The sequence below is a fragment of the Armigeres subalbatus genome, chromosome 1 (genome assembly GCF_024139115.2).
Source record: "Armigeres subalbatus isolate Guangzhou_Male chromosome 1, GZ_Asu_2, whole genome shotgun sequence".
Taxonomy (NCBI): Eukaryota; Metazoa; Arthropoda; class Insecta; order Diptera; family Culicidae; genus Armigeres; species Armigeres subalbatus.
The window spans coordinates 190,293,230-190,415,416 of record NC_085139.1 but is presented as its reverse complement, the minus strand read 5'-3'; the positions used below and the strand labels follow the sequence as shown (position 1 = coordinate 190,415,416).

Here is a 122,187-nt window from a genome sequence, read left to right as displayed (position 1 = left end):
TTCACGTAACAATTAAGTGATTCAAAGGTGGAGGCACTCAGCTCCACTCAAACGGCTGTTACTAGAGTATCATATGAAGATTACGTGACTGTTTTATTACTGTCATGACTAATTTGAATTAGATTGTTTTGATTTTGCTTTATGAAAAATGAAAGATGTGACAAAGAATTATTTTCCAGTTTTTATTTCCGAATTGAAAATCTATTCATGAATACATTTTTAGGCTGTTGATCAGCGAAAACGACACAAGTTTTTCCTAGCCGGGGAAACCCGAAAAAGACTGCATACCTTGGATTTTTCGGCTACCCCTTGGTGTGGATTAGCAATTTCGTCAGACAGGTCTTCTCAGGGTACGATAAGTTTGGTGGAAACTTTTGATGTCCGGGAACCGGATCAACGCCGGAGGAAATCATTTACATCGTGTGGAAATAACACGGGATGATCAGTTGAGGTTAGTTTACTGTTGGCAACTTTTCCTTCGTGGTTCGGCAATGTTTCGCTCATAATCATCGATTCCTGCATACCCATCGGAAATCAGAACTTGGGAAGAAAATATATCTAATTACTGACTAGGGTTATGATGAATGTTTCTGACAGAACATAAAACAATCTGAGTGAGTTCTCATCAAAGTGACATGTCCAGTGACATGAAATTCACGTAAATCATATAGTTTATTTAGCTGAATTTTACGAAAATTTGAATAATAATCATGTTACACCGCTTACGTTTTATGAGTATCAGGTAAAGTGAGTGGTATGAGTGAGATTTTGTGGTTACGTGATTTTTCACGTAACGTTAACGGGTAGATTATTTTGAGTGTAGCATTCAACGAAAAACAAGAACTGATTTCGGTTCGCTATCATGGGTTGAGCTTACCAGGCTCAAGAAAACATTCAAGCATCAAAACCAGAAAATATTTAAAAATCTTCTCAGCACTGTTCGGTTTACACATTCTAGCATTCGACGAAAAACAAGAACTGATTTCGGTTCGCTATCATGGGTTGAGCTTACCAGGCTCAAGAAAACATTCAAGCATCAAAACCAGAAAATATTCAAAAATCTTCTCAGCACTGTTCGGTTTACACATTCTAGCATTCGACGAAAAACAAGAACTGATTTCGGTTCGCTATCATGGGTTGAGCTTACCAGGCTCAACAAAACATTCAAGCATTAAAACCAGAAAATATTCAAAAATCTTCTCAGCACTGTTCGGTTTACACATTCTAGCATTCGACGAAAAACAAGAACTGATTTCGGTTCGCTATCATGGGTTGAGCTTACCAGGCTCAACAAAACATTCAAGCATTAAAACCAGAAAATATTCAAAAATCTTCTCAGCACTGTTCTGTTTACACATTCTAGCATTCAATGAAAAACAAGAACTGATTTCGGTTCGCTGTCATGGGTTGAGCTTACCAGGCTCAAGAAAACATTCAAGCATCAAAACCAGAAAATATTCAAAAATCTTCTCAGCACTGTTCGGTTTACACATTCTAGCATTCGACGAAAAACAAGAACTGATTTCGGTTCGCTATCATGGGTTGAGCTTACCAGGCTCAAGAAAACATTCAAGCATCAAAACCAGAAAATATTCAAAAATCTTCTCAGCACTGTTCGGTTTACACATTCTAGCATTCGACGAAAAACAAGAACTGATTTCGGTTCGCTATCATGGGTTGAGCTTACCAGGCTCAGGAAAACATTCAAGCATCAAAACCAGAAAATATTCATAAATCTTATCAGCACTGTTCGGTTTACACATTCTAGCATTCGACGAAAAACAAGAACTGATTTCGGTTCGCTGTCATGGGTTGAGCTTACCAGGCTCAAGAAAACATTCAAGCATCAAAACCAGAAAATATTCAAAAATCTTCTCAGCACTGTTCGGTTTACACATTCTAGCATTCGACGAAAAACAAGAACTGATTTCGTTTCGCTATCATGGGTTGAGCTTACCAGGCTCAAGAAAACATTCAAGCATCAAAACCAGAAAATATTCAAAAATCTTCTCAGCACTGTTCGGTTTACACATTTTAACTTCGACTAATAACAACAACTGATTTCGGTTCGCTGTCATGGGTTGAGCTTACCAGGCTCAAGAAAACATTCAAGCATCAAAACCAGAAAATATTCAAAAATCTTCTCAGCACTGTTCGGTTTACACATTCTAGCATTCGACGAAAAACAAGAACTGATTTCGTTTCGCTATCATGGGTTGAGCTTACCAGGCTCAAGAAAACATTCAAGCATCAAAACCAGAAAATATTCAAAAATCTTCTCAGCATTGTTCGGTTTGCACTTTACCAACCCACTCCAAAGTTGGATTTTCTTGGCCCAACTAGGTCCGATGGCATATCCAGCCACCGACAAACCCACTCAAGAGTTGGATTTTTTTTAACCAACCTAGGTCCGATGACATATCCAGCCACCGACCAACCCACTCCAGAGTTGGATTTTCTTGACCCAACTAGGTCCGATGGCATATCCAGCCATCGACCAACCCACTCCAGAGTTGGATTTTCTTGACCCAACTAGGTCCGATGGCATATCCAGCCACCGACCAACCCACTCCAGAGTTGGATTTTCTTGACCCAACTAGGTCCGATGGCATATCCAGCCACCGACCAACCCACTCCAGAGTTGGATTTTCTTGACCCAACTAGGTTCGATGGCATATCCAGCCACCGACCAACCCACTCCAGAGTTGGATTTTCTTGACCCAACTAGGTCCGATGGCATATCCAGCCATCGACCAACCCACTCCAGAGTTGGATTTTCTTGACCCAACTAGGTCCGATGGCATATCCAGCCACCGACCAACCCACTCCAGAGTTGGATTTTCTTGACCCAACTAGGTCCGATGGCATATCCAGCCACCGACCAACCCACTCCAGAGTTGGATTTTCTTGACCCAACTAGGTCCAACACTGCATTCAATCTTCTTCATCAAAGAACAACACATGCAAAGAAAGAAATGGTTTATGTAGATAAAATCTCACAATCCGCTATTTTATGTGTCCACATTACATAACAATTGAATCCAATAAACAATGGAATTTCATTTCATAATCTGTTAATGACTTGCATATATTATTGCAAACTAATGTAAAATACATTCAATTTTGTTTGTTGATCAATGGCATAAAATCGAGTTTGGCCATTTTTAGTATTTGAGCCAACATTTTGTCTGTTTGACAGGTCTCCTGCTCGATAGGCCTTTTCACGAGACGTTTAAAATCAGCTGATTTTTCCGTCAATTGACAGTTCTTCTATGAAAGTGACAGCTTCGGACTTGCAGGCCTGTTCAGCGGTTGTAAACAAGTGCAGTCCCGGCAGTGTCATATGAAAAGGCCTATTGGCTGCTATTTTTTGACGGTTCGATTGGCGCCACGAGGCTATCCGCGTTTCTCTTATTCAGGCCTCTAGTTCGCACTAGGCCTTGTAACATGTTATTCGGCTATCTTGATGAGCTTTCTTTTGTCGATAATTTGAATAACATATGTTATTCAGGCCGTAGTGCGAACATATAGTTTAAGAAAATCGTAGCGTGTACATTGAACACTGAGAGGAAATTTGCGATTTTCATCCTAGGATTTTCATGAAGTGCGGCCATTCCCACCATTTAAAAACCTTGTGCGGTGCTTGAGTTTGACAGCAAGCAAAACGACGACAAAAATTTCAAAATCATTTTATTTGTTTTGATATATCTAGATTGCTTTGAGAATGGGTCGTATGTGCAAAAGAGAGGCTCTCTTTGTTCACGCTCTCTTTCGCTTGTACATAAGCTAGTTTTGCATATTTTGCCACATTTCCACTTCAGAACGCTAGAGAAAGCTAAAATCTTCTGATATCTGCCAAGAAATCTGAAGTAAACTTTATTATAGATCTGTAATAATCTAAAGAGAATGGAGGCAAAGAGAGACTCTCTTTTGCACATACGACCTATTCTCAAAGCACTCTATTATATATATTATATATTATGTCCTCCAAGAGTCCATTCCGAGTTGGAAACGAGTTTTAGTTATTTTCTAATAAATGTAAAATGTATTCTACATTATATTAAATATAAATATTAAATATAAAAATTTTGTAATGTTTAACAAATAAACCATGAGTTCCGAAAATTATCGTAGTGCTACGAAGTGTGAGTAATTTTTATTCGTGAGAACATTTCGTTGAACTTGTATTTTCCGTAGCCCACGACCCCGGATGGAACGACCCTCCAAAATTATGCTATAGTCCTGGAACAGCTTCCGGACAAACGTCCAAAACAAACCTGAATAAACGCATCGCTTTCCCGGTGATGGGAGCTTCCAATCAACCTAGTGCACCAACAAGTGCCTCTCATCCGCAAGTTATGTCGCCGATTACTTCTGGAACAGCATCGTCGCCTAGCCCATCTGTAATTCCTTTGGTGCCCTTGAAAGCTATCGGGTCACCTCCACAAACAGAACTAGGCGATAAATTGAACTCGGACGCAAATGAAGAAAAAAGCACAAGCATCCCAACGAATGAAGAAATGAAAGGCTTTGTTGAGCAAACTCTGAAAGAGTTGCTGCTGAGAACTGATACTTCAAGACAAATAGAGATACGAAAACGATTAGATGTAATGCTAGAATCCTGGAACGCTGGGAAGTTAAGCGAAGGGCTGGTGACAAAATTGTATCAATTAGCTCATGGTATGTAATCATGTTAAGTATATAGATTAGCCAAGTTAAACTTAGTTGAGTTCTATGACTTGCCGGAAGTTGACCATGACCGTGTCTAATCTTCTTTTGTTAGTGAGGCGAACCGTTCACCTCACGGAATAACTCGGAATAACCCTAAATCAAAATTTAGGATTACACCGTTCCATAAAAATTGTATACTTATTATGACGAAAGCTATTATTTTTTTAAATTATTTGCTGGAGCATCATCACTAGATATGAAACACGCGTTATTCCGATATAATGCAAGATGAGATTACTCCTACTTTTATTGTCCGCCGGGGTAAGGTAAAAGACCTGATAAGACCGCTTTTATAGAACAAGTTTGCCCGGTTTACCTAATGCTCGCAGAGATTAGATTTAAAGCTCACGTTTGTCTAGAACAACTATCTGGGACAATGCTACAGAATCACAACTCACTCTTCTTTAAAACTTGTTTTCTGGTTACATTGTTATAAACATTATTGGCAACGCAATATGTATATTTTTTTTCTTCATAAAACATGTATTTTGTTTTGATAGATTAACTATAAAGAACTAGATATATGCTTGTAGTTTCACCTATTTTACCCTATCTTGTAGAAATCTATTTGAACTTTGAAAATTTTTGCAATCATATCTCAAGTTTACCGCTAATATTCTTTTTTGCAGCCCTGAAAGACAGAAAAACTGTAGGAGCAAACGAAATCCATCGTTCTATAATAGTGGAGCAAGGCAAGGAATGTGTCCAGTGGGCCCCTGCCTTAAGGCAACTAATCCAGACAGTTCCAGCGGATGTGTCGGGCGTTGAACCGAAAGAGTCTATCATAAAACCACTATGAGCATAACGCGCTGGACCGATGTATTATGTTGGGAGGAACCTATTCGGCTTCCTGAACGTGGAATATGTGTTTGCTTCATCATTATAAATATATTGTTGATTGAGACTTAACGATTGAAACAATTATAGCAAGGTTTGATTGAAAAACTTCTGTGCGACTCGTGGTCTTGAGTTAGACTAATCGTTAGGAAAAATGACCACGGTTCTGAAGAGACATAATATGTCAAAAACTATCACGTAATCTAACTTGGTTAAATATCAGATCAGCATAATCAAAACTTTATTGGTTGGCCGTTTTCATCCTCCTTGTACCTTATTACTTTATTCGCCGGAAACAGGGATAATTCGTTGCTTGCTTTGTATCTTCTTTCATAAAGAACTGAGGAAGACTGAGAAAAAGCTTTACCGGCGTAAGGGACGGGCTCGAAGAAAAAGCCAGTAACGATGCACGAAAGTTCTACAAAACGACCAACAACATGCGCAATAAAAGCGCACCGGCAGAAATCGGTTGACCTACCGAGCAGGGGTGGCTGCTAGATGGAAGGAGCACTTAAGTTATGGTTGAATGGACAATCGGACAGAGAGGGCACAAACAGCATCAGAGTTGAGGATTATGGGCACTTAGTGGAGTCACCAACCCTAGACGAACTAGTGAGAAAAACTAGGGAAGGGATCGTACACTAATTACGTAAGTACTTATGGGGGGAGGGGGGTCTACCATTTTTTTACGTTCCATGTGAATTAAAATTATTTGTATGGGAAAAATCTTACATGGGGGAGGAGGGGGTTGAAAAACCCATAGAAAAATGCTTACCTAATTAGTGTACGGCCCCGAAGCGAACACTCCGAAAACGAACTTTTTATAGAAGCCTCTGAGACCCATAGTATTATATACCAATCGACTCAGCTCGACGAGCTGAGCACATGTCTGTCTGTCCGTGTGTATGTATGTGTGTATGTGTGTGCACAAAAGCTGTGAAAACATTAGACAACTTTTCGTATAGAAATCCTTAACCGATTTTCTCGCAACAAGTTTCATTCGACAGGGGACAAAGCCTTGTTGATCACTATTGAATTTTATAACGATCGGTCATTGAGTTTTAAAGTTATGAAGAAAATGGTACATCGAACCATATAAACCCCATATAAGGTTGGTGTCTTAACTAAATGCGAGAAAGGCACCACCAACGCTAGGTGGATTAATCTGGGTTTTTATATACACCCTTAATCTTGTTTATACTTGTGACAGATATATGATGCAGAAATCACTGTACAGCATAAAATCATATATCTGTCACCCAGAATCATGGTGGTATTACCCAAGCAATGATGATTCTACTAGAGATGGGCGCTCCGCTCAGGAGCTGTTCCAAAGAGTCGCTTCCTTACATTGAGCTGATGAGCCATGGATCTTTTTTGAAGAAGCCCAGCTCAGCAGCTCACTTTAAATTGATGAAATCATTGTCAAACACGCGCCAAGAGAAACTCACTCGAGCGTACGCACTCGAGTACGCGCGCTGTTGTATTTTGTACAGCACAAACGAAAATACCACGCTCGCGGTACACAACACAATCGAGCTTGTATGAGCATTCCAGTCCAGTACCGCGCACGTGCTGATCGTTTATTATTTGTACCTCAAGCACCATCAAGCCAAGCGACAGCACCATCTAGCCAAGCAACAGAAATCAATTCTGCTGCAGAGAGGAACAAGAAATACACAAGCAAAAATAATATAGCTTGCCGTCTATTTCTTAACCCATACCCACATACTCGGCGCTACGAACGGACACACAAAAGATACCCAGTAGTGCGGTAGCGAACGAACCGTACCAAGCAAAAGATCCGAAAAAGGGTCACATGGAGCGAATGGTCTTTGGAGAAGCTGCTTCGGCGGCAGGGTAGCAGTGGGTTGTACCCACACACCTACAGTTGTGCACATGTGGTGCATGGGGAGTGTCCCTGCTTCGGCAGGGTAGCGTGTGGTCTGCTTCGGCAGTGGTGTGATTGATCTGCTCGTGCTGAGGCAGGAGTGTCGTAGCGCAATATCTGTAGGCCCAGGCAGTTACCGCTATTGACACCTCGAGGGCATGGCAGCGGAGCGTCCGGGAGAGCATCCAAGTAAGACTCAAATGGAGTGAATGGTGTGCGAGCACCCAAGTCAGTCTCGCGTGGGACGAGTGCCTGTGTGAGCGATAATGAGCGAGTACGCTTAGTACTGCCGTCCCCCAGAAGTAGTACTGCGAGGTAGTTCCTGGGGAAACGATGGTGGAGCCAAGGGAGTTTAGTCGGTATTACCGGTATGGTCGAGTCCGACACTCCAGTACACTTCGGTGTGGTAGTTTTACAACTACAATGCACGTGTACTGGGTTAGTGTGTAAATGCATTCTCCCTTGTAAAAAAAAAAAAAAAAAAAAAAAAAAAAAAGCAAAAGATCCGAAGATCCGAACAACTCTCAGTTCCGCTCATGTCGTCGTCCAGCTCGAAATTGCTGTGCACATGGTCATAACATGGAAGCGAGAGCTGCGCCACCAGCTCAGATCCGTGCGACACGGATCTCGATCCGGATCAGTCGCGACCGATTCTAGCGAGCGAACCGTGTGGTTCAAACGAACCGAACTGGGAGATGTGTCTTGCACGGAGCGGATCTTTTACTTGCGACGGGGTTTCCCGCCAGCATCATGTGCACTCGGTTTGTTTGTAGCACCGTGCTCTGTATTTTTTTACTCTCTTGTTTTTATTTCTCTCGCATTTCGGGAACCATGGTTGCAATGTAGATGAATGGACTCGCTTGTATGAAAGCAACTACGCATGGTAAGAAGGGTTAGAAGCGCGCGCAAACAAGGCATTGATTTACTGCACCCAGTATGAAGAGAAAACTTATGACACGTGATATGGTTCATATACATATCAGAGACTAGGGACTGAATTATTCAAATTAACGATTTGAGAAACGTTATCAACAAAATGTAACTTAGAATTATGAAAAGAAAATAATGTTGAGTAAGTTTTTATATAGAAATAAATGTGATGGTTCTAAATGAACTCCTAGACTTCAAAACTAGACGGTCAGAAGAAGCGTAATAAATGTTATTAGTTTAAAATTGCCGGGTTTTCAATAGAAATTATTACCTCACTGTAGCTCAACATTTTAAAAATTTCAAAGTGAGGTAAATAGATGAATGATGAATGAATGACATAAATTTTTCAAATTTTTTAACAATAATTAAAATAATAATATTAACAATTATGTTTAAATATATGTAGCATTAAAGAACTGAAGAGCTGATCCAAGGAGCTGACTCTTTTCAATGAGCTGAACGGATCAGATCCGCTCACTGCAATGAGCTGTTTTGCCCATCTCTAGATTCTACGCTGATACGTACCCTGCTCTGCGCCCGTTGTATACAACGTTACAGGTACAGCGCAAAGCAAATTTGAATGCAAGCAATGCTAGTAACGCATACAATGGCGCCATCTGGTTGCGGTCACTACCAATTATTGACGCTAAAACATAATAAGAAAATGGTTTTTTTTTCTTGTTGGAATATGAAAGCGACCAATGAACGTTTACTTTATATATTTGTATATTCCATTTTTATTAAAACAACTTATTTTACAAATTTATATCACTAAATTTACTAAATGATTTGTTCAGTAGGCATATATTTATAAAAATATTGTAACTGTTTGTCCTGGTTATACTTGATGACCTAAATCATTTTCTTTTGCCATTATCAGCTTTTTAAATTCTGAGTTTAAAACAAGTTTGGAACGCTGATCTTTTTTCTTAGTTTGTTGTAATTATTTATTATAAAGGAAACGTCAACATATGTTCTATTTATATCTGAACTAATTATTTCCGAACGATTAAATGATTATGTCATCACGTACAAGAACACTTCTAAAGTGTTTTATATTTAATTATCGATCAAAAAGAAAGATTTTTTTTTGTGTAGGTAATACTCAACAGCACAGATAAATCCAACAATTCTTTTACTAATTTTAACATGAAGTGTACAGACGTCTCGGATTATGCAGGACAGTCCCGGACTCAGCCTGCTTGACCCGAATTGCCCGGAAAATGTCATGCATTCCCACATGATGAATCTGTAAATTCTGGATAAGTTATGGAATTCGTAAGGAATTGGATTCAAAAGAATGGTCCAGATCCGAAAAACCAGAAGAAATAAATCTTGGGCACTCTAGAGGGTCTACTGAACTTGGAGAATGGAGGTTTAAATAATTTTGAGAATCATTTCCGTATATGTACTGAAAAATCAACAAAAGTTGAAATAATGTGTCAAACTCTGAATAACGAAATCTAAGGAATCTGAAGTAGTTGAGACGGTTTAAAGAATGTGGGAATATTAAGAATTTGTATGATTTACGGAGTTAAACGTATCTGAAGATATTCTGTAAAGTTTAGATCATGACAATAATCCAATCGAAGCTCTAGTATCTAAAAACATGGGATATCAGAAAATGTGAAAAATCATTTTGGAGCATCCTTAAATCTGCAAAGGTCTACAAATCTACAAGCAGGAAAACGTCTTCAAAATCCGAAGAATGCGAAAATGCACAGTGATTGATCAGACTGAACATATTTTGTAAGACAACGGACAATGCCTGGTAGACTGGTGAAGAATATTTTGCATATCGAAGAGTTTCCACGCTTGGAGCGGGAATCGAACCCTCACTTCATAACAACACAATACACTCAGACGGCCGCTGATAGCACAGCCACGAGGTCTAGGTACATTTAAAATCACATTTAAAAAATATTCGAAACATTCCAAGATTATAGGTTATTTTTTATAGTTTATATGTAAATGAGCAGTTAGTATTCACTGGTTGTTGTAAATTGAGGGAAGAAAAGACTCTTTTCTTTTTAGGAAATTTAGGCGTTTTCTTAAGTGATTTTTTTGGGGCGTAAATAGGGATATTGCGTTTTTTGTCAATCCCAATAATCATAAAAAAGCGGTACATATTGGTAAAATAATTTTGATAATGACAAATTTACTTTGTTAGCAATTTTACAGATAGTAGTGTTTCTTTACATAAATCGAAAATCCACCAAGTGTGTTTCGAACAACAATAAAAATGTTGAAAATAATCACCAAAAGGCCGGATTTTAACGAAATATTTATTTAATATGTACTTAGAGGCTATGCAAAAATGGTAAATGTATTTTTATTATTTTATTAGAAAATCTATATATGTAACGCAGATAATACGATAGTAACACAGCGAATGGTGAAAAAATATGTGTGTCATCCTGCTGCTGTACGCGTACAACATGATACGTGTATCAGTGTACAGAAATCATATGTCTGTCGATAGTATTACGTACGAAAGTTGATGCGCATTCTCAATGCGGGAAAACGATTCAAACGAATTGCATTCGGTCGAAAGTTTCGTTCGTCCGTAAACAAGAATATGGTTTGTTTGTTTGTTTATTAGAGACACTTCACACCGCCATGGATGTGTGGTGGACGGAAGCGATTGGAAACGAAACAAACCGTTTACTAAAATATATTTGTTTCTTCTCTCGTACTAATTGTATTTCCTCTTCTTGCGTCACGAGGCTTACACTGACGCTGTCAAATTCTACACTGGTGCTCGACACAAGGCGCTCAACGAAGCGTTTGGGGTGATCACAAATAATACCCCATTAAGACGATCCCCACCGATGTGTATCCAAATGAGTGTCTAGTATAGGAACGAAATGCGTTCATATTTTATTTATGGACTTGTTCTCGCACCGGTTGTTTCTATCAAGGTTGTTGAAGCGCTATCATGCTTCGCACCGGTGGTGAATATCCGGTTGCTATTGAGGCAAACACGGAAATAAATAAAATCAGGAAAAAAATATTATTTATTTTCAAATCATTCAGAACGCGCTCCAACTTTTGTAGTATAAATATGTGCGTAATGCATTTTGTGATTATCAGATTAGCTAGACACACATCTGCTAGGTGGCGCTAGCTTTTATGCAATAATTTAGTGAGGTGGATATCTCGAGATCTATAAGACTTAGAAAGATTTTGTCTTCTACAAAGTTGTTCGGGTAGCCATAACATTTATGATGGAGACTAGTTTAGTTTGGAATTCATACGCATAGCGGCGCTAGTGTATGAGAAATAACCTGTTAGGTTAAATATTTCTAAATCCATTAGAGTTAGAAAGTGGCCATCTTCTACAAAGTTATCCGAATTATCTGTTAGGTTGGTTATTATGTAAGATTTAAAAGGGTAGTCAAAACTAGAGGCCTGAATAAGAGAAACGCGGATAGAAAATATGACTCTGCCAACACTGCATTCAATCTTCTCCGTCAAAGAACAACACATGAAAAGGAAGAAATGGTTTATGATGATAAAATCTCACAATCCGCTATTTTATGTGTCCACATCACATAACAATAGAATCCAATAAACAATGGCATTTCATTTCATAATCTATAAATGACTTGCATATATTATTGCAAACTAATGTAAAATACATTAAATTTTATTTATTTAAAAATGACATAAAATCGCATTTGGCCGTTTTCAGTATTTGAGCCAACATTTTGGCTGCTTGACAGATCTCCTGCTCGATTGGCTGCTGTTTTTTGACGGTTCGATTGGCGGCACATACCTATCCACGTTTCTCTTATTCAGGCCTCTAGTTAAAACCAGAAGTTTAGTTTGAAACCGCAATACTCGTTGGCGCTCGAGTTGAGTCGAATCGAGTCAAGTACGAGACACTGAAGATGGCCTTACTGTAGAAGTCGAACTAAGTATCTGTCAAAGGTACAACCAAGTGGTGGAATTAAATGGAATTGCACGAACTCGTCTTATGGCCTCGCTTATGGCAAGTACTTTGTAGAATACGGCAATATTCTGAAAATTCCAGATTTTGAGATATTTACCCTATCAGTTTATTTCTAATACACTAGCGCCGCTAAGCGATTGTGTTTAAAACTAAACTTGCTTGCATCATGACGGTTTTCACCACCCGAACAACTTTGTGGAATACGGCAATATTCTAAAAATTTCAATATTCTAAAAATGTCTAACCTAGCAGGTTATTTCTTATACACTAGCGCCACCAAGCGGTTATATCTTAATCTAAACCTGCGTTGGTCATAATGGTTTTGACCACCCGAACAACTTTGTAGAAGGCGGCAATATTCTATTAATTATATATTTTGAGATACCTGACCTATCAGGCTATTTCCAATATACTAGCGCCGCCAAGCGGTTGTATTATTAACTAAACTTGCTTTCGTCATGATGGTTTTAATCATCCGAACAACTTTGTAGAAGACGGCAATATTCTTAAGATTTCAACTATCGAAATATCTAACCTTTTAGGTTATTTCCAATTCACTAGCGCCGCCAAGCGGTTGTATTTCAAATTAAACTTGTTTTCGTCATGATGGTTTTGACCTCCCGAACAAATTTGTAGAAGACGCCAATATTCTAAAAAATCCAGATTTCGAGATATCTAACCTATCAGGTTATTTCATATGCACTAGCGCCGCCAATCAGTTGAAATCCAAACTAAACTGACCTTCATCACAATGGTTTTGATGATGAATAACCGAAAAAAAAATCAGAAGGCGGCACATTTTTTATTTATGCGTTACTGTTTATTTCCGTGTGATGGTTTGGCAACGGTTGGAGCGGGTCGCCAAATTTGCCAACTCGCTATTCACCGAAGGTTGCGTTTACATTTCCCAAACCCGTTTACCAACGACCGGTGCGAGTTCGCGTCATGATAGAGGTTGCTATTTTGGCTTTATTTACGCACTGGTGGGGATCGTCTAATGCATTCGTGTCAGGAAGTATGTGTCTAAAATTTTGATTTACAAATAATTGAAACGAAATTCAGAAATGTTCGTCCTTTTCCTTCAAGAGAGGAAACCATCATTGGCGTATAACTAACGAAAAATTCTAGGGGGGGCTAAATTTTTGACGTAGGATTACGTCCTTCGCGAAGATAGGGAGGTATTCTGCATATTCAAATTTGAGACCTTTACGAAAAGTACCGATTTTCGAGATTTTGGTATCAATCGATAGACGATCTCTTTAAGATTTTCCCCAACAATTAAAAACAATGGATTAGAATATGCGCTGGCCGTCGCCGAAAGAAGCAGTACTCAAGAGAAATATCCACGCAATGCTTAGACTATCGTTTCGCTTCTATCAGTGATTAGAAACGCGCTTTGTGGAAAGAAAATCTGTTCTTCTTAGGCGTCGATTGCGGTCTCGGGATATCAGTGGCGGTGCTGAACTTTTATTCTTAGCGGGAAATCATTGAGCGGCCGTCGGACAGCAGCAGCAGTGAATTTTTAACACACGGTTCAATTTAACGTTTGATAGCTGTGAGTGATTCGAAAGACGCATTGTGGATTGAAAATCGACTCTTTTCAGGACCAGCATTTTATGAAAAGAAAGGGTTGATAGCAAACAATAGCGTCGGTACTGAAGGAGGTTTCCGTCAGTATCGGAATCACAAACGCTCGTCGGAGAGCAACGCTGCAGAAACTGATATTCAAAATTAGGATTTTATTTCTGTTTGAAATTGGGAAGAAACATTATTGAAAACAAATCGGTTTTTCACAGATACACTAGAGGAGGTTGAGCCGAGACGAACATACTTCAAATTGCAAATCATAATCGTTTGGCGACGCTGCAGAAGTTTTTTCTCCATGGATGGCAAATTATCTGATGTTGATGTCAGAGTAGACAAAAAAAAATTTCTTTCACAATTCTGATTTTGCCTGTGATTGAAAAGGCGCATTTCGAGCTGAAGTTCGAAAATTTGTTAAAATAGATTCAATGTTTCGTATAGAGGGAGATGTGAATGAAGAAAACTCATTCCTAGAAGTTACGCCTATAAATGATCAGAGAGCTAGATAAATACAATATTCATGCAAGGTGGCAAACATTCTAGGGGGGGCTAAATTAGTTCTAGGTGGGGCTATAGCCCCCCCCTGCTGCTTGGTAGCCCCCCTGTAGTTACGCCAATGGAAACCATCTCATAATCTTTTTTCTCTTCAGCTTCAGCTTCTCCTTGAACTCCTTTTCTTGTCCTTACGAATAAATTGTCAGTCCCTTCTTCTGGGCAAACAAAGGATTGTGTAAAGCATGTGGTACTGTAGACCGGAGGCGCCGCCATAACGACAACCCGTGCCGAAGTCTGCAACGAACTGCAATGTGGATGCTCTGCGTTATTTGGTCATCTGGGAGAAATAGTGCCACGATAACCTGCGAGGATATTAGCTCAGAGCTGGAACTTGCCTGTGGGACGCTTTGCCTCACAGTGCCAGCCGCTGTCGAAAGCATAACACTAGTCTTGAAAACACCGACAACAGCCAGCACTTGGGAAGCGCTTTGTGTAATATTTCTTCGACGATTTGTCGGGGCCCTTTCCCGGATAAGAGGACTGCTGCTGCTTGGTAGTTACCTGGAATTTTTGGCGAGACAGTATGTGTTGGCGTTTGAAATAAACGAGTACTGACCTGTAGGGCGTTTTGCTTCACAGTGCCAGCCGTTGCCGAAATTACTACACGATTGTATCCCGATCTACCGGACACATCCGGCACTGAGGGAAGACTTCGTGTAGCTATGCCGATGAGATAATTTTGCTGATACCGTTTTAAGACCTCTCACCATTCAGAGTTGCTCGTATAATCGCGTTTGGTGCAGACTCATACCACTGGCGGTCCCACCGGAGTCGTATCGCCTGTTTCACCATTCGTAGCGTATCTTCGCCAGTGATAAACGTGTCGATGACAAGCTGTTCCCTGGCCTCGTTCGATAGTTGATCAGCCACAGTATTTCCGTTCACACCAATATGCCCGGGGATCCAGCAGAAACGGTTAGGTTTGTTTTGTGCTGTTTGTTCTATTTCCTGGATCCACGGATGTTTCGATGCTCCCGATTCTAAAGCCCCAATCACAATGTCAACGAAACGGCAAATTTGACAGTTAGCCCATATATTTTCTGTCAAATTTGCCTTTTCCGTTGCCATTCCGCTAACATTGTGTTTGGGGCTTAACGCCAACAAGCAGCTTGTTGCGGAGAGGTAACCAGGCTTCGGAATTCTAACTCATATGAATAAAAGCCTGCGATTAATCCATTAAGCGGAGTGTGATTTTTCATGGTCCCCTATGAGGAAGTATTCTCAAACAACATTTTTATCCGGATAGAATGGCGGGTGATAAATTCGTGAGCGCTCGCCGGATAATTTATTTTAATCCACAAATTTTCCTTCTCGTCGCCTCACCAGATAAATTTTACAAGCATATTAACAAAAAAATAGGACCGCAACGGGATTCGAACCCAAAACAATTTTGAAATATTTAGAACGCCCACTATAACCACGCCACCACATGAATTGATTGAAAGCAAAGGGAAAAACTGCTGTATTGAACCTTCTGCTTATCGTGGCGCATCGTCAGATTCAATCAGCTTGGAGAAGCAAAGTAAGCAGCATTTGATTTTTGCGAAACATGGGAAGAAGGATAACAATTTTTCGCACCATCGCTTGTGCCGGAGTTTATGGCCCGTTTACATATGAGCTAGTTCTAGCGGACAATCCACTATCCGACAATACTAGCGCGATATTAGCACAATGTAAACAGGAATTGTCCTCGCTAATAAGCGTTTACATTATGCTAATTTCGTGCTAGTATTGTCGGATAGCCGCAGAGCTTCCCAAACCTTTGGGTATGCGACCCACCTAGCAAAATTCTATATGTCTCGCGACCCACCTATGAAAAAATGCATTTTACCAAGTAGTATTAAGCATTAATTGAATTAGAATGTAATCTGTTTCGGCTTCTTCCACATAAAAAATATTCACGTTACCTGTACAAATGCAAAACATGTCGAGCATGGTATTGTTTGTCAAAATGTTAGCGTTTTTATTTTACTTCATTAAGGGGATAGCTTTTAGGCATAATAGTTTAAATAAAATAGCGTGGTGATAGATATTTAAAATAAAATGCGGTTTGAACTTGGAATAATGTTCATGAAAAAAATGATCAAAAGGTTCGGCATTCGAGCTTCAATTAATATTTGTTCTGCGCGACTCACCAACAATCTGCTCGCGACCCCCCTGGGGGTCGGGACCCACAGTTTGGGAAACCATGGGATAGCGCATTGTCCGCTAGAACTAGCTCATATGTAAACGGGCCATTACGCACTGTAATTTATCCGGATAAAATGCATGGTGGAGTGATCAGTTGTCGTGTGAGTGAGTGAGAAATCCGAGCCCTGGAGGTAACACAAGTTTTGAATTTTTTCGAGTAAATTAAATTGATTGGTACTAGTGAGAATAGATTGAGTACGCGCTTCTTGACGAAACTTTTGGTAGCATGCGAGAGGTATCACAAGTTTTGTATCTTAATCGGACTCGCTGTATCACTGTAATGCTTGCAAAACTCTGTTTCTTTTTACTAACTTATGTTTTTTGCTGTATAGCGATGTTATATGTTAATGTTATTTATATCTGTGGAAATAGTCGGATCGTTTATTGTTTGCCAAATCTGATTAAAATTGATTATTATTAATTATCTTAAAGATAAATCGTCTAGCATAAACCTTTGTAGGGGTATGTGGCGGGACCATCATCATCATCATCAGAGTCTGTTAGTATCGCCATGTCGTCATTGATATTTCGCATAGTTATCGCCTTCTTGATGGCCGCGGAGAAGACGCTGCATTCTTTCGGGAGACTAAACTTTCGGACTAGGCCATGGGAGTGGAAGGCGGACCCTACCTTGTCATCATGCTTGGAGCCATCTGTGTAAATTACTGTCGACCTGTGAAATTTGGTCAAAAGTAGCTTTGCATCCCATTGACGGTTTATGGGCTTGCCAAACACGATTGCTCTGCCTTATAATCTGACCGACAGCGAGAGGCGATGTACCCGTTGTCGAGTACACGGTTGGAAGCTCGATGAACCAGCGGAAGGATGCTGTTCTGTCGACATTTAGCTAACATCCGAAAGGCCGTCCGTGCGATAGATTGAACTGCCAATAGTTCTAACGGTAGATTGCCAGCTTCAGCCACGATCGAGTTAATCGGGCCAGTTACGAATGCTCCGAAAGCGTAGCGGACCATTGCATTGTATGCGAGACTTTGCAGTGTTTCCGGACCTTCTCGGCTAACTTGTCCTATTCCATACGTCAACTTTGCGGTGACTAAAGCCAAGCCCACCTGCAAAAGAGTAGTGCGATTGCTACGCGAAAGTTTCGCTCCGATCATCTGCAGGATCCTTAGTCGCGATTCGCAAGTTTTTTTTGGCAATCTTACAGTGCGGTTTGAACATAAGTGTTCGGTCGAGAGTGACACCTAGAATCCTCAAGCGGAACTCCAATACATTTTCCAAATCAATATCTTCCACATAACGTACATAGGGGCAGTAGGGGCAATATGAACATACGGGGCAATATGAGCCACCCTCAATTTGAGCTTCTTGACAAGTTTTATCATGTAAAAGTTATATGATCTTTAAGAGAATGCTCCACATATGCATCAACGTGAAAACCGCATTAAAATTCAATTCGGACATGAAAATACACTTGAAAATGTAAATTTTCGCTGCATAGGCAGAATTATTATAAGATTTTAAAGTTTATAAATAAGGTTTTGACACAAAACTGATTGAAATACAGGTCAAAATAGTATCTCAATCAAAAGATCTATTATAAATGAATATTGTGCACACATTTTTGTACTGATACAAATCTGAATTAATAATAAAACTTTTTTTTTACAGAACCACTCTCTACGGGGCAATATGGGCATACCTGCACAGAGCAAGATATTAGGCCTTAATAAGGCAACAAGTTCAAATTTCAGTTGCCGAATACAAGAACATTATCAAGCATGTTAGATCCATTACGGATAAATAACAACACCACATTATTGCGCTCGAAACAGAAAAAATGATCATAGATCAATTGAAATGTGTCTGTGCAAACGGTGAAAAGTAGCAAATCGGTTCGGTCCGCTGTTGTGCGGCTTATTTTTCTCATTTTGTATGGAATACTCTAGGCTGTTGTTGGAATATCATATTCATCTATATTACGACACTTTTCTCTCCCAAAACAACATTTTGGATGGATGGCCCATATTGCCCCGTATAGTCGGGAACACACATTAAAATCAATACATTTTTAAAAGTGCATTCCAACAATTTCCAAACACATTTTTCATCATTCATCGACGTTATATGAAAGGTAACACTCCCTAGTATAAGTCAACTACATTTGAATGATAATTTTTAGAGCTCTTCTGCGCTTTTCGGAACGATTTCCTTAGGCGGCCCATATTGCCCCGATCACCCCTATTCACATATGAGTTTACATAACACAGCAAGTCATGTTTATCAGAAAACCTAGATGAGTACGTTGGATCTGGAGTAGACTGAGTACACTGGCTGGAGACTGTCGACTGGCGGCCCAAAAACGAGCGACCTGGAACAAGACATTACACGGAGTGTACGACTAATGTAGATAGATAGATGGGTAGTTAGATCGATAAAAATATTAAATCTATTGATTTCAAAAATGCACCCCATAACATCTTTTTATCTTTAAATAAAAGAAAGGCTTCCATTTCACGTTTTTATTGAAAAGATATGTTCACTTTGTAAAGAGGAACGTATGGTTTGCTTGTATTGTTGCTAACTGTCACTAACCGCAAATCAACGCTATTGTAGAAAAACCACCGGAGATGTGTCCGACTTGCGGTTAGCGGCAGTTTACTCCAAATGCAGTTCTCAAAATAATTAGCTTTTTTTTTATTCAATTTAATCATCATTTGAGGAGACTTTTCGGCCTTTGTCAGACGGTAATTTAAATAATATGACTAAAAAATCGTATGCCTATTAACTCGAACCGCTAGGTGTTTCTCCTTATGACATTTCGTTCACAAAGACCACTTGAACTAAAATTCAAAAGAAAAAAACTAAAAACATCCAACGGAAAAAATCAAAAATAGAGGGAACAAATTTAAATCTTCAAATCAAATTCACTTTCACGTGCTGCTAACATGTTTAAAAAACGCATTCAAAATATACATTAGTTACATTTGTGAAGATTTTCTCATTTTGTTGGCAGGCTACATCCGAAGCATCCCTATTTTTTACACACAGTTGGATATTACGGTAGGACGTGGCAAATATTTATAAGATATATCCCTCATTATTACAGGGTGCACACATAAAGAACAGTTATTTTGTACACCCAACTATACGCTAGTCGTCGTCGTTGCTGTCGCGGAAGTATGATGAGATCGAGATGTAGTTGCCGTTGTCGCGTGTTTGCCACTTGGAAGCTGATAGCCGGTAGTGTCAAATAGTTTGGCCAAATCAGTGATGAACTGCTTTTTTGCTGACTCAAAGAACAATTCATGGGAGTACTTATGACGAACGGTGTTGAGTGACTCCTTCGGTTTGCGTGTCATGATGTTGTTCAGTAGAATCGCAATTTCGGCGAAATCTTCGATTTTGTAACCTGAGGAAAGATAAAGTTAAAAAGTTAATTTAATTGCTGGATTGGTACTGTATAATTTAAATATAGGGGTAGGTAGAAGTAAAACATGGAGAGAAAAAAGAAATCTTCAAGGAATACCCTCATGAATTTCCTAAAAAAAATTAGTGGGGGGTTTCTAAATATTTTTTTGGAGGTATAACAATTACATCAGTAGGATTTTCGAATGATTTTCCGAGGAATTTGTGGATAACTTTCTGGAGGAATTTATAAAGTTCCCGGAGGAGCATATAGAAGGATTTCTGGTAGAAACATATTATTTTGTAGGAGGTAGAGAAATGGCTGAAATCCACAAGGAGAACACGAGGAAACGACAAAGTAGATAAAATAATTAAAATGTGATTTATGAATTACTTAGTGAACACCTAGAAAGTCTCGAGAAAACCAAAATTAGGTTGGATTATAAATTATGTACGGATCTTCCTTGTTTGGTTTGGCGACGATATTTCATGGTTTTTGTTCTATGTCAATACTATCAAACTCAATGTAAGTTATGTCTTATAAAAAGTAGAAACTGTTCGTGCATTTAGTCTATTTTATTGTCATTCCTTTGTCAAGGTAGTCTAAGACTATTTTTATGTTCTAACAAGTAGCTTAATTGTTTCCAAGCTAACTGTTATTATCTCTATAATGTACCAACGATTAGTTATGAGTCAGGTAATAGTATTCACTTTTCGGTGGCAAAGTGAAGCATCATCACGAATATTCCCACACGAAGCCGTCATAAGATTGTTCATATACCATCATTATAATGTAGGGGAAACTGGGGTAATGTGCACTCCCGGGGCAAAGCGACCCTTTGACGTTTTTGAGGACATTTTCGGCGCATTTTCAGGAGTGTTCACAACAGCGAATCTCGAACTACGAATCTAGCAGTAAACATTCTTGAAAGTATGTCTGAAACACCGCCAAAAGAGCTGTTCGGAATAATTTTAGGAAATTGTCTTCGGAATCACCGTCTACGTTTACAGCTGATCAAAGCTGAAATGAGTAATTATTACCAATAGTTCAAATGTCAATTGAAGGTTTGCTACTCACAATTTAGTTTCCTATCCGTTATCCTCTTGCGGACGGGTCTCGCTAGGTCGATACTGGCAATATGCAAATACCTATTTTACATAATTCGAAATTAATTGTTCATAGGTAATAAGTTATTGAAATTATAAATAGTTTCCACTTATTGTATATAGGCGTAGGAATAAGGATATTTTGAGAGTAACTTACTATGAATTCACTATAGCAATCCTCAGACCAATCTGTGTACTTTGCATATAGCCTAACCTGAATTTCGAGTCGTACCTATTTTTCACAATTTAGTTAGTTTTAAGTAGAAATCTTTATCAAATTCAATGCAACTTACTTGTATAGTAACGAATATAATAAATTCTTAATAAAGTAGTATTAAATATCGGATATAATTTAACTTTTCGACGTATTTTAATTTTGCGACACACTTCCACGTTCCTTGAATGCCTATCTATGCTTTGTTTTGCTTTGGGTCTGCAAATATATCTTGCCTCTTCATTGTTTGGAGTTATCAATTTCGCAGTCTCCCGAACCAACGTCAAACACTTCTGCAGGGATGTTGTGGTCAGCCCAGTGGTGTTGATCGGAACATACCCCGGCCCGTGAACTTGGTCCGGAGGAGCTAACCGGAACAACGTCACCATCACTAATCTCCAACGGAGCGAGCTTCGCAACGGCCCGCTTGAGTACTCCACTGTTGGTTCGAACGAATGCTTGTCGTACTCTCCCATCTTCAGAAACGATAGGTTCCTCTACAACACCACGTACCCAGCACTTCCGCTTCTCTCCATCGACGATGTAAACCAGATCACCAGCCTTTAAATTGTTTATCTCTCTGAACCACTTCTTCCGTTGACTGATCGATGGAATGTATTCCTTGATCCACCTGTTCCACATATTTTCGGCCAACTCCTGTGAGCGTTTGAACGAATTTCTCAGAGCTTCTGCAGAAGGTACCGGCGGTGCTACAACCAGTGGTTCATTTGGCGAGCTGCCACGGAGAAAATGGTTTGGGCTGAGTGCTTCAGCGTTGTCCGTTTCCTGGCTGACATACACGAGTGGGCGAGAATTTATAATGTCTTCAGCTTCGGCAATCGATGTTAGGAGGATTTCGTCGGTCAATCGTTTTCCATCGTCAATTGCTGCCAGTACCTCCTTCACTGACCTCACAAGTCTCTCCCAAACTCCCCCCATGTGGGGAGAGGCCGGAGGATTGAAAGTCCATTTTGTTCGAGCTGACGTGAATTCATCGGCGCATTCCATCCCAATACAGCGAACCTTGTCAATCATTTCTTTACTCGCACCCCGCAGATTGGTCCCGTTGTCCGAGAAGATTTCTGTTGGTGTACCACGTCGGCATATAAAACGGCGGATTGTCATTAAACAGGATTGGGTAGTAAGTGAATGCGCTACTTCGAGATGAACTGATCTGACGACTAAACACGTGAATAGAACTATCCATCTCTTCTCACTGCGACGGCCTACCGTGACTACGAATGGGCCCAGATAATCCACGCCTACAAAATTGAAGGGCCTCAGAAATGGAGTCAATCTCTGTACCGGCAATGCTGCCATTCTAGGAATCCGTGGACGAGTTTTGTTAATCCTGCACCACTTACAATCTTTCATGACCCTGGTGATAACTGCGCCCACCGCTTGTACGAAGAATCGTTGCCGTAATTCATTCTTCACCGTCTCCCTATATCCATGACCAAATCGTTCGTGGTAGTGTTGAACGATCTTCATTGTAACCTCGTGCTCTTTGGGCAAAACTATGGGAAAACGAAGGTCAAACGATAGGAACTCTGCACGTTCCACGCGACTTTCCATCCGTAGAATTCCGTCGCCATCAATAAGGGGCGTCAGTTTGTAAAGGAAGCTTGACCATGAGTCGGTCCAGAAAACCTGTTGCGCTATGTTGAACGTGTGATTACTTCGTACTGCTACCGCTAACCTTGCTCCTAATACTGCTGCCTGCAGTTCCAACCGTGGCACAGACATTGGTTTCAACGGTGCTACTTTGACACGGCTCGATACCAACACACACTGTATCCTTCCGTTAACAACTGCCCGAAAATATGCCGAGCATCCGTATGCACCTTTACTGGCATCAGTAATGATGTGGAGTTGAAGGTCTTGAATGTCCGCCGAACTTGCTTGCCCGAAGTAGCTCCGGGGTATGCGAATGGCCTCGATACTCAGAAGTGCTTTCGTCCATCGAGTCCATTTTTCGAACGACTGACCATCGATGGGCTCGTCCCAGCTGCAGCCAGTTCTCCACAAGTTTTGTATCAATATTCGTCCATACACCGTGAATGGTGATAATAGCCCAAGGGGGTCAAACATTGACATTACTGAGCTCAAAACGATCCTTTTGGAAGGAACAGAATCCCCATGAAGCATTAAATGATATTCAGGACGTGTAGCCGTGGAGAAAGAAAGAACATCATCCACTGGATTCCAGACTATTCCAAGGACGCGTTCAGTCGACGTTTCCTTGTCTTGATGAAAGCGCACAGTAGAGGTTATCGGCTGTTCTCCCATCGCTTCCAGGAAATTTGGAGAATTCGACACCCAATTTCTGATGTGAAACGCGAGAATGGAATAATTTCCCATCGGTAGCTATCTTGATGGCTTCGTCAACGGTATCTACACTATCATAATAATCATCTACATAGTGTTTGTTGATTATTGCTGCTGATGCTTCCGGAAATTGTTGCTCGAATTGCGTCGCATTCAAGTTTTTTTTTATAAATTGGGCAGAGCATGGAGAACACTTCGCCCTAAATGTTCCGACGTCCATCACATAGGTTTCAGGAGAGCTACCCGGATCTCGTCGGAAGAGGAAGCTTTGGAACTTTCTGTCTGCCCTTCTTATACGGAACTGGTGGTACATCTCCTTAATGTCTCCACCAAACGCCACGCATCTTTCTCGAAACTTGCTGATTACAGATTGCAAAGGCACAAGCTGATCAGGGCTAGTTACGAGCTCCGAGTTTAGTAATATCCCATTAACGGATGCTCTCGCGTCCCACACAAGATGAACCTTTCCTGGTTTCCGAGGATTAATAACTACGTTCAGAGGAATATACCAGACATTTCCCTTCGCCATATCTGCCAGTTCGTCGACGGTAGCTTTATGCGCATAGCCTTTTATCAGGTACTCAGCTATTAACTGATGAACCTTCGAACCAAGTTCCGGATCTCGCTCCAGCTTTCTCTCTAACGCTTTCAATCGTGAGACAGCCATTGGGTAGCTATCTGGGAATCTCTGCTCATCTCGTCGCCACAGTAATCCGGTTTCGTACCGGTCTCCAACTCGCTTTGTTGTTGTCTGCATTATGTTCCGAGCCCGCGCATCTTCGTTTGATTCTGCCACAGAGGCTACCGAGGGATCGTCCAACAAAAACTGAGAACGCATGGCGTCGTGTAGCTCCTGGTTGGTCATTGGTTCCAACGAGTGAAGGTTGACTCTTACTTCTGATACTACGGTTCCGCTCGGTTGCGGGCCGTAAACCGTCCACCCTAGCTTGGATTTAACACCGATCGGCTCGCCAGGTGATCCAACTCGTGATTCGAGTGGAGCAAACACATTTAGGTTATCCAGTCCAAGGATGATTCTAGGCTCTTCAATCTCGTAGCTCGCTACGGGAATATTGTCGAGATGTGGGTATCGGTCAGCTAATTTTGTATACTGGAGACTCTGTTTTGGAAGTTTTAGTTCGGCAACAGTGCGAACGTCTTTCAACGGCAACTTTTCATCCGATTCACGCGCTGAAATCATAAGGTTGACTCTTTTGGACGTAGTTTCGAATCTCTTCACATTGCCTGTCCATGTTACTACCAGCGGTTCCGCGCGCCCTCGGGCATCCAACTCTCTAGCTACGGCATCTTCAACCAGAGTAGATGACGAACCTTCATCCAAGAATGCCAGTATATCCAGTGCATGGTCCCCGAAATATAGAGTTACGGGCACCATCCGGAAGATCACTCCGCGGCTCAGTGCGCCGTGCGCGTTGCACGCAATGTCCATAAGCTGCACGGATCCCTCAGCATGATGCAATAGAGGGTGATGACCACCTTGACATCCATTGATATTGCAGCGAATCCTGAAGGTACAACGACTCTTCCCGTGGTTGTTCAAACACAGGGCACAGAGCTTGTGTTGCTCCACGACCTTTAATCTGTTCGCAAAACTGAACCTTTTAAAATCGTCGCAGAAGCGCAGTTTGTGATCCGACCTTCTACAGACGAGACAGGACTTGGTTTCCTTCGAGGGGGTGGAACTGCCGGTAGGCCAGAAGAAGAATGGTGAACTTTTATATACTCCTTTCGTTTTGGTTTCCCTTTCCCGCGATGCGATGGTTCTCGGGTGTCACACAAAAAGAGTGTCGATAACTCTGATACTTCGGATGCATCTGCTACGATGTCGTTCATAAAATCGGTGAATATTGTCAAAGCAGATCCTATCGTGCTCCGTTTGAAACGGACCCAGTCCATTTTGTGATTCGACGGTAGTTTCTCCACCAATTCCTGGACAAGCATTGGGTTATTAAGGTGATCCGCTAGTTTAGCCGCCTCCAAGTGATCGTTATTTCAAACTGCAAGCGGTCGGCCGTTTGCGCTTGTGCATTCCGCACTTTCGTGAGAAGAGTCAGCTGTTTCTCCGGTCGTTGATGACATCCGGTACCGACTCCGGAAGGACTAGCCGGCTTCGGACAGCTTCGAGAGCATCTCTTTGAAGACAATATTGGAGTCGTTTCAGATTATCTTAGTTAGAGAAACCGCAGGCCTTAGTGGTATATTCGAAGCAACTTATGAACTTTGACCACTTCTCTGCTTCACCCTTGAAGACAGGCAGGTTTTTCGATACGGCTTGGCGAGCTGCCAATTGTTCCTGGGATAATTTCACTGTTTGCTGTTGTGACCGATCTTGCGGTGGTGGTATATTTTCCCCCGGCCTATTCTTCCTCCCATTCCGCACGATTCTTCCGAGTAGTTCGCGGTCTTCGGAAGTACATCCGAAATCTTCCCCTGCGGGGTATTCTAAATTACCTTTTTCCTCAGGTGCATCATCCTCTTCGATTTCACCATAGTCTTCACTATCCGCTATTGAGCAGGATAGTTTGGATTTCGCTCCATTTCTACCTTGATCCTGCTGCTTCAGCCAGAACTGGACCTTCTTATCGAACGATAATTCGTTGTCGTTCTTCAGCTTCTCCCCTCCAACAGCACCTTCTGTTTCTTCGGAAATACTCTTCGCAATTGCTTTCTTCGCATCTTGAAAATGCTCGTGCAGCTTCTTACGTTCGCTAGCAAATCTAGCTTCTTCTTTCAACTGCCTTTCCAACATCTCCCGTTCCTCCCTCAATTGGCGCTCCTTTAGATCTCTATCTTGCTGCATCTGCTTTTCATGAAATTCTTTCTCCTTTCGACAACGTTTTTCTTGAAGGACACGCTCCATATCGAGACGCTTTTCTCGAATGATCATCTCCTCCTCTAAGGCTTTTTCCATAGCACGTTGTTCGGCTTCTAACTTACGCAGTTCTTCGTTCAGACCTGCTGTTCCCTCGGGGATGGAGGGTTGGATCGATCCTCTTTCACTCTTGGACTTCGAGCTCCCCTTCTTGCTTGAACTCCTCTTTGTTAGCTTTGGGACTTGCAGTTCGTCGCTGCACTTGTCACAGCTCCAATCCGAATCTTTGATTGCTGCCGTAACTCCGACACACGAGAAATGCGCCCATGACTGGCAAGTGTCACACTGCACCATGTCGCATATTTTGTTTGACTTACGGCACTTCATGCAGTCACCCACAGTCGAGTCCATCCTTTGAGGTTAAATTCTTTGATTTAATGTTCGGAATAATTTTAGGAAATTGTCTTCGGAATCACCGTCTACGTTTACAGCTGATCAAAGCTAAAATGAGTATTTATTACCAATAGTTCAAATGTCAATTGAAGGTTTGCTACTCACAATTTAGTTTCCTATCCGTTATCCTCTTGCGGACGGGTCTCGCTAGGTCGATACTGGCAATATGCAAATACCTATTTTACATAATTCGAAATTAATTGTTCATAGGTAATAAGTTATTGAAATTATAAATAGTTTCCACTTATTGTATATAGGCGTAGGAATAAGGATATTTTGAGAGTAACTTACTATGAATTCACTATAGCAATCCTCAGACCAATCTGTGTACTTTGCATATAGCCTAACCTGAATTTCGAATCGTACCTATTTTTCACAATTTAGTTAGTTTTAAGTAGAAATCTTTATCAAATTCAATGCAACTTACTTGTATAGTAACGAATATAATAAATTCTTAATAAAGTAGTATTAAATATCGGATATAATTTAACTTTTCGACGTATTTTAATTTTGCGACACACTTCCACGTTCCTTGAATGCCTATCTATGCTTTGTTTTGCTTTGGGTCTGCAAATATATCTTGCCTCTTCATTGTTTGGAGTTATCAATTCCGCAGTCTCTCGAACCAACGTCACACACTTCTGCAGGGATGTTGTGGTCAGCCCAGTGGTGTTGATCGGAACAAGAGCCAAAGGGTCGTTTTGCCCCGGGGGTGCATTTTAGCCCAGTTTACCCTATGGTATTTTTTTTGCTCTTCGAAGTGAGACATAAAAAAATAAGACTGGCACCATGTTCCTAGCTTGAAAAATAATTCTACTCAGAGAATCCAGCAGTCGATTCCCTACGAATGTTTGAATACATTGTCAATAAATGCCTAGCTAGCTAAATATAAGCGTGGCTACGACTCATCGTCACAGGGAACGCATCAGAAAAGTATTGCCGAAAAGAAAAACAACTCACATCATTATCACTGATGAAAAAGGCCTCTGTCTGACTGCACTACCATTCAAGGCTCCAAGACACGATGTCCGTTGGATCACATGCACATGCGTAAAATCAGTGCGTCAATGCCAGATATATGACGCGGCACCAAACAAAAATAGTCAACATGTGATACCACCACGACAGGATATGTCTTTGGTTGCCATCTCAGTGCTAATGGCGTGAGCCCACCAATCGCATCAAGATCACATATCCGCATCAATGTATTTCAAAAACATAATATATTTCAAACTAAGTATTTAAACTCATCGACATGTTTGTAAGGAACAACTGGGATTCACTGAGTAGAAGCTACCAAAAGTAACCACCACAGCACATGCTTGTGAAATACTCGTGCAATTAGAGGACCTGATGTTTTGCATTAGACAAATTAAATGGACGCAATAAAATGACAAAACACAAAATTCCCATAGGCATATCTGCGGATGATGGGGTCAACGTTGATAAGTAAAGTGTCTGCCTCTGCATATTGTTAGTACACATTAACATTAGACAAATGAATGGGAATGAGGCATGGCATATGAATGACCATATGTTAAGTTGTGGTTGGTACTAAACGATACGTACATTAAAACAGGGTTATATTATAGGGTTAGAGACAAAAGGTCGAAAGGACAAAAAGTCGAAAGACAAAATGCCGAACGGGAAAAAAGGTCGAGAGAAACAAAAGGTTAAAAGAGGCAAAAGGTCGAAATATACAAGAAACTGTAACGGAGGGAATCAATCAGGCACAACACAAGTTTTATTCATTATCAATCAAATCAACTATCTTCTTTTATCTTTATGAGAACTATCTAGATATTCATAATAATATTTCCTAATAATTACTCGATCTTTGATTGATGAGATGAGTATTACCTCTGCTTGAAGTTAAATAAATTTCACAAATTCCTTTGGAATACAGCCAACTTGTAATCAACTTGTTCTTGATCAACCTTTCGTCCTTTTGTCCTTTAGACGTTTTGTCTTTTCGAACTTTTGAACTGATTGAGTAAATAAGGGCTGATTAATTAGAAGCAATTCTAATTATGTATTTATTTATGAGTTTTTTTATTCCTTCCTTTATTTGGTGGGCACTCTGTGTTTCTTAACCGCTACTGTGTCGTGATCTACTTCCGCTGGACAGAATCTACACATAATCTATTTTTAGACATTAGTTATTGTTATTATTACCGGGGTCCATCTCATCGTGAGTCCATTGTGTACATTTGACCATATCGTGAATCCAATTTCTCGCTGCTTTGTTCGGTTGCCATTTATCCAAGTACGTGCTTCCGAGAAGAACAATTTTTCAGTCGTCATCGATGCTGCGCACACCAAACCGCTACCACCATCTTTGTTTTGGTTGCACCTCTGGCAAGGGCTTGGTGGAGGGGCTGGGAATCGAACCCATGACCATCCGGTTATAAGGTGAATGTGTATTAGGGTGGCTCAAAAAACACTTTTTCAAAATTTTTGATGGGCCGCCCTCTTATTCGGTTCTATTTGATGCCCTGATGCTCTGGACAAAATTTCAGCCAAATCGGTCAACGTTTGGGTAGTGCTAAACTCGTTGGAATTTTATATGGAAAATGTATGCAGAAACATCCAAAAACAGTGATTTGCAGTTGGACAGCACAATTTACGATCAAGAACCATGATACTCATTCAGTTCTTGTAAAATAAAATACAGAATGTTATGCTGAAAACCGCGAGAAGATTAGAGTTTATTACGCAAAGATATTAGCATTTTACTGGAGTGTTGTAGGGGTGAATTTATTTCTTTTCAAAGGTAAAAGAAACGAAATTTGCTCAAACCCCACTGCAGAGAAATGCTAATAACTTAGCCGGGCAAATTCTAATCTTCTCGCGGTTTTCTGCATAACATTCTGTATTAAATTCTCCAAGATCTAAATGAGTATCATAGTTCTTCATCGTAAGTTGTGTAGTCCAGCTGCAATTCACTGTTTTTGGATGTTTCTGCATACATTTTTCCATATAAACTTCCAACGAGTTCAGCACCGCCAAAACGTTGACCGATATGGCTGAAATTTTGGCCAGAGCATCAGGGCATAAAATAGAACCGAATAAGAGGGCGGCCCATCAAAAAAATTGAACAAAGTTTTTCCCATACTAATTTGAGCCACCCTAATGTGTATCCACCAACGCTATGATACTCCCTCTATTTATTAGTTTTATTTCGAGAAGTTTTGAAAAAAAAAGTTGTTTGTTTCTTTATTGGAGACACTTCGCACCACCATGGATTGATTTACAACTAATTGAAACGAAATTCAGAAATTTTACTAATCATACTACATGGAGCATGTTAGTTGTTGTTTTCATTATAAATACTTATAATCAAATTTTTTCAAAAATTCAAAAGTTACTAAACTTGTTTTGTTATTGATACCCATCTCAATTAGTTTTCAATTTGTTCTCATCGACAGCAGAAATAGGGGAACCCGGGGCAAAAAGGCTACCCAGCACGCTGTTCCTCGTCGAACGCTGATCAACTATTTGAAAAGTCCAGATCGACAGATTGATACTTGCGACTTGGGTCACTTTCATCCAGTGTTTAATCCGCAGCAGGAGGACGAGCTCGTTCAGCATTCAACATGGAACAACGACTCTTTGGACTGACAACTCGCGACTTCAGAAGCTTGGCGTTCCAGCTCGCGGTGAAGAACAAAATTAAACATCCGTTCAACACCGAGTCCCAATTGGCCGGTGAAGATTGGTTACATGGTTTCCGTCAACGCCACCCTGAACTGTGCCTGCGTATTCCTGAGGCAACATCCGCGGCCCGCGCTGCAGGATTCAACCGAGTGGCGGTATCGAATTTTTTCGCTATTCTTCAGGCTGTCAAGGAAGCTAAAGATTTCCCAGCGAGCCGAACGTACAATGTTGATGAAACATCAGCTGTGACCGTAAGTAAACCGGAAGTTGTTGAAATTTAAATTGACCTTATCACAAACATTTTTATAGGTGCAAACCAAAAAATCAAAAGTGCTGGCGCTGAAAGGAAGACGACAGGTGGGCTGCCTGACTTCCGCTGAGAGAGGTGTCTTGACCACAGCTTGTGTATGTATGTCAGCAACGGGGTACTACATACCTCCTATGCTCATATTCCCGCGAGCACGCCTCACGGAGTCCCTGAAGACTGGTGCCCCGCCAGAAACTCTATTCAGCTGCAATGGTAGTGGTTGGATGACAATGACCGATTTCAATACGTGGTTCAATCACTTTTTGGAACACAGCCGGCCGACTGCTGCAGCACCAGTGTTGCTGATTCTAGATGGGCACGTCACGCATACCAAAAACATAGCCTTCCTCAAAAAAGCCCAGCAAAACCACGTGACGGTGGTTAGTTTGCCTCCTCATTGCAGCCATCGTATGCAGCCCCTCGATGTGAGTTTCATGGCTCCCCTCAAATCGAGCTTTTCGAAAGCAATCGAAGCTTTCCTCAGGCGGAATCCAGGAAAGGTTGTCACAGACAATGATGCGAGTGCCTTGTTCGGAGAAGCCTACTTGAAGACCGCAACAGCTTCTGTGGCACAGAGTGGATTCAAAGCTACAGGAATTGTACCCTTTAATCAGTTCATTTTCACTGCGGCCGATTTCGCACCGTCCGACGTAACTGATGTTCCGGAAGCCATGGACCAACCCGCTGAAGATGACGCTCTTACAATACTGCCGCATCCTGAGCATGTCGATCAATCTGCCGAGCTATCTATTTATTTATTTATTTAAGGCCTACATCAACAGACTACTTATGTCCTAATGATGGTAATAAAAAAAGATATAAGTATACATATCGTCAAAAACTTAAAAAAAAATGGACACAAACACTAAAACAGCTATCTATTGCGAAGTGAAAAATTCTTTGAATCTTCGACGCAGTGTCTGACGAGGCAGGTTGAAGTCGAATATTGTAGAAACCCTGTTGAATATACGCTGTAATCCTTCAATACTACCGTTCATACTGTAGTTAGTCCGACGAAATGGCATTCTTAGCATAGCGTTATTGCGAAGTGTTCTCGGCTGTATATTAATCTGTTCCAAAATGTCACTACAATCTATTCGGCCTTGCAAAACGTCTGCAACAAGTACAGCTCGAGCGGTGTTACGGCGTTCTCTTAGCGGCTCCAGATCGATAAGCCGACAGCGGCTTTCATAATTTGGCAGGCGTAATGGATCTCTCCACGGTAGTCTACGCAGAGCAAATCGTAGGAAGCGTCGTTGCACGGACTCAATTCGTTCGGCACCGTTCGTATAATTGGGATTCCAAACGGCGGAGCAATACTCCAGTATCGACCGCACCAGTGAGCAATACAAAGACTTTAGACATCAATACCATCTACCAATCGAATTCATCAATACCCATCGTTGGAACTTCATATCGAAGATGACGACGGGGGCTTCTTTCTCGGATTCGACGAATCTGACCAACCGATTTTTCAGAACTTCGATGGGGTTTATGTCGATGAACCTATGCCTTGCTCCAGCAAGGCAGCTGCCAACATATCATTCGCAGGGAGTGCGTTTGATGTCACTCCTGAAGATATCCTTCCGTTACCAAAGGTAACCGTCGAGAAAATTCGTAAGAAGTCAAGGCGTGAAAAGGCAACAGAATTGTCATTTGATTCATATCGGTTTTGATTTAGTTTTGATTTAGTTTTGAAGATAGTAATCTACATTACATTTTGCGTACGAAAAACGTCTGATTTAGTGGTGTTTAAACCATGTAATCATTGAAAAAGCGATAGCCGATCAAAGCTCAGGATGGAGATCTTTCAAGTCGGCCATTTGCACCACCGGAGGTGTACAGGATCCATCCATGAGTAAGTAATCATTGAAAATGCTTAAGGTGACCTTCTTGCCCTGGGTTCCCCTAGTTGTGGATTTGTTTTCACAATATGATTTTTATGCAAGATAATTCGATATTTTAACCTTACCGGTAAGACTGAAAAGATATCAACCTAAGTTATCAAAATCCGAGTAAAAATCCGCGATTTCACTACATCAAAACAACTTATCAATTTGATCTCAATCTTTGTTCGAGATACATCATAAATATACAAATATTTTATAAATTTTATGATGCGCGAAGATGGGCACAAAAACTAGAGATTATTTGAAATCTGTGTTCTAGACAAATGCGTGTTTTTTAGGAAAGCACATCTATCTAGACGGAAGAGAAGATAGGGAGAAAAAAGAGTAAGACATTATAATATTAGAGAGGAATTCTAAGTACCAGCTGCTCAGCAGGTGTTCGTTCATTAACAGATGTCTGCGGTACATAATTCGTGTCTGGTGCCCTCACAACTGGGTCTCAAAGAACGAGCTCCATCGTCGTTCTTACCAGAGGCCGATAACAACTGAAATTCTGGAACGGAAGTGGGGCTGGGTCGGCCACACCTTATGTATGGGGCGCAAACGAAATCTATAAACAAGCATTAGAGTGGAATCCAGCTGCAAATCGCTGCAGTGGCAAAATAGAGGCTCGTGGCGGCGAAGCCTGAATGAAGAAATAAAAGAAGTCGACCGAAATTCAACCTGGCAACAGATTGAAGCGATAGCTGGACATCGCTCAGGATGGAGATTTTTCAAGTCGGCCCTTTGCACCACCGGGGGTGTACGTACAGGACCCATAAGTAAAGTACGTGAATACTAAGTACCGTAAAACAATACTAACCACGAGATGATGTACCGCGAAACTAACATACTCTAGAGAAATGTGTAAAATTGCAATAGCCCTCCAAGAATATCAAGCGGATCCAACGTTCAATAATTAAACTAATTATTAAAAGATAAAAGAGTGGAAATATCGTTTTTACAATACCTGAATAAAATTCCAGTGTCTTGTTCCAACCAGGCAAATTATTCATTCGCATAGCGATAAACAATGCCGCACATGCCAACTTAGAGTCCCGCAGACCAACGATAGCGTACTCCATCAACGTGAACTCCAGGATGTAGCGTGCCAGTGTCAGCACCTGCATATCAATGCGATTGACGCGGGCGTAGCGCCTGAGAAACCGATAGGACAGCGGAATACCAAGATCGTATCCTATAGTTTTGAACACGTTTATCTCCATTAGGATCATCTCTCGCCGTTGATAAGCGCCGTCGCAAATGTACTGAAAGTCGTCCACTGTGGGTGGGACTCGTTCCTACCAAAATAGTTGATTCAGGATTATTCATGAAACTAACTTATTAGTAAAATGACTCACATCAAACTTTGAAGCAATAAACAGTGCAGCCGCTCCTAGAAGCTGCAATGAATCTTTCTGAACTTCGGCTCGCGAAAGATAAATATCTACAATTTTCACCGCCAAGTAGAGTGTTTCGTGATTCAGTTCGAACGATTCCTGAATCTCAACCATCCAATCGACTAGAAGTGCTCGCATCCATTTACTGATGTGCGGCTGCGTTGGCATATAATCGGGAACCACAAACTGCGCCTCCCGATCTTTTTGGTAGTTGAATATATCTTGTGCGTAGTGCGACACCTGAAATACGTCGTTCCAATTCGACAAGTCGTAGTCTTCGATTCCCTCCGGCGTTTGTTTTTTGGGAGATAAGGAGCCTTCTTTCTTGCTACTTTTATCTTCATCTTGGGGAGTCCTTGTTTTCAGAGATGCAAAGTTTTCCGACAGTCGTAGAGAGCCACTGGACGTAATGTCCTCCAGTGCCGATACGTATAAACTATCTTCAGTCTTTTCAAATTCATTGGAAATCCTTCTTTTGGGCGCTTTACCATGTTGAGCAGTGGACGCAGCAGGAGCCAAGGCTGTTGTTTGCAGTTTGTGGCCAGCCTCGAAGGTAGTCTCCTTAGTCTTAACAATAGTTTTGGTCACGGCCGAAATACCGGTCTTCAAGGGGTGCCCAATGGATAGATGGCTTTTCCCATGTTCATTGCTAGTGACGTTAGAACTCTTCCCACTAAGTTGTTGGCGGCTGGCTGCACGAGTCAGGATTTTGGTAGCCGCTCGTGTCTTTGGTCCATCGAGATCGGGTTTGGTGAAAATTTCCGTCTGTGAAATAATATATTTGTCAGTACCTAATATTATAAAAATATTTTAAAAAATACTTACAACAGTTTTGTTGGTCGTGATTTTGTTCTTATTGTTGTGACCAATATTGTTTGCAATCTGTTGGATTATTTGGGAGGCATGTTTGCTAATGCTGGTTGTTTCTTTGGTGGCCCCTTTGGCGGTGTTGTGACCGTTTTTGAGCGCACTAATGCCAGTATCTGTATCATTATCAGTCTTAATTACAACAGCATTGGTCAAATTTCCAAGTGCTGATCGCTTCACGCCTCTATCATTTTTCAGTGGGCTATGATCAGCTTTTCGCTTGGTCCGCTGTACTGATTGAAGGTCCGAATCGGGGTTTTGGTTCTGATTTGGGGCAGTGTTTTTTGATCTGCGAAAGGAAAATTAGTTTCAATCATGTATTAATTTATTGTGTTTGATAATCTTATTAATCTGAAAATTGATTTAAAAGACGCATCCCAAAATATATCACAAACATTAACGCACGCCGAATACATCCGAATGAAATTTCTTAATCTTCGTAGCCGTGCGATAAGGGATGTCAATCGTCTAGACGCATGTGCTGTGGAGTGTCGATTTCTGCCCTGGTAAAGAGAAAACTTTTCGTAAAGCGAAAAATTCTCCCCGTGTCCACTAGGTGTTGTGTGAATGTCCTGTCCATTGTGTCATGCTAGATGTTAAATATTCAGTCTGTGCGACCTCTGGTCGAAGACGGTAATTCTGTCTTTATAAACATTCTCAAAGCTAATGAATGCTGTCTTTTATTCGGGGCTTACTTCAATTCTCCGCTACTCTAACATTTATTGTTTTGATCTTTTTGGAAGGCTAAAACAGATAAATTTTATCCCAATTTTGTTTATGATCCCTTAGCAAGATTTTACATTTATTACATGTTTTTTTACTTTCTTATACTACGTAGTTGTACCGAAAGTCCATCATTTCACTCCGAAAACAAACTCGGAGACCCACGTGTATGTTTCTTTACAAGGGATGAAAGCTTTAAAAACTCTGCGCGACAGACATCGAGTAATGCTCAAGACGAACAGAGCGGGGCTCCTGCTAAAAACATGCCTCCCGTAAACACAGAAGGTGCGGGTCCCTTGTCCTTTTTGTCTCGGGTTGGTCTGCCACGAACAACCTGACTAACGGCTATCGCAGGGGACGCTATAGCGCAATGCGCCGACTTCGTTTTCGGGTTCTAGAAGTGGTCAGACAGTTCCGGTGGTGAATTATGTCGTCCGCACTGGCGGAGCCCTATATACCCAAAGCGCTTCCTTTTTCCTTTCTTCAGCAGGTTCGAGTGCCGGTGTTGGTTCGACGATTCCGGTTGGCAGAAGGCTTCCAGTTCATCGGCGGCCCGACGACCCGAGTCCAAACCCCGCTCACTGCGTTGGATACTCCCCGGAATCGACGCGTCTTCGCTGATATCGTCTCCATCTGCAGTATTTGCGTCACGACTCTGCTGACCACATTCCACGTATCTTCTTTGTGGCGCATTCGTTCTGCAATGCTGTCTGCCCTTAGGGCAGGCATTTCTCCACGTACTACCGCAAGCTTCGTAGAATAGAATACCACGTGCTCTGGAGTTTTCTCTACGTTAACACACGCCAAACAGAAAGGCGACGACCCATGGCCAAACCATGGGAACAGTCGATTCCGGACAAAAACTAGGTGAGGTAAAAGTTCATCTTTCCATTGTCCCTGTTCACCCACGTCGACACATTGAGGATGAGTCGGTAGGTCCATCTTCCATAATCCGCATTGTCCCGCTCCTGCAGCCACTTGACCATAGAGTCCAGTCTCACCGTCTTCCTTACATCTCTGGTACCTTTCTGTTGGTAGCTCTGGTTTCAGAGTCCTCACCGAAGATATCACTTCGCGTTTGCTGACCGGCATCATTTCCGTTTTGTGGTGTGCCAGCTGCAGTATGACTCCATTCATCCAGGTTTCTACTGCGTCGATCATGTCCACCATCAGCATTTCTACCTCTTCCATCGACTCACCGCTTATCGATAGAATAACATCGCGAATCCGTAAATTTTCACGCCTTTCGACAACTTCAGCGTTGGGAGCCTTGTGGAACGCCCGCCATAACCCTGATCGACCTTCATCCCGAATCGTAAACCAGGATCCGGTTCTGGAAGTAGCTCCTAAGGGTTTCACACAGGAAGTTGGGGATCCGCATTCCGTGCAGCACTGCGGCGATGGCCAAACGCGTTTTGACGTCAATCGTTACTACCGCGCAGAACAGATTATCGCTCCTCGTTTTCTTGGATGCCTTCTCTGCTACTTCAATGGCTGTTCTGATTGCATCCACCGTCGATCTGTTTTTTTCCGAGCTGCTTTGCCGATAGACCGGTCTCGCCCGTCTTACAGTTTTTTTGGGGGTTCCGCAGAGCTATTGGGAAGAGCCCCGCGATGATTCTCTCCAGCATCTCTGGAGACCGCTTTGTAGGGGCCAACGCCCCACGTGTCTTGGCCATTACGATCCTATAGGTGTCACCCCATGGATTCGCGTTGGCACTTTGACACAGGCCCTCGAAGCAGGCTTTTTGGTTGATCTAATCTCAGTCTTCAGAGCGGCTCTAGCAGCCACGAACGCCACCCGTCGTTCAACACGCTCCTCTTCTGTGCGTGCCCGTAGGCAGGCGCGGCGCAGGTTCGCAATTGCTTGAGTCCACCAGTAAGCCGGTGGCCTCCCATTCGTAGGGTGGACTTTCCTAGGCATGGCGGCATCGCATGCACGCGAGAGTACTGTTACTAGCTGCTCGCCGCTCAGACCGAGAGTATTGTGCTCGCGGCGGAGCGCTTCCTTAAACACCTCGTCGTCGAAGTATGATGTCTTCCACATACGAGGGCTAGGCCTCGCTCCTTCTTCCGTCCGCTGAATGCTGGTCGTATAGTCGATACTGTAGCGAACCGCCAGGTGGTCGCTGTGAGTGTAGCCATCATCTACCCTCCAGTTCGAACTACTCGTTTGGCCAGGGCTCCAGAACGTAACGTCGATAATCGACTCGGCCCCGTTCCAGCTGTAGGTACTTTTGGTACCGACATTAGCCAAGTCCACATCCAACATGGCCAGTGATTCCAGCAGGATCTTCCCCCGTTGATTCGTGGATCGGCTTCCCCATTCCACGGCCCAAGCGTTGAAGTTCCCCGCTACCACCACCGGCAAACGCCCCATCAAGTTAGCCGTCAAACAATCTAGCATACGACCGAACTGCTCGATCGACCATCGAGGAGACGCATAGCAGCTGCAGAAGAAGACCCCGTTGACTTTGGCAATGACGAAGTCCTCGTGTGTCGAAGACACCAACTCTTGGACTGGGTATTTCCCCGTTGTCCATATCGCCGCCATTTTAGACCCATCGGTGACCCAATTACCGTTCCTGGCAGATGATCCCCGGCGGCAGATCTACCCTACTCCGACAGGGAGTTCCCCGACGTTGGAATTTCCCTCGGAACCGACGACTCGCTTCCATGTAAGACTTGTTGAATATCTTTTACCACTTTTAACATTTTTGGTGTCTTCCAGATCGGCGCAGGTCTGGAGGCCTTTTTTACTTCAGCGAGTGACCGGTCCGAATGCCAAAGTCGATCCAGCGATTCCGGATGGAGCATAGCGTCCGGTTTAATGGTGCTCCGACGACCCGAAACCAGTGCTACAACGCGTCACGTTCTACTCGGCCTAGTTCCCGACGATAAATCTAGCCTACTCCGACTAGAGGGCTTCCAGCTCGATCGCAGTTTACTCAGATAGTCCCCGGCGGCGGATCTATCCTACCCCGACAGGACGGAAGCTTCCCCGTAACTGACCGTGCTATTATGATCGCTTCCAGATACCCTCTGGTTTTCACGCCATTTTCGCTGCAGCGATTTCATGATCTGCGTTACCGCTCTTCCTATTTTGTTCCACTAATTCTCATTTTTGCACATTTCTTGCACGATGTTCTCGAGGTTTATCTTACTAGCGCTGCCTGCTGAGAGCACACTTCGTTCTGTTCTGAATCGAGGACAGTCGAAAAACACGTGCCCCGGTGTCTCCTCGCAGTTCGGACAGGTCGGGCAAAGGGGGGACTCTGCGTGTCCGAATCTGTGCAGATACTTCCTGAAACATCCATGGCCCGACAGGAATTGTGTCAGGAAGAAGTTGACTTCCCCGTGTTTTCTGTCCACCCACAGCGACAGGTTCGGAATGAGCCGATATGTCCACCTTCCTTTCGAACTACTGTCCCAAGCCAGCTGCCACTTACTCATCGAATTGGCTCTCGCAGTCTGTAGCACTCACAGTCCTCCTCCAATAAAATGTTTATGGGGGTCATTCCTACTATGGCACAAACCGCATCCATCGATATGGTACGGTATGCACTTGCCACTCTCATGGCCATCAGCCTATAGGTGCTATTGAGCCGAGTCAGATTCCTCCTCGTGATTACACCAGCCGCCCAGACAGGAGCTCCGTATCTGACGTAGATACGCTGGCCAGGAGTCTTCTCTTACTGCTACTAATCGCAGAGCTGTTTGACATGATTCTGGTCAACGCTGTGATCGCTTGAGTTGGGTTCTCACAAGCATAATCGACGTGGCTATTGAAATTGAGCCGGTCGTAGATCATACCTCAAGGTACTTTACCTCTCGCTTTGAGGCGATGGTGACTTCTCCGGCCGTAATTGTACTATGCTGTACTGCCTTTCGGTTGCTGATCATCATCTCTTCAGTTTTGTGATGGGCCGATGCAAGATCTTTTTATGTACAGGTTATCCGACTTCGTCAGTAGATGGGAATAACCAGCGCGGGGGGGGAAACATACATTTCCAGTGCAAAACGTAAACAAACGGGCATAAATTCCATACAAAAATCCAAGATGGCTGAGTTGGGGATATTAACAAGTCGGATAACCTGTATACATAAAAAATCTTGGGCCGATGCCAGCTTTTTTCCGCACATTTAGTTTTCGATTATTTCTATCGCCTGCCCTGCTCGTGTGTGTGTGCTGGAGCTCCCTTTTTTGACATTTAACTTTAACCGATTTGCTCATACAGTGAACGTTCGCTAATTGGGTTTTTTCTAGTTGGGGCGCTTTTTAATTGGGGGTTCGCTAATTGGGGCGAAACCCAATTAAAAAGCAGCTAAACTTCAGAATATGATGTCAAAAACGCGTTAACGTTTTGTTTCCGTGTTTGGCGGGATCGATATTTTCTGGTGCGTAAAATTTTCTTTTGTTCAATGCAAAAAGTAAACAATATTGACGCTTGTCAAAACGCCCCAATTAGCAAACGATCACTGTAACAGATTGCATTCCATGGGAAACTCTGTCCTAAATGTCAAAGTACTCGCGATTTCAATGGCACACCACTCGATACGGAAGTAGCGCACAACTGTCATTTTTATTATTTCACGACGCAGCAAAGCTGAAATTATAAAAATGACAGTTGTGCGTTGCTACCGTATAGAGGTTGCTGGCGTTTAATTATCTTTCTCTTTCAAGCGCAAAGGAAAGATAGGATTTGTTTTCATCGGGAAACGTTTCCCGAAAACAAATTCTATCTTTGCCATGCGCTTGAAAGAGAAAGATGATTAAACGTCAGCAACCCTTATTGAGTGGTGTGCCCTTGAAAACGCAAGTACTTTGAAATTTGGATTCTGTGAGGAGTGTCCTCAATGTTTTCTAGTGAAAATGGTTTCAAAAGTTATAGTCAATCAACCTTTTTTAAACCAAAAATACGTAAAAAAAACTTTGGCTCATTTTTTCAGCACTTTTATAAAGCTGGTTAGCATGTAATAAGTTGCATTTGAAGAGAAATCCTGTCCCATTCTTTCCAATTGAAAATGGGCCAGATCGTACTATGGGTTCAAAGGTTACAGCTAAAATATTATTTTTCTAATGCATGAGAAAGCCACCGCCAGGTGGATTCATCAGGGTTTTGACGTAAACTACGTCTAAGGTGAAGACTCGGATACAGGGTGTCAAATGAAAATTTCAAAACTGGGGATCGTCACGAAATCATGTAAGATTTGTAACATTAATAGGTCCTTTATCTTTCAATGGATTTTAATGATTTATATATCAATCAATTCGTAAACTCTCCACGAATTTGCCAGTAGTATTGAAACTATTGATTATCAACGCTAAACTATTGAAAATTTTAGTTCTTCGATGCATCATGCATCCCCTATACAGCGCGTTCCTATTTTTGGTAATTGCCTACTTTTAGGGTATTATCTATTATTGAACTGGGTTGTATGAATGGGGTGGCCCAGCCGCTAGACAGTGAAGTCGCTATCTCCCTCATAGAGTGGGAGATGCTGCTAAAGCTGGGTAGTATTGTCGTGGTTGTCGATGGTTCCTTCTCTTACATATTAAGTTCTATATAGAGCAGAATAGCTGGTTAAGTGTACTATATTTGGTTTTACGTAGTTTACGCCGAGCGGTCGTGTCTTGTATACAATCCCAAATTTTTGGTCTGCCCAAACCAAAGATATCAACTTTTTTAAAAGACTTTAAACATTTCTCGCTTAACTTTTCAAAAGGACCTAAGTAACATTTTTTTCATGAATTAATTTGAATAGCACAATCAACAGAACAGCATGAAAGCTATTGATTGCAGTATTCAAGTTAATTCATAAAAAAAGTGTTACTTAGGTCCTTTTGAAAAGTTAAGCGAGATTTATTCAAGTCTGTATAGTGCACCCTTTCAATTATTTCTATGGACCACTTGTGTCATGTAAAAAAGCAGCCGATTAGAAACAGCTGTTGCGGAATAATAAAAAACACAGACGTAACACTATAGAAATTATCATCGACCATGACTTCAACGATCGATTTGAATTTGATTGATTGCACGTTTCACAACTAGAGGCGCTAGCGTCGTAATCCTTTGAGTTTGACATTTCACTTCAGCGCCTTCTGGTGACAATGTCATACAAAACATTGTTTCGTGCAATATGCTCGCAAGATCGTGGTAGAGTAGTTGAGTGATGGATTTTTCGGAAAAATGTTCAAGCTGTTACAACCCATAGAGTTGTATCCCATTATAATCAGCTCGATCGAAAATCAAATTATGTTATGTCGGTTTGTCTGTGATAATAATATAGCCACAGACAAACAGACATGGAACATTTTCCATTCATCGTCGCACAAACAATAACGACATCTGTTGTTTTCATCGACTTTGGCAAATCACGAACCAGGTAGCGGTAGTGAACAAACGTCAAACTCGAACAAACTCGATTGGCGCACCATGGGCACCAAGGATTATGACATGACCAGTAAATCAGTAAACGATTGAATAATCTCGAGTGTTGTGTTTGTTTGTCTGTGATATAGCTTCATGTATGGGTGAAAAATGGAAAGCATTACATTTTGGTTGTTACGGCCTTTTCAAATGTAAACCTAGAATTAATGTTACGTTACACTTGGACCACCAGCTGTGGGTGGCAATGTTTACAATATTTTGGATTAATATAAGATTAGAGCATTTGAGCCCACAACTTTACTGAAGCACATGAGGGTTCCGATCCACTATTGGTCAATTTATCCCAGCTGTTGCAGGCAAATTAACAACGATATCTGATACATATTTGCGTCAGCTTTTCCCAGATTTTGGGAATTAAAAACAAGAAGCCATTGTTTATGTATGTTACTCAGTCAGGCCTCATTATAAATCATCTATGTTTAGTCAACTTACCTCGTCGTAATAGTTTTCTTAAGCATCGGTAGTAACGTCGTAGTTCCAGATTGTTTCGTAGGAGCCATTTTCATGCCGAAACAGTATCCGAATCACAACAATAAATGAATTAGCACCGAATTGTGAAAATGCTATCCTCTATATTTCCGTTATGCACATACACTTAGCACAGCACAATATGAGTTCAAAAGAATTGAAACAAATACACTGGCACGTGGACGCCCCCACTGCAACGACGACAACTATTCAAATACAGTAACGGTTATTTTTCCTCTTCACTAGTCTGTTTGAGTTCTCATGAATGCTTTTAACACTTCCAGAACAGCATTTTTAACAACGTTCAGGCTTTAATGATTTATTGATAGTGAATTCACATTTCACACAAACACTTCTTCCTGATTTGAGACTAGCGAAATTATATTGCAGTTTCCATATGAGTATAGCTGTTGTACTGTTTAATTACTAATCACTTTGATCAAACAGTCAATTTATTTGAAGATTCCGTAGTCGTAGTATTGCTTTTGTTACGAAAGGACGAAGACTCAAAAAGCACTCTGAAACAACAGAAAAAAGTCAAATGTTAAGAGCAATTCACAATAAGAAAAACAGCTTGGCTTACATGTACCCAATCGATTCGGGTTAAAATTTGTTAATAACATTAATATGAATTACAAAACATATTTAAACAATAGATAACAACAAAACAATATCAACAACACAGCACACTAAATTATCGAATGTGCTTCAACAAAACCTATTCCCCGACTACCATCGTTGAACGTTGTTGTCGATCGCGGGTGCAGTATAACCACCCTTCAACGAAGGCAGATTCTCAGAGACCGCGCTTTACTCAAGGACGAAATGTGGCATGAGTGCGAACGAGAGCAAATGCTCTTAGGATTTATTCCTTCTACACCCATATGCCGTTGGAAGGTCCTTGCAAGAGACCCCACCGAGCCAAGAAGTAAATAACCGAAATTTTTTACCTATCTGTCTGTTGGTATGTGTTAGATCGATCCAAATTTAAGGATCAGCCAGTACATGCTCCTTTACTACCTTTTTTGTGCAAGCGTTTCGTACATGTATCCTTACTGCTTCTTTTTTCTGTTTTGTTTCTTTATGAGCAAGGCGGTTGGCTGCATGTGAGGACATGTTACGCGCCAATCGAAGGGTGTGATACACATCTGTAGAAACCATTGGCGAGTGCACCGGTGGGGTAAGACGGTCTGCCATAGACAAGATATTTTATTTAACGTACACGTAATGCGGCAAGTCATCATTTATTATTATCATTATTTTCGCGACGGAAATCTCTGTTCCTAGAACAGATTCTATGACTATGAAGTATGACCACGTATGATTATGATACATTTATTAGTTACATAAATCTAGTTTAAAGCGAAATTTTTGTTTAAAAACCGCAAGACAATAATCCAGAGAAATGGATAATATAAAAATAAAAACGGGGCATCGTGCCGTTCCGAGTCACCTTAGGACGAACTTTTCGGGAATTCAATTTTGTTCCACCTCGCGTTTTCAAGGGCAACAATTTCAATGTTAAAGTTACTAGCAGCTGTCATCTTTTTATTCTACGCTTGCTGCGACGCAACAAAGCTAAAATAAAGAGATGACAGTAATGTGTATCGTCTTTGTTGAGAGTGTTGTCTCTGAAAACGCGAGGTGAACATTATTTGGATTCTGGACAGTTTCACCTTAATTCCAAGAGAAGTGTTGCCGGATGCGTGTATTGTATAAGTATATAGAACATTCCGTTCATGGCAATATTATAACTAGGAGTGGTGGAAATTCGCGATTTCGCGGAACCGGGACAGTTTATTACATGAATGATTTTCTCTGGCTGCCGTGGACGTGGTGAATCAATATTTTTTCTACTGGAGCATAATCGAGAGGTCCATCGAAACGATTAAATCGATTATTGTCTCCACTGTTGCGAATGGACAGCTTGTGATCCATGATATTCCGTCACACTGTTTTTGAACCATTTGGTGCCGATATTGTTCTCTGGGGTAAGATTGAGCAGTATACTACCCCTAACCGCAAGTCAGTCCCATCTGTATATGGCATCCATATACTTGCGGTTAGCGGCAGTATATGCTTTGCGCCGAAGTTTGACATGATGGAATATTACATAAATGAATCCCCATTCTTGCGTTGCGTTTTGAACGATTTGAGATTTATCGACGAACATTTCTGGATTAACTCTCAATTGCGTTGGAATCGTTCTGAGGAAAGTACATGACAGATAGGGTGTAAGTTTGCTTGGAGGGACGTACTTGTAGAAAGGGTGGGAAATCTTGTTTTTCCAGGTAAATATAGAATAGCTCTACAGTGTAAGTATAGCCGAAGCTAGGTTCAGTGGATTATTGCACCGGTGCTCTTTTTGTTTAAAAACCGTTTTCCTAGTGCCAATCGAGAAGATGCCTCCGACGACATCGACCTCCAGGAAGACTTTAGCTTGAAGACAACACTGAGCTCACTACTCGTCATGTTCCGGGATCTGTGGATGTAAAACTACAGCATTGCTAATGACAACAACATTGTTTTTTTGTAAATGTTGAGATAAACTAAACTTGCAACAAGCGTTTGTCTCAAACTGCAACAGAATAGGATAATGATCGCCTGCCGCGCATTTAGAAAAGTTGTCGATTTTCGATGACGTTGATTGCCCATCTGTTGACATGATTTGTGTTTTACTTCTGAAATATACAAATTCTCGCAGTTCGAAAAGTTCACAATTACCTAATAATACCAGGACAAAGACATATCGCTGGTTTTTCATTTATCAGCGACAATTAGTAAATGCTTGGGAAACTCCTTGTCCAGGACGTATGTGCATTTATCGAGAAGTTGAGCTGTAGGTAAAGGTGAACGATGTGATCCTAGACATCGCAACCCACGAAGACTACGACAAGGAGGACGAAAACTGTTCCAAGTAGCGATCGGAGTTCGGAGGCAAATACTATGACTTGAAGTCCATACTGGTTGGCTACGTGCCCGGTGCCGCTACGTGCCCGGTGCGGAGGACGACGGAGGTCCTTCGTAGCTTAGTAGGGAAAGCACCTGTCTAGCGTACTGGTTTCGTGGGATAAAACCCCACCGAAGGCTTCCGCTCCGGTTACCCTCTTACCTTTTATGAACTAAATCTATCACATGTTGTGCATATGCATAATCGAGTTTCAGACATAGTAAGGTTAAGGAGTTTGAAAAACCACCTGCCCCCAAATAATCAATTCAAAACCTGGAAGCATCGCATCAAGCAACCATGCAGCGTGTACAACTGCCGGAAAATGTGTGGCAAACCTTTGACCGCCAAATGGATGATTGGTTAAACTTTTATGACCAGTATTTGTCGCTGATACATGAGGGCCCTCCTTAGCCGTGCGGTAAGATGCGCGGCTACAAAGCAAGACCATGCTGAGGGTGACTGGGTTCTATTCCAGGTGCCGGTCTAGACAATTTTCGGTTTGGAAATTGAAAATCGACTTCCATGGGCATAAAAGTATCATCGTGTTAGCCTCATGATATACGAATGCAGAAATGGTAACTTGGCTTAGAAACCTCACAGTTAATAACTGTGGAAGTGATTAATAAACAGCGAGCTGCGAGGCGGTAATGTCCCAGTGAAGGATGTAATGCCAAAGAAGAACATAGGTACGCAGACAGGGAATTCCTGTAGCGAGCGGTAGTACCCAATCTCAATGGTCAATACATCCAAAACTAACACTAGCGTGTGAAAAGACCACAAGAAACTACCGCGTCGCATGCAATGTGGAAATCGGCCTGAAAAAGAAATGTTCTTGTAGATAATAATAAGACAGTTTGGATTAAGAACTAATATATTTTGACTGTTCTCTTAAGTAGTCTCTTCCTTCATTTGGTGATAGGCATAGCATAAAAAAAGATCGTACGGGGCTAGCCAAGCAGGGAGCCTATACGTTGTCTTCCTTCTTGTCTTTTAATTTCAGATGGAGCATTTTCGACAACAGGTACATCGAAGGCCACGCCCGACTCATTGTTCGATATGGTCCCCTGGAGTGAGCTATTTCGATTAGCAGGAAGTGGATCAAATTCTAGAATAGGCGTTTCATTTTCTTGAACTGCTTCTGGTGGATTCTCCAGGTCCAATGTTTCAGGAAGTTTGAATTCATCCAGCAGAAGTGCTCAAAGAAGCCATATGACTGATGGATCAGTTACTTTTACGTTAGAATAACGTTTTCGTAGCTGATTTGTGTGTGTTCGAATAAGGCGTCTGGTTTCAAGCAGAACGGTTTAGTTTACTAAGCCTTTGCGTTCGATGACCTGTCCAGATATCCACTCCGTGTCGTTGCGGCGATGACCTTAAGCTTAAACTAAATCTTCAGGATCGAAAGCTCTTTTTACTGCACCGTGATATTTGTTGAACTAGAACATCTGTTTTTCATTTAATCATAGTTGGGCATAAAGGGCATACACGGTTAGAAAAAAGTACCTAATATTAGGTACTTTTAATTCAAATCGGGAGTTCAGTGTGGGAACCCAAAATTAAGTAATTTTTTCTCGAAATTAAGTAAAATTCACTTAATATTAAGTAAAATATATTGAATTTTAATTAGAAACTAATCAAAAGTTAGGTGAATTTCACTCAACTTTTGTAAACATGAGATTACTCAACGTTGGGTTCCCACACTTTAATGCCCTTGTTGAGTGGTTTTGCTCTTCATTTTATGACAACAAAGGGAAGAAGGAGGGAGATGCAAGAGAAAAAACCCTGATTAATCCACCTAGCGGTGATGGTGCCTTTCTCGTGCATTATAAAAATAGTATTTTAGCCATTACTCTTGAGCCCATAGTCCGATCTGGCCAATTTTCAAAAGGAAACAATCGGTTAAGTATAAGTACCTGAAAAATGAATTTTTTGCTCAATTTTTCTATAAAAAAGTGGTATTTTGGCCATAACTTCCGAGCCCAAAGTTCGATCTGACCAATTTTCAATAGGAAACAATGTTAGAGCATCCTGCGTCGAATGCAACTTGTTGCGAGTAAGTCGGTTAAGGATAAGTACCTGAAAAATGAGTGACATTTTTTTGCTCAATTTTTCTATAAAAACCCTGATTAATCCACCTAGCGGTGATGATGCCTTTCTCGTGCATTATAAAAATAGTATTTTGGCCATTACTTTTGAGCCCATAGTCCGATCTGGCCAATTTTCAATAGGAAACGATGGGAGAGTATTCTGCGTCGAGTGAAGCATGTTGCGAGTAAATCGGTTAAGGATAAGTGCCTGAAAAATTAGTGACATTTTTTTACTCATTTAAAAAAAAAAAAAAAGTGGTATTTTGGCCAAAACTTCCGAGCCCATAGTCCGATCGGACCAATTTTCAATAGGAAACAATGGTAGACTATCCTGCGTCGAATGCAACTTGTTGCGAGTAAATCGGTTAAGGATAAGTACCTGAAAAATGAGTGACATTTTTTACTTATTTTTTCTATAAAAAAGTGGTATTTTGGCCATAACTTCCGATCCCATAGTCCGATCTGACCAATTTTCAATAGGAAACAATGGTAGAGTATCCTGCGTGGAGTGCAAAATAATGCGGGTAAATCGGTTAAGGATAAGTGCCTGAAAAATGAGTGACATTTTTTTACTTCTTTTTTATATAAAAAAGTGGTATTTTGGCCATAACTTCCGAGCCCATAGTCCGATCTGACCAATTTTCAATAGGAAACAATGGTAGAGTATCCTGCGTCGAATGCAACTTGTTGCGAGTAAATCGGTTAAGGATAAGTACCTGAAAAATGAGTGACATTTTTTTTGGGTGGGGTGCGCACAGACACACACACATACACACACAGACATCACCTCAATTCGTCGAGCTGAGTCGATCGGTATATAACACTATGGGTCTCCGGGCCTTCTATAAAAAGTTTGTTTTTGGAGCGATCATATAGCCTTTACCGTATACTTAGTATACGAGAAAGGCAAAAAGTGGTATTTTGGCCATATCTTCCGAGCCCAAAGTCCGATCTGACCAATTTTCAATAGGAAACAATGGTAGAGTACTCTGCGTCGAATGCTACTTGTTGCGAGTAAATCGGTTAAGGATAAGTGCCTGAAAAATGAGTGACATTGTTTTACTCATTTTTTCTATAAAAAAAAGTGGTATTTTGACCATAACTTCCGAGCCCATAGTCCGATCTTACCAATTTTCAATAGGAAACAATGGTAGAGTATTCTGCGTCGAATGCAACTTGTTGCGAGTAAATCGGTTGAGGATAAGTACCCGAAAAATGAGTGACATTTTTTTTTTGGGTGGGTGCGCACAGACACACACACATACACACACACACACACACACACACACACACACACACACACACACACACACACACACACACACACACACACACACACACACACACACACACACACACACACACACACACACACACACACACACATACACACAGACATCACCTCAATTTGTCGAGCTGAGTCGATCGGTATATAACACTATGGGTCTCCGGGCCTTCTATAAAAAGTTTGTTTTTGGAGCGATCATATAGCCTTTACGTATACTTAGTATACGAGAAAGGCAAAAAGTACCTAAAATTAGGTACTTTTTTCTAACCGTGTAGCTTCAATAAATCCAATGTTGGACTGATAGATCTTGCTAGGAATAGTTGTGCAGGAGTGTTAAGGGAAAGCCAGAGTAAACGCGACGAGCGATGCGACGTTACGCGACTCACGTAAAAGAATAATAATCATTATCACCAGGCTGTCAAATTGTACAATCAGGAGCGTTTCGATTTGTCGTTGAACGATAAACGGAGAGAAATGGTTGGAGGTGCTCAAATATTATTTTATTTTCCGTTTAAAGAGTAGCAATTACCTAATCTTCATCTGGCTTGTTATTGCAGCCCATCAAGCGCGAGAGAAGATCTGCATGTCCGAAACATGGTGTTGGGATGAACTTGATATTAAAGTCATATAGTAGCATCTTATGAAATCGATCTTATGAAAGCGTGAGCGATAGCTTTGACTCACTCTCGCGCCAACGTTCAAAGCAGCAACATCGGAAAGTGGAAAGCTGGTCTTGTTTTAGCTTGTTCGCGTCCACGCGGTTTTGAGCGAAAAAAAGTTTTACATTTTCTCGATTGAAAGTGAAGGTTATTCTCATGTGTAAATAGTCATAGTTTAAGTTCGATTCTACTTTTATTTTTAAGGTTCCATTAATTTTATCTAATCTTTGAATTCGAAAATCCAAAAAATATATTACTATCAGCTAGAATAGGTTAGGTTAAGATTGTATGAAAGTGGTGTAAATATAGGTTAAGTTTCAGTGCATGAGTGCGGATGAAAACGATTTCAGGGGGTTTGAGGATCGGGATGTGGTAAACCGGAACTCATCCCCAGGTAAGTCTGGAATAAATGAAGGCATAAGACATGGGGTACGAAGGAAGCTAGAAGAAATTATTGAAACTCAGAAGGCCAAAACGTACAAGATAGATAAGGGTAAGGAGATGACACAAAAAAAAGAAAACGCAGCAGGCAAAATGACAGACAAAATGAATGTTGACTTGACAGACGAGACTGACACAGGCAATACTAACAACAACGGACAAGACAAAAGGAAAAATCAAAAGAAAGAGGTAAACACGAACAAAAATTCAACAAGGAATGACTGGACCAAAATACGACACACAGCTTTCTACATCACAAGGGAAAGCCAAGATGTCAAACCGGTTCATACAATGGAAATCGCAAAAATATTACACAACATCGGCATCAAAAACTATAAAGAACTGAAATTTGCTGGACAAGGACGGTACCGAATCACATTCAATCGACCGAGAGAGGCAGAAGACTTGCTTAATTCCAAGCTTCTGTCGGAGGAGTTTAAATACAAGGTGTATGTACCCAACATGCTGAAGGAATCGATAGGGATTATTAGGAATGTCCCCCCATCGCTCACCGAAACCGAGATTCTAAACAACATCCAAACAGGAGGAAAGAAGAAGATCATCAAAGTGGAACGGATCAACAGGATGAAGGACCAAATCCTAATACCAACATACACAGTGAAAGTCTACGTAACAGGACAGGAACTTCCAGAAAACGTCTCGATCTATGGTGTTCCAGCGATTGTTGAAGCGTACATCTTTCCCATTAAGATGTGCAACAAATGTTGGAGGTATGGACACAGACAAAGTAAAAAGTAGGAATGAACGATGCGAAAACTGCGGACAAGAACATGGCGGTCAGGATTGTTCCAACCCCACCAGCTGTATTCACTGCAAACAAATGCACAAAGTAACAGACAGAAATTGCCCGGAAAGAATACGTCAGGACAAAATTCGTTACGTCATGGCGAACGAAAGACTGACTTTCATGGAAGCAGCGAACAAGTTTCCAAAACCGAATCAAGTACAAAACAGACTGGACTCACTAACAGATTTTCCACCGATCATAACGAACGATCACAATACACGACCAAAAACAAGACTACAAACTACTCAATCAGACAATAGACCAGCAAGACAGGTTTCTAGAACACGAAATAGGTCTGGCAGCCAAAACAAACATCCACAAGAAACACAGGTAGACGTTCCTCTATCCTCAACAAAATTACAGCTATTCAAAAACCATCCTCAAACACGCAGAAAAATCCAGAAATAGTAAGGACACAATTGACTCAGACATTTTGTTAATAAACATAAGTGACCAAATCAAATCGATCATAGAAGCGGAAGTAATGACAGTCAATTCTAATCCCACCCAATCAAAAACTTCATGGGGAGTTTCAGGAATCTAAAGTTTGTACAACACAATATAACCAGTATTCGCCCATTAGATACCCGTAAATCTCTTAAAACTTCCTTAATGTAAACAAAATAGACATTGCACTCTTACAAGAAATTTGGATCAAATCAAACGAAGAATGTAAAATCCCCGGATTCAATTTTGTTAAACAATGTAGGCAGAATGGATACGGAGGAGTCGGTATTTTAGTTCGAAATGAAATTACATTCAAAGAAGTTGCATTGCCAGATCTAAGCCCATTAGAAACAATAGCAATTAAAACACTAAATACTGAATACCCTATACTAATTATTTCAATTTACATCCCTCCACCTCCAATCAGAAATCAAAACATAAAAGATCCTTTAAAAAAAATAATAGACATAATCGACCAACTAAAACTTCCAACAATTTTTGCAGGTGATTTCAATGCCCATAGTCGTACTTGGAATCCTAACCAAAGTAATTGCCCTAGAGGAGAACTACTTGAACACCTTTTAGAAAACACTAATCTCATTAACATGAATGATGGTTCCCCAACTTTAATAAAATCCCCCAACACCTCCCCATCAACCATAGACTTAAGTTTGCTACGTCTGACATAGCACATAGAAAAGAATGGACCATACACTTCGATGAAATAATGAGCAATCACAGAATTATAACTTTCGAAATACATAACACAGCCAAAAATTTTAATTACAAAATCGAATGCATCAATAAAACAAAAGCTATAGAAATGATAAACCAGATAGACGTAGACACTATTATAGACCAACATGACATTCTTCCAGCAATAAAAGAAAAAATAGAAAAAATAAATATCATAGAAATAGTAACAGAACTCCAAAATCATGGTGGAATAAAGAAATTGCTGATCAACTAGAATTAAAAATAATCTGCTAATCCAATACTTTAGAAACCTAACACAAGAAAATTTAATACAATTTAAAAAAGCCAAAGCGAAACTAAAACAACTAATAAGGAAAGCCTCAAGAAATGATTGGAATAAATTAATTGACTCAATAAATCCAGATATGGGATGCAAAGAACTATGGAACATTGTTAAAAGAATAGGAGGCGGATACACATCCAAAAATAATATTCACTTACTAAATGATAAAACAATAGCATTAAAATTTATTGATATTAACTTCCCAGAAATAGAAAATGAAATCACTCATACAACAAACACAGCTGAATCAATTCCAAACATTTCCCTTTCAGATTTAATTAAAACTATACACTCTAAAAAAGATTCATCTGCCCCAGGAAACGATGGTCTTTCCTTCCAGATTCTTAAAAAATTAAATCCACCAATCCTTATTAAAATAGTTGATATGTTAAATTTAGTATTAAGAACAGGAGACATACCTAATGATTGGAGAGAGATAAAAATAGTTCCTATACTAAAGCATAACAAGGACCCCTCTAAAGCAGAATCTTATCGACCAATTTCGTTATTAAGCGTTTTACTAAAACTTCTCAATTTTACAGTTAAAAAACACTTATCAAATTTTTTAAATAGAGAAAATCTTTTGCCACCCTATTCCTTTGGATTTAAACAAAAAATATCAGCAGTTAACTGTGTAAATACTCTTGTCTCACACATTAAACAAGCTAAAAGAGAAAATGAAATAGTATTAGCAACTTTTCTAGATTTAACAAAAGCGTTCGACAATGTAAATATTGAAAAATTGATAGAAATTCTAAATGACATAAACACACCCCCAGAAATAAGCAATTGGATTTATCAATATCTAAAAAAGAGGAAAATAATTTTAAAACTAGCAAACGGTACAGAGATAATTAGAACAACTAACAAAGGATTGCCTCAAGGCTGTCCATTGTCCCCCATTTTATTTAACATTTATACCATGCAAATACATAAATTAGCTAGAAAAGACAGAATGTTTTTTCAATTCGCAGATGATTTTACAGCAGTTATCATAGCCAAAACAATAGCAGAAGCAGTAGATAAAATGAACAACTTTTTAAATCATACAGTAAACGCATTGAATGAACTAGGAATGATAATAAACTCAGAAAAATGTGCCACAGTGATATTCACAAATAAATTCCACCCCATAACCAGTATCACTATACAAAACACTCAAATAGAAGTAAACCCTTTCCACAAATTCCTTGGAATTTTCATAGACCATAGATTAAATTTCAATAAGCAAGTTGAAAACAGCGTCACAAAAGCTAGAAGAAAGATAAACATACTGAAAATGATAACAAAGAAAAAAAATGGAGCCCACACTGAAACAGCACTTAAAATTGCTAAAACAATTGTACAACCCCATTTAGATTATGGTCTAATACTTTCAGCAGGAACATCCAAAACCTCTTTTACTAAATTAGAAACTGTCCACCACCTTTACATAAGAACGTCAATGCGATACTTGAAATCAACCCCGAACCATGTAATTCTAGCTGAAACAGGAGAACTACCCTAAAAGATAGAGCAGAATATTTAGCTATCAAGGAAATAACCAAAAATTTGTATCACAATAATAGCCCCATAGTACCCTTCCTTATTGAATCTATCCATACTGAAGAAATACACAAACATAGTTCTTATTTAGAAACAATAGCAAACATAAATAACTTCCATTTACTACAATTAGCAAAACCCATTTTCACTTTGCCAGCCAAAAACTTAATAGTCAATACAGAAATCAAAAACTTAACTAAAAAGAATCTAACAAATAACGTACAAAAACAAATGGTAATAGAGTTAATTAAGACAAGCTACCCAGATAAATATCTTATTTATACAGATGGATCAAAATCACAAGATAGAACAGGCTACGGGATCTATGACAGTCAAGAAAAAATCTCTTATAGTGGTAGGCTTAGGACACAGTTCACGATCATGAATGCGGAGCTTGCAGCAATTCTAAAAGCAATTGAATACATTTCTCAAAGTAACATTCAATCTCCAGTAATATTAACAGACTCGAAAAGTGCCACAAAATTACTAAAAACGTTGAAGCAGGTGAAAATTATTTAGTCAATGAAATAATACATAAAGCACTATTATACGACAAACAGATTATTCTACAATGGATACCGGGACACATAGGATTATTAGGAAATGATAGGGCAGACTTGGCTGCTAAATTAGGTGCTAGTAAAACGAATATAGAGGATTTAAAGTTGACAAAAGGTGACTTACTATTAAACATTAAAAAGAAACCTACTGCATTTGGGATCAAAAATACAAAACAATATCCTTAGATAAAGGAAAACAACACTTTTAATAATGTCTACAGTAATTCAAAAGCCATGGTTCGATAATATTAATTTATCAACAGATCTAACAGTAATTATATCCAGAATTAGAGCAGGACATACAGCTACAAAAGATAGACTATACAACTGGAATCTAATTAGCTCAGACAGGTGCGACGAATGCAATGAAACCGAAACCTTGACACATATCCTTCACCACTGCCCTAAATTCCAAACAATTAGACTGAAATATCCAATATTACAACAAATAGATGATATTACTCCTATTCTAGCTGAAAACAAACCAGAAAAATTAAACAGATTGCCGAATTCTTAAGAGAAACTAAAATTAGTGTTTGAAACTAGCTAATCCGCGAAATTTTGATAAACAAACTTAAACCGTGACATTACATTTGACACTACCCGACACTGAAATGAGAGTACTGTCAAACTTCAATATTCCCGTTTCGTTTTCATAAATGACATGCGATGTTGTCACCCGCAAAACAAGACTTGGCTGAAATGGACCGATAGGTCTGCGCCAAAAGAGAGAAAGAAAGAAAGAAAGATAGCTTTGACTGAGCCATCTTGACAACGATGCAGGATTACAGCTCCCCAACGATGATTTGTTTTCTGGAATCAAAATGTGTCACCACAAGGTTGGATAGCAGAATTGATTTGAAACGATCGAATGATTTCTAGCAATCAACCATTTCCAAACAGCATTCTTCTTCAGCAAACAGTCAAGTGGTGCACAAAGTTCCTTCATTTGCCCAACGAACCGACCGAAGTAGTTGATCGCACCGAGATATGAGCGTAATTGCGAAATATTGGTTGGTGGAGATATTTCTGAAATAGCGCTTGTTTTTGCAGGATCTGGAAGAAGGCCATCTTTGTCAATAATGTGACCCACGAACTTTATCTCCGAGAGAAAGAATTGACACTTTTCAATACGTATAGATGAAAACCGTATTCACGAATTCGTTTGAGCACAGCATGCAATCGGGAGTCATGTTCTTCTTGAGTTCTTCCAGAGATCAATATGTCAGTAACGGCTTGACACCATGAATTCCGGCCACCATGCTATCAATGATCCTCTGGAATGCTCCAGGCGTGGACTTGACACCGGGCGGCAAACGATTATACTGAAACAATCCTTTGTGCGTCAACCGTCTAAGACGAATTAAGTACTCTCCATTTAATTCCACCAGTTAATTTTCGATATCTTTGCAGATACGTATTTCGACCACAACTGTGTGGTCGTCTTCAGTGTCTCGTACTTGACTCGACTTGAGAAGTCGAGTCAAGTACGAGACACTGAAGACGACCACACAGTTGTGGTCGAAATACGTATCTTCAAAGATATCGAAAATTAACTGGTGGAATTAAATGGAGAGTACTTAATTCGTCTTAGACGGTTGAATACATTCCACTAAAAGAGCGTTATATATTTTCCTTTGTGCGTGTTTATCGTGAGCAATTTTCGAGATGCTTCTTCGATAAATCGATACAGGCGAAGAAACGGCAGCCTGCCAGTTCTGAAAAGATGTCGTCTGGGAGTGGTAAAGAATGGCGATCTGACTCAAGTACTTCGTTGAGACCAGTAGAGTAATCCCCGCATATGCGTACGGACAGATCGGGTTTACGAACTACCACTACCAGGTGTAGCCCAATCGGAGAACTGGACTGGATATATGATGCCGTTGTCCTATAGTCTCTGCAAATCAGTATCAACTTTAAGAAGTGCAGCGTAGGCCACTAGTCCCTTGGTACAGTATACTGAGCGTGATTCTGGCTTCAGACAGAGTATTTTGCTTTGCCTGACATTCCGTCAGGAGTGACCTTACTGGCATTAACCAGAGAGCTAAACGAATTCGACCCGAGACCAAATTGATCGATTGTTTCAATTCCGAGAACGTTGAGATCCGGATTGCTTCCAGTTTACCAATTAGCCAGGTCCGGATGTCGGAATCGCGCGATGACTGAAGACCGCTTACAAACCTAAGCGTCTTGAATTGATCACTGGAGAGTTTTTCAATCTGAAACGCTTCACAGTTTTTCTTGGCCGATGCAGCGTACGATGAATAATCATCAGCGTCGTTCTTCACGTATTGAAGATACTGATAATAACGTGCGTTGAAGAGTGACTTTTGACGTCCGAACAGCTGCTTCAGCTTCGTGCTGGTATCTTCAAAACCGAAATCTCGCGGATGATTCGGTAGAATATTGTTCACAAACCGTTCGTGGAATAGTGTTCCGATTTCTGCAGAAGTAGCCTGACCTTTGCCTTGTTATCCAAATGCTTTCCGTCCTCCTTGAACATCACCTGATATCGAGCGTACCACGAATCAAAGAAAATGCCGCCGTCAGGATCGTATTGAAATTCGTCAATTCCGCTGGACCGTGGTTCAATAATTTTCTCGCTTTCAAATTGACTGTTTTTACCCTGCTGAAGAGCCGCAATCTGCTGCTGTTGATTCACCATGAGATCCGTTAGCCGGAGAATCGCTAATTTCAAATATTCGTCGACCATTCATGATTGTTTAATGGTTTGAAAGATTCAGAAGCTGATGAGATGACTTGACAAGAATGGGACACTAATAAATGATTTGAGTGTATTACTGAAGTTAAACGATTTACAATGATATGGAAATGCTATATCATATATATCATATATAATATCATCTTCCAAACGTATACGTACATGTTCATGATAGAATTAGAGGCGAATGTGCTACCCAGATAACCAACAATAGCACCGATCATTCAAGTACCAGAGAGAACAACTTAGCCGAAACCTGTTCAATCCGTCCATCTGCGCACAAGTTTTTTTTTCGTGAAAGATATCACCGCGCGTAGTTTCAGACAATCTCCTATACATTTGATTACCAGGAAAATCATAGGATCATCAGCATAGAGAATTCTGCATCCTGAGGGCAGTACAAGACATACATCATTAAAAAAACAGATAAAACAAAAGTGGTCCTAGATTACTCCCTTGAGGAACACCTGACAGAAAGTATTATTGCAATGTTATTCCACGGTAATTTGCGATGTCCTGTTTATCCCTTTTTTTAAACACAGGAAACATCTTACTTTTTTCCAGTGGTCAGGGAACTTTGACTGCATCATATATTTATTGCATATTGAAGCAAGTGTTTCACAAAGAGTATCAATGCATTTTTTTGAAAATCACCGAAGGGATTCCGTCAGGCCCAGGTTGCCATGAAGATTTCATCTTTTCAATACCTATTCGTACTTGGTCATTAAAGTAATGTTATGCATATCCAGTATATTCTGCGGCACACTGAGAAGCGCATCCTCAATTTGCTGATCTGAAGCTGTTTCGTTGCAGAATACTTTTGAGGAATTATTTGCAAACAAGTTTCTCAGTTCTTCTGGTGAGCAGGCGCTGTCGTCTTGTAGAAACATACGACACGGATATCCAAATTCTTTCCGCTTACTGTTAACATATGCCCATCAGAACAGTTTAGGATTGCGTTCTAGATCTGTTTCCGTTTTCTGTATATGTAGTGAGTAACGCTGCCGATTGTAGTTCTTGTAAGTGTTGCTAGCTTGAATAAACTCTCGTTTAGTAAAGGGATTCTTGTTGCTTTTGTATATTCGAAGCGCTCTAGCTCAACCACGTTTCAGATCGCGTAAGAGCTGGTTGGATCACGGTGGAGTTAATTGTTGTCGTTGGACAGGAACGTGCTTTTGGAAAAGCTGATTGAGTTTGTCCACAAGGAATTCTACTGTGCCATCAACATCAGACGCCATGTGCAATGGTGACCAGTCAATCAGCTGAAGCGAATAGTTCAAAGATGTAAAATCAGTTTTCCGAAAATTCAACGGATTGCTCTGGGCTAGATCCACGAACGAAACAGGCACTGAACACTTGAGAGTAACAGCTAATGCAGGGTGGGATACATATGGTTTTACTGATGATTCAACTGCTTCAACGACTTCACATTCCAAAGATGCTAAATCGTTAACGAATACAAGGTCTAATGTACGAAATCTACTGTTCATTACGGAGTTCATCTGATTCATGCTGAGTAGTGGCATACCGTCAAGTAAATCCGAGCTAGATCTAGAGAACGTTGAACACGATGCATCCGGATACATTCCTATCGTGGTACTTTTTTCCAGTTTAGTAGCGGCTGATTGAAAATTTCATGATTTAATCACCAAAAAGCAAATGGAAATCCTGAGGACGAAGCGATGCATCGACGGCTCTAACGGATTCGATGTGTTTGTCAATACACCGAACATCTATAGCATTGTCAGGAATAAAGTATACAACACCTTTACAGATGTTTCGCCCTGATGCTGAAATGCATATCCAAAGCTGTTCGATTTCATTATTAATATTCTGACACATTTTGAAGGAAATCTGCATGAAACAGCCAGGAGAACACCTCCTCCTCTTCTCTTTGACGAGCTCGTGGCGCTCCTATCCGTACGATTAACATGGTCGGTCAGCAGATCCACGGTTGAGATTGATGCACTTAGCATGCGTTCAGTTCAACATGCTACACTACAACTTGTGCCGGCATGTCAGAATTTATAGAAACAAAGAATTTAAAAAATAAATCCTGCGGAAGGGACGAATTAAAAAAACGTCTGTCAAAAATACCTTCTCCATTTTATGGTATCCGACGAAACAGAAAAATGATTTTCCATCTTTCGTTGTGCTCGTTGTCCAGAGAATTTGGCTCATCGCGTTGGTGGTTGCACCTTCTAGCCTATGGTTTTTTATATGTTATAAAAAACCCTGATTAATCCACCTAGCGGTGTTGATGCCTTTCTCGTGTAAAATATACCAAAAAAATATGAAGGAGATTTTTTTAGCGTGTTTTGGGCATAAAAATAGTATTTTAGTCATAACTTCTGATCACATAATCCCATTTGGCCAATATTCAATAGCAAACAATTGGGCAGGATTCCCCGTCGAATGGAACCTGTTGCGAGTACTTTGGACAATGCTAAGTTCCAAAAAGTGTGTTTACACACATACATACATCACCTCAGTTCGTCGAGCTCAGTCGATTGGTATATAACACTATGGGTCTTCGGGCCTCCTATCAAAAATTCGTTTTTGGAGTGATCATATAGTCTTTGTACGAGAAAGGCAAAAATTAACATGATGAATGAAACTTCTACAAAGGCTGTTATTGAGTAGCCTAGTCTCAAAAGTAATATTGCTGATTTTGAAAAATCATTTCAATGCTTGAAAGCAAGCTTAATTTATGAGCGTTTAAAAAAATAGAAGGAAGTTAAGGAAGTTTCAAAACGATTAAATAATAAGCTCAATAGTTTTCTTGTTTTCTTTCGCGGCGATCATCAAAATAACGGTGATGCATTCCAATGTACTGATGAGGGAATGAATTGTGCAACGCTTATATATCATGTCTTGAAGTCATCGTAACAAGACGAAAACAGGGGAGTTGGCTGCATATTTGCAGCACACAAACAACGAGAAGCATGACTTTTTGTTTGTTACCTTTTTGTAAGGATATGAATCTCGATTTTCGCGAATGGTAGCTCTGATTTTTCTCATCATTTCCATCGTCATCGAGTAAGGGCTCAGGGGAATGACAGCAAAGAGCAAAAATTTAAATATTCAGACAGACAGGCGCACTAATTATGTTCTAGTTGAATAAGCATTGTGATGTGCAAGGCACAGCTTTTGTTACTTCTTCTTTCGTTGACGGCATTTATTGAGAAAGCGATACCCGCATACTCGGGAAGAAAACCAGGAAGCATAAACCACGGTAATACGTCTTGGGCCATGATGCATGGGAATATGGTCACGTTTTGCAGACAAGTTCCACTAACAGTGGTGTGCATGCAATGCGATCTTTGACATTCACTGCCACGAAAGTAGAATCTTGTTCAATATAGATACAAATGAAAGGTTGAAGCGTTATTTTCCAATTGAATCAGCTGAGACATGTTTCTTGGTACTAAGCATTATCCGATTCACTTGTAATAAGTTGCATTCGAGAACCATTGTTCCGCCATTTGAAAAAAAATCGATCGGCCAATTTAAGCAAATCATTTGAGTTTTTATTAAACTTTGACAGTAAAAGATTATTATCCCCTTGCAATTCTACTACCAATCGAAACAAAATTAATGTCAATTCGAACGAATACGAGCTATTTAGCTGAAAAACTTTTTTTTTAACTAGGGGGAAAATGATGATTCTTGTTATACTTGTTATACTCAACGTATCCCCGGGCCGTGGCCAATCTACGTTGTATGACATTAGGCAATACGTTTACACTGCTGGGTTAAATTTTCAACGTGACGATTAATTTATAGAACTCATGAAATCAATGTGAACTCGACTCGTGGAAAACTTATTCCAGGTTATCCGAGGCTTGTGATAGACCCTTTATCACAACGGACCTTTCCATCCACTGACTGGTAGGCTCGAGTGTCCCGTCCTCTGCTTCAGACCCATAAGGGGTCCGAAACAGTTCAGTTTCAGGGTAGTAAACTTGTGAGAGAATAGAAGATAGAGGAGGAGAATGTGGAGCGGCTTGTTGACCGCTTCCGGCTCTAGCGACTGCTATGGAACCTATTTATTAGAGAATTGTTTGTAGAGATAGAAACGGTTTTGTTTATGTACATGATAGATGTTCAGACAGTTCGGGATCGCAACGATAGAGTTTGTTATAGCTTAGAAATCTTTCAGATGATTTATACTTATGGTAGAAGGGAAATGATTGAAATCCGTTTTCTGATGATTGTCGAAAAAGCTATGTAGATTGATATGATATAGGTACGTGCAGTTTGGGATTAGCATGATCACGTTGGTTTAAGTTTGGAAACATAAAATAGAAAAGGAGGGAGCAGGAGGGGTGGGGGAACAAATACCTAACCATTTGACGTAGAAAGATTAAAATAATTAAACTGAATTAGAATTAATCAATTAAATTTTACACTTTTGATCGAACTTGAGTTAAAAATGTGTTCCAAGCGTGCCCACCGAATTAAGTATATTACGAGTACTGATAACCTATGCTACTAAATAAAGCTCGTGATTAAAAAAATGGAGGTTGGCTCATCAAAATATAATATTATTCTAGATATTCTCTTAAGTATGAAAACTGAATCCTAACTATCCCGAAACTGCCTTCACCATGCTGCCGCCCAGAGCACAGCCGCCTCTGCCACTCATAGGCAATGTCCCGTCCACTGCCTTGACAGCCTCCAGAAGTATCTACCAAAATATTTGAGAACTAGAATGAATTATTAACATGTCCCGCCATTACATAAAATGATTTGTTCAAGCAAAGGCGTCATAGATGCGGGAACGACATCGTCATAAACGACACGGGACAACCATGCCCCACACGACAGTGTAACAATGCACCGAATCTGGGACCTCCTAAACTTTTCTATGCAACGCAGAGTTTTACCCTCTCTTGCGTTATGTGATGTTATAAATAAGCTCCTAATCATTTGATGGCAAAAATAAAAATAAAATAAAAATAATCAAACAAAATTAAAATATTCTAGCTAAATTTTACTATTTTGGTCGAGCATGGGTCAGCCGCCTGACACCCGCGTTGAAAAATATGTTCCATGCGTGCCCCCACATAAAATAATGACGCGTGCTAATCACTAATGATACTAAAAGATTTAAATGGAATTAGGTATTGTTCCCGCTTATCATTTTAGCACCGCCAGGGGGAACTTGGCCGATACCCACTGCACTTTTCTTTCCCTTAGCACAAACAATTAACCATCATTTGTGATATTTAAACGGAATATTATTGGGAATTCTGAAAAGGCAGACAATCAATGCAGTTAGATTGCCAGGTAATACGTGCACATCGTAGCACTGGTGATGCATCACAATCGTATATATATACAGGAGTATATGCACTATATGATGACATTGACCGGAAGATTAGATAAGCATTTCCCCCCAACTAGGGGGAAAATGATGATGTAAGGATTTCCAGTTTTCATCAGATATTGAGAATCGACAATAACTTTTCACAGATTTCATTCAGTTTAATTTAGTATAAAAATTTAGTTGAAATTACTCTTCAATAGTGTTTTAGACTATCTGGCTTATACTATACATTATAAAGGGGCCCGCCATCAAAGATTAATTAACTGGTCGCAGTGGATAATGTACCCGACAGAGAAAAGTCCAATTTCTAGAACTCAACTCTAAAAGAACGATTCAGGAGAGCTTACGATTTGGCACGGATGAGTTTGTGTTTTTTTTGTTGGTTTTCGATACTATGACAAAAATAAGAACGCAGACGGAAATACCTGCCTCAACCCTATTATTTATAATTCAATAGATCGAAACGAAGTTCGTCGGGTCTGCTAGTATTTAAATAAATAAAAGGTAACTTTTGGAATAAGACGTGAAAGAGTCATCTCTGAATCGGTATTGAATATATGAAAATCGAGTACCTATTGGAGTTTAATGCCTAATACATAAACCAGTCAGTATGTTTGCCCCATGTATAGATACAGAAACCGAACTCAGGTAAAATCGAAATATCGAAGGGTGAACATACGAAAACGAAAACGTGTCGTGAAAGGTGTCGTGAGCAACAAGCAAAATCTGATACCCGATGACATTAGACGAAGAAGATTTCTTCCGTCTGTGGGGATGAGAGAAAGCACATTGCATGAGTCAACAACGGGATACTTTGATATCCTTCGATATAGAAATAGCACATTGATCTCGGTTGATTGAAGTGAACAGCTGTCGAGAAGGCTCAACTAAAAGATAGGTAAATGAAAGTCGGGCGCAGAATGGTTTATAATTTTATTTATGGTGCAATTAATTATAGCAAGACGAATCTATGAGTGCAATTTTCGATTGAAATTTTGTTCGAAGAATGTATCAAAATATGAAGGTTTATAACTGATCACGAGGGCGAATAATTTTCAAAGTATATAAAGATGCGAGTTTTGTTATTAAAGTAAGTAAATAATTCAGGTATGGAAAATAAATTTTAAAACAGGGTCTGTTTTTCGTTACGATCAGTTAACTCCATAAATTATTTTCAATACGATGAAACGAATTATTAAGTGAGACATTTGACTCTTTATCGCGGAGAACGGATGTTTGATCTAAAAGTATAGTAAGCACAACTTTTCTTTCCGATCTCTGTAACAAAAGTAAACCAGAGGTTTTTAATACAACATGACAATCAACTGACAATGGCTGAATCAACAATTTGAAGCTCGCCAAGTCGTTTTAGGTAGACGAATTCCTCGACCACCAGTCTTGCATTTAGAACTGAACGCGAGCTAAGAATAGCATGTGCGTTCTTAAAAACAGAACCTGATCACAGCAATCACAGCATGACACATTCTAGCGCAATGTTGAACAACAGGTACGAAAGTCCATCACCTTGTCTTAGTCCCCGGCGCGATTCGAACGAACTGGAGTGTTCGCCCGAAATCTTCACACAGTTTTGCACACCATCCACCGTTGCTTTGCTCACTCTGGTAAGCTTCCCAGGGAAGCTGTTGTCGTCCATAATATTTCATAGCTCTACGCGGTCTATACTGTCGTATGCCGCCTTGAAATCAACGAACAGATGGTGCGGACCTGGTATTCATGGCATTTTTGAAGGATTTGCCGTACAGTAAAGATCTGGTCCGTTGTCGAGTGGTCGTCAACGAAGCCGGCTTGATAACTTCCCACGAACTCATTCACCAATGGTGACAGACGACGGAAGACGATCTGGGATATCTCTTTTAGGCGGCGTTAAGGATGCGGTGATCGCTCGAAAGTTCTCACACTCCAGCTTGTCGCCTTTCTTGTAGATGGGGCATACCCGAGCAAAGTCTGAAAACATAATGAGAGCATATAGAAAACATATTTTGATATCAAATCGAAATCATAATTTGTTTCAAATATGAATCGTCATGACTGATTACATATTTTGATCTCATTTTGCTGTTGATTTCTAAATTGTATGATCTGACATCAAGCTGTGTACTTATTTTGTTATCGGAACCAATATCAAAATTAGTTTTCGATTTGCTCTCATCGACAGCAGGAATAGTTTTCGATTTGATGTCACAGTAAGATTTTTCTGCTGTAGATTTTGATCTTTTAACCGTTAAAACGACCAAAATGATATCAAACTGAGTTATCAAAATTAGGCGATTTCACAACAACAAAATTAGTTATCGATTTGCTCTCAAGCTTTGCTCGGGTATAACCCCTTCCTTCCACTCCTCCGGTAGCTGTTCAGTTTCCCAGATTCTGACTATCAATTTGTGCAGGCAAGTGGCTAGCTTTTCCGGGCCCATCTTGATGAGCTCAGCTCCGATACCATTCTTACCAGCTGCTTTATTGGTATTTAGCTGTTGGATGGCATCCTTAACTTCCCTCAAGGTGGGGACTGGTTGGCTTCCATCGCACAGTGTTTTCTAACCCAGGAATTCGTGATCAAAAATGTTTTGGCCATGAAAAGTTGATTTTAGAGTCTCAGTGACTTCGGAGAAAAGTTTCAGTATGTTAAGCTTCATATCCTGGAAAAAAAATTTTTTTGACTAATCCCCCTAAAAGTGAGATGGAAATTCTCTTTCCTCCAATTATGAAGATACATCATTGGTGTCTTCGAAAAAGTTGTAGAAAAAGTTTCTACGAAAAATTTTGCTATATAAACTTTATTTCTATCTGCTATAGAAGTCGAGATATGGGTCGTTATTTATGAACGACCACCAAAAATCAGGTTTTTCACGATACTTTCGTCAATATATTTTTTAGATTTTTCAAATGTTCTACAAAGATCTCCGTCGCGATAAAAAACATGAACCTTTCGAAGACAGTTTCTCCTTATTTTCAATATTGACGAAGTTATTGACGATTTTTTGTTCAAAAATGAGCATTTTGACATTAACTGCATACATGTAGGGGCAAAATGGGGCAGAATTTTATTTAGGTAATTGAAAGTATAACTCATGCTCTCATGGTTGCATTGTAACATATATGTGACATAGCTTGACAAAAGTGCCGTATGAACATCTTTTTCTTCTTCTTCTTGTCTATATAATAAAAATGAAATGGTCTGTATTCGTATCCGCATAACTCAAAAACGGCTGGATGGATTTTCTTCATTTCTTCAGCAAATATGTTCGTAATCCTTTCCGACGGGTTTATATGATATTTTCTTATGCTAAAATCACGGGTAAAGTTGACTAAACCATGAAGAACTAAAATAAGGAATCGTATGGGCATGCGTAGTTCACAACGCGCATTTTCGCCTACTATGCAGAACAACGTCTGCCGGGTCGACTAGTTATATATAAAAAATAAATTGGTCAAGTATTGTGCATAACTAAGAAACGGCTGGATAGATTTTCTTCATTTCTTCAGCAAATTTGTTTATCAACATGTCCGACGGATTTACAGAATATTTTCTCATGTAAGAATCTTGACCAAAATTGGAAAAAATATGAAAAATTGAAAATAAAATTTGTATGGAAATATTAAAAAGGTAGATCGCATTCTCGCCTACTGTGCAGGACAACGTTTGCAGGGTCATCTTTAGTCTTTACACTTACGCCAGACCTATGATTTAGCCAAATTCAAAATTTTCTAAATGATTATGGAGGGATGTTTTACAGAACTGACATGAATTTCAAATTCCAGGAAGAAACCACGCGTATTTAAAAAAAAATCATCAGAAAGTCACGTGAAAAGCGACCCCAATGTATTTGGGCAAATTGTATTATTTTAGAATTCACCATACAGCCAGGAATGCTGATGAGAGGAATGCAGTATCGGGTAAATCAGTAATCTTTATTGAATGGAAACTGTGGTTAGCGACCCTCAAACATCATAAGTTTAAATATAATTTTATGAAAGCAATTCGAAGGTAGGGGTCATGACGGCTTTGGCAGGTTTTGTTCTATTATTGGCAGGGGGTTTGTTATGACTGATTGTGCTCAAATTTGGCTCAAACATTCTTTGCATATCAAAGAATATTGTGGCCAAATTTCATTAAATTTGGTCGACAAAAACCCCCCTGCCAATAATAGAACAAAACCTGCCAAAGCCGTCTGTTCCCCTACTTGTTTTACCTATTTACTTTTCGAAATATCCCGGAATATTAAAAAGCCGGTTTGCTACGTCTAAAACATCACAATATTGCAAAACAGGTTAACAGAAAAGTGTTCCAAAATTTTTAGTTTAATTCTTTTCATTTAGAATTCTCTGGGAATACCAATATACCGATATATTGGTATTTCTCTGTAAAATATCCGTCGATTCGATAATCATTTTCAAAATTTGGACATTAAAGCAAGACATAGGTCTGGCGTAAGTGTTATTATCATGAACTAGATGACCCGGCAGACGTTGTCTTGCACAGTAGGTGAGAATGCGTGTTGTGATATGCCTATACAAAATACCCATACAAATTCTAATTTGAATTTTTCAAATTTTTTCAGTTTAAGTCGTGACTTTTACATAAGAAAATATTATGTAAGCCCATCGGAAATTGTGATGAAGAAATTTGAACCCAGCCGTTTCTTAGTCGTTCATAAATAACGACCCATATCTCGACTTCTATAGCAGATAGAAATAAAGTTTATATAGCAAAATTTCTCGTAGAAACTTTTTCTACAACTTTTTCGAAGACACCAATGATGTATCTTCATAATTGGAGGAAAGAGAATTTCCATCTCACTTTTAGGGGGATTAGTCAAAAAAAAAATTTTTCCAGAATATGGAGCTTAACATACTGAAACTTTTCTCCGAAGTCACTGAGACTCTAAAATCAACTTTTCATGGCCAAAACATTTTCGATCGCGAATTCCTGGGTTAGAAAACACTGTGCATCGTCCGCTGAACTGACGTAGTCATCTCCTCCACTGCCTTGACTTTCACTGCCTGTACTCTCAGCGCCATTCAAATGTTCCTCGTAGTGCTGCTTCCACCTTTCGATCACCACACGTTCGTCCGTCAAGATGCTCCCATCCTTATCCCGGCACATTTCGGCTCGCGGCACGAAGCCTTTGCGGGATGCGTTGAGCTTCTGATATAACTTGTGTGTTTCTTGAGAACGGCACAGCTGTTCCATCTCCTCGCACTTCGCTTCTTCCAGGCGGCGTTTCTGCTCCTAAAAAGCGGGTCTGCTGTCTCCGCTTCCGTCTATAACATTCCACGTTCTGCCGGGTACCTTGCTGCAGCGCAACCGCCCGCGCTGCGTCCTTCTCCTCCAGAATCTGTCTGCACTCTTCGTCGAACCAATCGTTCCGTCGACTTCGTCCCATATGCCCGACGTTGTTCTCCGCTGCGTCATTAATGGCTGCTTTGACTGTATTCCAGCAGTCCTCAAGAGGGGCCCCATCGAGCTCACCCTTTTCCGGCAACGCTGCCTCGAGATACTGCGCGTATGCAGTGGCGACATCAGCTTGCTTTAGTCGCTCTAGGTCGTACCGCGGCGGTCGTAGGTACCGAACATTGTTGATGACGGATAGTTTTGGGCGTAGTTTAACCATCACCAGATAGTGGTCAGAGTCGATATGTCCTGACGTCGATAATGTCGGAGAAGTGCGGAATATATGTTGAATGAGTGAAAACGGAACAGTTCTCCTATAATATGTACATCGATTTTCATGATTTTAGATCTCAGAACTTTTTTATTCAATCGATTCGTGAGACATATCTAGAAATTTTAGTTTTTGAAGTCTGACTGTTATATACGTCTCTTTAACATATGAGAATTCAGATCGACCTATCTAAAATATACGAAAGAAAACTGCATTTTCGTCAGATTTACACTAACCAATATCAAATATACTCTATTGCCAATATAGTCCACTCTTGCTGATTTGAAGAGACAAAGCGCCGCGGTGGCACAAAAGACAAGCAATGTAGCGAAGAGACATTCCGAGGGGTGCTTGAACGTATGATTCATTATGCAGTATAACATTTCGAGATAACATGCTAGAAATCATCCCATAACCTCATTTTGATATCTGAGTTTAGTGGGGAGTTTAATGGGCTTCGTGGCCATATGGTTAGCGACGTCAATCGTCTACACGCATGTGCTGTGGAGTGTGGGTTCGATTCCCGCCCCGGTAAGGAGAAAACTTTTCGTAAAGCGAAAAGTTCTCCACTGGTCCTCTGGGTGTTGTGTGAATGTTCTGTCCGTTGCCTCATGCTAGATGTTAAGTGTTCAGTCTCTGCGACTTCTGATCGAAGATGGTGATTCTGTTTATTTGAAAATAAAATTTCCAAAAATTGGTAAATTAGTGTAATCTTTGTAATTATTGCACCCCTTGGCTATCGTTTTCAGGCGTTAGTTACCTTTTGTGATGCAAGGTGGTGTGAATGTGCTGTCTCTTGCCTAATATATGCAATATATGGGGATTTACGAAGTGGACTATGTCAATATGCAGTGAATACCGGTGTGATGTAAATAATTTTATCATTTTTTTACAAGGAATTTGAACGGATTAGGCTTTGCTTTGAAGCATGCTTAGGGCCAATTTCTTCACCTTCGCTTAACTCTTAAGTGCTCACCCATACGTTCAAACCTGGTTTAAGGCTTAAGCGGAGGTGAAGAAATTGGCCCTTAGTAAGAAAAAACCTGATGATACCTTTCTTGTTCATTATAAAATGTCTCAAGAAAATTTCTTCAGAGATCAAAAAAGCAAAAATATAAAGTAATTATTGGCTTAGCGCTAGAAAATGTATGAATATACTGTTCAAATGTTTGGTTGTTATATAGACTCCCAAAATATTTGGAAAAATTATTCTTTGAACTTCAAAATTCTTGAAATAATTCATAACAAACAACAAACGATAAAGAAATTTATCTTCCTGAAGAGTCAGGGCTTGTACCACCTACGGATTTGTGTAAATTGCTAATGCCAATGCTAATAGGGGAAAGTGGGGCAAGATCGCCTACAACGATTGTAGTATCAGTCAGTGTTGGGAAAAACTCAAAATCTCAAAACTCAAGAATGATTCAAATCAAACGTGAATTGAAACGCACCCAACTCAGCACCTAAAAAATCATGGCTGAGTTGAATCATCCATTTGAATCATCATAGGTGTTCCTTTGTTCTCCTTCGTAAGTTAACAGTAAATTAACGTTCAACACATAAAACAATGGATACTCTTGCGTGTGTAAACAATAAATTACGCCCAAATTGATTTTAAACACACCTCGCAGTTAATAACTGTGGAAGTGCTTAATGAACACTAAGCTGCGAGGGGGCTCTGTCCCAGTGTGGGGATGTAATTCCAATAAGAAGAAGAAAAAGAAGAATATTTTAAACACTTTATGCAGCAAAATGATTTTTTGGGAAATGAGTGAAATGAGCCGTTTTAGCATGAAAAATTCAGAAGTGATGCATTATTTTAAAATCGCAAACGAGTTACAGTGGGTCCAAAAAGTATTCGTCTAGCTGCATGTTTTTTAGTAAGATGTAAAACTTAGGCGTGATAGAAGTGAAATCAAAAAACTTTCTTCTAAATTTGGTAGAAAACTTATCAACACATGATTATTATTCAAAAACAAATAGAAATTTCAATTACTTTTTCTGGTATGTAGAGAATATCTAAATTTCGTCAATTTCGCTTGCTCAAAAAGTATTCGTCTATTCAGAAAATAATCGAGCGAAACACGAATATAATAGTTTTATTCGCATATAATTACACTAGCACACTCTAGTCATGTCTAGCAACATTTTGTCAATACTCAATGACAGATCAAATAATGTTTTTGTTTGTTTGTTTGAACTTAGCGCGGAAAACAGAAGCACCATGGATGGGAAAAGTAAAAAGATGAGCCGCAATGAAAAAAAACTTATTCTACGCCTGCATAATTAGTGCAAATTGACTTATGACTTTGCGCGAAATGTGGGTAGACCAAGGGTAGCAAGAATTCAACCATTTAATTGGGGATTGGTTGCATCAGCGCCACAAAAATCTATCAAATCAAATAACAGAGTGCTCACCAGCGATGGTAAACTGATAACGATGAGCGATTTTTTGTGCGAAAAATAAAAAAAAATCCTTAAAAACGAGTTCACCCATATAGGCAAGTGAGTTGGAGAGAAGAAGTGCTCAGATATGAACCAATACGAACAGGAATACTTGTGAAAAGTATGAGTATAATGGGCGAGTATCACGGAAGAAAATTCAAGTGAGCCATCAAATTATCAAAAACAGCTCGATTTCAGCTAAAAATATCGCTGGAAGAAGGATGACTTTCGGAATCAAGTCATGTTATCTGACGAAAGCAAGTACATCATATTTGGATCAAATGGCCGATGTATGGTATGGCGGAAAAGGAATATTGAGATACAGCCGCAGAATCTCTTTTGAGCAGTGAAGCATGGTAGGGGCTCCGTCATGGTCTCTGAGGTGCTTGAGCGAGTTAACGCCCGGCCACCCGGACTTAGCACATTCCATCGATGGCACCACCGACGTCAGCGATTTGGGTGCCCTCGGCAACGGCGACGGCACGGAGCTCGGTCAGCAGTATCATCGATTGGCATCGAGGCCAGGTGTAGGGTGCTGATATGGCATTATTAGGTTAGGTGGTAGGTTACATTAAGACAATAAATCAGTTTAAGTTTAGTAGTCAATCGACTTGGGTCTTTTTAAAAGAAATCCCAAACGCGAAAACGCGAACTGGCGCCCGAATAGGGACCCGTCGACGTGGGAATAGTATAAGTGTCCGGTAGTGAAAAATCGTTCAACAAGTGAAGTGTAAAAATCCTCAAAGTGATCTATCACACCATTGGTGGAAGGAGCCAAACACCACACCCTAGGTTCAACGAGCCTACCCTACGGACGAAGCGAGGATCAGGACACCGCATCCAGCCGGATCGATCGTTATTAGGGCCCGGAGTAGCCGTCAGCAGCAAAACGGACCAACCCGAAATAACTGCCTGGTTCTCCCCCATAGACGGAGTCCCGCTATCAAAAATCATCCCAGGAAAACCCAGGAAGTCCAACGGAGGATGTTGGCAATTTTACTGTAAGTTTCTTTTATTTTATTCAATCAAACAAGTGCTAGTGATAGTTTGTTAAATCCGAAAAGTGTGAGTGAAATTTTTATTCCAATATCTCAAAAGTTTTAATTTTTGCTCCTATCTGAGTGATTTTTTTTATTACGGTGATTTTGTCGAAGTTCTCCTCAAGCTCTTGCCCAATTTGCTCAATATTTTACCGAAGAAGAAATCACGAGTAAATTTCTATTACTCAAATATGATGAATCCTAACCCTAATCCAGTGCCCCCGCCTCCTGCTATGAGCATTCAACAGTTTATTGATTTAGGCAAAGTTCCAGACTTTGTCAAGGAAATTAAAATTTTCAAGGGTGATCCTACCAGACTTATTGATTGGATCACCGATGTCGATTCCATTCTCAGAACTTACCGCGACAACGGTGCGACACCGTCGCAAATTAATATCCTTGAACGGTCAGTGCGCCGGAAAATTGATGGCGAAGCTGCCGATATTTTGAATGCGAATAATGTCTCGTCCTCTTGGACGGATATAAAAACACGTTAATCCTGTATTATCGTGACCGACGCGATGTTAAGACGTTAGATTTCCAATTAACATCTATAAGAAAATCTGCCGAGGAAAGCCTCAGCAGTTATTACAGCCGCGTCAATGAATTATTATCATTGATAATTGCTCAGATACAAACGGACGATAAACTGCGACCGAATGCCGCAGCACATATCGACTACTTCCGTGACAAGTCACTCGATGCATTTATCAGAGGATTGGATAAACCTCTGAGCATCCTGTTAAAAAGTACAAACCCAAAAACTTTGGGTCAAGCTTACAACTTCTGCACTGAATATTATAATTTAGATATCCGTTCTGCCCCCTTCCGAAACGAACATGGTGGCCAATCATTGCCTAAGCCAAAGGAACCTCCAAAAATACCTTCCAGGACACAGTTTTTAAATCACAAAATTCTACTACCGCCACCATTACCTCCAAGAAGGCCTAGTGTGCCTCAAAATTATGCTTTACCTCCCAGAGTCCCTTGCAAACCAACCCATTTAGGCATCAGCCTTCCCAAAATGCATTCTCATACAATCCATTTTCACAAAACCCCTTCAGGTCACCTCAAACTTCCCAAAGAGTAGAAGCCATGGAAGTTGACCCGAGTCAACAATCGAAATTCGTAAATTATGGTAATCGGCCGCCAATGAATTTAAAAAGGCCAGCTTCTCAACAATATCACCAAAATGTCAAACGACAAGCACATCCGTTAGAAAACGCATACCCTGTTTATGATTATTATGATAATTACGATAATTACAACCAGTATGCTTATCAGTACGATCAACCGTGCTACAACGAGTGCTATCCAGATTATCCGAGCCCATATCCCATGCAGGACGGCTCATATGACGAAGCGCCTCCTGCTGACAGCTTTGAAATAGGAGAAGCCTCTGGTACCGCTCCGCCAAAACAGAATGCTACTGAACAACAAGAACAGCACGCAAATTACGTAACCCCAACGATGCCTTACATAAACCTTCAAACAAACATTGGCGAATTCCCCTTTTTAATTGATACAGGGGCAAATATAAACCTAATACATCCAATGCTAGCATACAATTATTCATTAACAAAACCGTATCATTTCACGGCAAATGGTATCAGTAGCGCTAATGGGAAATTCAGCGCTAACTCGGCGATTGATATTGAATTTTTTAGACCAAAAATACATTACCGAGCACAATTTCTACTACATGATTTTCACCCATTTTTTCACGGTATAATAGGTACCGGAATATTAAACGTACTCAGCGCAAAGATTGACCTCAAAAATAACACTCTCCAGCTAAGTAAAGACAATGAATTTCTGACTATTCCCCTTCTTCAATATTCCCCCACACAAATTGTTAGTTCCTGAAACAAATCCAAGACCATCCAGTTGCCTACCCCAACAATTGGCACTCGAACCACGGGCAAGCAACGTAGACAAAATGTTCAGAACAGCTCATCTTTCAGCCGACGAGAAGGACAAATTATTCGAGGTGATTGAACGGCATCAAGAAGTGTTTCATCAGTCCGATGCAAAACTAACTTGCAGTACCGTAATTGAGTGTGCTATAAACACCGCGGATGATATTCCAATCCACCAAAAAGTTTATCCATACCCTGCTGCATATGCAACAGAGGTAAATAAACAAGTTAAAAAACTTCTCGATGATGGAATTATAAGGCCATCACGATCCGCTTGGACGTCCCCAGTATGGATTGTTCCAAAGAAATCCGATGCCTCCGGAGACAAAAAATTTCGAATGGTAGTAGACTACCGAAAATTAAATGAAAAACTTTATCAGACAGGTACCCGATGCCTGAAATAAACTATGTTATTGACCAATTAAAAGGTCAACAATATTTTATCACCCTCGATTTGGCATCTGGTTTTCACCAGATAAAGATGAAAGAGAGTGACATCGAGAAAACTGCTTTCTCGATTAATAATGGCAAATACGAGTTTACTCGTATGCCATTTGGACTCAAGAATGCTCCCGCGATATTTCAACGTGCAATCGATGATATATTAAGGGAACATATTGGGAAAATATGTTACGTCTATATTGATGACGTAATCATATTTGGCAAAACACTCGAAGAAGCACTTAAGAATCTCGAGATAATTTTAAAGGCGCTGAATGATGCTAATCTGAAAATTCAATTGGATAAGTCAGAATTCTTACATAAAGAAATTGAGTTTCTCGGTTATGTCATCACATCTAAGGGTCTTAAACCAAACATAAAAAATTGAAGCGATAGAGAAGTATCCCGAACCATCAACAATCAAAGAGCTGAGATCATTCTTAGGAATGATGGGCTATTACAGACGGTTCGTAAAGGACTTTGCGAAAATCGCAAAACCCCTTACAAGCCTTCTGAGAGGGAGGATGTACCTCAAATAAAAAGATCAAATTTAACGAAGTGGAATCAAACTGTTTTAGGAAAATGAAAAGTATTTTATCTTCCTCAGACATTTTAATTTATCCCGACTATAGCAAGCCTTTCATTCTCACAACCGATGCATCTGATTTCGCCATCGGAGCCGTCTTGTCGCAAGGTGAGGCAGGTAAAGATAAGCCTATCCATTTCGCCTCCAGAACTCTCTCGAAATCCGAAGAAGGATTCTCAGTACCAGAAAAGGAGATGTTAGCCATATTTTGGGCATTACAAACGTTTAGGAATTATTTATACGGTTCCAAATTCAAAATTCTCACAGATCATCAACCTTTAACTTTTTCTCTATCAGCAAAAAATACAAATGCAAAGCTTAAGCGTTGGAAGGCATATTTGGAAGAACACGATTATACCATTGAATACAAGCCAGGCAAAAGCAATGTGGTTGCTGATGCTTTGAGTCGAATAGTGTGTTCCATGACTGCTACACAACACTCAGCAGAAAATAGCGATCATTTCTATATCAAATCTATGGAATCCCCTATTAATGTATTTAGACACCAGGTTATTTTGAACAAAGGTCCCGATAAAGTCAATACAGAACACCCCTTTGAAAATTTCACCAGAGTAAATGTTTTTATCAGTGATATTAACGACAATTCTCTATTGCAGGTATTGAAAAACCATTTTGATGTTAATAAGTTAAACGGACTCTTAACAACTGAGGAAATTATGGGTAAATTACAGGAAGTGTATAAAACTCACTTTGGAGATAAAAAGCTGTTAAAAATCCGTTTCACTCAACGTCAACTCCAGGATGTCCGAGAAGAGAACGAGCAGTGGGATTTGATACACAAAGAACATTATCGTGCGCACCGCGGCGCAGATGAAAATAAATGGCAGCTTTTGAGGAAGTTTTATTTTCCAAAGCTTTCTCAAAAATTGCATGACTTTATAAAAAATTGCCGAATCTGTCATGAAAATAAATATGATAGAAGCCCTATTCACTTTCCTATCCAAAAAACCCCAATACCTAATCGACCGTTTCAAATAGCTCACATCGACATTCTTTTCATAGACAATCTTCAGTACTTAACTTATGTCGATAAATTCTCAAAGTATGCTCAAGCTCGTTTAATTGAATCGAGAGCCGCTGTAGACCTTATTCCGGCTGTAAAGGAAGTGTTATCAAAATTTAGTTTTCCTGAAACCTTGGTCATGGACCAGGAAAAGTCATTCATGACGGGTGAGCTAGTAAATTTTATAACACCAACAAAATCACGCCATATATAGTGGCTACTGGTCGAAGCGAGATGAATGGGATCGTAGAACGCTTCCATTCGACTTTACTAGAAATTTATCGAATAAGCAAAGCTGAGAATCCAAATCAAACCCTACAAGAAATCATGGACATTTCAATAATAAAGTACAACAACACCATTCACTCCACCACGAAACATACCCCATACGAAGTAGTCATTCCCAGCTCTCAAAGCTCGACAATATGTGAAACCGTTTATAGAAATTTGCTGGCGACACAGACTAAAGACCTGAAACGTCACAATCAAAAGACAAAACATACAGAAATTGAAGCAGGAATTGACGCATACGAAAAGACAAGACGTAGAGTAAAAACGACCCCACGATATAAAAAGATTAAAATAGCTAAGGTCAATAAAAGCACAATAAAAACAGATGACGGTAGACGTGTCCACAAAAACGACATAAAAATCAGACAAATTTGACTGACAAACTCCAACCTTTTTCAGAATCTCATCCCTACTGACAGAAACATGGACGTTACACATACAACGACTGGAACAACCTATTTTCGTCTTCGACCACGGAATGAGCAGATTAAAATATTCATCGTATCGTTACATCCATCACTTCAGCATAGAGTCATTAAGAACACATGTCGTAGATCTCAGGAATAGATTTGATGAAATAGATAAAAACCAATTTTCGGAAATAATACTACAAAAATTCGATGAAATTAATAAGTCTTTGGAAAGTATAATCCCTATTAGAAGGCAAAGAAGATGGGATGCTGTAGGAACTGTTTGGAAATTTATTGCTGGGTCACCTGATGCAAATGATTTAAAATTGATTAACAATAGCATTAACAATCTCATCTACAATAATAACAAGCAAGTCAAAATTAACAGAGAAATGACTCTTCAGCTAAAGGAATCCGTTTTCAAGACTAAAGAAGCTATTCAGTTATTCAAGAACAAATCTTCAGAGCTATATTCAATAAACATTCTCTTTAACCTTAAAGATTTAAACGAGAAAATTGGAGATATAATAGATACGATAATGTTAGCTAAATTAGGGATTTTAAATGGGAAAATATTAACTAAAATGAGAAGGAAATGTTTAGGAAAGATTTAGAGAGGAAAATGTAACTGTCCATTCGTCAGCCGAAGTTGTCACCTATGCCACTACTTCAATAGCCACCAACAACCAGGAGATCATACTGTTCATCAAATTGCTGAAATTGGATCCTCGAGTTTTTCATAAGATCCTTGTTTGCCCAACCTTCCACAATCGACAACAAATACACACGACCAAGAAATATTTCTTAATCCACCCATCTGAAAAATTTACAGTCCACACGCTAGAACCAACAATTTACAATTTGGAAGATACTGAAGTAGCTGATTCCTCATGTATACCCAATCTCTTGGACGGAAAACAGCTGTCTGCAACTATACATCAAACCCTATCCAACAAGAAGTCATTTCAATTGACACACACCATATACTTGTCAACACCGCCAAAAACTTCACCTTTTCATCCGATTGCAGCGGTTCTGAGAGGATCCTCTCTGGATCGTATTTAATCCAGTACGAGAATTGCACCATACAGATTAATGGTGTCCCATACACAAGTAAAACCAGAAACATTGCCGGAAAACCGATATATCTCCCTTTGGACGGGATAACCATCTCTAAAAACGGAGACGTTTTGAACCTCAGCATGGAACATCTCCACAAACTCCAGTCAGAAACCCGAAAGGAGTTGGATCTACTTCGCTTGGAAACCAAAAGCCTACATTTTCCACATTGGCCACTGTTTGGAGGAATTGCAATCCTCCCATCATAATCGGTATTGCTATTTTCTTCAGTATTTTCTTCCATAGGACTACCAAGATCAAGCTGCAGACGGTACCAAGCAACAAGGAAACATCATGGAGCAAAGGAACCTAGGCAGGGCTTGGAAAATTTCAAAACCTTTTCCATAGTGGATACTATGAACCAGGAGGTTCATCTCTAAGGAAGGTCGAGTTAACGCCCGGCCACCCGGACTTAGCACATTCCATCGATGGCACCACCGACGTCAGCGATTTGGGTGCCCTCGGCAACGGCGACGGCACGGAGCTCGGTCAGCAGTATCATCGATTGGCATCGAGGCCAGGTGTAGGGTGCTGATATGGCATTATTAGGTTAGGTGGTAGGTTACATTAAGACAATAAATCAGTTTAAGTTTAGTAGTCAATCGACTTGGGTCTTTTTTAAAAAGAAATCCCAAACGCGAAAACGCGAACTAGCGCAACCGGTGTGGGAAAATTTCACATTATTGAAGAAATTATGTATCACAAAATGTTCATCCCCATTTCGAAAGAAAATTTGAACTCCATTGCTAAGAAATTAGGCTTACAGGGAACATACATCTTACGGGGTGATAATTACCTCGAGCACACAGCCCAAAGTACCAAGCTGTAGCTACTCTATAATACCCCAATCAACTCAAAACGCCTCTTCAGAGCCAAGATATGAATCCAATTTAACTCCATTTGAAGGTTCTGGACGACAAACTTTTCGTGAAATTCGTGAAAGTCATATTTCCAACAACAACGAATTGAAATTAGTGTTGAAAGAAGAATGGAAGAATATTCCGTCCCCCGTTACGGCTAATTTGGTCAGTTCCATGCCAAAAGAACTAGAACCCGTCATAGATACACAGGGGAATCCAACGAAATATTGAATTCCATTCTACAACTCCTGTTTTCGTTTCAAAAGCGCGCTAAACCTGAATAGACGAATACTTTTTGAGCCCGTATTTAATGAATTGTTATGTTTTGTTACCTTTGTTTTTGTTATTGTTTTATTTTTCTGTTTGATTTTTAACAATAAAGATGAATTGATTATTTTGCTACACAATGTAATCGATAGTTTTATTTTTTTGAGCTTACTACACTGAAATCAAATTACCTTTACATTTTATGTGCGGGAACCATGTAGAATGGAATCGACCGCTTAAGACTTGATTGTATATGCAGCTCTTGAATTTTATTCGTCAACAATGATATTTAATTACCAAGCATATATATTGTGAAGGTGAAGTTGTTTATAATTTATTAGGCAGCACAATAGATTTTATGTGCAACGACCGATAGTTGATAACTATCAATCATCGCACATAAAATTCAAAGGCATAGAAAAGACCTAAATTCAGTTCAAAACAAAATGGTTGACTAGCGAAGATTCCAGCAAAGATTCATCGGGAGACAAAATGATGTAAGATGATTTCATATTTTATTCAACAGAATATATTTCTATGATATTTAAACATTTTTTTTCAGTAGTGCTCGGATACGACATTCAAGGACGAGAGGTTAAAAGTTAAAACGCGAAATAGAACGAGCAAGCGTCATCAGAACAGCTAATTCGCACTCGCTTCATATGCGGATCATTTTCAGGAGGTTCGTGAAGTGTGGAAAAAAGCAACATCGTGAAATCTTTGTGCCAGATTTTCTCCTTCTATAAACTTTTGCCCCAAAAATATGACATAATTGGGGGGAATGGCACAAGCCTTCTCAAAGCCGAAGATCCTGGAAAGGAAGATAAAACCCGCATAATATAGAGTAAAGGATCATTCAGCAGCACCGCCCACTCCCGATCACAACGTTCATCTCTCGAGCGCATTACAATCAAATTACTTGTTTTTCTTTTAAACTATGGTTTTGTTTCGATTGAAATACTGCCGAGTTTCCAACGTTGCGAACGGGAATAGTGGTGCCGCCCAAATGGTCTCTCCCTATGTCATCTGTTTGGGGGCATTTTCGGCCTAGAAAAGCCAGTGACATTCCCCTCGGACGGATAGAACCAAGTGCCGCTTGGAGAAAACACATCATCAAAGATTTTGCGACGTCGTCACATCTTATGTAGTTGAAAATAATGGCCAGAACACCTGATGAAGTCAGCTAGGTTCCAAATGGTTGCTACCAAAAATCTCCTGAGACCGCACATCGGAAACATGTATTTAGAGCATAGAAAATTAACAATCAATAATATCATGCTGATTAGAAATTAAATGTAAATAAATTTCTCGTAGTTTGAGTTTTTATAATATTGTATGCTTATTATTATCAAATGAAACGAAACAGAAATTCAATATTTATTCTTAAAAGGAAGTCACATAAATAATATTTACAGTCACACATGAACTATATTGTACTGGCCAATGAAATAACATTTGATCGGCATTTATTTTATCTATGAGTTGCACATAAAATTTATGGGTGAACAAAATTTCAAGTTTTATGTGCACGATTAATAAAAATTATTTGCAAAGCTTGATTGCAAAAATATATGTGCATTGCACATAAAGTTTAGATGCAAATTCAGCTCAGTGTAGATTCCATTGTTGACATTTTCTAGAAAATGCACAGCTAGACGAATACTTTTTGGACTCACTGTAGTTTACGTGGCAGCGGTCAATGATTGAGTTTTATGAATGATTTTACCAACACTGGTATCAGTACATACTTACTGAAAATTAGCAAATTATTTGTTAGCTGATTAACAATCGTTATTTTTGTCGGGATATAAATTTTGTTTTTATTTTGCTAGGACGGCTGTGCGGATTTTTGTCAAGGTACAGAAAAAAAACTAAGTGTGTACGCATCATTTTCACATTATTTACAAGGGAAAATGTTCTATAATGTAAAAGGTTAATGAAACTTCTTTTGAAATGTTCTTCAGAAGTTGGTTCAGGGGAAATTCAATATATAATTTATAATTTCGTAATCACTTACTTTTAGGGTTTGTATCTGAAATTATTTGTTTAATTGAAAAAATTAATATTCATCAATACTTATACTGCCGCGATTCGCATAAGAGTCCCATGTCGATTTTTGACGATTTTGATTTTCTTTCAGAAATGAGCTTAAAATGAACTCATCTTTAAGAAAAACTGATAAAATAATAGGATTTGTTCTAAAAATTTGAAAAATAAAACCCACTTGTGTTGTCCCATCTTGCTATTTATTCGCATAAGGAACAGTGGGGCAAGTGGGTAAAGGAAATCGTATATTTCATGTTCATCAAGTCATAAAAGTTGAATATAATATTGAAAATGAACATATTTATGACATAACGAATCATCTATCCAATCTTTATATGCCTGTGAACAAGATCTTTGAAAAATACTTTTAGGATACAAAATATTTGGGAAACAAAAAAATCGGTTTCAATTTTTCACTTGCCCCACATGTGGGCCAATCGCTGTTTTAACCAACAAACATTGGAAGCGAGTGAAACGTTTAAGCCAAAAATAGTCTTCTTCAGCTAAAACTGTTTGTTGGGAATCTGTGCCTACCTAGACTACGAGCTATACTGCCCCTATTCGCATAAGCGTCCCATGTCAATTTTCTTCAACTTGAGAAATATGCCGTTGAATTCTTAAACATTGTTTTACATGGAGAAATTAAAAAAATCTAATAAATCTATAAAACCAGCAATCTTTCTGAAAATTTGGCATAATATTCTTCATCTGTATACATTGCATAATTACATTGATGTTTTGTGCGAGAGTGTATCAAAATCTGGAATGTGACTGTTATACGGTAAATAGCAAAATGGGACGACACAAGTGGGGTTTGATTTTTAAATTTCTAGAACAAAGCCTATTAATTTATCAGTTTTTCTTAAAGATGAGTTCAATTTAAGCTTATTTCTGAAAGAAAAACGAAATCGTCAAAAATCGACATGGAAATCTTATGCGAATCGCGGCAGTATATCTCTTGATATAGAGTAGTTTGACATCAAAGTTCACATACCCCATAAAAAATCCTCCCGACTTTCCCCCAGACTAAATCGGTTCTCGTCGGTACGATCGACCGATGATATTCCCGACGAATTTATAGATTGTTTCACCGAGCCTTATGGGATTTTTACAGGGGAGCCATCCGACGCGACGTTAAACGAAATCGGTAGACTAATATCTACTAAATCGAATGAATAATAGGTCAGTTTCGTTTTAAATAATGTGTAATGAAACCAGTCGAAATAGAGTGATTAATCGACTTATTAAATGTTATTATTGAGCGAACCAGACCAAATCTGTAGATTGATCGGTGTGGAAAATAATGAAATCAGACGAAATAGGGTGATTTATCGAATTATAAAATTTCATCATTAAGCGAATCAAATTAAGTCTACCGATTGATCGGTTCGCAAAATAATGAAATCAGATGATATCTCGGGTACTTATTCAAAAGGACGTATGTGATTTCGTAAACAAAGATTCAAACGTCGATTTGTCCAATCTGATGGTACTCCCACGCAAACCAACACCACCAACAGGTAGTCGAAGGCTTCCCCTACCGGTCTGTGGTGATGGTTTGCGTGGGAGTGCTATCAGATCGGACAAATTGACGTTTGAATCTTTGTTTACAAAATAACATACGTCCTTTTGAATAAGTACCCGAGATATAGGGTGTTTAATCGGTTTAATACATTTATTCATGGAGCAGGTCAGACTAAATCTGTAGATTGATTGGTGCGGAAAATAGTAAAATCAGACGAAGTAGGGTGCTTAATCGGTTTATTTATTTTCATTATTTAGCAAATCATACTAAATCTATAGGTTAATCGGTGTTGAAAATCATGGAATCCGACGAAATATGGGGTTCAATCTGTTTTTCGAATCGGGTGGCACGTCTGATCATTCTAGGAATGCCGTAGACACTTTGTAATCGATCGGGGACGTCTCGAGCTTCATGATTCTGTAAGAAATAATAGTAATTGTGAAGTTATCTGGCGCTATTTGCTCCATTCAATCAAATCACAGACAATCTTGGAACACTTAGAACTTAGAACACACAAATCTGCTGAGGAAGTAAATACAGTTAGATTCTGAATCCTGAATTAGTACATGCCTCGGAAGTTTGGTCCGCGGATCTTATTCCTATGTATACACAAATTTTTCTTTGCGGTAAATAAAAAAGGTCACCGTTTAAAATACGAGGGGGACCAAATTTCGGTTGAACTTTTACTGAGGTGTATAAGACCCAATTTATGAACATCCAAACTTCATGATTTTTAAAACAAGATCACGGAATCTTTGCACGGGTCTCTCTTCTTGGTTTTAAATTGTTACCAAGCTACTCGTTGTTTAGCAAAAATGAGCATTAGGAAATTGTGTATTCACTACCTCTGAGAATCACTTGTACTAACATAAGTTAAAATCTATCAAACGTGATTACTTACCTTTATTAACCGCTTACTACCAGACAACTATTTTCCGGGATGTTCTGTATGTCACAAACTAAAAATATTATAAATCAGGTCTTTTTCACTTAACTAAATATGAAATACTCACTTTGCTTTATTCGAGCTTTACTCTATGTTCATAAACACAAGGACCCGATTTCGTCTGTTCAATAATCAGACGATCAAAATAAGCAACAAATACACAATCAATCGATTATTTTACCGATGAAATAGGCACCGATTGCTCGCGACTTAATCTTACAATGAATCTGGCGATGAAAATATGTAGCCTACGACAATCGACGTCGTAGGTGTAAAAATAGGTCTATTTGGTAGGCACCCGATTTCATCGGGTGATCGTGAAATTTCGGAGCTGTCAAATTTTTTATGGGGTATCTTATTTCCACTGCAAATGATGCATATGACATCAGCTAATGTCAACAAGATTCTCTATACCAAAGTTAGCTATATCACTAGTCTGAACCTGGGTGCTGCGGATAGAGCCGCTTTTTTGCTCTCAAGCGAGTAGAGGGATGTTTTGAAATCAATTCCATAAGCAAAATTATTTTGCAGTTGCTTGGCTGTCGAAAATTTCCCGCTCTTCGAATTTCTCTTTCCACGCTGCATGAGGGCGCACAAATGCGCGAGACTCTACATGACTTTACGATGGTTTCCATACATTCCTGCTCCAATCAGTTGTTGTTTCTCGTGAAAATTAGTAACGAGTGCTTTTTAATTGCATTCCTACTAATTTTCCACTCGAAATATAATGTGAAAATATTTGTTACAAAGAATAAAAAACTCAATCTAAGTTTATTTTTATTTTTTTCCCAAATAATAACAATACTTCTCAATATAGGATCTGAAACGAACATAACCACAATCTTCAATGTTTGGCTCCGGCACAATAGAAAAGTTTGGCTTCAGTTTGACAACCAAATCGATTCTATTCGCACCACCCAGGTCTGAACTAGCAACCCTATAACCAGAGACCGGCGGAGTGAAAAACTGTCGAAATGGCAACGTATGAAAATGCAGGAAATCGTGAAAATGATACTGGCAGCACTTGAACTTTTTGCTTGCTTCTTATGGGTGCAAAAAGTATTGCGAGAAAAGAGAAAAATTATAATTTTGCGGAGTAAAAAAGAAGAAGCAGACTGAGTGTCGGAAACTTCAAAATGGCATGCACTGTACGAAAAGTGTTGATATTTCTTGATATCAAGAATATTCGAGGAATCTAAAATGTTTCAAAATCACATAAATATATGACAAAATGCCTTCAAAGTATCACAAAACTTGTTTAAAAAATAAAGCGGCATGTAACACTTGTTAAAAGTTGCATATTCCCGTTGATTTTAATAATCAACATTCACACCGAAAAAATAAACCAAAAATTTTTACCGTGCAACAAGTGATTTGACGTTTGCGGAACAGCTTTCCGACAGTCGACCATCGGACCCCGGTTCGAATTTTTCAATCTTCTCGCAATAAACAAGTCGGAATGGAACCGCTTTTGACGGTTCGATTGGAAACAAGATGGCGTCTTCGCCGATCTCTTATTCTAGTATTTCTAGTCTGAACGTCTGATGTGCCGTCTGGTCTAGACCATGGTTTCCCAAACTGTGGGTCCCGACCCACAGGAGGGTCGCGAGCAGATTGTTGGTGGGTCGCGTAGAACAAATATTAATTGCAGCTCGGATGCCAAACCTTTTGATATTTTTTTTCAGGAACATAATTTCAAGTTCGAACCGCATTTTATTTTAAATATTCATCACCACGCTATTCTAGAAAACATTTATGCCTAAAAGCTGTCCCCTTAATGAAATAAAATTAATACGCTAACATTTAGACAAACAATATCATGTTCGTCATTTTTAGCATTTGTACATGAAAGCTAACGTGAATATTTATGTGGAAGAAGCCGAAACAAATGACATTCTGATTCAATTAATGCTTAATACTACTTGGTAAAATGCATTTTTTAATAGGTGGGTCGCGAGACATATAGAATTTTGCAAGGTGAGTCGCATACCCAAAAGCTTGGGAAGCTCTGGTCTAGACTATATTAAATGATATAGCAAATCATGCTATGAGTTATGCATTATTTCCAAACGAATTAACATTGGTATCAATTGGCATAAGTGATGAACTTTGTATAAACCTTAAAAATCATTTGAAGAAAGAATAAAAAAAAATTGTCATAATATAGGTATTATAGTTTATAGTCTGGGCGACACATAAGACAAAAATAAATAAACCATGGATTGTAACTTCAGAATTTGTCTGTAGCTAATAAGAATTGTAATTTATTGATCAACGATAGACAGGTCAATAAGACAATGAATAGATCACCACGTAACAGCGTCTACCCAGCGCTAAATACAAGTATCTGGAAATCTGCTTTTGAGCTGGACAAACTTAACTCATTTGATTGAGTTCTTTCATGGCGGATAGTTATTGGCAATAATAAAAATCTACGTCGATGTTTGGAATTTTATTGGTGTAGGTAATTAGCTTTTTCACCTCCACTAAAAGAACAGTGTATTCTTTAATTAACGTTTATTTTGGTACCTGACCCTCTTTGCTATAGAGTGCATAATTAGTCATTAAATTTGAATGACAATAGTCTCATTATTAGTAAATTTAGTATGTCTATTATAAAATGTCCTCACATCCGCAATAGTAGCTTACATGCTTAGCTATCTTCTGTTATCAATACTTTGAATATATTCTTCAGTGCGAACATATTACTTGACTTTATATTCCTCTAGGCACCAACTCCACTATTGGTAATGTTACTCTACGCAGGCAGCCGTAGTCAGCCGCTTCTCCAACGGACATTTAAATTCTTTCGTCACAATTAACTTACATTGAAATTCCATCTCGATGCTGCCACGGACAATATCCTTGCACAAAAATACACTTTAAGCAATTGTATTACACAAAGTAGGAAGCTTAATAAAACATGAATTGAACTTCGGCCAATAAAACCTCGTGTAGATCACTTTTCTGTCGAATATTTTTCGTTATTTTCCGTCGAATAAACAACATTGCCGGCCAACTGAAAGCCAATTTCTAATCGCTTTCCGTCTACACACACGATACACGACACGCACACTTCTATCTGGTTTCGGCTTTTTTCTCTAGTCCGTTCACAAATTACGTAACACTCAGCACGAAAGAAATGAACTACACTGAGTAAAATAAAGCTTGCAATTTTCAACAGGAATTCCTCGAGAAATTCCTAATTTTATTTGTGCGACAATAACATCCCATCAATCAGAGGAATCCTCATATACATATATGTACATTGAAAAATGGTTATTTTTTTTCATATTAATGGGTGAAGAAAAGTTTATTATCGTATGGAAAGCGGAGCTCGTTCCAGTATTTTAGTTTCATTAAAAATAAAATAATCTTCGGTATTTCTCACACTTTCTCAGAGCAACGAACGGTAAGACCTGGGTGCTGCGGATAGAGCCGTTTTTCTGCTTTTAAGAGCATCATTATCGGTCGCGAGCATTTTAATCACTCGCGCAGCGCTTTCATTTTAGTTTTGTCACTCGTTTCCGTATCGGTCACTATTTTCGGCTCTCAATTTGGTTGCTGTATATTCCGTACCGGCGACGTTTGACAGTTGACAGTTCATCAAATAGCAGCGCTCTTATCACGCTACCAAATTTGGTCACCTGTCAGTTGCGCTACTGTTATAGCAGCGCGTTTAGTAGCGACCGGTAAAGTGTCAAGTAATGATACTGCGCTGCCAAACGGCTTAAACTCACCACCGGTAATCTTGCTCTAAGCGAGTAGAGGGATATTTTGAAATCACTCTTATGAGCAAAATTATCTTGCAGTTACTTAAGCCCCAAACGCAATACAACGGAACGGCGACGGACAGAACGGCAAATTTGACAGAAAATATATGGGCTAACTATAAAGTTTCCGTCGCCGTTCCGTTGTATTGCGTTTGGGGCTTTAGCCGAGGCTTTAGCTGACAAACATTTCCCGCTCTTCGATTTTTTTTCCATGCTGCATGAGGGTGCACAAATGCGCAAGACTCTACATGCCTTTACGATGGTTTACATATATTCCTGCTCCAATCAGCTGTTGAATCTCGTAAAATTTCTTAACGAGTGCTTTTTAATTGACCTTTCCCGTCAAAAAATTCCCATCATATCTCGCTGTGGACATTTTTTCGCGATTCTATAGAATACTTTTTCTGTTTTGACTGATTTTCTAGCGTATTGGACATATATGGATGGGTGTGCCGTGTGCTTCGATCGAGATAAACTGTGTATTCGAATGCAGTATAGTCAAGAAGCTCAAAACGTGAAGCCAACGAGCAACGAAGCCAAGGACGAAGCCATCAGGAAAAAAAAAGCTCAAACTGTGAAGTTAGTTAGTTCATACGTTCAAACGCAGGTGGTGCATTGGAAGAGATTTTTTGCTGCTCGTTCAGCAGAGGTCTCTCTGCCGTGCTCGACCGACTGATGCGATTATTTTTTGTTTACATGAAATGCGCAACAGTTGCGATAATAATTTGGAAACAGTACAGTAAGAAAAACAAAAGGATGCAGATGGTAATTATAAAAACCAAAATTTTAGGCTTGTATATTTAATCAGATTACTTTTTATTGGTTTTAGAGTTATGTTGGATAAGAGCAGCATCCAGTTTTATTTGCAGAGTGCAAAACTGATTTCAATAGCTGATATGTGATAAACAGAACATTCCATTTTGTGTGCTTCGGTGTCAAACGCCAAATACCATGACATTTTCGTTCAGTAAGTATTTGAACTCTGTATGGCCTGTTTTACCTCTGATTAACATGAAGTGTAAGGAGAATTTAGGCTTGATGTCCACGAAGCGTCTTTTCAACTCTACGTGCAAGCGGCGTTAAAAAGACACAGGTGTGCACCGGGAAAACGCTGTAATACAGCGTCGCCGCGCTAATGCACACCTGCGGTAATTCAAACTAATCGCGAAAGTTGTTGTACACAGCACATGGCGTACCGACAATAAAGTTTTTCAGTGTTACGGTTATGCGGTCACTTTGCTAATGTTACAAAACAACTTGGTGGTTTTTTCGAGTTTTTTTTTTTGGAACAAACTATCTTATTTTACTTGGTCAGTTGGAAGAACTAGCAATTTGGAGATGATTCAAAAGCTTATCTCAAAATCTACAAAACTGCAAATGATAAAAATATGCGATCATGGTCAGTGCACGTGTCATTGAAAACCCGCTACGTAGGCATCGGCCTTTAAAAGGGGTATTTGCCCTTTGTAGACTCTCCAATACTGTCGGTACTTTCGGTACTTTCATATTAGTCCCCTGTTGGTTTTTCGCATACTGAAATAATAGCAATAATAGCCAATGAAGTTCCAAATCGCATTTTCCATAGGGAAAGTGTACCGGTTTTGGCCACCTTAGTGCCTAATTTGGTCAACCCTAAAATGTATATTTTCCAAAAACTATCGATTAGTTTTCCCAGCGCAGAAGCATAATGGATATGTCTCCTTTTACAGCTAATAAAATCCTCGAATATTGCTTTATTTTCGGAGTTATGAGAGAAAATAGGAACATGACCACAACTGGTACAAAAATACTTTAGATCACTGGAAAACTAATTCAATTTTGAGCAATCGTTTTATATAAATTTCCAATGGGACTGGTATGTGGGTAAATTCAATATGGGACATGGTAGGTTTGGAATTTTTTCACATTTCTCCCCAACGTATAGTCTCATTTTTACCCTTCTTACACCCTAAGAAAAATCGACTTTCTATCCGAGGCTCGGAGACCCTAGTCGTATATAGCAATCAACTCAGCTCGACAAACTGAGCACATGTATGTATGTGTGTGTGCCGGTGAGCGTATGTGTGCGTTACAACAATATCACATCCGATTTGCACGCTTCAATCTTCAAATAAAGGCTATGGCTTTGGCATTGAACCCGTTGATTTTTTTTCAATCAGATATTGAGTTACGGAGATATCTCAGAAATACGAACATAAAGCATTAGACGTATTTTGTTCACAATATTGGTAAAATAATGTCACATCAAGATATCAGCTGTCTGTAGACGTATTTGCACAATTTTCTTTTTAAACGAAAGCAAAAATGAACACCTAAGAACGTGAGACATATTTTTAGAATTAACTAAAAATATATTGCCAGATCAATATCTCAGCCATGTATGGTTCGGTTTGAACCCTTTAAGCCTTAAACAAAAGCTTTATAACAATGCATTGTTTGCTATTGAAAATTGGTCCGATCAGACATAGCATTTCGGAATTATTGAAAAATCATTGTTTTTTTTCCCAAGGGTCCCCCATTGGAAAAAAAAATTCAAAATAAAAAAAAACATTAATTAATGCAAAAACATGCGATCTATTGCCCTAAAGTGGAAAAGGAAAAATCGATAGTTTATGTTTAAATTATTGTAAAACCAATTTATATGATTTAAATGCAATCAATCATTCTTCTCCTTATTGGCATTACATCCTCCACTGGGATATTGCCGCATCGCTGCTTAGAGTTCATTCAACACTTCCACAGTTATTAACCGCGAGGTTTCTAAGCCAAGATACCATTTTTGCATTCGTATATCATGAGGCTAAACACGATGAGTGTCCGAACCGGTGTAGATACTGTCTGAAGCAACCATGGCCTGTAAGGACCTGGGTCAGGTGGAAAGTGATTTCCCCATGGCGCCTCTTGACCCACGTACTTATCTCCGGTATCAACCTATGTGTCCATCTACCCTTAGTGGAACTGTCCCACGCACGCTGCCATTTGACCATTGAGGCCAACTTGACAGTCCTACGGATGCCTCCCGTGCCGCGCATTTCGAAGCACTCTATGTCTTCACCGATAACGATGTCAATAGGCATCATACCAGTGATTATGCAAAGTGCATCGTGCGATACGGTACGGTACGCGCTCGCAACTCTTAGGCACATGAGCCTATATGTACTTTCTAACTTCGTTCTGTAGCAGTTAATACGCAGGGCCTTGCCCCAAGCTGGCCTCCCATACCTCAGTATGGACAGAGCGACACTAGCCAGAAGTTTGCGCTTGCTGGCATAAATCGCAGAGCTATTGGACATCATCCGGGACAATGCCACTATAGCTGTGGAGGCACTCTTTCGGGCGTAATTGACGTGGCTACCAAAGGTGAGCTTATCGTCGATCATTACCCCCAAGAGTTTGATGGAGCGTTCAGAGGTGATCGCACAGTTGCCTGCCCTTATCACCGCTTGTTGCTCTGACTTTCGGTTGTTAACAATAACACCTTAATGTGTTATGGTGAGCCAGTTCTAACTTACAGGAACTCATCCACTCCTCCACAATTGCGATCGAGTGGGCTGCAGTCAACTCCATCTCTTCGATCGATTCGCCGTAGCGTAATATCGTCAGCGAAGCCAACGATTACCACGCCCACCGGGAACTTCAACCTCAAGACACCGTCGTACATGACGTTCCATAACACCGGACCAGTATGGAACCTTGCGGAACCCCTGAGGTTATGTCAACGCACTTCCGACCCGCCTCCGTGTCGTATACCAGTACTCGATTCTGGAAGTAGCTTCCGAGAATCTTGTACAGGCACTCGGGAATTCCAAGACGTAGGAGCGCATCTGCAATAGCTGCCCAACTGGCACTATTGAAAGCATTCCTCACGTCGAGAGTCACTACTGCACAATAGCGAACTCCCCTCCTCTTACGCTGGATAGCTATCTCCGCGGATTTGGTAACCGACAAGATAGCGTCTACGGTCGATTTACCCTTTCGGAAGCCAAACTGGTTACTCGATAGACCATCCGCACTCTCCGTGCGTATCAACAACCTGTTGAGGATGATCTTCTCGAGCACCTTCCCCGCCGTATCAAGCAGGCATATTGGTCTATATGCCGACGGATCACCCGGTGGTTTTCCCGCCTTTGGCAATAGGACCAAGCTCTGCCTTTTCCATGCTTCAGGGAAAACTCCCTCGTCCAGGCATCTCTGCATGACACATCTGAACATCTCGGGAGCCTCAGCAATGGCCGCTTGACCAGGTTCGGAATACCATCCGGTCCTGGCGCCTTACCTATACTAAGGGACTGTGCAATCCCCGCAAGTTCCGCCACAGTTACTCTTCTCTCGTCGGCCACCCTGGCCCCTGGCAGCTCCACAAAGTGAGGCCAGGGACCTGGGTCATGACGTGGCAAGAGCCCCGCGATGATCCTCTCCAGCATCGCTGGAGAACGCTCTGTAGGGGCCATCGCTCCACGTGTCTTGGTCCATTACGACCCTATAGGCGTCACCCCATGGATTCGCGTTGGCACTTTGACACAGGCCCTCGAAGCAGGCTTTTTAACTTGATCCAATCTTAGTCTTCAGAGCGGCTCTAGTAGCCACGAACGCCACCCGTCGTTCAACACGCTGCTCTTCTGTGCGTGCTCGCTGCATCCGCCTCCGTGCCCGTAGTCAGGCGCGGTGCAGGTTCGCAATTGCTTCAGTCCACCAGTAAGCCGGTGGTCTTCCATTCCTAGGGTGGACTTTCCTAAGCATGATGGCATCGCATGCACGTGAGAGTACTGTTACCAGCTGCTCGCCGCTTAGATCGAGAGTATTGTGCTCGCGGAGGAGTGCTTCCTTAAACACCTCGTCGTCGAAGTACGATGTCTTTCACATACGAGGGCTAGGCCTTGCCCCTTCTTCCATCCGCTGAATGCTGGTCGTATAGTCGATAATGTAGCGAACCGCCAGGTGGTCGCTGTGAGTGTAGCCATCATCTACCCTCCAGTTCGAACTACTCGTTTGGCCAGGGCTCCAGAACGTAACGTCGATAATTGACTCGGCCCCGTTCCAGCTGTAGGTGCTTTTGGTACCGATATTGGCCAAGTCCACATCCAACATGGCCAGTGATTCCAGCAGGAACTGCCCCCGTTGTTTAGTGGAACGGCTTCCCCATTCCACGGCCCAAGCGTTGAAGTCCCCCGCTACCACCACCGACCAACGCCCCATCAAGTTAGCCGTCAAACAATCTAGCATACGACCGAACTGCTCGATCGACCATCGAGGAGGCGCATAGCAGCTGCAGAAGAAGACCCCGTTGACTTTAGCAACGACGAATCATTCGGACTGGGTTTTTTTTTCCGTTGTCTTTATCGCCGCCATTTTAGACCCATCGGTGACCCAATTACCGTTTCTGGCGGGTACCTGATAAGGATCCGCTATGATGGCGATATCCGTTCCTCATTCAGCAACTGCCTGACACAGCAGTGGTTCAGGTTTAGCTGCGTTACCTGCTCTGTGATTTTGCAGCACGCTTAAGGTGGTTATACAACAACGCCACAAATCGGCCATCTTGGAAACCACGTGCTTTTTATTGTGATTTTTCAAGAGCACGAATTGAGAGAACCACAATGCCCATGGGGATGAAACATTCGTAGATCGCTTGATTACTTGTGCTAAACAATCGACTTCAATTTCAGCATTGTACGAAAACTATTACGCTAGAGTTGATCTTTTGATACTAGGAGTAGAAAACCGTGTGGTGAATATGAAATTCACCACATGGCTTGATTGTATAATCACCTTAAACGCCGGACACTTCGAACCTCCCATGGGGTGCTTGCTGTTCGCAGGTGATGTCTGTGTGTGTGTGTAGGTCTGTGCGCACCCACCCAAAAAATGTGTCACTCATTTTCAGGTACTTACCCTTAACCGACTTGCTTGCAACAAGTACATTGGACGCAGAATACTGTCTCATTGTTTTCAATTAAAATTGGCCAGATCGGACTATAGGCTCGGAAGTTATGGCCAAAATACCACTTTTTTAAAAGAAAAATTGGGTAAAAAAAATGTCACTCGTTTCCCAGGCACTTATCCTTAACCGATTTGCTTGCGTGATCGGACTATGGGCTCAGAAGTTATGGCCGAAACACAATTTTTATAACACACGAGAAAGGCTCCATCACCGCTAGGTGGATTAATCTGTTTTTTTGGAAAATATTCACCTATCAGTGCTATTTTCATCTCTCTAATACATTTTTTAAATATGTAAAACAAGGAAGGCATCAATATCGATAGGTGGAAAAATCGGTTGTATTCGTATTTATTTTAGTCCATTCACCACTACAATCACAATGATTACAAAGAAGGAACATATTAAGATTCACAGCTATCGAAATAAACCTTGGAGGGAATGAAAAAATTGCGTGATCAGAACCTTTTCCACTTCCTTCGTAGTGTTTAAATACGTGGTGTAACTGTAAAATCTTTAAGTTATTTGCTTCCATGGTACAAACCACCGCAAATTGAATGTGATTAGTTTAATTGTTTTATAATGGTCACCTGTGAATCAAATTATTTTTTGAATGAAATTTTATGAACGCAAAAAATAACTTTTCGCGAGACCTCAGAGGAAAGCTTCAGCGTTAACTGTGTTAGTGAATGTATAACACAGATTTTTATAAGAAAATTATTTTGAGCTTTTTAGTGGAATATCTTCACTTGTCTTAAAACGAGTTTGTACAATCCCATTTAATTCCACCACTTAATTGTACGTGTACCTTGACAGATATGTATTTTGACCTCAACAGTAAGGTCGTCCTTAGTGTCTCGTACTTGACTCGACTTGGGAAATGGGATTGTACAAACTCGTCTTATGACAGATTTTAACATAGTATTAGTGTGGGCATTGAAGTATATTTTACACAATGTAACAATTCCAATTTTTCGAGTCGATTTTTATACTTACCCCCTTTTTCCACTTCCCCCAGTGTACCTTACATATGATGATGCACGAGAAAGGCATCATCGCAGCTAGGTGGATTAATATTGGTTTTTTATTCCCTTTTCATCTGTGAGAAAACATGTTTGCAAGACAAAGCTCTGAAATTTATGCTCTATTTGTTTTTGTTGAAATGAGAAAAATTTGTTACATTTAAATGTATGAATATGGGAACGGCTCCCTAGTTTAACCAAATTATACAGAATCAAATTGGTTATTATAAATATTTTAGCTAAGATACAACATGTATAGTATTGTTAACCTTAAAACTAAAAAGATCAAGATCAAAATTGTTTTCTTGAGAATGTTACTTTCTGGGAAATGGTGGATTCTGGCAAATGGAATTTCTGGGTAAAGGTACATTCTGGGATTTTGTTTTCTAGAGAACAGTACATTCTGGCAAATGCTTTCTGGCGTCTGGCTTTTTGGGGCATGGTTTTCTGGCTATTATCATACAATTGGCTTTACCCTAATTCAGTAAGTGCAACTTATAGAGGGGTATTTGAATTTTCTCAATGTTATGCCAAGCTGTCGAAAAAAAATGCGCGCCAAAGCCACAGGAGCGCGCACACTAAAAATACACTGGAGCACATTTTTACACTAGTGTATTTTCGGTGCGCGCGCTCGTGTGGCTCTGTCGTGCATTATTTAACCAATGAAACATTCCAGCTGCATGGTACTCCCTAGCTATGGTAAAAAGGGTGTGGTCAAGAGTACTAAGTTTTAAGCATGTCGCTCGTATTTCCACCGGTATTTGGTAGCATTATTATTATATCTACATGGTTTATTATGAATGTTTGGTTCTTGTTATGTATCAAGGTTTAAAAAACTCAATCTTATTTCTCTATTTATTTTAGCTTCCCACTTCCATCGTTTGGCGGATAATTAACAACAATCGATTGTTGGAGCCTTTGGAAACCATTGAAAACCAACTACTGCACGCAATCACATATTTTTGAGAAAGTATCTGCTCGTTTTTGCACTATCACTGTTATTTTTTTTTTGCGAGAATGTGAAAGAGACGAAAGATAAGCCGACGGCGATTATTTGTTCCAACAGGTTATTCTCTCGTCCGTTTTCTTTGCACCTTAACAGATTATCAGATTTTTTTTCAAGACCATGACATTCACACAACCATCAATTCCTACATGTTTGGCCCATCTTATCCTAGCTGGAGTCACGGGATGGTCGCTAAAGCATCTACCCGTTTGTTACGAGCAAAGTTCTTCTTGTGGATACAATGAATGCCACTTTGTACCACTCATGCTGATCCTGTTAATTTTTCTGCTATGTCACAGTTTACTGGGAATTTTTCGTTACAGCCATCCGGAGCCCCACAAAAATCTGCGGAAAATGTATGATTTCTCTGCTTTGCTGGTCATGAATTTTCCATTGCCGTTGCTGAACACACAACTTTATTTCAAATACCGAATGGGTAATGGTTCTATTCTGACCCCCTACAGTTATTTGTTGATTAGTATATTGGTACCATTCCTGTCCACGTGTATATATTCGGAACTAAGTCAACGACATAAAAGGCAGCACATAGCCACTTTGGTTACTCTTGTCAGCTTGACTGTGCTTTCGTGGATATCATTTTCCAACGATAATTTTTGGGGCTTCGGCTTAGCTCTATCATATGGTATGAAATATTTTGCCTTACCCAGATTGGCCGAACGTTATAGTGTCCCATTTGTCGATCTGCACACTTACGGATTGGGATTCTTTGAGGTTTTTGCAATCAATGCTGTAATAGATGCTGACCTTTATCGAACTGAGCTAATTATTCAATAAAGAAGCGTACATCAATCAGATTATGATAGAGCTAGCACTAAACACAACAGCAAACTGCTTATTCCAGATACTTTTTATACTAGTGAATATAAATAAGGAAATTTGTTATATATTTTTATACATGTTTATTATTTCTGAGAAGATTAGTGTGTAGAATGCTTAATAGCTTGAAAACAATTTTTCATATATAGCTACTTATACTAAACTAGATAATCAAAAGAGAAAAAGCCTAACATATATAAAACTGAAACAAAACGAGTAGAAATTAGTAGCTTTTTACAAAGTTCTATATTCATATACAATGTTTATATATTAGTACAATATAATACATTTTCATAATATTTTTGCAAGCAATTAAATTTTGCACAGAATTTTAAACTTATTTAACGATTATTTATGCCGAAATTCCTTTAAAGCCTATTCAGATTACAAGCTTTATCACTTGATAAAGAGTATCTTGATGTCAACGTTCAACATCCTGCACAACAATTTGGTTTTAAACGAGGGCATTCCACAAACCACCAGCTTGACAGACTTATCCAGTACATGCGACAATCGCAAAGTCATGGAGAATCAACGGGAATGATATGTCTTGATATGGAAAAAGCACATGATTCTGTGTGGCAAATTGCTAGGGTAAAGGATATATTTTGGAACACCCATGTCCTTAGCAATTATCCTACGGCTTTACCAAGTCCATCTAGAGCATGTCTCGATTTCCTGGAATTACACAGTCATCGAATGAGACCGATACTGGCTAGTGCACCGTGACGTAACGCAATGCACCAACTGTTTCAAATTCGGACATGGCATTCGGAATTGCCACATGACCGCACGCTGCAACAAGTGCGGCGAACCCCACCCGACTGTCTGATTAGTGTGACAAGATGGCGGTGACCGATCCCAAGTGTACCAACTGTGGTGATAAACATCGGGCCACAGCCAAAGACTGTCCATAGCGGGCGGAGTTCTTGGAAGTCAAGCTTCCACCAGGATCCTGTCAAAGAAGACGCATACCCAGACAACCACACATCGCATAAGAATGCACGAATAAAATCGTTTACCGATCCAAATTTCATCAAAATCGCATTGTGGTGCAAAACTCATCAGTTTATTTATGAATGTTCCCGCATAGTAGGCTATTTTACGAGTTAATTCCAGTTTCATTTGTTGTCATCGCATATTCCTGCAAACAAACTCAAATGAAATCGGATTATCTGTCAAACAGAGTTTGTTATCACAAACTACATCGCAATGTATAACGAACGAACTCGCATAAAAATCGCGCACATCGCATACATTCTTATCCAACGTCGGATAAGAAATACACATATATCGCCTCCACTTTTGTACGTAATAAGCGTTTTTGCGACTGGTATGCGATGAAAATGGTGTGCTTAGGCATCGCATAACAATAAAACAATTATATTATGCATGCATTCTGGTTGTCTGGGTATGTTCCTGCAATCAACGAGTTGAACTATCCGACCCTCCCCATCGAGCGAACCCATCACCGTTACAACCGCACAAGCGACTGGCAGCGGCAGCTGCATCGGTTTAAGCTCCAACACCACAGGCTCCATCCTCCACCAAATGGCCTCCACTCCCCCTCTCAGATTCCGTCGATAGCCGGAGAGCGAAAATGTCCCACCGGAAGAGACTGCTCCGCTTTACACTCCGAAGCAACTGATGCTGATCTTCTCGCAGCTCGCCACTCGTCTGCGTGGTTGCAAAACCCGCTTTGACCAGATCTTCAACCTCGGTATGTTCATCATTGAAAATGGCTGCTAGAGAGGGCCTGATCAAATGCAGGCACAGGGCCGTGAAAAACACGTCTCAACGCACGGCAGGTAAGCAACATCCTAACCAGTGATATACTCATCAAAGATTTGATCCGTTTACGAAATGTCATTCGCAGGCAGTACCAACGTACTGGGCTGCCTGTGCTTAAAACACGTCTTTGCAATCGCTTGACAAAAAACATCCAGGTCAGAATGGTGGCCCTCAGAAATAGTGATTTTTAAATAAGATCCGCGCTCTCCCAGACTGTGTTGAGCCGTTCTAGAAATTGACCAAAATTCTAAAATCCAAGCCTCGGACTATTCCACCTTTGATCCCAATAAACAAAATGGATCGCTTGATAACTCTTTCTGAGAAGGTCGCCGAAATAGGTCGTCACTTTGTCAGCTCACACAACCTTGGACAGAACATCGTCAGTCCACACGAAGCAGCCGTTAACGAGCATCCATCTTACTCCCAACGACATCTCGGCCAGTTGTTGTTTTGCTCTTGTCGCGCGCGGACGTCTAACTGGCACAGTACGTACCTACCAGGCAGCTTTGTTTTTCGTATACGTTCGTATGGTTCTCTCTACTGCGGGCGATTAGGACGTGCGAAATGATCGTCAATACTGTACAATTTCGGTTCCCGCCTACCGCTCCCCGTCCAACATGGGTTGAGATTGCTGGGTTTGTGCGACAGTTGGATACTGATGTATCCCAAATGGAAACAGTTTACAAAACAGCGATGGATCGTTCGCTGTTCGTAAAATTTGTTTCATTGGATGCGATGCAGGAAGCGATAAAGAAGAACAAGGAATCTCGAAAATTCGATTACACCAGTGGAATTTCAGTGGAAGTCAACATGACGGTTGCGGGTAGCAATGTTCGCTATATACGAGTGTTTGACTTGCCACCAGAATTACCGGATACAGATCTAAAACAGTTAGGGCAGCAGGGACTATGTCCAAGGGCTTGACGATCCCTCCCCAGGCCATCTGCGAGTTGTGGGGCTTGCCTAGGATGTGGTGGGGTTTGACAGTGGGCCCTGTTAAACCTCTATAAAAAGCTGCATGTATCCGCAAGTAGGCCCCACCAAAGCGACCGTGTGCCGCTCAAAGCGCACAAGCCCAAGTCCTGGTGTTAGGTGGGACGCTAAACAGCCCTGACACGACGGCCCTCCGACGAGACAGGAGGTTTGCGCAGGCCCAATAAGCCGCCTAGAAAACCAATCATTACGAACAATATAAGAGATAATGCGACTCGATATAATCGGCAAAGACCTAGGCGACGAATACAGGATCACGATTGGAAGCTTGGAACATGGAATTGCAAGTCGCTAGGTTTCTCAGGTTGCGACAGGATGATCTACGATGAATTACATCCCCGCAACTTCGACGTCGTGGCGCTGCAGGAGATTTGCTGGACAGGACAGAAAGTGTGGAAAAGCGGGCATCGAGCGGCTACCTTCTACCAAAGCTGTGGCACCACCAACGAGCTGGGAACCGGCTTCATAGTGCTGGGTAAGATGCGCCAACGCGTGATTGGGTGGCAGCCAATCAACGCAAGGATGTGCAAGCTGAGGATTAAAGGCCGTTTCTTCAACTATAGCATCATCAACGTGCACTGCCCACACGAAGGGAGACCCGACGACGAGAAAGAAGCGTTCTACGCACAGCTGGAGCAGACATACGATGGATGCCCACTGCGGGACGTAAAAATCGTCATCGGTGACATGAACGCACAGGTAGGAAGGGGGGAATATAGACCGGTCATCGGATCGGATAGTCTGCACACCGTATCGAATGACAACGGCCAACGATGCATAAACTTCGCAGCCTCCCGCGGAATGGTAGTTCGAAGCACCTTCTTTCCCGCAAAATATCCACAAGGCCACATGGAAATCACCTAACCAAGAAACGGAAAACCAAATCGACCACGTTCTAATCGACGGTAAATTCTTCTCCGACATCACGAACGTCCGCACTTACCGCAGTGCGAATATTGAATCCGACCACTACCTCGTTGCAGTATGCCTGCGCTCAAAACTCTCGACGGTGTACAACACGCGTCGAAGTCGGACGCCGCGGCTTAATATCGGGCGGCTACGAGACGGTAGACTAGCCCAAGAATACGCGCAGCAGCTGGAAGTGGCACTCCCAACGGAAGAGCAGCTAGGCGCAGCGTCTCTTGAAGATGGCTGGAGAGATATTCGATCCGCCATTGGTAGCACCGCAACCGCTGCACTTGGCACGGTGCCCCGGATCAGAGAAACGACTGGTATGACGGCGAATGTGAGCAGGTAGTGGAAGAAGAATGCAGCATGGGCGAGATTGCTGCAACACCGCACGAGGGCGAACGAGGCACGATATAAACAAGCGCGGAACAGACAAAACTCGATTTTCCGGAGGAAAAAGCGCCAGCAGGAAGATCGAGACCGTGAAGAAACGGAGCAACTGTACCGCGCTAATAACACACGAAAGTTCTATGAGAAGTTAAACCGTTCACGTAAGGGCCACGTGCCACAGCCTGATATGTGTAAGGATATAAACGGGAACCTTCTTACGAACGAGCGTGAGGTGATCCAAAGGTGGCGGCAGCACTACGAAGAACACCTGAATGGCGATGTGGCAGACGAAGATGGCGGTATGGTGATGGACCTGGGAGAACGCGCGCAGGACATAATTTTACTGGCTCCGAATCTCCAGGAAATCCTGCAGGAGATTGGCCGACTGAAAAACAACAAAGCCCCTGGGGTTGACCAACCATCATGAGAGCTTTTTAAACACGGTAGTGAGGCACTGGCTAGAGCGCTGCACTGGTTCATTACCAAGATTTGGGAGGAGGAAGTCTTGCCGTAGGAGTGGATGGAAGGTGTCGAGTGCCCCATCTACAAAAAGGGCGATAAGCTGGATTGTAGCAACTACCGCGCAATCACATTGCTGAACGCCGCCTACAAGGTACTCTCCCAAATTTTATGCCGTCGACTAGCACCAACTGCAAGGGAGTTCGTGGGGCAGTACCAGGCGGGTTTTATGGGCGAACGCTCCACCACGGACCAGGTGTTCGCCATTCGCCAAGTACTGCAGAAATGCCGCGAATACAACGTGCCCACACATCATCTATTTATCGACTTCAAAGCCGCATATGATACAATCGATCGGGACCAGCTATGGCAGCTAATGCACGAACACGGTTTTCCGGATAAACTGATACGGTTGATCAAGGCGACGATGGATCGGGTGATGTGCGTAGTTCGAGTTTCAGGGCATTCTCGAGTCCCTTCGAAACTCGCAGAGGTTACGGCAAGGTGATGGTCTTTCGTGTTTGCTATTCAACATCGCTTTGGAAGGGTAATACGAAGAGCAGGGATTAACACGAGTGGTACAATTTTCAATAAGTCCGTCCAGCTATTTGGTTTCGCCGACGACATAGATATTATGGCACGTAACTTTGAGAAGATGGAGGAAGCTTACATCAGACTGAAGAGGGAAGCTAAGCGGATCGGACTAGTCATCAACACGTCGAAGACGAAGTACATGATAGGGAGAGGTTCAAGAGAAGACAATGTGAGCCACCCACCGCGAGTTTGCATCGGTGGTGACGAAATCGAGGTGGTAGAAGAATTTGTGTACTTGGGCTCACTGGTGACTGCCGAAAATGACACCAGCAGAGAAATTCGGAGACGCATAGTGGCTGGAAATCGTACGTACTTTGGACTCCGCAAGACGCTCCGATCGAATAGAGTTCGCCGCCGTACCAAACTGACAATCTACAAAACGCTCATTAGACCGGTAGTCCTCTACGGACACGAGACCTGGACGATGCTCGTGGAGGACCAACGCGCACTTGGAGTTTTCGAAAGGAAAGTGCTGCGTACCATCTATGGTGGGTGCAGATGGCGGACGGTACGTGGAGGAGGCGAATGAACCACGAATTGCATCAGCTGTTGGGAGAACCATCCATCGTTCACACCGCGAAAATCGGACGACTGCGATGGGCCGGGCACGTAGCCAGAATGTCGGACAGTAACCCGGTGAAAATGGTTCTCGACAACGATCCGACGGGCACAAGAAGGCGAGGTGCGCAGCGGGCAAGGTGGATCGATCAGGTGGAAGATGACTTGCGGACCCTCCGTAGACTGCGCGGTTGGCGACGTGTAGCCATGGACCGAGCCGAATGGAGGAGACTCTTATATACCGCACAGGCCACTTCGGCCTTAGTCTGAATAAATAATAATAATAATAGATCTAAAACAGTGTCTTTTGGAGTACGGGGAAGTGGATCGTGTGGTCCGGGAAAAATTCCCACCAAACTTAGGTCTGGATCATATGTACACCGGTGTGAGAGGTGTATATATAGACGTAAAAAAGGAAATACCACCATCGCTGGATGTATCAAACTGGAAGGGAAACGTATTCTATTAAGATTTACGAAACAAATGTTTCATGTGTCGGTCGGAAGGTCATCGAAAAGATGCATGTCCGCAATGGAAAAAAGTTACCCAGCAAAAACAACACACTGTACGGAAGGAAGAGACGAAAAGGCAAGATGGACAACGGCAATCATACTCCGGCGTCGTTATTGGATTCGAAGCAGCAGCAAGCGGGAAAGCAACGGAGAGAGACGTAATTGAAGTTCCTGAGGAGGATGTAGTTGAACACGACACCGAGTCACCTGGCCAAGCAGAAGTAGAATTTGAAATACCCTATTTAATGGTGGAACGCAAGAAGCTAGCGGAGAAAATGAGCTTCAAAAACAATACGGATCGGGTCTGGTTTGTAAAAAAGGGAATATTGGGCTATACGGACCACCTGAATAAACTGCGAGAGGAAGAGGAGAAAAAACAACAAAAGCAGTCGACGAGTCAGCGACGGGAACATTTAGTATCGACAGGATCGATATACCGATCCCCGCCTAAGAAGACATCGCGTAGAAATGCTTCTGACACATTCTCAGATTAATGTATGTAAATTGTTTCAAATGCTTTCGGCTCCGTAGAGTTTTTAATTAAACAATTGAGCCAGTTAAATAAACGAAATGGTAAAAAAAACGACATCTCGGAGGAGTTGGAGATCTCATCGAAAATAATGAAGACCCTAGGCTTCGATGCCATCCTGAATCTTAAACTCAAACCTAGAGTACCTCTCGCGGATCTTTAATCAGTGCCTCCGTCTCAGCTACTTCCCATCCTGGAAGTCATTCCCATGCGGAGGCGTGGGAACCCAAGTAACAATTTCCATGCTTGTTGGATTTATTTAATTCTTATAGCGGTTTTATGACAGCAGTCAATATGGCTAGTTGCTCAGATTTATTGGCGATCTTATTGCTTATCTTATTGCGATCGACCTCTAATAAATCTGCTGGAAAAGCTTCAAACGTCAAATGCTGATTGGTCTTGTTAGCAGCTCAACAAAGAGTGTAATAAGTCCATTTTCAAAACGGTATCAAAGCCACAATTTTTGGTCGTAATATGGTCAAATGAATAACTCCAATAAGAATATTTACATTGCAAAAGGTTTATAACGGTGTTTAATAAGAGCAACATTTTTCTGATCTGAAATCTATGTTGGCCATATTGGAAATGCCCAAGTAACATTTTAAGTTTTATAACGCTCTTGAAGACCATAATGTACTCTTCGAGAGTGTTATAAAACCAGCATAAAACCAAAAGGTTGGGTGGAGAACCATCTTCAAGTCAATGAAATTTATCACTGGAATTCTTCATTAGACTGTGTTTTCACCGCGAAAGACACATTTTTGGTAATTAATTTGAATAACAAATACATTTGGGTGTAATATCAATGAATTCAATGAAGATTTATAATATTGATGTTATAACCATTTAAATTTTTTGCCCAGAACTATAATATTTTGCGAGCGCGTAGTGTTCAATCTCATTTTTGCACCAGCTTTCATCGTGAAATCGAACGCGCACCTGATTTCCATGAAAGTACATTGGAAAGGAAACCTAAAAAATATTATTTTGTAGTCATCATCATCATGATTTTTATCAACAATTTAGTTTGTTATTATTTGTTTGCCATGTTTTTATACAATATTTTTGACAACTGTCGCAGCCAAATTCTCTTCTTTGCGGGCGGCTTGAAACGGATTTTTATATACTCTTATAATAGGTTTATAGGGCCATTTGGCCATATCTTACTCTTATAGTGGTCATCAGAAGGTTGTCTTGTAGTATTAAGTTTTATCGTTAGTTCTTGTGATTGGATCTTGAAAACCATTTCAAGAGCGGAATACAACTTGAAATGTTACTTGGGAAGGATCCTTTCTCTCCCAAAAGTTATCACCCCATCAGCCTTCTCTCAGGGTTATCCTAGCTGTTTCAAAAGGCGATTCACCGTCAGTCAATTGAGTCTGCCAAACACCACAACATCTTGCGTGAGGAACAGTTTGGTTTCCGACGCGATCGATCCACCGTGAACCAACTGACCAGAGTTACCAACGACGAAACAAGTTTGTCTCAAAACCCTCCGCCATGGCCTTACTCGATATCGAGAAGGCATCCGGAAATGTATAGAACCTGGTGTACAAACTACATCGATATAAGCTTCCCAGCTACTTGGTGAAAATCATCAACAATTACCTGTCGACGAGAACATTCCAGGTCTCCATTAGCGGAGCGAGTTTCGATGCGCACGACATCATCGCAGGTGTCCCCCAGGGCAGAATCCTGGTTTACAGTTCGGAAAACGTGTCCGCGGGATTTGTTACGGGATTTTGCTCCGGGTTTTGTCAGGGAAAATTTTCCGCCGATAAGTCTCCACTGTCAAAACATTTCCCGTGATTGGGTTTACACTTCAGGATTTTACTTCGGGATTTGAGAATCTGCGTATCCTCGCCCGTGCTTGAGTTTACACTTCGGGGTTTTTGTTCGGTTTTCTTTATACAAGAGGTGGAAAGATAACGAGAAGAGGGAGATATAGCGAGAGAAAGGGAGAGAATGAGTGAGAGAGAGCGATTTAGTGGGAGAGAAAGAGTGAAATGAGTGGAAATGTGTGAGCGAGTGAATGAAAATTAGTAGGTGAGAGTGGGTGAGTAAGTCAAAGTGAGTGAGTGAGTGAACGAGTGATTGAGTGAAAGTGAGTGAGTGAGAATTCGTGAGTAAGTGAGAATGAGTGTGTGAGGTTGAGTGAGTGAGTGAGAATGAGTGTATGAATGAGAGAGAGTGAGTGAGTGAGAAAGAGATAGTGAGTGATTGAGTGACAGTGAATAAGTGAGTGAGCAAGAGTTAGTGAATGTGAGTGAGTGAGTGAGATTGAGCGAGTGAGTGAGAATGTGTGTGTATGAGTGAGATTGAGTGAGTGAATGAGTGGGAGAAAGTGAGTGAGAATGAGTTAGAGCGAGTGAGTGAGAATGAGTTAGAGCGAGTGAGTGTGAATGAATTAGAGCGAGTGAGTGAGAATGAGTTAGAGCGAGTGAGTGGGAATGAGTTAGAGCGAGTCTCATTATGCACTATTTCTCAATTACCACTGTTCACTTTTCATTTCTCACTTCTTAGTACTCATTTCTCATTTTACTCTTTTTACTTCTCATTCTCAATTCCCACTTCTCACTATTCATTTCACTTCTCACAACTCATTTTTCCACTTATCATTCTTCACTTCTCACTTCTCATTAATCACTTTTCACTTTTCTTTTCTAACTCTTCATAACTCACTTCATACTCTTCACTTCTCGCGCCTCATTCTCACTACTCATTACACTATTCATTTCTCACTACGCAACTCTTACTTCTAAATGTACACTTCTTACTTCTTATTCTCACTGCTCATTGCTCATTGCTTACTTACTCATTTTTTCATTTCTCGCTTATCATTCCTTAGTTTTCTCTTCACACTTCTCACACTTCACACATTTCTCACTTTTCACTATCCACTGTACTAAATTCTTCCTATAATAAATTTCTGTCATAGATTACACTTTTCCCGTGCGGAATCAATTCAAACGGAATTGTTTCCCCGCGGGATTTGCATCTCTACACATGGGATTTTTACCCGTACACTTTTCCCGCGATTGGGTTTACACTTCAGGAAAATATTTTTTCGTGTAGACTTCTGCTCCTGTCACGGGAAACGCAAATCCCGCTCCCATTTAAACTACATGGGAGACCAAATCCCGGGACACGTTTTCCGAACTGTAAGGCACTTTTTTTTCCAAGGAAGGTTGCAACGATGTTCTCCGATTTGGATGAAATTTTCAGGGTTTGTTCATATATGTAAGAGAAGACATTTTGCAAATTTCCAGATTATTTCATTGAGGGGAAGTGGGGTAAAACGGCCCTTCAAAAATCATTGTTCAAAAATCGCCAAAACCATAAAAATGCAATAACTTTGGCAATGACTGACCGATTGTGTTTAAATTTTGCACGCTTTTTCTAATCAATTAGCACTTTATACCAAGTGGTTAATATGGCTATAACGTTGTTTACTTTAGGAGAAAATGGACTTTTTCGATAAAAAAGTGTCGTTTTTCCAAAGGGAATATTTTTCACCAACAGATCTAGGATAAAAAAACCAAACCCGCAAGGCAATTAAGGAACTAAAGAGCTTTCATCTCATATATAATTCAGAAGCGCCAACTCAAGAATTTCTAAGAAAATCGCAATTTTCTGCAACACTGTTTATTCAAAAGAAAGTTCGCACAATTTTTGACCCTACTTATTTTGATGCTTTCCGATCTGGTGAAAACTGATCAAATTTTATTGACTAAGTAGAAATTAAAAATCAGGTTTTTGCATTAGGGAAGTTTAGGGTAAAATAATCCTTTAAAAATTAATGCCTAAAAATACATAAATTTTTTTATGTGAGCTCAAGCAGAATATACATTAGTATAAAAATATGACGTATTTCCTTTCTAACTTGGAAACTCATTGAAACTTATTTCATTGCGCCGTCTTAAGAACAATCAATCAAATCAAAGTTTCTGCACACTGCACTGTTTGTTTGCAAGCCAGTTTGTGAGAATCGCAACTCTATTTTTATCGATGTTTCAGCATCTGGCTGAAACTTACAAGGTTTATTTCTATATGTAGATGAAACTATTTGGCAAAATATTAGGATGGGGAGAGAGGGGTAAAATAGATCTCCAAATATAAATAATGTTACGAAACCAGATGATCGTAATCCAGTCAACACAAAATCGCATATGCTAGCGAATAAGTGTACATGGTGGAGACTATATAGGCGCATTCTGCCATTTGACTGCATGCAAAATGTGCGTATATGGCCTCCACTTTGTATACTTATTCGCTATGATATACGATCTTGTGTTTGCTGGGAACCACACTTCTTAGATTTGATTATTCCGACCCAACTGGCAACTGATCTAGCGATTTTGCTAGTTTGCTTTGAAATTCTTCCAAGCGTAGTATTTTTTATGATTTTTTATCTGTCAACAATTAAATACTTCACAATCTCTCAATCTCAAAAAAATATCGTGAACTGGTCATCTAGTCATGTCATTTATATAATATTCCGGGGGAGGTATTGTAAACTTAGCGCCGTCTTAAACTCCCGTTCAAAAATATTGTCCCACCAAAATATATCCCACCAGTTCCTCCATATATGGGTGACGTCCTAACTGCAAGAACGATGGTTCAAGAACGACGTAAAGCACAATCCAATGCTGTAGCTAGTTTCCATCCATTCGGAAGTGTGAACATTTGTTTTGGTACTTCAACACGGTAGTCTACCCAAGTAACCGTAAGCATTAAAATAAGCAGTACGTGCGACTATAACGCTATCACAAGGCTAACAAACTTTCTACTGGCTCTATAATAGCCCTATATAGCCGAAAAGGCGAAATAAAGTGCTAATGGTTACCTGGGTATTCCTCGGTGAAAAAAGCAATAGATAGATTTCTCAAAAAGTATTGCAAGCTGTTACTACCCAAGTACTACTTCTTAGCAAACCACATCTTGAATGGTTGGTTGGAAATATGTTCATATAAGGTTAGAAAAGATTTTAAGAGAAAAAGGCTGGTATTCAAAGCATCCTTTCTACACATCAACTACACAGTCTTGTTAAGGTACTCGAGCACTTTCAGGTGGTGTAAAATAAACCGAGAATAAAATAGTTTTGCTTGGTAATCTTTTAAATAATTGATTAAGCGATCTACAATTTATATACTTTATCTATGAGTGTAGAAACGTGTATCCCAAAATTTGAAGTATTTTCATGAGGGGTGTGCTTTAAAATCGTCAGACAATAGTATACTCTATCCTATTCAATAGTATACACATTACATAGTTACGCTCTCCGTGTAAAAAACAGCTCGTTGTAAAAAAAAAGTTTTTTCCCGTATCGTGCAAAATGAATGCAACTTTGTTAAACTTTGCAGTGTTTTTCACACAGTTGTTTAAACATAGAATCGAGGATATTCTATTACTTATGAGATAAAATTGGCCAGCTCTTGAAAATATATACACCCGATTAGAACTGGTATAGTACAATTCAGTCAAACACTTTGTATATATTGTATCTCTGTAATAGCTGCTAGCAGTTTGAAGGTTGGTAATTCAAAATATATGAATGGTAAACGGTTTGACGTTTTTGCACAATAAACTGATGGTTTGCAGAATTTGGTTTAAATTGATAATGATGGAGGATGAAAGAGAGTTATGAATACCGCACAATCGTTACAAGCTTCAAAAACAAGCCTACACTACTAAAAATCCACACATATTTGTTGGCAAAAATCCATAGATTTAAATTATGATATATATCAGCGCACACATAACCATTCTCCACGCGAACTACTAATAAAATATATATCCAAATCAACTATATGTGTGGTCTTGAATTAGCAATTATTTAATTTATGTGTGGTTCTATATCGATTATATTAGGGTGCAGCTATTTTTTAACGGCGACACATATATCTTATATAGATATTTTTGGCAGTGTATGGTAAACTGATGCAAGTACAAAAGAAAAATATAATCTGAGAAGCAGCTCCACCAACAAGCTATGATTAAACTCTACGAAATTGCTCATTTGCCGTTAAGAATAATTGTTTTTTTTTCACATAGCTGTAAAAGCAATATCAGTACCAGTAATTGTAGCTGATTCAAAAAAAAAATCAACAAGCACTTTCGCCGAATCCGTTTATTTTTGTTTCAGTTTGCGAAAGACGTGCTAATGTTTAAGGCACTCATTTTGGTCCTATTTTATTTCTATTGAAAATTGTTCTGCAAAGAGTTTGCTATCTAAATAGATCAGCGAAGGATATACGTATCTACTGAGACGAAAAATATAGATGAATTGAAGGGAGAAAAAATAATGTGTTTAAACTTATGTATTTTCTGCTAGAACTCACATAAAAATATTGATGTATTTTTTGACATTTATTTTTAAAGGACTATTTTACCCTACACTCCCCTAATGGAAAATCCTGATTTTTAATTTCTACTTAGACAAAAAAGTTTGATCAGTTTTCACCAGATCGGAAAACATCAACATAAGTAGGGTCGAAAATTGTGCGAACTTTCTTTTGAATAAACAGTGTTGCAGAAAATTGCGATTTTCTTAGAAATTCTTGAGTTGGCGCTTCTGAATTATATATGAGATGAAAGCTCTTTAGTTCCTTAATTGCCTTGCGGGTTTAGTTTTTTATCCTAGATCTGTTGGTGAAAAATATTACCTTTGGAAAAACGACATTTTTTAATCGAAAAAGTCCATTTTCTCCTAAAGTAAACAACTTTATAATCATATTAACCACTATAAAGTACTAAGGGGCCGTCCACAAAGTACGTCACGCTCCTAGGGGGGAGGGGGGGTTTCGAGCAGCGTGACGACTCATACAAAAATTTCAGAGGTTTAATACAAAAAGTGTGACGAAGGGGGGAGGGGGGGGGTCCAAAGTCACCCATTTTTGCGTGACGTACTTTATGGATCTTCCCTAATTGAGTAGAAAAAGCGTGCAAAATTTAAATAAAATCGGTCAGTCATTGCCAAAGTTATTGCATTTTTATGGTTTTGGCGATTTTTGAACAATAATTTTTGAAGGGCCGTTTTACCCCACTTCCCCTCAATGAAAAAACCTGAAAATTTGCAAAATGTCTTCTCTTACATATATGAACAAACCCTGAAAATTTCATCCAAATCGGAGAATATCGATACAAGAGGGGGTCGCGCTTCTCGCGAACTGGCTCTTAACTGTTTACGTAACAGTTGTACTGAAGAACGTACATTAAGGACTATTTTAAATTGATTCAGAATAATAGTGGAACACGGCGGAACAAAACAAAACATTGTGCATTCGGTAGCTAAAATCCGAATATTTCAGATGGTGGCTGTTTGGTTTACCGCTTCTTGCCGATTTTCATGGTGTGTTGATATGAAAATTGACTATTTTAATTAAAGATTCCTCAATAACTTTGACAGGTTTCAAGATAGATCAAAGTAGTCTTCTAGACAAACATGTTTTTTGTCATTATGAACAACTTTCTAGAATAAACCATACTGCTAAAATCGTTAAAAAAAAGTTATAATCAAAATATGATTTTTTGGGATCATTCATACAAAATGTGTTCTTACTCGTTGCAAAACCGTTATACCAATATTGTGTCTTCAGAAAAGATGTTCAAATTCACATTCTTTATAACATTGTAGAGGACAACCACTGGTTTTGTACATCTGCGTATTTTTTTTAATTTCATACCGCCCTTTAAGGTGGATAGATCATTGATGTTTTCTTATCAAAAGAAAGCCCAAAAAATATCCTTCAACTCTTCTGAAGACACCATGACTCTAAAAAGTAGCTTTCAGGTCGAAAACTAAAAAACGCACGTTTGGGGGGCTTTTGAACCAATGTGCCCTTCCAGGGCCGACTTGAAAGATCTCCATCCTGAGCGATGTCCACCTGTCACTTAAACCTGTTGCCAGGTTAGGTTTCGGTTGACTTATTTTACTTCTTTATTGAGGCTTCGCCATCATGAGACTCTAGGTCTGCCTCTGCTGCGATGTCCCACTGGGTTTGGTTTTAGTCTAATGCTTGTTTATAGATTTTGTTTCCGCCCCTACGTGGCCGATCCAACTCCACTTCCGATTGCGAATTTCTGTTGCTATCGGCCTCTGGTGTGCCTGTTTTTTCAGATATTTCCTGAATTCGCAAAGGCAGTCCTTGCTATAGTATGTACTACATTTTTCAAATATCATCACATAAAGCGATGCAATGCCTTTTACATCACCAATTAAATTAAGTATTGTCAGATTTTCTGGATGTGATACACTGCGCGGCAGTTGTAATGTTCCCAAATGGATACGTGCACAAAACTTCACGTGGCAAATGACTGTCGAAAAGCACGGCCGCGCCTAACGATAAACCGCAATGCTATTCACCCATAAGAATCAAGTAAACGGAGTGCAGAAAGCGCGGCGGTACCTTTCCTGAAGGGTGCAATTTGAAGAAAATCAGGCAATAGAATCTGTTTGATAGATACTGTTGCTTTCGCTCTTTGTTACTAATCAGCAATTTATAAAATTAAATCCAATAGAAGAATTGGACTTGGATTGGTTACTTGGGTACTGTTGTATCGTGCAGAAGAAAAGACCCGGACATTCACTATTAATACTTTATTAAACTTACTGTTACGATGGTCGATCGGCAAAAGAGACCGATCCAGTAGACGCATGGTCTTTTATAAGAAAAAGTACAATGGACGTATTGCATACCTACTAGCTACTATATCTATTATTAGACTGGAAAGGTGTGTGAGTAGCATCATGATCAAGGTCATCTTCCATATTTACAATCATACTTATATATCTAATAGAACAGAGATGGATTCTGCAAACGTAAATAAGATACATATCACTTCTTCCTCCTTAGGCCCTGCTTAGCCGTGCGGTAAGACGCGCGTCTATAAAGCAAGACCATGCAAGACCAAGACGGTGGCTGGGTTCGATTCCCGGTGCCGGTCCAGGCAATTTCCGGATTGGAAATTGTCTCGACTTCTGTGGGCATAAAAGTATCATCGTGCTAGCCTCATGATATACGAATGCAAAAATAGTAACCTGGCTTAGAAACCTCGCGGTTAATAACTGTGGAAGTGCTTAATGAATGCCATGTAATGCCAATAATAAAAAGAAGAAGATCATTTCTCCCAGCTTTATATGAGACTATAGAGCTACTTAATACTAGGAACATTTGTTCAATGATATCGAAAACGCGGAACAATACTAACAAATACTACCATCAAATCTCAAATACCCTCTAGACATGTTTCGGAACCAACTATCGTTACCCCTACCCCAATCGTTACCCCTACAAACGTGTCAAGATAATTCGTTTGGAACGCCGGAGTTTCGGTGATGTAGATTCGCTGCGCTTTCTTTTGTTTGCCGATTTCTTTTTTTTTTCGGTTGCGATTGTTGAACAATCGATGAGGCACCGGGCACCTCCACCGCTTTCGAAGGCTGCTCGGACTCGTTGATAGGAGACATTATGGGAAGGGAAGGGTGAAAGTAGTCTGACAAATCAGACACGCGCATTTGGTTAGTATGAACCATGCGTACGTTTCCGTTAAGATTAACCAAATAAGTATGAGGACTAATTTTTTCTAACACAATAGCTGGAATACAGCAAACGGAATCATCTAAATGGTTACAGTAGAAAACTTTATCGCCACGAGAGTACGATTTCGGACACACTAGAGGTTTTTTGGGTTGCACTGGAGGCAAATAAGGTTTAAGCACATCTTTCTGTTGGTTTTGTATATCCAACTTAACCGGGTTGCTTGTATTTAATAATGTGCGAGGTACATAAGTGAAAACTAACGACGACGGGGTTTTACCGGTAGTGGTAGAAGGAGTATTTCGGTAGTTAAACAGAATACGGTTAAGCTTTCTTTGCATTGGTATCGGTTTGAACTTCTCATCAGTCTGTACCCCCCTCTCTGCTAATCCATTCGATTGTGGATGGATTGTGGATGGATTTCAATACACGGATATTGTTCGCTTGACACGCTTCCACGAACAAAGACGAATTAAATGTGTCGTATTCCAGCCGAAAACGGCTGAATGGAATCCGCCGTTGAAGAGCGGTGCGACTGTTCGTTTTAAAATTCGACAACAAACTGACGGTGCCATCTTCGTCGTTGCTACTCAACCCGATGGCGCTACCAACACCATCTCACACTGCACAATCATGCACTCAATCATGCACAGATTCTTTCTCTATCGTGATTAGTGCATATGCAAAATTGAGAGTTCGAATCAAGTCTAATGTAAAACTTGTAACATTGTACGGTAAATTGGGGCACGCGAAATATGTGATTTCACGATTGGTATATTTGATTGCTTATGTTTAATGTACTATTCGCAATAGCAGAATCAATTCATAGTCTAGAATCACTTATACAAACTAAAATCATTAGCCGCTTACTCTGAATACTACATCTTTCTCCTTCCCTACTCTTTGAACTTTGTAAGAATATGATCTCAATTTTATAAATATTTAATTATAAAGAAAAATCATTCCCAAATTGCTTCAAAATAAATTAAAACAATTCTTAATATTGTAGTACCATCAACATCTAATGCAAAGAAGAACAAACTTGATATGTTAAGTACCGTCATATTTTTGCTAAAACTAATAATGATTGTGGGTCATATTTTAATTTTTTTTTCGGAATTCTACTTGCTCTTGCACAATTCGGAATACACCAAAAAGCCCGGAGTCCTGCTTGGTACTCGCAAAGAGCAATCCTCTATAGAACTTGCAAACGTAGTCCTACGTCAACATTCTTTGGGGTTTTACTCACTCTGGAATAAATAAAAAAACGCCTCGGAGTCCATTTGCAAAATGTATTCCTTCATAGAAGCCACAGACGGAATCCTACGTCAACATGTCTCGGAGTTCTACTCGCTCCGGAACGAACAAAATTGTCTCGGAGTCCTGCTCTGCATTCGTGTGGTCTTCTATAGAATACCCAGACGAGCATGTCTTGGAGTTGCATCGGAGTCCTGCTCTGCATTCGCAAAGTATACTCTTTAATAGGATACACAAACGATGTCCTACCTCAAAATGCCTAGGAGTTCTACTCGCTCCGGAATAACCAAAAATGCTTTGGAGTCCTTCACATTCGCAAAGTGTACTCTTCCATAGAATACACAGACGTATTCCTACGTCAAAATGCCTCGGGTTTTTTAATCACTTTGGAATGAACACAAAATGGAATAAACATAAATTTTCTCGGAGTCGTGCTCTGTATTCGCAGAGGTCCTCTATAGCATACCCAGATGTAGGCCTACGTCAACATGCCTCGGAGTTCTGCTCGATCCGGAATAAACAAAAATGCCTCGGAGTGCTTCACATTCACAAAGTGTACTCTTGTGTAGAATACACAGACGTAGTCCTACGTCAATATGCTTCGGCGTTCTACTCGTTACAGAATAAACACGAAAATGCCTCGAAGGTCGGCTCGCATTCACAAAGTGTACTCCACATAATACACAGACGTAGTCCAGCGTCAACATGTTTCGAGGTTCTACTCGCTCCGAAAAAGAAACAAAAAATGTCTCGGGATCTTGCAATGCATTCGCAAAGTGTACTCCTCTATAGACTACCCAGATGCAGTAATACGTCAAAATGTCTCTGATGTTTACTCGCTCCGGAATGAACACAAAAATGCCTTAGAGTCCTGCTTTGCATTTTCAAAGTAAACTTTTTTGTTGAATACACAGACGTAGCCCTACTTCAACACGCATCGAAGTTTTACTCGCTCCGGAATAAACACGAAAATTCCTCGACGGTCTGCTTCGCATTCACAAAATGTACTCTACAGACGTAATCCTACGTCAACATGCCTCGGAGTTTTACACGCTCCGGAATGAACAAAAAAAGTCTCGGACACCTGCTCTGTATTCGCAAAGTGCGGTCCTCTACAGAAAACCCAGACGTAGTCCTACGTAAAAATGCCTCGGATTTCCACTCGCTCCGGAATCAACAAAAAAATGCCTCGGAGTCCTTCACATTTGCAAAGTGTACTCCTCTATAGAATACACAGCCGAAGTCCTATGTCTACGGAATGAACACAAAATGTCTTGGAATCCAGCTTTGCATTTGCAAAGTGGCCACAGACGTAGTTCGACGTCAACATGCATCGGAGTGTTACTCACATTCACAAAAAAATGCCTCGAAGTCTGCATTCGCAAAGTGTACTCCTCTATAGAATACCCAGATGCAGTCCTACGTCAAAATGTCTCTGATGTTTACTCGCTCAGAAATGAACACAAAATGCCTTTGAGTCCTGCTTTGCATTTTCAAAGTGTACTCTTCTTTTGAATACATAGACGAACCCCTACTCCAGCATGCCTTGGAGTTCTACTCACTCCGGAATAAACACGAAAATGCCTCGGAGTCCTTCACATTCGCAAAGTGTACTCCTCTATAGAATACACAGTCGTGGTCCTACGTCTACGGAATGAACACAAAATGTCTTGGAATCCTGCTTCGCATTTGCAAAGTGGTCTCAGACGTAGTTCGACGTCAACATGCCTCGGAGTTCTAATCGCATTCACAAAATAAAATGCCTCGGAGTTCTAATCGCATTCACAAAATAAAATGCCTCGGAGTTCTAATTGCATTCACAAAATAAAATGCCTCGGAGACCTGCTCGCCCCGGAATAAACAAAAAAAATGCCTCGGAAACCTGCTCGTTCCGGAATAAACAAAAAAATGCCTCGGAGACCTGCTCGCTCCGGAATAAACAAAAAAAAATGCCTCGGAGACCTGCTTGCTCCGGAATAAACAAAAAAAATGCCTCGGAAACCTGCTCGTTCCGGAATAAATAAAAAAAACGAGCAATGGGTAATGTTTTCAACATAACCGCGAGTAGACGTAGGACTTGTATAAACGTAGCGTATTTACATTTAACTTCTAACTTTTGGATCTATGGAGTTTGAGTATAGTATTGATATTGGAAACGAAAACTTCAATGCTGAGTAGAATTATTAGCAATTTGTTTGTTCAAAACTTCTGGAAATAAAACTAATAATTAATTACATAATTAGAATTGCTTTGTTTCTAACTTTTAAGCCCTAATTTACTCAAGCGAATGTAGGGCATTTATAGATTTCTTATTCATGATTGTATTTGAAGTTTAGAAATTCTATTTATAAAATTTTCAAACTTGGGCAAAATGTGCTATTTTGGGGGAACTATCCCGTTTTCCAAACAAAAAAATACAGCACCAATTTCGTTGCTTCTTTTGCTAACATGCGTGCTTACTGCTGAAAAAATCACAACAATAAGAAACAAGTCAAGGAGCAGTAACTCTACTAAAATAAAGGAGGTACTGCTAATATATCAACGAAAAATTATGTAATGTTTTGATTCCAAACTCCGAGTCTACGTTAATTTAATAATACAATTTCTCAGAAAATGAAAAACAAAGAATAAGATAAAGTTTATTTAAATATTTTTCTGGAAATTATTTTTTGCGGACTTTTTTAAAAGATTTACATGTAATACAGCGAAATTTTCTAATGTAAAATGGATATTAACACTATTGCTGACTGTGCATCTTTAATTGCTAATGACTTCTGCAAATAAATGAAAGTACATATTTTAATCAAATTTTTAATTTCCTCAGCGTGGATGATTTTTTTTTTGCTGGGGAATCAGAACTGTTATAGTATAACCATGTTTTAATGTATGTGTCGTTTAGTACCAAGCACAACTTAACATATGGTCAGTCATATGACATGACTCTTACCCATCCCGGGATCATGTGGATTATGAAACCAATCACTTTTCGTGGATGAGCAGACCAAATCTCTCTAATTTTATTCATCTTCATCCACCACCTCTGCCCTCGCTGCCTCAGTCATCATCGGCCTCTAGCCGATGAACTCCGAGCGATGCGGTGGGCGATTGCATCCATCGCAACCATCGCAACCGACACCACTGTATCCGACCATCATCAAGCACAGAATGAATTATTGGCAGTGGCTGATTTTCTACCCGCCGCAGCCACATCCAGGCGCTATAGTATATGCAGTATATGGTTTTCTCAAAATTAGGAACTTTTCATGAAAAACTATTTGGTACCGGTTATGAGGGATGGTGTCCGCTACTACGCCTACCAAATATTTTTTTCGATTAAAGTGCTTAATTTAGAGAAATCGAACCTTAGATGCCTTTCGCCATACTGATTTCAGAAAGTTAACTCCTAGTGTGCCGCTGTAAGCACGCTCAAAGCAGTCGATTCATTACAAAAAAATGCGCCAACTTCTTTCATACATATTCGCCGACCCACCGGTGGTTCTACCGCTGGTGATTGCATGCTGTCGCTGTGTAGGTAAGCAGCGAACGAACGAACGAAACGAAAAATGCGCGAGCAAAAAGCACGTCAGTACGCGTTGCTGTCACAAATTGTAATGACTCACACACGGCAAGCACTGTTTCTTTTATACACAAAGAAAATCTTCCGGTAGACCCGAAGGCCCGTAACATACCGCATTCTGATGTCCGTGTTAGGAATGCACGGGATTGGTTACATATGAAACTTTTACTTTCTTTGACAAGAGTTGTAATTTTCAATAGTTTATCGTTAATAATCTTAAGTTTCAATGAAATAAGCAAAATGGTGGAGAGTGTCCGAGTCGATTGATATATAAATCCTAAAAATCCATCGAAAGATAAAGGCGCTAGTAGCGTTCAAAATCTTCCCTTCCAGCGTAACGCTCTCGATTTCCAAAAATCTAAATGACACCCAGTATAGTAAAGAAAGACGTAAGTCCTACGTCAAAAAAATGCCTCGGAGACCTGCTCGCTCCGGAATAAACAAAAAAAATGCCTCGGAAACCTGCTCGTTCCGGCATAAACAAAAAAAATGCCTCGGAGACCTGCTCGCTCCGGTATCTTTTATTCTATCCTCGGGAGACCTGCTCGCTCCGGGATCATGTTTTATTCAACACTCGAAGACCTGCTCGCTTCGGTATTTTTTTTCTATGATTTCGGAGACCTGCTCGCTCCGAAATCCACAACATGAGAGCATACTTACCATTTAGTAACTAGCACATTAATGGATGTGGCAAGCACCATTTTCATGCGCTAGTTACAAATATAAAACCAAACACTACCGACTGCGACATGTCGTATTCCAGCCGAAAACGGCTGAATGGAATCCGCCGTTGAAGAGCGGTGCGACTGTTCGTTCGACAACAAACTGACGGTGCCATCTTCGTCGTTGCTACTCAACCCGATGGCGCTACCAACACCATCTCACACTGCACAATCATGCACTCAATCATGCACAGATTCTTTCTCTATCGTGATTAGTGCATATGCAAAATTGAGAGTTCGAATCAAGTCTAATGTAAAACTTGTAACATTGTACGGTAAATTGGGGCACGCGAAATATGTGATTTCACGATTGGTATATTTGATTGCTTATGTTTAATGTACTATTCGCAATAGCAGAATCAATTCATAGTCTAGAATCACTTATACAAACTAAAATCATTAGCCGCTTACTCTGAATACTACAAAATGGTGGACCATTGTCCGAACACACTTCAGTGGGGAGACCAAAGTATGTGTAAATCTCTTCCAACTTCTCTAGCACACTATTAGCATCGGTTCTCCGTAGTAGTTTAACGTCAATAAATTTTGAATACGCATCCACGACAATCAAGAATGTTTGACCTTCGAAGTGAAACAAATCCAAATGAAGACGTTCAAACGCATGGCTGGCGGTAGGCCAGTTAGGCTCGAGTACTTCCTTGGGCACGTTTTGAGTCTTTTGATACACGATGCACGACTTAATGATGTGCGCTACATCTTTATCGAAACCTTTCCACCAAAAATAAGTATGACCTACCATTTTCATACGAACGATACCATCATGGTTTTCATGAAGATTATCAATTACGCGCCGCTGCAACGACTTTGGAATAATGGGCCAAACACAATTGGTACGTTTGCGTGCGTTTTGACAGTTTTCCCATGGAAAAACTGTCAAAACGCACCCAAACGTACCAATTGTGTTTGGCCCATAACCATGCGATCTTCGAAATAAAGACAATCATTTTCGACTTCGAATTTCGTACAAATCTGCGCGAATGATTTCAATTCCGGTCATTGGCGTAACTAAGGAAAAATTCTAGGGGGGCTAACTTTTTTCTATTCTTACAGTCAAACACACAAAAGTTATTGTTTTTGTTCAACTGTTCGCAAGTTGGCCTACCAAACAGCTATTTAAATACATCCAGTGACGACTTGAACAGCTCTGACATAAAAATCTAGAAATGTCGTGGGATTCCCAATAATTTTGATACGTAAAAAACTTAAGAGCTTTAGATACATAAGACTTTCGAGTTTCACATATCCATTAGAAATAATTTCAAGTTATTGTGGGCTTCATGGCCGTGCGGTTAGCGACGTCAATCGTCTAGACGCATGTGCTAGGGAGTATGGGTTCGATTCCCCCCGGTAAGGAGGAAACTTTTCGTGATCGAAAAATTCTCCACTGGTCCACTGGGTGTTATGTGTCCTGTCCGTTGTCTCATGCTAAGTGTTAAGTGCCCAGTCTGTACGACCTCTGGTCGAAGACGGTGTTCCTGTCTTTTAACATTTTAGTTACCTCTCCTTGAAATTTCAGGGTTTACCGAGCTTTTTTCGGATTTCAAGGATTATGGAATTTTTTTTCGGATTATCAAGATAATTGGAAATTCAAAGTTTTCGGGAAATAGCAGCAACATCGCTTGAATATTTTACCAGAGAAATCTGCAGAAAGAAATGCCTTAAAGCTAGAGGTCATAGGCATACTTAAAAAAAAAAATACTCGCAATGCAGTGCAACGCAATGTAACCATAGAAATCTTAAAGAGTTGACTTGCTAATAAATAAAAGTCAAGATTAGGTAGAAATTAAACAATTGTCTTTTTCATGTTGTCTAAATAATACAACCAGTTTACTATTTTACTTGAATTTTGTTTATTCAATCAAAATCTCAGCTATTGTATTTGTTCTGTTAGTCTGTTACTTCTATTATTTACTCAATCAGCATTGAGTCAGCATGAAAATACTGTTACAACTCCAACATTTATCTCGTTTTTTTTACATTTTTGTGCGTACTGAAAACGAGTTGTGTTTTGGCATTATGTGCCTCCGAAAGTGAAATTTACTTTGAAAATTAGATTCGAACGCAATTCACATTATGCAATTATATATGTGGCTGAGAATAAAAGATGTTTTAGTTACAAGATAAAGTTTGTGGCTGTCGTCGCTGTCCGGAACATCTTTTGCCGGCGATGATAGGGGAGCTAAATGTCAAAGAAGGAAAATCCATACGATTTGACAGCTTGATAACCAACATGTTCCGGACAGCAGAACAAAGGGAACCGAAGCGACAATCTTTATCTAGTAACTAAAATATCTTTTCTGAGCATAAAGGAAGCGTAATATCCTTCGTGTTTAGCATTCATAACCCAAGATATATCAATTTTTCGAAGTTAGAAAACATGATATAGGGGAACGGTTCGCCACTTCATCTCATAGCTCCTATTTCAATCCCATCAAAAACAAAGCAATGGAAAGGAATTTGGTTTGTTTATTATTTTTGTGATTTTTTTCAGCAGTGAGCACGCATGTTGACAAAAAGAAGCGACGAATTTAGTGCCGTATTTCTTTGTTTAGCGATGAGATGGATATATGTACAGTGAGATGGAGATCGGAACATTTCCCCTACACAGGATTTTGTTTTTACACGATTTTTTTTCGCTCGTGTTCGGAACTCTTCGGAACATGTTTCAAAAAATCCAGAATAAATCAAAGAAAAATCACATGATAATTATTATGCGTTAAACATTTAGGATAAGTAAAAACAGAATCCAGTGTAATATATATTCAACTCACTGTAGAGAGAGATAAGAATTCATTATTTTCAGTTACGCCCAGATATGATCAGAGCGCTAGATATGTGCCATACTCATGCAAAGTCGTAGGAATTCTAGGGGGGCTAACTTGATTCTAGGTGGGGCTATAGCCCCCCCCTAGCCCCCCTGTAGTTACGCCAATGATTCCGGTTCTATGACACGAGGCCATCCATTTTTCGAGTAACGTACAACCTTTGAAAGTATAGAATCACGTTGTTGATGTAATCTTATCTCCTCTACACTGACATACTTTTGTAGGTTATGTTCCGTAACCGACATGTCCTCGATACGATTTTCGACTGGTAGATGCGCGATAACGCGTCGGCGTTACTGATACTTTTACCGGGACGATGTATAACGCGATACGAATAGTTTGACAACGTTACCGCCCAACGATGTAATCGTGAGACCGCGACCGCCGACGATCCTTTTTGTGGATTAAAAACTTGTTTCAACGCGGAACTATTGGTTACGAGGGTAAATTCCGTACCATAAAGATATTTGTGGATTTTAGTAACACCAAACATTACTGCTAACGCTTCCTTGTGAATCTAACCGTAATTAACTTGTGCTGGTGTTAACGCGGACGACGCGAAACAAGGGTTTTTCGATTTGGCCAACTTGGTGGGACAATACTGCACCTATACCATACGGACTAGCATCGGTAGTTAGAATCAACTGTTTCGACGGATCATACGGTTCTAATATATCATTAGTAACTAACAGCTTTTTACTTTTCTCAAAAGCTTCCTGACAGGCAGATGACCACGTGAAATCGTGATCTTTTTTGAGCAAATTATATAAAGGACGTAGCTCCGTGGACAAATTTGGCAGAAATCGATGATAATCATTAAGGAGGCCTAGAAACGACTGCAATTGATTTAAATCTTTCGTTGGCGGTGCTAGACAAATAGCATCCACCTTTGTGGGACTTGGTCGAATCCCTTCGGCTGTGAGTCGGAACCCGAGATGCTCGATTTCTGTTTCAAAAAAGCTGGATTTGGTCAAATTAATCTGCACCTTTTGTCAAGAACTTTTATGAATAAATGTCAAGAACATTTATCAAATTCTTTTTGCATTCCTCGACAGTTCTTCCACCTATCAGAATATTGTTCAAATACGGAACTGCTTCTGTATCGACTAAAATTTGGTCTATGATGGGTTGGAATAGAGACGGTGCAGAACAAATACCGAATGGCATTCGAGTGTACTTAAACAAGCCCTTGTGGGTATTTACAGAACACAATTTTTGTGCGGTTTCTGATAACGGAACTTGCAATTATGCGCCTGTAAGATCAATTTTACAGAAAACCTTGAAATTTGACAAACTGGCTAGAATATCATCAATCAATGGTAATTGAAAATGTTCAGTGGAAATGAAACGATTCAAAGTTGCTTTTCCATCTGAACAAATACGAATTGAACCGTCTTTTTTCGGTGTAACCACAATTGGACTCGCCCACGTGGACGATCGGACTGGGACCAGGATTCCCTTCTCCACCATACGATCGAGTTCTTGATCTACTTTTTCACGAAATTTGAAAGGGATAGTATATGGCTTCTGAAAGATCGGTATCGCGTTAGACTTCAGAACAATATTAGCTGTGAAACCTTGAATAACTTGATTGGAATTAGCAGAGAACAAATTAGGAAATCTATTCTGAATTTCAGACTTCAAACTGGATTGAACAGCACTGATAGGAGAAAAATTTAAACTCGCCATTTCTCTTCATTCGGGAATTAGGACA

The 122,187-nt window shown here is 40.2% G+C and overlaps 4 protein-coding genes and 2 long non-coding RNA genes across 8 annotated transcripts; 4 read left to right on the top strand and 2 right to left on the bottom strand.

Annotated features, from left to right (window-relative positions):
• The first annotated feature begins 3,978 nt into the window (after positions 1-3,978).
• On the top strand, positions 3,979-5,676 carry LOC134209322 (steroid receptor RNA activator 1-like). Its single transcript, XM_062685310.1, has 3 exons — positions 3,979-4,145; positions 4,198-4,680; positions 5,361-5,676. The coding sequence occupies exons 1-3, from the start codon at positions 4,112-4,114 to the stop codon at positions 5,528-5,530; spliced, it is 687 nt and encodes a 228-aa protein (XP_062541294.1). The 5' UTR covers positions 3,979-4,111; the 3' UTR covers positions 5,531-5,676.
• A 7,505-nt stretch (positions 5,677-13,181) lies between these two features.
• Positions 13,182-33,258, top strand: LOC134205624 (tigger transposable element-derived protein 6-like). 2 transcript variants are annotated; one of them, XM_062681041.1, is made up of 4 exons: positions 13,182-13,410; positions 14,579-15,403; positions 30,409-30,885; positions 30,944-33,258. In XM_062681041.1, exons 3-4 carry the CDS (start codon positions 30,574-30,576, stop codon positions 31,706-31,708), a joined length of 1,077 nt encoding a protein of 358 aa, XP_062537025.1. In that variant the 5' UTR covers positions 13,182-13,410; positions 14,579-15,403; positions 30,409-30,573; the 3' UTR covers positions 31,709-33,258. The 2 variants fall into 2 exon arrangements, with proteins under 2 accessions (XP_062537025.1, XP_062537026.1); XM_062681042.1 differs by lacking the exons at positions 13,182-13,410; positions 14,579-15,403 and having other exon boundaries at positions 29,508-30,885.
• On the bottom strand, positions 19,142-86,273 carry LOC134205622 (G2/mitotic-specific cyclin-B3). 2 transcript variants are annotated; one of them, XM_062681037.1, is made up of 6 exons: positions 86,049-86,273; positions 42,705-43,258; positions 35,056-35,386; positions 34,192-34,995; positions 33,801-34,131; positions 19,142-20,046 (listed from the first exon to the last, which is right to left on the bottom strand). In XM_062681037.1, exons 2-6 carry the CDS (start codon positions 42,776-42,778, stop codon positions 19,781-19,783), a joined length of 1,806 nt encoding a protein of 601 aa, XP_062537021.1. In that variant the 5' UTR covers positions 42,779-43,258; positions 86,049-86,273; the 3' UTR covers positions 19,142-19,780. The 2 variants fall into 2 exon arrangements, with proteins under 2 accessions (XP_062537021.1, XP_062537022.1); XM_062681038.1 differs by lacking the exon at positions 86,049-86,273 and adding an exon at positions 43,324-43,505.
• On the top strand, positions 50,259-50,924 carry LOC134206847 (uncharacterized). The gene has a single exon (XM_062682579.1). The coding sequence runs from the start codon at positions 50,259-50,261 to the stop codon at positions 50,922-50,924; it is 666 nt and encodes a 221-aa protein (XP_062538563.1).
• LOC134209316 (uncharacterized) lies at positions 82,507-83,423 on the bottom strand. The gene is made up of 3 exons (XR_009978748.1): positions 83,289-83,423; positions 83,177-83,234; positions 82,507-82,692 (listed from the first exon to the last, which is right to left on the bottom strand). It is a non-coding gene; the product is annotated as an uncharacterized LOC134209316 (long non-coding RNA).
• A 1,329-nt stretch (positions 86,274-87,602) lies between the features above and the next one.
• LOC134205626 (uncharacterized) lies at positions 87,603-96,133 on the top strand. Its single transcript, XR_009978162.1, has 3 exons — positions 87,603-87,759; positions 87,824-87,961; positions 94,819-96,133. It is a non-coding gene; the product is annotated as an uncharacterized LOC134205626 (long non-coding RNA).
• Positions 96,134-122,187: the final 26,054 nt, after the last annotated feature.

Bases quoted from the DNA above. Each gene is read 5' to 3' on its own strand.
- LOC134209322 (XM_062685310.1), top strand. From the start codon at position 4,112: ATGAGTTCCGAAAATTATCGTAGTGCTACGAAGT. The intron at 4,146-4,197 runs GTGAGTAATTTT...TATTTTCCGTAG, and splicing joins TTATCGTAGTGCTACGAAGT to CCCACGACCCCGGATGGAAC. The intron at 4,681-5,360 runs GTATGTAATCAT...TCTTTTTTGCAG, and splicing joins ATTGTATCAATTAGCTCATG to CCCTGAAAGACAGAAAAACT.
- LOC134205624 (XM_062681041.1), top strand. From the start codon at position 30,574: ATGGAACAACGACTCTTTGGACTGACAACTCGCGACTTCAGAAGCTTG. The intron at 30,886-30,943 runs GTAAGTAAACCG...ACATTTTTATAG, and splicing joins ATGAAACATCAGCTGTGACC to GTGCAAACCAAAAAATCAAA.
- LOC134205622 (XM_062681037.1), bottom strand. From the start codon at position 42,778: ATGAAAATGGCTCCTACGAAACAATCTGGAACTACGACGTTACTACCG. The intron at 35,387-42,704 runs GTAAGTTGACTA...TTCCTTTCGCAG, and splicing joins AAGAAAACTATTACGACGAG to ATCAAAAAACACTGCCCCAA. The intron at 20,047-33,800 runs GTATTGTAAAAA...ATCTTTCCTCAG, and splicing joins GACACTGGAATTTTATTCAG to GTTACAAAATCGAAGATTTC.
- LOC134206847 (XM_062682579.1), top strand. From the start codon at position 50,259: ATGACAGACAAAATGAATGTTGACTTGACAGACGAGACTGACACAGGC.